The sequence below is a fragment of the Sesamum indicum genome, linkage group LG11 (genome assembly GCF_026168435.1).
Source record: "Sesamum indicum cultivar Baizhima isolate 11 linkage group LG11, ASM2616843v1, whole genome shotgun sequence".
In the NCBI taxonomy this organism is placed as follows: domain Eukaryota; kingdom Viridiplantae; phylum Streptophyta; class Magnoliopsida; order Lamiales; family Pedaliaceae; genus Sesamum; species Sesamum indicum.
In genome coordinates this window covers 11,740,243-11,852,632 of record NC_142667.1, presented here as the reverse complement: position 1 = coordinate 11,852,632, position 112,390 = coordinate 11,740,243, and the positions used below count along the sequence as shown (strand labels likewise).

Here is a 112,390-nt window from a genome sequence, read left to right as displayed (position 1 = left end):
GTCTCAAGGGTGCTAGACTTAATTTTTCAAACCACTGTGGGTCTACGTATAATTACATAAAACTTCAGGAAGGGAGTGTAGTTATCCCTTTTCTTTTTCTTATATAGAAACTATAATTACATGATTACATCAATATTTTAATAAATTAGGCGATACACCGATTTTGTCAGTATATCAATGTAACCAAGAACTAATAAAGTATGTAAATTATAATAAACTTATATAAAGTGATACAAATAAATATTCATACATCTAATAGGACTCGAACTCATAATTTTTAATTTATTCATAAAATCTTAATCTTAACAACTCGGCTATTGATAAGGGTAAGTGAACGTTGTTAATAAATAAAACATTTAATGAGCTTGATTAAGATATAGTTGAAATTGAGTATATATCAATTAGATGCATGAGAATATTAATTAAATATATTAATAAGACCAAATATTCAAGATAATATTAAATTATTAATTGAATATTTTCTTTTATATTGTTAATTAAGACAATAATTATGGTTCAATTAACTATGAAAACTTTTGCTTCGAAATTCGAATTTATATCATACTTTTCTCTTCTTTTTTTTAAATAGAAAAAAATAGTGAATTACATTATTAATATAGTTAACATAAGATGAGGTAAAGAAAGGACATTATAACCCACGATATTTATTCATTCGTCAATCCTATAAAAAAAACCCTCTTTTATTTGTTTACGCACATAGTATAATATTTCGATTGAGATATGGGTGAAAAATGACTTTCCACCACACACACACACACACGATCACAGACACATGTTTGAGTCTCTCTCTCTCTCTCTCTATATATATATATAGGTCGCAACGGTACGGATATGGGTAGATTCGAGACCCCCCTGCCTCGGTACAAAGTTCGTCGGGCAGGTCTAATCCGATAAATTCAATTTTTTTTATTTATTTCATAAATATACATATACATATAAATTTAACAAATCAGTTACAAATAAAAGTGCTCATGACCTAACTTAAATATTCAAGTTTAAAAAATAAATTTATTTGCTCAACAATAAACAAATAAATAATACAATAATTTTTTAGTGTTTATTTTACCAAAATAAATTAAAATAATATACACATATATATTAAAAAATTATACCAGGGAGGGGCTGTCCCAAACCGATCGAGTCCGAATTCTTAGGATCCACTACCCGCCTCACATTTAACTTTTTGGACTCGAACCCGCCCCATTAAGGACAGGTCCGGGGCGGATTCTGCCGGATTTGAGTTCAATATGCCATGCCTATATATGTGTGTCCGCGTGTGTGTGAACTACGACGAATATTTGTACTTTTTAATAATAGTTTCATAGCTACGAGATTATGAGTTCGAGAATCAACCGATTAATTTTACCAAACTATTATAATTATTTTATGGTTTTGTCAAGTCAAATAAAAGACCTCGCAAATCTTCAATTAAACGCTAAGAACGAATATTTGCAAATTGCAATTAACCAATGATTCATCACTTAGATAATTATGAAGAAGAAGTATTTTACACGACTGAGTTGTGTTGAATAAAACATTGTAACCGTGTACGTGTTAAAATCCTTAATTATTTTATGGGACAATACATATATAAGGACATTTAAATATTAAATTGTAAATACCATGTCAAGTCAAAATTGGTCAAAATTGAAAAGGTCACTACTTAATTAATTAGTCAATATCCAAAACTCACCACCCTTATTATTTAATTACAATTAGTAGTAGTATATTACAAAACCATGTAAATTTGCACCTTGCAAAAATTATAATTTAATTTCTGTAAGTGTAAGGTGGTAATTTTAGTTCTATATAAATTTATTATAATTATTTTATTCTGTAATTTTAGAAAATTTCACATGTTAAGAACAAAAATGGCTGAAATTTACTTAATTGAGCATAAAAGTGTACGTGACCAGCTCGATTAGGTATATTTTTCCAATTATTTTGTTCTTAATGTACAAAATTATTATTAAAATTATAGAATAAAATTATCAAAATTGATTCGTATAGGACCAAAATTGTCATTCTCATATTTTCATGACTAAAATTGAAATTTTTCTTTCCAACTAAAATTTTTAATAATCATATGCTAGGCATGTGCGCTGCACCGTTAAGTTGTAGATAAAAAAATTGATGAGGACCAAAAACGCTAATTTTTATAAGTTACAAGACTAAAAGTGCTAATTTCATAATGAATGGGACAAAAAATGAAATAAACTTAACTTATTGGACCAAAAACGTTATACACTCTCTACATTAGTTTATTTATATTATTGTAAAAATATCCTATTATTTTATCAATTTTTGAATACCCAAATTTATCCCTTAATTCGTTTCTTCTCTTATAATAAAAATTGGGTTAGAATAGTAATTAACCTCTTAATTCATTTTTTCTTTCAACCAACTACCCCATAATTCTCTCACCCATTCTCCATATATTTTTTGCACACAAACTTTTATATATTTAATATACCCACAATTACAATTATTTTTTCTCTCTTACCTTACTGCTATTTTTTCTTCTTAAATAGTCTTAACAAGAAGTAGTCTATAAATTTTAGAAAATTTGTTGCTTATTTTTTATTTTTTCTCTTTCAAAGTTTGAAAATTAATAGAAAAAATAAATGCATTGAATTACAACTTAAAAAATACCACGAAATGGGAGAAAATAGCAAGTTTTCCACTGTAAATGAAATTTCCATTAAGTTTAACGAAAAAGTTAACGGAAGGACCAAAAGTGCCAAAAGAGTTAAAGTTTCAGGACCAAAATTGCAATATTAAATTATTTGAGGATCAAAATCCATTAATGACTATTTTTTAGGACAAAAAATTGCATTTATCCAGGTGTTTGTGTAAGTTTTACATGTTGAAGGGAATATAGGTTTCATTACAACAATAATCTCTCAGGGTGTAACTATAATTTTTACAAAAAAAAAAGAGTGTTTGTGCATTTTTGATCTAATTTTAAGAAATGTCAATACTATTATAATTACTTAAATCCTTTATCGTATTTGCACGAAAAATCTGTATTTATAATTTTTTTTAATTTGTATACAAAAATATATTACTCTTATAGTATAACTCATTTAAATTTCATCAAAATTTATTTTGAATTAGAATTTTCCATCAATACACCGCCCTTCTAATTAACAAATTACCAATCTGATATGGTCAAGATGGGGGAAATTTTTCATTTTTAGTCCTACATAAATATATTTTGTTAATTTTGCCATTTAAGTTTAAAAGTTTCCCATATTAAAAATAAAAATAATTAGAATATGCTAAATTTACAAAAGAAAAAGTGCATCAAATTAAGCATGTCAAGTACGCTTTTACGATCATTTTAACAAATTTCAATCATTCTTGTCTTCGATTAATGTGCCAAACTTTTAAAATTATATAATTTAATTTTTAAAATAGATTAATATAGGACGAAGATTGCCATTTTGATACTTACAAGATGGGATAAAATAAATCAGCATCACCTTAAAATTAAATTTTAATATACATATATTTATAAACCTTAACGAATTAAATCACACTAACCCAAATCATTATATATAGTGAAAATTATAAAGAGCTCTCCTAAAGTTTATTATAAATAAACTAATAAGTACCCTTTCAATCAATTCATTATAGGGGATATCTTTTTGAGTATTTGTAATTTTTTTAAATAATAAAGATATATTTATAATTAAAATAGATTCCATGAGAGTCTTTTGTTATTTACCCCACACGCGTATATATATATATATATATACATGCCCTCTACCCCTTGCTGCATGCACCAATATTATCTACCTTCGTCTCTCTCACACGCTACAACCACTGGTGTTTTTCTCACTTAACTTATCTCTCATCAAACATAACCTGTCAAAATGGACTCCGGTGGTTTTCCGGTGGTGGTGAGGCGGAGCGAGGTGGTGGCTGCGGTGTTGCCGGTGCAGGAGCACTGGCTGCCCATGTCCAATCTGGACTTGCTCCTCCCACCCCTTGACTTCGCAATTTTCTTCTGCTACAACAAAATCACCGAGTCGCCGGAAAATGCGGTGGCGGTGCTCAAGAAGGCCCTGGCTCAGGCTCTGGTATCCTTCTACCCGTTCGCCGGAGAACTCGTGCAAAACCGCCACGGCGAGCCGGAGATGCTCTGCAACAACCGTGGGGTGGATTTTACAGTGGCTTATGCTGATGTAGAGCTGAAAGACGTCGATCTTTATCGACCAGATGTATCTGTACATGGGAAACTTGTTCCTGTTAAGATGCATGGCGTGCTCTCGATTCAGGTAATAACTTCCCTACGTATCTGAAATTAAAAGAAAAAAGAAAATACAATAATTGCATCATATTACTCTTAATCTATACTGTTATAAAAGAATTTTTTTATCATACAAACTTTAAATTGACAATTTATCCTTCATTTCATTTCTTCTCTTTAAAAATATTTGGTCAAATTAATAATTTTAATATTTTTAATAATTTTATAATTATGTTTTTTCCTCTTAACTTATCTATTACCCCATATTTCTCTGTCACCTTACTTCTCTAAATTTATTATAATATTTATAATTATAATTTATTCTTTTAACAAATTTCTTTTTTCTTATCATTTCACACCAACTTTCTTTTTATATACTCGCGAGAATTACATGACGAGTATTATTAAAAATAAATTAAAATTAGTTTTTTTATAATTGTCATAAGTATAATTAGTTCTTCGTTTAGAAAATTATAAATACTCTCTAGTATTAGTTATTGTATAATAAATACCCTTCGAGACAGCTGGTTATAGTAAGTATCACCGTAGTTTAAATTTTGCATGTTCGGATATTATTTCAATTAGTGTACAGTTGGCGTATCGTAATGGCGCAGGCGACGGAGCTGAAATGCGGCGGACTATTCATCGGATGCACTTTCGACCACCGCGTGGCGGACGCCTACTCCGCCGACATGTTTCTCACTGCGTGGGCGGAGATCGCTCGAGCAAAGCCCATCACGCGTCTCCCCTCCTTCCGCCGCTCCCTCTTCAACCCCCGCCGCCCTCCACAACCACATAAATCCATCGACAGACTCTACGCGCCGCTATTGTCTATGCCACCGACTCCTTCCGCCGATGATGACGACCACCTGACTAGCCGAATCTACTGCGTGAAATCCGATGAAATCGATCGCCTCCAGTCCCAGGCCAGTTACAACGGCACCAAGAGAAGCAAAATCGAGTCCTTCAGTGCATTTCTCTGGAAATCCTTAGCCGCCGCCTGCGATGATCGCTCCAAGGCCGTAAAATTAGGCATCGTAGTTGACGGAAGAACGAGGCTAAGCGGCAGAACGACGTCGTTGGACTGCTATTTCGGGAACGTCCTCTCGATACCGTACGTGGAAGCGAGTGTAGGTGAGCTCCAAACGACGTCGCTCACGGGGGTGGCGGATATGGTGCATGAATGCGTAGCGATGGCGTCCACGGCGGAGCATTTCCTAGCGTTGATAGACTGGGTGGAGGTGCTGAGGCCGAAGCCGGCGGTGGTGAAGGTGTACTGCAAAGATGAAAACGACGAGGCGGCCGTGGTGGTGTCTTCGGGTCAAAGGTTTCCGGTGCAGGAAGTAGATTTCGGGTGGGGTAGACCGGAATTCGGGTCGTACCATTTCCCGTGGGGAGGGGAAACCGGGTACGTGATGCCAATGCCGAGCGCAAGCGGGAATGGGAATTGGATCGTCTACGTGCATCTAAAGAAAAAGCACCTAGACTTGGTTGAGGCACGTGCTCCTCACGTGTTCAGGCCCTTCAATTGTGAGTATCTGAATCTTGATTGATTATGATATTTTATTGTAAATTCGTGTTACAAACGCATACTGTATTTTTTAAAAAAATTAATTTATTTATGTACTAAGATAACAGGAAAGATTTAAAAAAGAATTCCAAATAACTCAATTCAAAAGAAATTTAAAATTCATACATATTCATCAAAATATAGTTCAAAATTAAAATAGAATGATTTGAAATCCTTTACGTTTAAAATTATTCAAATATATTTAAAAAATTAGTTATGATGAATTTCAAATCCGCTAATGCAAAAAACGCAACCCAAGATAATGAATTGGCTGCTTGAGTTTGTAATTTTGGTCCAGCCCAAAGAACCCACACCTGGGCTTGGGCCTAAACCGAAAACAGGCCTTCAATGGTGTGCAAATTATTCAATGTCTCCCCATCCCATCTCTACAATGACGTTGCAGTATGTATATATGAAATAGAACATAAAATATAATAATATTTGAAATAAAAAAATCAAATCTGAAACATATTTGATTTTTGACCCAATTTTCTCACAAAAAACCCTAGAATCAATTATGGCTAAAAGTGTGCAGGAACTTTCACCCCCAACTTTGTCTACTTTTTTATGTTGTTTCTGCAAATTGTGGTGGGTTTTGGATAAGACCCCAGCAACATGTGTGATGATTGTCCCTCTTGTTCTTTTATGGGGAAAAAGAAATTACTTTCTACATCTTTATATTTGTTTCTTACCCTCTTATATAATAATTTGAATATGTATGAAGTCTGCATCATAGGTTATTGATTATTCAAATGTTAATTATTTGGATGGTTTATGACGTTGACAAGGGACCCACATTAATTACAGACGAGGAGTTTGAGCGGCTTATAAATTCTAAAATTGTATCTCCCTCCAAACTGTATTTTCATGAATTTCATAAAAATAAGTGATTTGATTATAAATTATTTTATTAAGTAAAAATCGAAACTATGTATCATTCACTTAGTTTATTTGAAAGTAATATAAACATTATTCATTCTTTTGAATATTGGAGGACTAAAACAGTAATAAGAAAGTACTATATATGTCTTTTCAGTCAATTTAAATTTGTCAGCCCAAAAATATTCATTTAAATATCACCACCCATAGAGAATATATCAAAACACTATTGTTCGAGCATATTAATTATATTATATTTATTTGAATTGTTTCGGTTGAATAACTCATTCCACCTATTTAAGTGGGTTTAGTTATTAAAGAAGAACAGTAATTTATATGGGGCTTAAGGAATAAAATCACACTTCCAATATACAAAACAAACATCTTACAAATGGTACGTTAAATAATTTATCCAATCTAATAATAGAAAGTAAATGCAGACCTTTCATTAAACAATATAGAGATATATGAATTATTTTGTAATTGAATTTTTTTGGAAAAAAAAAAAGAAAGAAAAGGTAAATGAATATTAATTTACCCCAGAGAGCTCCTGTTAAAAAGCTGTATCCAATCCATCATCATCGTACGATCATGTAAAAAGCGTAACAGGATGGGACAAAACGTCGGCAATATTTGGGATATATTTTTTAAAGGAATAATTATATCTATATCCCTAATCTAAGATTATTTATATAAATTGATTATATTTTTTGTATAATTATAAAAATTACTCTTTTTAGTTAAAAATTGGGGTAATTTGTGTAATTATATTGACCTTTCTTGTAGGAGTATGTGTAATTTTTCAAATGGATGAATGATTTGTGTAAATAGACCATAAATCAGCGAGTGTACAATATTATTATCCATTTTTTAAAATATCACTGTACATTATTACTTTTGAACTGTATCTAAACCGACGTTTATTAATTTTAATTGGTAAAAATGATTCACTTGCAATCAAATAATTGTGAGTTCAATTTTCTCTATTACTTAGTGGGTAATTTATAAGTCCCCGTACAACTCACTTATATTCTCGTAGGCATGTCTTATTGCATTGTCCGAGGCAAAACTCGAAAAGGAACATATTTAAAAAACTTTTTAATATCTTCTTTATTTATAAAATATATTTTTAAATGATACATTTAATTGATTAATGGTACCATATGAGAAATTCCTATAGTTGAAACATACAACTATACAAATGGGCAATACAAAGATTTAAATACATTTTGTCTTGGGAACCTTTTTTATTATTATTATTGATATTAGGGAAGTTATGATGAATAGACACAGTAACACGAAAAATTTAAAAAAAATATTAGACAAGATATGCATTGATACAGCTATATTTAATATATTTTTTGATACACAAATGCTATATTCAAATTATATTCATGTTTAGTGCATATTTGATACTATATCAGATAATTTTTTGAAGTGTCCATACAATATAACGGGGAAGTTTTTGAGAAAGATAGAAAAATGGGAGCACATAGCACATGGCTTTATATGATTGAAGGGCGCAATGCACATGGCCACCATCCCTCAATTTGTTGAAAAGTAAGTAGGAATTGGTAATTATTACTTTCTTTTATGGGAATATCAAAAAAAATATAGAGCAGCTCACGAGCTTTTTTTCTTTTCCATTTTTTGCTATTTTATTTGGGGTAAAATATAAAGTTAGGAGGAGGAAAATATTAGTTATATTAACAAAATTGATAAATTACAGGAGGCTCCCTTCAGAGTTAATATAATTATAAATATATCATGATTATTTAAAAAAATTATAAATATTTTTTTAATTTTAACATCTGTCAAGCAGCTAGCCCATCCCGTTAGTTGTCATTACGTTTTCATTTAATTTTTACGGTGAATTGATCATAATGTCCTTTTTGGATTGTCAAATTAAAAATTTATATGTTTTTGGAACTTTTTAAATATTTTTGTGGAATAATGTCATATGTATTATTTACTTACCCACCCTTCAATTCTTTTATATTTATATATTTTTTTTAAATTTAGTAAGGGTAAAGTAATTATATTAACCTTATCGTCTGAAAGCTACATAATTATTTTTAATTTTAAAGATACTTATAGTTTTTCAAATCTAACGAATATAAAATAGGCAAATGAGGGAAAATATCAGTTATTTCTACTAATATAAAAAGAAAGAGACTTTATACTTATAAATAGTTGTTTGTGATACTATTATATTATTTTTTATTATATCACTAATATTTTTTTAAAAAATATATATATATAATATTTTATTTATATTTATAATAAATTTTAAAATATAAAAAATTATTTATTATATGTATACATAATTATTGCAGCATCATCAGTATTAACAAAAATAGAGTAACAAATGATGGAAGAAATGTTTTGGTTGGGCGGACAGGCTGTCTCCAACGGGGAAGTGATGTACAGCATTAGACGGCGGTGATTAATTTACTCCATTTTAAATATCAACTTATTATTAATTATCATTATTGTAACTTTGTTATGATATATTATTTAAAAAAAATATGGAATTTGTCAGTACAAAAAAAAAATTAATAATAATAATAAAAGAAGTTATTATGAGGAAGCACAAAAATATAGGACTTTTTTTATAATTATATTTTCGACGTGAATATATCTGAAATATATGATTTAATTTTTAATGAAAATTTTATATTATTTAATATATATTCTGAATAATCTTTTAATTAGAAATAATTTCATTAAATATTATACAATTAAAATATGCTATTTTTTCGACTCATTTCTCCTCTAACAACAACATATTATTAGATATATATGTGGAAAATTCTTCTTTTTCTTATAAACTAAGCAAATTATATTCCTCTAAAATGGAAGTTTTTTATATTAATTAAAAATGTAAAGAAAAAAGCGAATTAAAGCAAGACTTTTGATTTAGGGAAAGTATTTAGAATCGAATAATGATGTAATTATGTCAAATTTTAGAGGATGGTAGAATTTAGTACCGATGGCGTTGGTTTGTGTCTAATAAAAAAAATTATTCCTTAGTCAAGATTTATTAGGTTTGCTGATATTAACAACAAGAAAAGTTGAATGAAAATTCATAATTATTGTTGATTGATTTATTAATTACTGATCAAACAGATATTTTCTAACCAAAATACCTTTATAAAGGTAATGAAGTGATGGTATACCTCATTACATGTATTAGCGTGTGATTAGGATGTATAAGAGTAGTTTGGTAGAAAATATTTATTTAACATGCAATAAATCGATCGCGAGTAATATAGTATTTCATTTAACTTTTTTATTATTGTCAATAAATTCAATAAATTTTAATTAGAAAATGAGTCTATTTATTATACAAAAACAAACATCAATAATACTGAAAATAATTTTTTAAATTATGAAGAATCTATTTATAATTTCATTAAACTTGGGACGATATAATTATTTCTAATAATAATAATAATTTGGAGGTAAGAACGCGGTTTGTAAAATGACAATTAATAATAATAAAATAAATAAATAAATAATATAAGAAAAAAGGGAGAGAGAAAGGAGAGTTGAAAGAACGTGAGAAGGGTGTAATAGGTGAGTGTGGGTCCCGCTTTCTGCTCTGGCAACAATCAATATATAATTTTATATACATTAATGAAAAGGTAACAACAAAAGTCTTCTCTCTCTCTCTCTCACTTTTTTGTCTGAAAATAATTGAATGGGCTCCGATGAATAATAGTGAGTGAATACTTTGTCCCTTCATTTACTGTTTACACTTCGACGCTTTTTTCTCTCTCCTCTTCATCTCTCCCTCTCTCTCTCTCTCTATATATATATATACATGCATGCATGCATGCCACAACAAATAAAATTATGGTCAAATTACAACGAGCTCTCTCTCAATGAAATTTAATATAATTATAAATATTTAAAGAATTATTAATGTGCGTCAACAAGATATTACAAGTCATTAGAAAAAATATGATTTTTTTATTGTAATTAATTATCAGAGTTAGAAGTGAAAAAAATTACGATGAATATTAACAAAAGCTGCAGGTTGTTGTTTTTGTAAGTAATGTCAGAATATTATTCAAAATTGAAAATCATGATAAATATTTTAACTGTATTACCTGTAGTAAATGTAGAATACTGATTAGCTGCAGTTAAAATTTAAGTTTTCGCAATAAATTTATATAAAAAAAAGTGGTAGATAAAATAAGGGTATCGACACCTAACAATTAGAATGAAAAAATAACACTTAGTTTCATTTAAATAAAATATATATATATATATATTTGATTTGACACCACTGATAATATAGAATGCAATTTTATCAATTAATTCAAATATATTGTCATCTTCACATGAAAATTTATACATAGTTGAAAAGTATAACTGCAGTGCCTTCTCCTAAAATTTGGTATAGCTATACGTAGGCTTCCTATTGTTTGAAAAACACACTTAGTACCCATAAATGTTAGTTCTATCAAATGAATAGATCCACCCATTAGTTAAAATTCATAAAAGTTGTTGATATTACCAAAAAGATTGAATTGAAGTCCATGTTTATCACCGATTAACTAATTACTAACTTATTACAGGTAGACAAATATTTGCTAACCAGCTATCCTTACAAAGGTAAATATGTACCTCATCACATGTATTAGCGTATGTTAAGATGTATAGGGTTGTTTGGTCAGATTTTTTTTTGTTTGACCAAATCAGTAATAAATCAATTGGGAGCAAATATAGATTTTCATTCATTGTTTTAGCTCATATTAGCAAATTCATAAATTTTGACTGAAGGAGAAATATATTTATTGAACAAAAACAAACGTCAATAATATGCATTTTTCATACCACAGACAATTGACATATAATAATCCAGACCCCAGGAGAGAACAATATAATTTTTCCCTAATGAAACACACATTTCTTGTTGAAATCCTAAACTTTAAAATGACAACAAGAAAATTTCTTGCCCGAATCAGATTTGTTCGAATCAAATATACTTATTATGTGATTGATCACTTTTTTTAAACTATATATTAATTTTAAATAATAAATTTATTACACTTACCATATGAATAATTTAGATTTAATCGAGTCCAACCTGAATTAGAATTTCACAGAAAACAAAACCAAAAACAACCAAAGGTTTCTTAATTCTAGGCCTAGGTTGACTTTTGCCTTTTCTTTTTTATTTTTGAGAATAATCACCCCTTGGCCAACCAAGCTTCATCTTCAATGTAAGACCTAGGTTCCGAGTGTTTTTAAAATCGTGTTTGCGTTTTCAAAAGTAGCGCGGAAACTCGTATTCTAAGTTGGATAAGAAAATCGAATGAGAGAATAAATGTTGGTTATAAAATCTATTGTGAACGAGACGTTACTTGATTGGTAAGTTTAAGACTTTTAATAAAATAATTATGAGTCCGAGTCTTATAAACATAGATATACGTTTACTTCTATAATAATTTGTTATTTATTTATCACATTTAGATATATTTATTGATTTTAATTATTGATGTCGCAAATTAATTGTCGAATTTGTATTTTTATTAATTGATATAATTAATCGTACACTGTATATATAAAAAAGAAATACATACTAAGATTGAGTGTAGAAAAGATGAAAAACGCGTAGCAAACAAAACCTATAACAAAATTTTTTTAATAAATAAATCAATCACAATATTAAATCATATAATAATAAATAATAATTAATAGCTGTGTCCAACACACTGTTGAAACTGCTCCTCCTTTCTCTTTCAGCTTCCCCCTTTTCAAATGTATTTGTGACGTGCTGCCTTGTCATGCTGGATTCTCCCAATCCAAACCCTAATTTTATGCATAATTACTTTTCCTTTTTTTTTTTTTAATAAAAGTTTCAACGGGTTGTTAAAATTTATCTTAATTACAAATATATTTTTATCATTTTATAAATTATTAATTATTTAACAAATACCATCTCATGACAGTTCATTGTAAAGGTACTATTTAGACGATCGTTAATGATATATATAATTTTTTAAATAAAAATAAGGTATTTATAATTACAACAAATTTATAATAATCTTTTATAGCGCATGTGCGTACTTTTTATGTGATTTTATTTCTAAGTTATAATCTAATTGAAATATTATTATTATTTTTTAATCTGAAAGAGAATACATATTAATCGCTCGTTAATTTGATACTAGTATATGAATTATGATACAAAAGTGTGATAGAAAATCCTGAGGTTGTGAGAATATATTCTTTTCTTTGAATATGGAATTAGCAAAAACCCAACTGGCAAAGCGTAAAAGACTTTTGCTCTTTTTCTCTATTTTATAATTTTTCAAATTCTATTTTATTTTGAATAAAAATTAGTATTTTCAAGAACTTGATGACACCAATCCTCTTAATGGTGTCCCATTACACAAATTTGACTTTACCATTGTTATAAAATTAAAATAAATCATGGTTACCAAGATTATTATTATTATTACTAATCAATAATTTTAATTAATTCAAATTAAGATATAATAATCAAAATAAAAAAATAAAAAATAAATAAAGAAACGAAAGAATAAATTGAGCCAACCAGGCAGTATCTGTACTGTGCCTATTCAATTTGATTCATTATTTTGGCAGCTCCAACTCTCTCTTTTAATGTGTTCACCTCACCATTTTCATTCCTCATTGAAGTTTCCCCTATGACTCTTCCCACCACCACCCCAAGCCCAATGCCGCCGCCCTCACGGCGGCGCTGTCCCTCCTTCTTGTTTCTAGCAGTTCTTGTTCTGTGCACCTTCGCCTCCCAGATCCCCAATGTCGTCGCCGGAGAGGGCGATATCGACTTAGACGACATTAATAGAGATGCCAAAACCTTGAGCTTCGAGAACCCGAGCCTCCGCCAGGCCTACATTGCCTTGCAAGCTTGGAAGAAAGCCATTTTCTCTGATCCTTTCAACTTCACTGCCAACTGGACTGGCTCTAATGTTTGTTCCTACGGCGGAGTTTTCTGCGCCCCCTCACTCTCCAACTCCTCCGCCAGAGTGGTGGCCGGCATTGACCTCAACCACGCCGATATTGCTGGGTACCTGCCTGACGAGCTCGGCTTGCTCACCGATCTGGCCCTTTTCCACATCAACTCCAACCGGTTCTGCGGCGTCGTTCCTAACAGCTTCAAGAAACTGAAGCTGCTGTTTGAGCTTGATCTGAGCAACAACCGGTTCGTTGGGGGGTTTCCGAAGGTTGTACTCTCGTTGCCGTCTTTGAAATTCTTGGACCTCCGGTTTAATGAGTTCGAGGGCGGTGTTCCGTCCCAGGTTTTCGACAAAGATTTGGATGCCCTGTTTCTGAATGATAACAGGTTCCAGTTCGGGATCCCGGAGAATCTTGGGAACTCGCCGGTTTCCGTTTTGGTTCTTGCTAATAACAATCTTGGAGGCTGTATCCCCGGCAGCATTGGGAACATGGGCAAGACTCTGAACGAGCTGATTTTGATGAATGATAACCTGACGGGGTGCTTGCCGCCGCAGATTGGGATGTTGAAGGAACTGACGGTGTTTGATGTCAGCTTCAACAATCTTCAGGGGCCGCTGCCGTCGGAGGTCAGCCGCATGCGGAGCCTGGAACAGCTGGACGTGGCTCACAACCGCCTCACTGGGGAGGTGCCAGCCGCCGTTTGTCAATTGCCGCGGCTTCAGAACTTCACTTATTCGTACAATTACTTCACCAGAGAGGCGCCGGAGTGCAGCAGATTTGGTGGCGGGGCGGTTTCCGATGGGCGGGAGAATTGTATTCCAAATAAGAGTAATCAGAGGTCGGCGAGGGAGTGTTCCTCTGATGCTGCTAAGCCATTTGACTGTAGCAAGTCTAAGTGCGGTGGTGGCGGAACCGTTGCTCCGGTCCCGGGTAGGAGGGGGCCGGTGGCGCCGAATCCTCCTTCGCCTAAGCCGGCTCGTGGGCCTAGGCCGTTTATCAGGCCTTCTCCACCGCCTCCGCCCACGTCGAAGTCTTCACCCAGTAGTAGGTCGCACCCTCCACCTCCTTCTCCACCACCAACCAAGTCTTTCCAACCGCCGCCACCTACTCACGAAGTCTCTCCAGGAACTCGCCTTCCACCACCTCCACCACCGTCTCACGAACATGTGACACCACCACCGCCGCAGCATGAGTCATCACCCACCACACACTATAGATCACCGCCACCTCCACCACCTCCAACTTATTATGCGCCCAAGAGTCCACCTCCGCCACCACCATATGTTTATTCATCACCGCCGCCACCACCACCATCCTACATATATTCATCGCCACCTCCACCTTCATCGTCTCCGCCGCCCCCACCTTCACCGTCGCCGCCTCCACCTTACGTTTATTCATCACCTCCCCCACCTTCACCCTCGCCTCCACCACCTTACGGGTATTCATCACCCCCTCCGCCTTCACCCTCGCCTCCACCACCTTATGTATACTCATCACCTCCTCCGCCTTCACCATCACCTCCACCACCTTACGTATACTCATCACCTCCTCCGCCTTCACCCTCACCTCCACCACCTTACGTTTACTCATCGCCTCCACCACCTTATGTCTATTCATCACCTCCTCCACCTTCACCATCCCCTCCACCGCCATACGTATATCAATCACCACCCCCTCCCTCACCATCTCCCCCGCCACCTTATGTCTACGCATCTCCACCACCACCCTCAGCCTCCCCACCACCACCGTATGTATATTCATCACCACCGCCGCCCTCACCATCTCCCCCACCTACTGCTGAATGTAAATCACCACCACCTCCCTCGCCCTCTCCACCTCCACCATACAAATACTCATCTCCACCTCCACCATACAAATACTCATCTCCACCTCCCCCCTTACCATCTCCACCACCACCATACAAATACTCATCTCCGCCGCCTCCATCACCATCTCCTCCCCCACCATACGTCTATTCGTCTCCACCACCACCACCTCCCAAGGAAAACATACCATTGCCTCCAATAGTAGGAGTTTCCTACGCATCTCCACCACCCCCTGCCATCCCATACTACTGATCACTGCTATCAAAATCCTCAAAAGGGACTGAGAAGAAAACAAGGCCAATCTTCACCAACAGTAAATAAGTTGGCGTCTCTTCTGATGATCTGTGGTTTCATGTCCAGAAGCTGCTGCTGCAGCAATTAGCATAGTCTTAGTTTCTTTTCCCAATTCATTTCCGGGTTTTTTTCTTCATTATTTTTTCGAACTCAAATTATTGGCGGTCTTATAATTAAAGTGTATCGAAGAGAATGGGTGGGTTAAGGGGCGGGGTTAACAAGCATCATTAGTTCATTTTTATACAAGTGTTCATTGTGTATAAGTCTAAACTTACATTCTTTAGCATGAAGTACTTTCTTTTTCTCTTTCTTCATCTTGATCTTGATCTTGCTGTGTTATGAATGGAATGTGTATCATCTTTGCCTTCTATGTCAGCACTTTCCTTTAAACCTACTGTTGTAATTCAGGAGCACAACCTGAAGAAACAGGGGAAGGGGATTCACAGTAGACCCACCATAAATCTCTCATCCTATCCCAAACATTCTTGCTATAATTGGTTCAAGATCTCCGTCACAAACAAAACCAGCCGACCATGAAAGCTTAACTCCAGGAATTAGGATCCACAACTTTCTTAAGTACTCTTGCTGCCTAAGAATGGCAGAGACTTGAGGTGGGATAAATTAAACTTTTCTAATCCAGGCCATTCCTGAGATGGTTTTCCACTCCAGAATGTGAGGTGTGGATTCCCTCTCAAATAGAGGGCTGTTATCTCTCTCGAGGATCAGCAAAAATGACCAAAACAAGCCAGTGTTTTGTTGTGGAAACAAGATTTCGTTTTTTCAAAAGGAAGAATTAGATCAAACCGTGGCAAGAAACAACCCTCAGGCTTGAATGCTGCGATATAGAAGTCTCCCTGGTGCAGCATTTTGGTAGGGCAAAACCAGTGAAATCGTCCCAAACGGCCATGGATGTATGCTTACGAGCCTGACTAGAAATACAACTCTGGAACTTCCGACAGCCGAAAGGCAACTCAATAAGTTGGCGTCCAATATCAATTAGTTCCCCATATACATGCACATAAAAGAAACTGCAATATCCTTCATCCCAGGTCGGGCAGAAAATGTGCCATCATTCATATCTAACTCACAAAACTTTATGCACACAAATGTTTCCTATCTAAAAAATGTCCGTACAGTAAATCATCTAACCCAATAATTCTTTAGGGAAAAAAAAAAAAAAAAGAAGAAAACATCAAAACTAGCTACTTTTGATTGTTCAAGCAAGTATACTATTCCAAGCAACAAGATTACATTCTTTCTCTTTCCAACAAACCAAATTATTCAAACAAGAGCAACATACAAATCGAGACACGTTTTGGAATACTTGTCACTAGTCGGTTGCTCCTTTTTCTCTTTGTTTTTGTTTAACGTCTTTGTTTTCACTCATCATCCGAAGCGTATGACAATGCATGATATATCATCTTTACTTTTTCTAGCCAAAGCCTCTGTGGTTAAACGCTTTGCAGCTGCTTGAGGATCCTTGATGGGTCTTACCATGTCGACAGCCTCTTGATTACTCATCACCTGCCAAGTGTAAAATCTTAAGCAAATAATACGTCACATCTCATCATTGTGGGGACAATATGGTATCAGTCTAGAAATCATTCCATGTTGATTCCTCCTATACATGAGAAATACTGGAAGGCTGAGAAGAAAGGCGATGAGTCCAGATATGGTCGTAAGTGTGTAACCCAAGAATTATTTAATACTATGGATTTCTTTAAACAAAATACTCATTTTATGATAGAATAAGCGAATCAGCCAAGAGATAAAGAGAGAGGATGGAAGGACAGAGACCAGGCATTTCCAGAAATTAAATAGAATTCACTGATACATTTGGCACGACGAAGAGTTTCTTATTTCATTTTCCAATTGACAAAAAATTTCTTCCAAATGTTGAACCTCTAAGTGCTAATAGTACACCATACTCATGGTTGCCACTCTTTTGTCCTCTACTGTCGCAGATTTAATAACTTGATTATTTTGAGGAGAGAATGTGAGAATTCATGATCACACAAGACCAGCTCATAGTGGTACACTCTTAAGTACTTGAAAGTTTGCAACTAAAAAGAAGGAAGGGATGCTCAACAAAAACATTAAAACCTGACCTTCCACAAGCCATCACTTGCCAAAATAACAAACTGTGTACTTGATCCAATCCGTACATTACGTACATCAGGCTCTGAACTCAAATGTGCTTTCAGGTTTTCATCTCCAAAAGCACGTGCAACAGCAAGTTGGCCATTAACGCGAGGCACATCTCCTGAAACGGGAGTCTTAATTTCCATGGTATCAAATCACAAAATTCCCAAAACATGTAATGTATAGTCAAATTCGATCTTTTAAATGTATCCAGAAGAATATATTGAAAACACCAAAGATTACCAGGAAGAGTTGTCACAAAACCACCCTGCTTCTCAATCCTCCTCCTCTCACTGTGTGGCTCATGGTCGACGGTAAGTTGCTCTGCTATTTCACCACTGCAAATAACGGCTCTGGAATCTCCAACATTGGCCACCCATAGATCTTTTCCATCAATAACAATTGCAGTTACTGCAGTTGAGCCACCTGGTCCTAATTGCATGGAGTTCTCTAGGATAACTTTATCAGTTGAATGATAAGCATTTTTTATAGCAGTTCTAGGGTCCTCCCAAAAATTAGGCTGCGCAAGTTAATAAAAAGAGATCTTCAGGAAAAAGGATGGCTAAAATGATAATAAGTACAGGAAGACGCTTCCATGAACTCTTCTACAATTATCTTGTGAACAGTTGGATTATTACAAAGTCAAGCAGCATTATTTGAGCCTTGTACTAAGGTATGGAGATTAGGTGCAAAAGCATTAAGTGAGCTACTTAATCAAGAAATTGTGCACTTCGTACACTTCATATGACTGCACATTTCCATTGTATCATCACCTCTACCTTACCTTATTCGATCCTTTCGTCCCTAATTTAAGCATCCAAGATCAAATTTTTTAACAGTGTAAATTTTTGTATAGGTTAGAGTTCAGGGGATACAAAATGCGACCAGACTAATCAAAGGCCATAAAGTTTCAATTCTATGTAGGAATACCATGACTTACAAATAAAGGGAAATAAGAATAATATATGGTGAGTTGAAGCAAACCTCCTCAAGTATGTTGTCGAATAGATTATCCTTTAGATAACTGGGGACTCGATCACCTAGATGGCCATCAAAAATTGCAAATAGACCAAGCACATGGTCCTTCTTCTTCCGGTACTCGGCAACATGGTAGTCCTCCATGTCATGACCCGATTGCCCTTCGATCAAGTGGAACCCGTGACACACCTTCTTCGTAATTGATGAGGACTTAAACTTACTCTTTCCCTTTCCAGTATCTGGTGAAGATCCATCTAAACAAACAATCTTCTACAAATCCCACAAAGACAAAAGGGGCAAAAAATATCAGTCTTCAAACATGGTTGCCATCAATCACTTGACGATGCATAGCATAGTAATTCTGACTTCTGAGCATACATCAAACCCATATATATTAAAAATTCACAGTTCTTACAAAACTAGAACTTAAAGAATCACTACACGTAGTATCAACTTATCCTGTGCATAAAAAGAAGTACCCTGATATTTGCATAGCCAAGGGCTATCATATTTTTAATCGAATTTCTCATAAAACAACAACAATTTATCCTTACTTAACTAATTCTATGCTTCACAGACAGTTTCAAGAAAAGTACCTTGATCACGTCAAGAAGACTGAAGCCTTGAGAAGGGCGCTTTCTCTCCATGTCTAAACTGTTAACCAACAGATATCAATCACACACAAACATGCTAAAACCGATTACAAGCACAGGTTCTTGATCGGAAAACTTAAAGGGGCGGGCAACAAACAAACGGGAAGTGATATTCTTGAACTGGTTTTTCCTTCCCTCACAAAAAAGAAAGTCTCCGTCCAAAGTCTTCGTACGGGTATACCATGTGAAAAGGAGGGGTGGGTTTAGTCTGAGGTTGGGAATTCAAGAAAATTCACAGAAATTTCATCGGCAGAAACAAAATTCTTTCTTTTGCGATAATGGGTTCGCTAGTAATTTATTAATTGCTGGAGGTGTGATGTGGGGGCGCAAGAATTGATGATAGTTAGTTGACAAATTCAAGTCCAACCTGAAAAGGAAGTGCTCTCCTCTGTTTTCAGTTTTGATCCTCATAGTTTTCAGAAATTGGCATCCAATCCCCCCTCTAGTGCGGAATTCAGTCTCAGTTTCAACTGGGGTTTAAGGTATGAAAAATGCTGTTTTCTTCACTATACTGACATCAGCAACTCTGAATAAGGGCCAGGCCCTGAATTCATGAACATGTGGGTAGGTGTTGTGTTTGACACTCAGCCAGCGTTGGCAACAGTTTCTATCTTTAGATGAGTGATTTTTGTTAAAATAAAAAATAAAAATTATATTAGAATTAAAAATAGATAGTGTTTGTAAAAAAAACAAAAAAAAGTGAAAATCAAATAAAAGTTAAATTACATAGTGCTTGGAGAAAAATCAATAAATTTAATTGATTAAAGATTGTTTTGTCCCATATGCTAAAAAAATTCTATTTTTATTTATATTTGCATTGTTGTTTGTCAATATAATTATTTTTTTTCACAAAAAAATAAATTTTATTTTGTTTAGTATATTTCATACTTTCTTTTTTCTAAAAATATTAATAGACAAACTGAATGTTTAATTTAATAATGCTCCCATTAACTAATATACTTGATGCGTATACAACAATTAAACTCACATGATTGCCAAAAAAAAATTATATTTATATATTATTTTATCGATTAATCATATATTCATTTAATTTATATTTTTAATAATATATGAATAATATAATTAGATAACATAGAAAATAAAATACAAAAATTTCTAAAATATTATATACGTGAAAGTGTAACTTTGGTTATTGTTAAATTATTCAATTTTTTTAAAAACTCTAATATCAACTTTAAATATTCATGTTTAAAAATACACTACAAACGATGAAGTTGAATTAATTAATATTATTATAATAAAGGTACAATATGCAAAAACGAAATTGACTTATTCACATAAAAACCAAAGCAGGAATGCTTCTAGTTTTTAGCCTAAAAGCACTTAGCAATTCCAAAAGTAGAAATGGATATCACAAACATTTCAAAAGTTAAAACTGTTTTTTTTAGAATCAGAAGCTGGGAAACGTTTTCTCATAAGAATTAAAATCACCTTCCACTTTGTAACATCGCTGCACCAATTTTTTTGCTGTGTCGATAATACAATTAAATTATTTTTTTAATTTTTATTTGTGAAATATGATGTATTTGTTTATATATTTTATTTTTATTTATAATATATTTTAAAATATGAAAGATTATTTACTATGCACGTAAGAACGATATGCTGCAACCACTAGCCTTGAATAATCAAAGCAAGCAAAAGGGGCCTTGATGAATTAAAATGCATTATGATAAATATTTGTGAACATAGTGGATTTACATTGAGGTCAATGTATAAGTTGGATGAGATGTAGGTATTAAATTGGGGAAAATATGGCAATCACAATAAGTTTTCTTGAAATAGTTGAATATTCAAACATTAAATTGTCATTAGTATATCAAGCCCCATGTCGAACCCGTATAATGTGTCTAAATTATTAAATTTGGAGATAAAGTTTTCATTTTATAAATTCAAATTTCGCCTGCCGACCAGAAAAAAACTCATATCGGATCAATCTTGAGCTTGGCCCAAAAAATATTTGTAAATATATTTAAAATTTTAAGTTTGATGGATTTTAATACCGTAATACCATATAAGGTATTTATAAATAATAATTTTGTTATCCCTAAAAAAATAGTTTTAATGAATATTGGATAATTATATTGATTAATTAAATAAAGTAAAATTATAGTAAATCAATTCTAAGTACAATTACCTACATTTTCTGGGGTTCTCTTAACACGCAGACATAACTAGAGGGACCTAAACAGAAATAATGAATGAAGTTAACACGTGGACGGTTGAAATTAGATTTAACGGAAATGGAATCAACGGTCCAGGGGGAAATGGGAAAATATTTACAAGATATTATTCCTGAAAATATAAATCTGAAGAGTTTGGGAAAATCATTCGCTTTGATGAAACGAAAGTTTGAAGTTTTCAGTAAGGAAAGAGAGTGTTGGAGTGGTGAATATGGCGATGGAGCCCCCGCCCTTCCAGGAAGCCTCCCGCTGTGATGTCTGCAAATGCAGCTTCTCCACCTTCCGCCGCCGGGTAATTTCCCTGAATTGTGATGTCGACATTCAGTTTGAGTTACTTTTTGTTGATTGTTAATCCTTGTTCTGGAAAATTAATATCTGGTGGTTTTAGTGACTAGTTGTAGAGTCTGATTATGATCCTGGTTGATCTGATTCGAGTTTTGATTGACTAATCTGGTCGATTCTGCAAAATGCCTACGTATGTAGTTGATGATTAGATCAAGTACTAGTTGAATGGTGTAATTGTGAATATATGGTTTTAACAGATGCTTTAAACTTCTGTCTAGAAAAGCTTTGGTCAATTTAAGTAATTTATCAGTTGAGTTTGATTGAGGAAGACCTGCGGAATGAAGCTTCAGATGGTTCCGGAATATGATTTATCATGAATTTTGGAAAACAGGTGTCATTGTGGTGCTTGAGTTTGAAATCGAAAAGGATAAATTCTCATGTAGAATTGAGGAGAGTTCATGGATTCAGTTGTTGGGGACACTGAGTTTACTGATTGTCTGACATCCAAGGTTGTATGGCAAGGAGTTGGATGGGATAATAGCATTGAAAGTGCATCTGAAACATCAATTATTGAGAAAGGAAGTTGGAACTTGAAACATCATGTGTATAAAACTTGCCAACAATGAATTCTAGAGATATACATTAAGAGGGTTGAAAATAATCTCGAAACATAGTGTGTGAAATAGAAGCCCGTCATTGAAGTATTTTCTTAAGATTATGCAAAACATAAATTTGAGTTATTTATGAGGGGTAAAGAGTACCAAAGGTTTCTCATTTAATAATGTTGTTAGTCAATCAGATAATTAGAAAAAAGTTCACATGGGTGTTTTGCTTCTTAAACAGTCCTATGTATCTTTTTACCAGAGATGGTACGCCAACATCCTGTATAGCCCATATTTGTTGTGGATGTTGTATTGACCTCTAACCAATGTGAAGTGGGACAAGCACCTTTTGTGTCTGGTGCCTAGATTAGTAGGACGTATACTGATCATCATTTCAAGGATTCAAACATGCAAACTTGTTGAGAAGGAAAATCTTTTTTTTATCTGATATAGTTTAGCCAGATGGAAAGTCCCGGTATGGCGCTGGAGCGTGAAGTGTGAAAAAGTAAAACATATCTACTGATGCCGGGGGGGGGGGGGAATAGTGTCTGTGGGAGTTAATTATGAACTGGAAATAAAATAAAAAAAAGCTAGTATGTCGAATTTAAAAAGAGACCTTAAACAGTTGCTGCTCCTTACGTTCTTCAAGAAACTCACATTGTCCTTCGGAAATGCTCCCATATGAGGATAAAAAAGAATCGCATCTCTGGTAGATCCTTATTTCTTGGGTTTGTAGTTCATTGATCACAACACCACCCTGCCAAGGTGGAAGTTGGTGCGCATTTGAGAAACATCAACATTAAAACTGAAGAGGCTATCAAGCTTGTTGGAGTATTATTGTTAAGTGTGGACTTGTACTCTTGTGTAGCCTCCTCTTTTTGGCATATAGGTTGATAGGGTCAGGATATCTTCCCCTTGATGCTTCCCTATTTGAATCTGCTGGGCTTATCCATATTTTGTTGCATTCGAGCTTATGTTGGCAAATAGATGATTTCACTTCTTCAAAATCACTTTTGTTTTTCACTTAAAATTTGACTTTTGGCAGTCTTATCACTTCAAAGTTCAAAATTATTAATCGATTCAATCCATGGTTAAAAAGTGGCTGTTGGCATCTCTCGTTGAATTAATTGATAGTTTTTGCTCAACCAACCAAGGCTCATTTGGCGAGTTTCATCTGATAATTAATTGTACCTTTCAAACTTTTGATTAAACTGATGGGCCGAGAATTAACCTGGTGTGTTAAATTAATTAAGTTCCTCCTTTGAGTCATCCTTATGCAGGATATCATGTCCCTCCTTCAACTCAGGGCCTTTTCCCCGATGTTTTAAGTGAGAAAGTGTTAGTTCATTTCTTTGGCTAAAGTCTTCTCATTTCTCAATCCACAAAAGATCGTTCCTCTTTCTTAAAGTGGGAACTTTCCAAACCTGTTAGATGCAGAATCATAGGAGTTTTTTATATGCTTCACATGGTTTTGCCTATGACTTTGTACTCAAAGTTATTTTCTAGGGATCTATTTCGTTGCATTTCACATTTATGTAATTTTTATCATACGTTCTGTTTTTGCAGCATCATTGCCGATGTTGTGGCCGAACTTTATGTGCTGAACATTCAGCCGATCAAATGGTATGCACTCTAAAGAAAACAAACATCTAGGAAAGTTTAAGCTTATGAAAATTCTGATCTTTTTCTTTTTTTCTTTTTCAGGCCTTGCCACAGTATGGTATTCACACTAATGTGCGAGTTTGTGCGGATTGTTTTAATGACGGCTCTAGGTAATTTCATTTGTATTGTTGATCTTCAGACAAGTGTACTTTGACTTTGAAATAGTAGACTATATCTCTATTGTGTTCCCCCTTTTATGCTTTTCATTTGTTTTCTGCATTATCTTGTTGGCTGGGTGTCTTTGTTTTGACTGTGGAAACTAGGCTTATTTGAGGATTTCAGAAATTCCAAGATCTTCCGGGCATCACCTTTAAGGATGATTACTTGAATGACTATATATTTTGTTTGGAACTGGTATAATTCTGCATACCGTTACCTGCATTATCCCAACTTGTTTTGAAAATGGTACTCTATCTTTGTTTATTAATATAATTGCTGGTCTTTCTTCACCAGCTGCAAGAGTATTGTAGCATAGCTTGAGAACATCGGTCTCATTCTTCTATCTTTTACAATCAAAATATATTCTTTTTCTTGAGTTATAAATACCTTACTTGCAAAACCCACCGTAGCTTGAAGAAGGATGGTGCAGCTACAACTCCAAATGAAGTTAATGCTGTAACAGATTCGATTTCAAGAATAGATATCAGTAAAGTTTCAGATAACAAACCTGAAGTTGCCGAAAAATCTCCTTTTCCTGGGATTTCAGAATGCAAGTGTGGGATGCCTTTGTGCATTTGTGAAGCACCAGCCCCAAAAATGGATTCTGTGACACCACAGGCAAGACTTGTTTCATGTACATCATTTCGTTGTTGGTGAGCTACATAGTTCTTATCAATTCTGTTCCATTACAGCCATTAATGACTACCTCAAATCCCCCGTTGCACTCGCCAAAAGTGAAAAAGACAGAGGGAACTCCTAAGAGTAGAGGTTCAACATCAAACAATAGGCAAAGGTATGTGAATGCCACCAAATTACCAGCATCACTTTATAAGAACCTGACATTTTGCATTATACTGTAAACTTGTAGTCACTTTTTTGTTATAACATGATTTTATAAACTAAACTGTATTGTTAGAAGATGTCAGTTCCTGTCAAGTCATCAAATTAGAACGGGCATTGTGGTGTAGGATAAAGCCTTAAGGGTAAGTTATATCTCTAATGGTGTTGGGTTTTAGAGGTCTAAGCTCACAACTAAACCAAGACAAAGTTATAGCAGTATGAATGCTTCTGAAAGGCATTTGAATTTTTAAACAAGCAAGAAAAAGAAAACTAGGCATCTCAGCTGGCATCCTCCGGGGTCTTGCAGCGAAGTGTTTTATGTCGTAACAGAATTACAAAAAGAAGCTCAAAGACCCCTGTAAATAACACTCAAATTTCTTATTATGAATTTAAACTTTATGATAAGGCATTTATGAAGTAGGAACTGTTCAATAAAGTTGCATGTATCTGAAAGCATAAGTGGTTAATATTATAATTCTTAGCCCAAGCTCTTTTTCTTTTTCTGTAAGATCTGCCCAGGACGTGTTAGGATATATTTTCTTCTTTATATTTCGAGCATTATTTGTATTCTGGAGATGTTAAAGTAAACAAGGGAATATCTTGCAGTACTTTTTTCAATCCTGGTCAAGTTGCTAGCAGTTCTGTGAATATATCATCCGCTGATTATGAAGCTACTGGAGAGGTATAAAAAAACTTAGCATGCTTGTTTGTAATCGATTAAGTGATCAAGGATCATTGTATTCCTAATAAACACGCAATTGGCTAACTTTTCGTTAATGCTTAGGGTTTAAGAGAAGCAATAAAAAATGGTGATACAGCTGCTGCTAAGAAGCTTTTGAGTCAGGTACCTTTGTTTTTCTTTTCTCTTTTTATCCTGAATGGTAGATTGGGACTTTTCTTTACTATATATAACACTGAATTTGCATACTTGTAGGGAGTGGATGCAAATTATCGTGACAAACAAGGCTCATCCTTATTACATTTGGTACTCTTGTGCTCCCCCCCCCCCTCTCATTCTTTATACGAAACAATAAGGTAAGTGCATTTGATTTACCTCTTCCTTGATTTCATTGATAATGCAGGCAGCAGTATTCAATCAAACTGAGATAGCTTTTGCGCTCATGGACCACGGAGCAAGTTTAGACAGCAAGAATTCACAAGGTAGGTGGTTTCGAGCATCCTGTATTTATCATTTGGTATATTTGGTAAAAAAACAATTATTGGGAAGGAAAATACATATTTATTGTTGAAGAAGTTAAAAGAAAACAAGGTAATAGTAGTTATACTAGTCTATAGGTGCAATGATGTGATATTTCCAGTTATCCAAACCAGTGATCTATTTGTTTCTAAACTAAAGAAAGCTTTCTGAGCTGGAGGAAGAGAATTGTGTCTCAGTACCAGTGCATAGGCTTCCTTAAGCCACACAATGTGTTCAGAAGTAGATCATTATTTCAACTGAGTGGCAAAAGCTGGATCAAGTGTGATTGCCTGACGTCTTTTGCTGTTTTTATTCTTATTCAGGCGAAACACCTGTAGATTGTGCTCCTGCTACGTTACAGTACAGAATGAGAAAGAAGATGCAAGAAGGGATGCAATTGGACTCCTCAAGTGCCATGCATGAATAACACTTCTTACATAACTGTAAAAAGCTGGTATCCTTCCTTGAGCAACTTGTGGTCTTGTTCCAACTTTTGCTGAGGTTCACCTAGATGGTATCAAGATGAAAGAGCAAACTCTATCTTTACATTGCAATAACCCCTGCAAGTGTTGAAGGTTGCTCGAAATTACCATGCCATCCATGTAACAAATAGGTGGATAAGTGCTTGTAGATGAACCCTTCCAGATTTAACGATATTTTGAGTTTTAATATTCTTCTCTTTCAGTTCTATTCTTGCCTGGGTTTTGCATAAACATGTGTTAGAAAAATGTCAACTCAATGATAATTTACCTTTCATGATGTTTATAGCGGTGCTGCAGGAACCGACGGTTGCTGTAACTTACAACATTAAACGAACTTGCATTGTAGATTAGGGTTACACACATTTGCCCCTCCTTTCTTTCTGGTCATGCATGCCTCGTGTCTGTCTGTGTGCATGTGCATGTTTGTGTTTTTACCTTTTTCAGTGGATATGGTGGGCTTGATGTTTCCACATGAAATGATGTCATATGTAGATTTCCTGTCTGCAAAATCATGTGTTTGGTATGGATGGTTATCATATTTTTGGTCATAACTCACTTTTTATTAATGTCTAGCTAATCACACGTGGGTAGCTGGGTTTCTGCCTAATAATTCCCATCTTGGAGTAATTTTTCTTGAAAACAGTTCCCAGCTTTATTTGGAAACTGCAGTGAGATGCTAAAAATGAGGTTCACTGAGTGATTCATGCTAATCTCATCTTTTAATCATTGTCATATTAGTGGTACTTGGAAAGTGATTCTCATATGCTTGTGAGCAAGACATACTGCAGGGATACTAAACCAGCATTTCTCTCACATCCAGAAGCAGAATGCTGTCTGTCTTATGTGTTTTTCCGGTGATAACGATCAAATCTGAAGCGTGGGGTTAACAAAGATTGCATATAGGGTGTCTTGATCATCCAGCCGACGGACGACAGAGAAAAAGGAAGAAATGGGATTTAGATTCTGATAAGATATAAGTTATTCCCAGATTAAAATGCAGGCACCTCCCTTCTTTTTCGGTGTTTTCTTTAACCAAAATCTGGCTGCCAAAGCTACTTTATGGTTGGATAAACGTTGTATTCTTTTCCTTTCTATCCCCAATTTGATACGCAGGAGTAAACGCGGTTCTCATTTTGCTGACTTGCTGCCATCAGCATGGTTTTCCAAAAGGTGGATTGTGAAGTAGATCTGATGTGTAAAATGCCATCTTTTATGCATGTGGCACGGTGGATGTCATTTTCTGACTCTCATGATCAAGATTTGGTTGTAAAGTATCCATCTTTGGCTGCCCAAATATGCCTGATTCCAGGTCATAACTCCTCTTTTTATTCTCACTGGATACTCAGAAAGCAAAGCAGCAAAAAGGATCTCCCACCCATCCCACCCACCCTACGTCACCCACTTTCTAAAGCTTGAATCTCAGGATGTATATATATTCTGCTTCTAGCTACTGAAAACTTCCCCCCCTTTCCTTCACTTATAATTGCTTGCCAAGGTTTCCGGAGATATACATTCAGACACTATGGTAGTATGCGATCAGTTTGTGCTGTGCAAAGCAGCTCTCATATTTGCAGTCACAAGATGGGTGTTATCCTTTGCACTCAATCTCCTGACTTCCTCTCTGTCCCTCTTCTCAGATTCTCCCACACAAACTCCCTCATCACCCTCCTCTTGCTGCTCTTCTTCTTCATCTTCATCAGCCAACTTGAAGATTGTAAGAGACAGTCTCTCCCTCACAACGCTAGGAAACATCGAGCACCGCCTGCCCGAGAGCAACGATCTGTCGTGTGCCGTGTGCTTGAACAGGCTGAGGAAGAACAGCCAGGTCTGGGAGCTGAGCAACTGCTGCCATGTTTTCCACAAGCACTGTCTTGAGAAGTGGCTGTCTTATGATGACCGGTTGACGTGCCCGCTCTGCCGGGCATCGCTGCTTTCTGTGAGCTCTCTCCCGCCTGCTTCGCAGCCGGAGCCGCCTAGTTGGGCGGTGGAGCGGATGCTTTACTTGTTTGGAGATGATCTGCTGCCTTAGTCCAGTTTCTTGATTCTTCTTGATCATGGGGTGCAGTTTTTGCAATGTCCCTCCAACTAGTTATATTTGATAGATGGATTTTTTTATAATTTTGTAGGCTAGATTTATAGTCAATATGGCTTTAATTAGTTTTGTCTATGCCCCCAACTTGTATATAGATAGTTAGGGCTGCACATTTGCTGCCCTGTAAGAACTTAGATATATATTCTCAAGATTTAATTTCTGTATTGGGACATGATGGATTTGGAACATTGAGCAGAATCAGAAACAACAATTCTTTTCCCACTTCAGTTACGAATTACATGAACAGACCTGTCCGGTTTTTTTTTTTTTTTTAATAATTTGGGTCAATCTTCAACAGTAGAAATTGCTTTTATGAGAAAAGAAAGAGTAGCTAGAAAAGCAATGATAAAAGAAGGAAAAGGGGGAGATAGAAAAGCCATCAAATTCTAGTTGAATTTTAATATATTAAGCAGAGAAAAAGAGAAAGCACTAAAAATAAAGCACAGAATGATAGCATTTTAGAAAGTGATTTATTTTTTTAAGCATTTTTTTTTCAGTAAAACTCGAAGACCGAAGCATGACATGAAGAAGGAAAAAGGATAATTGGGTGAATTAGGATATATAAAAGAAATTAAAAGCTGAGTATGTTGGCACATAGTGCCCATGTTCTCGAACGTGAAGATAAATTACAATGATTTTTTTTTTTAAATTCGATATAATTATAAATATTTTATTTATATTTATAAATAATTTTAAAGATTTTCTAACACTAATCTATTAATCTTTATTAGGTTTTTATTCAATTTTTATGGTGAACTGTAAAAAATATTATTGTAGACTATAAATTATACTTTTACTTATTTTTAAAATTTTTTAAAATATTTTTATGGACTAAATGGGTAATTATATATATATATTATAAATTTTTTATCCACCTCATTCAATTTTTTTATAATTTTTTAAAAAAAAAATAATAATAAGGACAAAGTTAATAATTTCATTCCTCCACCCAAAATTACATAATTTTATCAAACCATAAGGAAGTATTTATAACTTTTCTAGCAACGAGAAGGTATTCATTATTATATCAAATTTTAGAGGAGCTCGTTGTAATTTACCCTATATGAAATTAGTATGCTATTCAATTAAGAACTTCAAAATCTTGTTAAATTTGATCATGTCAGATCAATAACAGTTCAAGTATTATTGTATTGGTCTATATAATTAATTATTCTTTAAAATTATATTATATAATAAATATGATAAACTTGTTATTTTGATACACCATCTGTTTGGATTTGACCAAACGCGGTCCCGCCCAAGATTTCTCATCAAGGACGATATGTTTTGAGGGGATTCAAAGGAGATTTTGTCACTTGGATTTTACCATGAATGTTTTCAAAGAATAAATCATAAAAACGCTTTTGATTCATGAAGCTAGTAGGACACGTTTGCAATTATTTAAAATAAGTATTTATCAAATTAATATTGAATATAATTTGAAAAGAGGAGTTTTCATTTACAAATTTTGAGTTTGAGTTGCTTAAATTAAGTTAATTTAAATGAAAATTTATAAATAAATTTTTACCAACTTCTGTAATTTATTGATAAAATCATAAATATTTCAAATGCTCCAACATCAATCTTTTCTTTTAAAAAAAATATTTTTATTTCCAAACATTTTCAACTTTCAGTAATTCTTAACATATGACCTTTTTTTATAATTTATTCCTACTACAAAAATAGAAGTCGATGCAGATATCTTTTTAAGTAAGAAAAACACTTCTTGATGGGCAAGTACAAATTATTGGTGGAAGTATGGAAAATTTGTCTTTTATCTCACGAGTAGGGTTTTTACGATTTTGATCCTATTGTTTTCAAACTCACCACATTGTATTTCATAATTTTGAAAATTTTTATAATTATAGTTTCGGGCCTTAATTATTAATTGCCCTCAAGAGTTAAAAGAGCTTGTGCCATGCATGTGTTGTTTTTGTTATAAATTTAACAGAATTAAGGTTTGAGACTAAAATTATAATTTGTTTGGAATTATGTCGTTACGGGATGTAATATGATGAGTTTAAAAATAATAGGACTAAAATCACAAAAACGCTAATAAAATACAATTTTTTGTAGAATTATGTATGGGAGGAAAAAAGTTCCATCTGGAAACTAAAAGGTGCTTTACTTGTGCATGTGAAGGGAACTGAAGGAAGACTTGACGCCAACCATCATCACCATCTTCACTCTATTCCTTTCTTCACAAACCTCAATATTACATATACAAACACACACTCTGTGTATTTTTGAAAAACAGCATGTGGCTACCTCGAATCTAGTTCCTTGTTGAATCCTTGCTACACTGCAATTCCTTCCTTTTACCCCCCCAAAAGACCAACTTTTCTAGTACTAAAACAAGACAAAAACCTATCGTCGTTCTTGTTTATATGTCAGTTACACATAGACAAACAAGACACAAACAAAAGAGATTTTCCCCATAACATGGATTCTTATCACTACTTGTTCACCATCTTCTTGTTTTTCATGCTTGGCCAACATCTGTTGGTCGATGGCCTAGGTTGCAACTGGGGAACACAAGCGTCGCACCCTCTTCCACCCGACATCATTGTCAAGTTAATGAAAGACAATCGGTTCAACAAGGTGAAACTGTTTGAGGCTGATCCTGGGGCAATGCGTGCTCTCGGCAGGTCCGGTATCCAGGTCATGGTTGGGATCCCTAATGACATGTTAGCCGGCATTGCAAGTAGCGTTCGAGTTGCTGAAGAATGGGTTGCCCAAAATGTTTCTTACTATTTATCCAGACAGGGAGTCGACATAAGGTAACCGATGTGCTAGGATTTGAGCATATTTGACACTGAAGTTTAGAAAAGAAATCACATTTTTGTCCCATATGTAAGGACCCTTTTTAATTTAGTCTCATTTGTTATGTTTTTCTCACATTGTATTCCATAAATTGAAAATTTTCTCAATCTTACTATTGAATCTATAAACTCACATCACACCCCAATATTTGTTCATGAGCTATGTGCTACAATAGATTCAAATTTCCAGTGATGAGAACTTCAATCATATTTTATGTTTTCCAGATATGTTGCTGTTGGAAATGAACCATTCCTCAAGACATACAACAACAGATTCACACAAATAACTTTTCCGGCCCTCCAGAACATCCAAGCCGCCCTGATTAAGGCCGGTCTAGGCCGCGATGTAAAGGCCACCGTTCCACTCAATGCCGATGTCTACCAGTCAGATTCCGGCGTCCCATCAGGCGGAAACTTCCGGCCTGATATCCACGATCTCATGGTCTCCATTGTCAAATTCCTAAACGACAACGGCGCTCCCCTTACCATCAATATCTATCCTTTTCTCAGCCTCTACGCTGATCCCCATTTCCCAATCGATTTTGCATTTTTCGATGGAGCAGCCTCCCCCGTAGTTGACGGCTCCATCACTTACACCAATGTGTTTGATGCAAATTACGACACCCTGATTTCCGCCCTGGAAAAGAATGGCTTTCCATCCATGCCAATCATCGTCGGGGAAGTTGGCTGGCCGACAGATGGGGATCGCAACGCCAACAATCAGCTCGCCCGGAGGTTCAACCAGGGCCTTCTCGACCGCATAAACCAGGGCCGTGGCACCCCCAAACGCCCCACCCCGCCTGATATTTACCTCTTTTCACTAATCGATGAGGATGCAAAGAGCATCGACCCTGGAAACTTCGAACGCCACTGGGGCGTTTTCTACTTCGATGGAACCATAAAGTACCCACTGAACTTGGGGGCAGGCAGAAACCTCACGGCGGCTAAAGGTGTACGGTATCTTGCCAGGCAGTGGTGCATAATGGCGCCTGATGCAAATCTCCTGGACCCGAATTTGCCGCAGAGCATCAACTTCGCTTGCACTTACGCAGATTGCACGAGTCTTGGACCTGGTTCGTCCTGCGGGGGCCTGGATGCTAGAGCCAACGCGTCTTACGCGTTTAACATGTATTACCAGACAATGAATCAGCGGGCTGGGGCTTGTGAGCAGTTCCATAATCTGTCAATAATCACAAGAATCGATCCGGGTTTTCATGGCGGTTCCTGTAAGTATGAGATCATGATAGACAACGGACGACACGAGCAGGCCAGAAATCCAGGGACATCGTCGGCTGGAAATATGCCTACTTCTGTTGTTCTCTGGGCAGTGACGCTGGCCCTGATTATTGTTTGTGGTCATATGAATTGAGTCAAGAATGTCGCACTAAGTTGGCTTGTACGTACAGTTGCGAATTGTTGTACATTTTTTCTTTTTGTTGATTAATCAAACCATTTTTTCCTCCCACTAATGCTGTCATGTTTGCCTTTATCAGTATGTCTTCTTTTCATTTCATTTTATTTCTTTTTCTCTTTTGTAAAAATTCGAGATAGCCCAAAAATTAAAATTTCTAAAACAATTAATATTATATTGACTTTCATAGAGGATATTTATAATTATTCTCGATTTTCCCGTCAACTTCACCGATCATATATATATATATGTATTTATTATATATGCATAATATTGAGCTATTAGCATTGACGACTTTTTGTTGTTTATTTAATTATTATCATGCACCACTTTTGTTGAAGTTGATAGTTATAATAATTAAACAAAAATATTGAGAATAATATTTGGAAATATATAATATACCATAGAGTGATCATCATCATTAATTAAAGTTTTGTGGCAACCTTAGTTCCCAGGAATTTACCCAGGGAATTTCAATGTGTATATTGGAAGAATTATCCCAAAAATTGGACAATTGGATAAGATGGCACATAACTTTACGAATTTTAGAATACTATGAGATTCCGATTTTTAAATACATGTTCGAATACAATAAAAAAGATATTTATACATCGGCTAATGTTGAAAAATTGGCAATATATATGAGTTGTAGACCACGATATATAAAAAAGGGAGCTTAGACTTAAAAAGGAAAGTTTAGGGGAAAAATCTAGTCAGTATACTGATACTAGAATATAAATAATATAAGCCTATTTTTCTTTACTATATTTTTTTTTCTGTTGTTCTGAATGATGAATGGGGTTTTTATATCTTATATAATTTCACAATAATTGATAGGATCACATTTTGTGCTTATTTCATATAATATTTTAGCCTATTTTGTGACCAAATGCTCCTAATTAAATATTATTTTGCAGCATTAGAACAAAAGAATTGGAAAATGAAGAAAAACACCAAAATGGAAATTCAAAAGTGTTCGTAGGAATTATTTTTTGTGGATTCGACACCCATCAATAATTAAAGTAGGTAAGGGTAAAATACTATTTTATTCCTCAACTACCCCTATTACATGGTTAGGATTAATCGATTAAGGCCATTTTAGTAAAATTCACTACGTTCACGTCGATTTTGGTAAATCAACTTTTCCTTTTTTCTTTGATTTTCTTTTCCTTTCTTCAACACCTTTCTTTTCAAGAACGTCAATATTTTCTTAATCTTTCAAAGATATGAACCTTTCTATCTCTTGATTTCTTTCATTCTTTAATACCTTTATTTTCGGGAATGAAGACATTTCCTTTTCTAAATTAATTTTTTCCTCCATCATATATATATATATTAACAAATTATGTGTGAAATAATGTTAATATTATCAATATGGTGTCCTTCTTATATCTCAGTGATGTGAAGTGTGAACTAGTAGTGTCTGAATGATTGTTTCCAAGGATGGAATTGAATTAATGGAATGATGGAATTATCCATATTTAGATACATCGATTGAGTTACTCTCTAAAGTACTTTGTTTGACATGTTTTGGAATTATGTGGATCCATTTGGTGTCTATATTTGATGTAAATCCAACGTTGGACTTGGATATCAGATATTCTCGTATATATGCTTATTACATTCTCATATTAATTAACATTTTGTCTCTTATTCTTCCTCCCATAAATATTTGAACCATGCTCTTTTGTTTGAGCAAATCAATTAGAGTAACATCATAATTTTAATTATAACTTAAATTATGCCATAACTAATAATATTTTTGTGCGTTATTGTAATATTAATTTTTAGATTATTTGTCAATTTATAATATTTAAATTTGAATCATATATTAATTTTTCTAAAAAACATAATACTAAGGCACGATGTACAATATAATTAGTTTATAATTTTATAATAGTTTCTTGATATCTTAATATTATAAAATAATATAGTAATTTATGTCTTACCCAAAAAAATATAATAATTTGTGACTGATAAATTTAAGCCTCTCAAAAATTAATTCTGTAAGATTTTAGAAAATAGAAAAGCAATTTGTATGTATTTCTTTTACAACCTTTTCCCAATAAACTGAAACTAAAGTAACACAGCCACAGGGTTAATGGGTGATTACAAAAGACCGTGGCCAGGTTGATGATCTCCATTGCTTTTAGGAGGAAAGTCTGTCTAAGGTCTACTCAAATGGTCGAGTCTATGTCATAATTTGTAATAGAAATGTCAGAGTTTGTGCGGCTAAAATATGATCAACTACAAATATATATTAATTTTCTGGAAAAATAAGAATAAAAAAACTTATGTTAAAATGAAAAAAAAAATATATCAACCACGAAAAAAGAAACTATTCTATTTTTATATGTTCTTCCCGCATTAATTTGCAGTCGGTGTGTGTCTTTCTTTGTCTGGGAACTCGAAATCAATTTATACTTTCTTGAAAAAGTTTGGGAAATCAATCTGCTACGGCCATTGATTCCACTCCTATTTGTCTCTAATAATAGCATACGGTTTTTCTTATTCTGAACTGTCCCACAAATCAATACATATACTGTGTGTTTTCTGCTTCTTTTCGCAAGATTGGCTCAGAATTTCATCTGCCATTGTTTTTTTCCCTTTTCCGTTTCCCAACACAATTTCTTGCTTCTGTTCGAGAAACCCATTTGGAATCCAGAAGTTTTGAGGCTGATGTATGTATGAATGTATGAGGAATCGGCATGATAAGGAGGCGTTCTTGGGTAGCAATTTCGTGTAACGGGAATTGCATTTTTGGGTTCCGCCATTTGGGGGGTCGTTTTATGGCGGCGGCCACGAATTTCATGTTGGGGCAGAGGGATTTACAGATGATGTCCCTCAGGAGGCTTTCCTCAAATGCCTCTACTTCATCCGCCATGGATGGAAGTAATGGAAGGTTTTTTACAAATGGGTTCAGGCTCAAGGGCTGCTGCTCTGAGAACTATGGCAATGTTTTGAGGGATAATAATGATTTCAAGAATGATCGAGGAACTAGTAATGGATTGCGGAAAGCGAGGGCGTATGCCCCTTGTGTCCCAGAAGTGCGTGTTTCTGAGAAGGTGGTTAGGGTGGAGGATCAGCCAAAGAGTCTGAATTCTAGGGTGGCTAATGGTGGGAGCTCTGCTAATAGAGGAAACTTAACCGGAGTTCTGAACCAGCCATTGCCAGAGAAAATCATGGTCGCGGTTGATGTTGATGAGGGTATTTGATTTTACTTAATATGCAGATATTTCTTGGTTGGTTCATGTGTTTGATAAATGTTTATAGTATATTGTCATGAGTTACTGCGAGGTCAATCACTTGCATTGGCTACAGAATAAATGATGGTTCTCTGGTTGATGGTAATATTTTATATGAAATTGTCAAACTCTGTAGATTCTGGTATTGAACAATCTCTTTCCCCTGAGTATTACTTGGTCATTGGTCAGATACGGATTATTTGTCTTTGCCTTGTGCAATTGGCATAACTTGGAACTCTGTCATTTCATTGTTGTAATTGTTAGAGGCTATTTCAGTCCCTAGTGCTTCATACATTGAACACTTATCATGACCCCATATTACGTGGTGTAATTTTCTTGATTTACAGAAATTGATGTGGAAATCTAGTCTTATTTGTTTTCATGTCAAAATACTGTTTTATTTGAGGCAGGGTGATGACTTATGTTCTGTGTTTTGTTCTTCACCTTCTTGGCAGTTCTTGGGAACTTCGTATCTGCTCTGAATCAATTTATTGCAGACCGGTACTCCTTAAATCACTCAGTTTCTGAATACCACGTGTACGAATTTTTCAAGGTACGGCCTAACAGTCTTTCACAGAATTTTCATGTAATACTTATATGCATTACTTTTTTACCCTCTTCTGTTACAGAAGAAATAAATGTTTGTTTGTTTGATATATGACACAAGGTTTCCTTATTGTGCCTGATGATTAACATTGATTTAGTAAGGTGGATTGACTATGTTCAGCTATACAGGAAATAAGAGAACAGTAAGACAATGTTGGATGCATTAAGCCCTTTGCCCTGTTTTCTGATGTCATGTCTGTCTGTATTGATCCTTTTGCCTCTCAATATGATGGATATTCTCAGTGCAAGTCGTCCTTATCTTTGTTTATCTGTCAGTCCATGCCTTTATTCAGTGGCCATGGATTTCGCGACCAATACATATATATTACATAATACATTTCAGACTTTAACACAAGTGGTTGAGGAATTGTTGAGATCATGATTGTCTAGCGTACATATTGAAGTAGTTTTGAGTGATCCATCATATGTAGGTATGGTGGACTATAGTTGTATGCCTTCAGAAATATGCCATTATTTCTTAGTCCTTCAACAGAAAATGCCTGGTGTTCAGACTGAAGCATCCCCTCAATATTTCAGTTGGCATGGACTTCTCTCTCTTTTGACACTTGGGTCATCATTTCGTACAATTCATAGTATCATCCTTGTTTTGCATTCAATAATTTTCTATTTATTAGAGATAAGTTTTTTCATTTTGCCAATATAACCATGGCTGTTTTCTGTGCTTCCAAAGGGGTCTTCCCAAGTCTCAATAATGTGAATGTCCCTAGGTTCTGCAATAGTTTGACGACTCTAATAACCTGCGGTTTTCTGGTTTGAGTACCTAAGCTTTTTTCTCTGGTCAAACTTATATGATGGCATAGCACCATTTCTTGTGAAACTTCTGTTGGGATATTTGAGCTGCATCGCATTGCGTGGCTTTTTCGGGGATTACAGTGTAATCACTTCTAAATTGGATTTTAGAGTTTGATTAACTGTGATGATTAGTCGTTTATCAGGTGTAATAAGATTGTTATTTCTGATTCACTTCTTATCTTTCATGCAGATATGGAACTGTTCACGTGATGAAGGTAATGATAAATATTCACTTAACTGTTTTGCAATCTTCCATAGATACATTCACTCTTAATCATGTTTATTTTATCTTACGGAGAGTTAATATCAAATTGAAATAATAGTTTGGGCTGCTTTTGGTGTCTAGTTGGCTTCATGAACCTGGCAGGCAAATTTATGTTTTTCATTTTATTTTCTCCTTAAAGGAAGCATGGCAGAAATTATATTTGATTTTTACCATAGAAACCTGTTATATTGTTTGGGGGGGGGGGGGGTTATTTATTATACCTTTGCAAAATGCTGGACTGGGAGAGTTGACTTGTAAATTTGTCCCCAGTGTTTTTATTTTCCAGACTTTCCACAACTCTGCTGGTTGAATCTGTTTCTTTGGATTCACTTTGCATATAAGGTGTGGATACATTAAAATGGATCTTGGGTTCTCGTGAGAAAATAAAGAGGGAAGAAAAAGAAGGATGAAAGGATAGACCATAAGACAAGTAAGAAAATTTTTCCCCTCAGTGTTTCCCTAACTAATATTCAGAAACCAAACATAGGATAAGCATATTGTACTAATTGTAGCTGATCAGCATGCAGTGTAAAACCACTTGCCTTTTACATCTGAACATTTCATGGGAAGATATTTAAACGAAAAGTTGTCACTCTTCTTTTGCCAGCTGATATTCGCGTTCACGAGTTCTTTAAGACGCCTTACTTCAAGAAAGGGATATATCCGCTTCCAGGTGCTCAAAAGGCTCTTCAAAAGTTATCCGCATTTTGTGACCTGTCTATAGTTACGTACGTGTCCTGCTCCTTCTCTGATTGACTTTTTTTATGTGTTAGCCTGTAATATCTAGCTTCTTTTTTCTCTTTATTATGATGTATAGGTCCAGACAGAATGTCATCAAAGAGCACACGCTTGAATGGATTGAGAAACATTATCCAGGGCTGTTTCAGGAGATTCATTTCGGCAATCACTTTGCTTTAGATGGGCAGTCCAGACGTAAATCAGACATTTGCAAGTATATTTTCGTTACATTTGTTGTTCTTTTATTGGTTGAATTGTTTCTGCATCTCATGTTTTTCACTCTAAACCAGAATTTTCAAATTGCATTGGGCCTTGATGTGTAATTATACTGGATCAAGTGGTTATATCTTGGTCAAATGGATAGAGAACATTAGGTATCTCTAAAACAACTGACCCAAAATGTTCTATTTGATTCAGCGTGATCATCTGTTTCCACAGGTCGTTGGGAGCAAAGGTATTGATTGACGATAATCCAAGATATGCTGTTGAGTGTGCAGATATTGGGATGAAGGTTCTTCTTTTTGATTATGAGAATTCATATCCGTGGTGCAAGACGGATTATATTTCTCAACATCCTCTTGTAACCAAGGTCCACAACTGGAAAGAGGTGGAAGATCAATTAGCCTCATGGGTTGTTCCCTAAGCATGTGATTCAGGAAAAAGAGTACCTGTTTTGTTGCTTGGTCATTGAACTGCGGAAATAATCGTCACATAGAAATTCATGATGGCAGTAAAAGCAGCTTGATGGAGGATTTCCTTCAGAGGTCCAAACGAAGACAAATATACTATTTCCTTACATCTATCCAATCTGCTTTGCATGCTATGTTGTACAAGGGAAGAAGAAAAGCAACAGACATGTTTTAGGACATTTTGTGAATTAAATCATGTAGAAATTTGTTGGGAAGCTCCAACAAGCACGAAATCATAGGCTTAAAACACCCTCTGATTTCTGTGCACAATTTAAAAGCTTATTGTGACAAGACATCTGATTCCTTTATTAGGCTCATTCAACATTTGATTACTCAATTATATTCAAGTTATCAAACAGAGGAAGTTGCAAAAGGGCGCCCATCTGTGGCACTTATTGCGGGAATGCATTGTTTTGTTTGCTTTTGGCTAGGCTTTGAGCTCATAGGTTTTGAATATTTTTGGAGGATCTCCAGTCTTAGTGATCTTTAATTAATAGACTTTTTACACATTATCCCCAGTGGCAATTTTCGAAGGATTTTACCAGTTTGGTTCCATGTTCAGTGTTCACTGCATATTTGCCTTATTGGTTGAAACTACAGGCAAGTTTTCGGTTTTAAGGTAGAAAGGTGAAGAACTGGGGCTAGTACATGAAGCAGGATGTTTCATATATTAAGGCCGGAACCATGTTCAGAGGATTTTCTGTCGACCAAACACATACAACTTTAGTTTCTCAATTTTTGAATAAGATGCGAGTAACATCAGCATTTTCTTACTTTAAGGAACGATGTACAAACTTACTGGAGCAGTTCTATACAAATATAGACAATGCAAATTCCCCACTGCTTCATTTGTAACTCAGGCAGTTGGAATCTAGTCTTGCATAAGCCGGTTTATTCACAAGCAAGGTATTTTGCTAGATAAGTAGGAACATAGGTGCTGGATTTGTGAGTTAATCTGCCTTCTCCACCAGCTTGAAACCGTAGGCCTCTAGAATATCCAAGGCTGCAAAAGATGCACACAGAAAGGAAATAAATGCATGGAAAGAGAGGATGCTAAACCATCTCCTAATTACCCTGTACGTGATTTTCAGCGACAACTATATAGTTCACAGGGAAAGGGTCGACCATTAACTTACTTGGCACAAAAATTTCTGGATGCATAGGCCTTAATACACCCTTTGTTGTTATGTTTTTCCCGAGCAAGAGCTGAGAAAATCAAGTATCATCAGTGAATTTCTTACCAAAGTAACTTCTAGCTTCGTGCCTGAAACAGGAAGAACGTACCAGAGCTCCAATGGCTGCAGGTATCCCAACTGTTAAAGCCATTGCTGTGTAGGATCTCTCTCCATGAGTCCTGCCGAATTCTAGTAGTGTTGCTCTGTGGTTTTCGGTAGGTTGGCCATTTGGGAATTCCACTTCCATTTCATGGTGCAAAAACACCATGTCCTAGCCACGAAAAAACATCAGTTGTTATCTTAAGTGAACAATTGATTTTTATAGATCTGTTTGCCAAACCAAATTTGAGAAGTAAACCTGTTCTTTCCCAGAATACGCCAACCTTTCTTCCATGCGGAGGCAGGTAACATCAAATGCACATTGGCAGGATGCTGGTATTTCTGACTTCTCGTGGAACCCCAAAAACCTACACAGATAAGCGCATGTAAGAAACATCCTTCACAAAATCTTAAATATGATTTATCGAAATTCCCTGAGGGGCATGATCCGTCTAGTTATTCATAACAATTGATAGCTGCAACTTGTATGAAATGGTAAAAATAAAGGACAGATATCACTATAGAGCCCATTCTGCAATATTTTGACTATTGATGGCTTCCTTCATGATATCATTTGTACTTACATTATAGTTTTGGCAGCCTTTATGGCTGTTTCTCTCTTTGTGCAGAGACCAAGTGCAATTATCTGATCAGCAATTGTTTTCTCACCCACAATTGATTCTGCCGAGTCTTTAGTATGACAACCGAGAAGTGCTAGTAAAAAGGTTTTATATGTTGGCCTTGTCTCATTTTGGAACATGGGGTTCACTTCAGTACTGAAGAAACCAATTCTCGCTAGTGTTCCCATTATTTCTCCGAAGCCTGCAAAAGATATTGATCCAAACTTAAAATAAAGTAAACTTAACAAGGGAGGGAAACTTAGTGTCCGACGTTTCTTCTCCCAATTCTGGCTTTCAAGCAGTAGCGTGAATATGCAGGTTCGACTTGAATTTTCAAAGGTACATTTCCGGTCTTGGGGTTATTGTAAGTTCCCAAAATATGTTCCAAATATAATATTTTCTGAACATATGATATATAGAGAGACAAAGAATATTACCTTCGTATCTGAGGGTTCCACGAAAGATTGTTGATGCTTCATTTTCAATTCCATAAAGTTCTCCATAAACTAATGAGTTCCGATTGGGAAGACACTCCAATGCGAAGGCTGGAAAATATGGCATCCGCAACCTTGAAGCAGAATCATAAAGCTTGTCCCCTGCATTTATGCATAACTATTACCAAAAATATGCAAATATAAATATGGACAAGAAGAGTTTTCTGGTTAGAGATAATTAATGAGGAAAGAATCCTGGGACAACTACCAACAAGTGTGACCGAAAATAACTCTAACCAAACTTATACAGAACATGTAAAAGCTATGGTGAGTGTTGCTACGTTGAAAAGTTGAGTTACTCAGCATGGAATTACAAAGATTTTATGTAGCTAAGTTTTCAATAAACAACTAAAGGAACATACATGTAACAGATGAAAATCAATGTACTTGGGAATAGTATATTGTACTGGGGATCATAGATTGGTATTATTTTTTACTTAGTAAGGACAGAGTGGTATCGTGCTTCTCACAAACTCACCATCGACATGCACAATCTCTCCATTATATTTGTATGTGGCTGGATTCCTTCCTGCGCGAATAGCCCCTGCTGGACTCCAGCTGAAATAGTACAATGAAACTACAAAAGTTATACTGCAGAATACTTGGAGAAGAATTGAACACCATCACCTAAATATAATTGCAAGAGCATGACACTGGTGTAAAATTGCCACATAAGTATGTACAATCGGAATATGAGACAAGGAACGAACATCCATACAATATATAAGTTGGTAAGAAAAGTAAGAGTATTGCAAAGAAGAACCTTATTTTCCACTTATTAGATAAAGAAAAGTATAACATAATTGATTCCCTTCCTGGAAATGGAAAAAACGATTTGGAAGAACTTGTTTGCTACATGGCTGTCAGCACTGAAGGACAAACTAAATATATTACTACACAACTTAATGAGATACTTTACAATTAAAGATTTCCACCTCATTGTCACTTTAATAATTTCTTTAATATTTTATGGTTTTTTCTTCATTTAACTGATGAATCGAGCTTATTTAATTTTACGCACCGAATGAGTAACACCTAGTCATATTAAGTCCAAATACAAGAGAGTAAGGAACCCATTATTTTGCATCTAAAGATAGTTCAACTCGTAATAATTGTTATTCCACATACTTTATCAAAGAACTAGTCCACTTCTTACTAAAATAATGACACAAGAATCTCAGGAAGAAATTTCCATACTGAATTAATAATCTTTACAAGAATTCTTTCCTTTCATTAACTTCTTTCACAATCCTTTACGGTCAATTGATTATTGAAAAGAGATTCAAAAGCTATGTTTTGCCAGTTAACTCCATTCAATTGAGATTCATTAGATGAAACATCTCTTTCATTCATGATATTCTTTATTAACTCAATTGTTCTAGTAAATTTCCATGCAAAACGCAGGAGTATCACAAAGGCATCATTTTCAGAATTAACAAGGACAACATAAGGAATATTCATGCATGGAATAAGACCATAGCAAATTCAGAAAGAATTGAAGGCAATGTAAAATAATACCTAAACTTGTAAGCTAATGGGTTGTTTGCAGCATCTGGGGAAGGAAGACCACCACAGTAAGAAGTGAAAGACTTGATCTTTCCGCCTCGTGCATGGGCTTGATTGATCATCTTCATTGCCATCATGTGGTCTGAATAAGATCATTTCAGTTAATTACTGTATCTTAATTTGTCAGGGTACATTTATGCACAAATATGAGGTAATCTCTAAACATGTGGTCTGAAGATAACAGGCTCAAGAACAAAAAGTACAGCCAGTATTCTTATACAATGGTGATGCTTTCTTTGTTTTCTCTTCTGCAGAAAGATCCTTTTAGCATTTCTGACATTTATGTGGGATCAAATTTGACATTTTCTTGTTGGTCCCTGTAAACCCTTCTCATGGGCATGAAATATGTAAATGCAACCTGTCTGTAGAACAATGAAGCAACATGAAACCTTTCATTATGAAGCAATTCCTTTCCATCTCTGTAGCATGCAACACGGACTCTAATTGGAAAGCTCTCATTTATAAACGCGAGGGCTTCAGATATAAAACTCCAAGATGGCTATCTTCTTAATGGTGTGTATTTTAATCAAACAGCTTATAATTCAAAATCTATGGAAGTCAAAGTAAAGAGTGACCAGGATGCAATCAAGTTCTTTTTTCATGCCACTAGAGTTGGTTTAAGAAGCATCTCAGAAATAAAACTACGTTGGAAAGATGCAACTCATGAACATGTTTCAAACAGTATGCAGTAGTTGCTCCAGGAACATCAATGCATCTAAGTGTCAAAACTTACCTATTCCAGGGTCCAATCCCATCTCACATAGAATTGTTATACCAGAATCTTTTGCTAATTCATCCAGGTTGGACATGGAATCATCCACATAGCTAGCCGTGACAAGATGTTTCCTAAACTGCATTAGGATGCATGATATAAATTGTTTTGAACTGGAAAAGGGATGGTTGATGAAATTTGAAAGCAACATAATCATATGTTGAAGTTGTCATGCATCATCTACTGGATAAGCACGGTCATAGTTTGATTATTTATGACTTAGATGCATATGACATGGCATCATTGGTCATGTACTATATTGCTAGGTTATCCCCGGCGACATAAGTAAATTGGTTAGGTCTATGAAATAAGAATCTCCACCTGAATACATGCACTTGCTATGATACTATGGCAACTAGGAGGCAGTAGACTGATGACTACATCAACCTGCAAAAACAGACAGGAAGTTTGTCAATTATCTTTCCAATTTAAGAAACAAAAATTATGATAATGAATTTGACACCATATTAGTTGTGTTTCCCATAAATATGTCAAGCTTTAATATATTTAGGATGGATAAAAAATGAATATCGTAGTAGTAACATGACATCTTGAAGTTAAAAGTTCTGTGGATGCTTAGAACCACTTGGTACATAGTTTGGGTATTTAGACAATCTTTAGATAAACTACTGCCTGAATTGCAACGGTTGGTGCATAGAATTACCTGTGATGTGTAATGGTAGAGATTTTCCTTCTTTGTAATGTCGAGTTGAATCGCAGTTGCATTTGGAATTCCTTCAGTAATCTGCTCCATATTATAAAATTAGATTTCCATTTATTTTTTCCCTGATAATCTTTGAGCAGATGGACAGAATCAATTGGCAGAGTGAATGTCATTTAGACTAACCTCCACAGCATCTTTCAAGAAAAGAGAAGCGACAATAACACGAATTGAAGTAATCTCTCTTGATTCATCTGTCATGTATGACTTTAACCATTTTCTTGATGAGCCTCGACCAATTGATGTTAGAAATTCTACAGCTGGACGACAAACCCGCCCAGCACCCAAAATCAGGACGACAGCTTCACTTTTTATCTCATTTTCCTTTTCAGTGTCTGTCCCTTTTAATCTCCCAACCTTAAGAGATATTATATTGTCTGTACTGTCTACATGACCCTCACTTGGATTAGCAAGTGCAGTCAAAGAATCAATAATTTTATCTAGGATTGCTTTATCATCTGCACCGATCTGTAAAGAACAGCAAGTAACCATAAGTAAAGAAGAAAAAGAAAAACCTAGGCTGCAGCATCTGGATGGAAAATGAAAACAATTTACCAGATAACACGAGGAAACTCATCTAACCTGGATGCAAGACCTGATATGGTCGGTTAGGCACACATGCAATGAAAACAAAGAATCACGGTCGCTAGCATTGCAGAATTACTTTGGAGTTCTAGGTAGTAAGTCAATTTTGGGGTTACTTCAAGGGCTTTCATTTACTGTTTTACTCTTTCCTATGGTCCTTTCACTTTATAAGACAGATGAAGAGAATGAACAACTGGGAGAGAAAAATGGATCTGTTTGTGAATCCTTTGATGTGAGAAGTTCACTTAATAATTCCATTATCTCCACATTGTATCTCACTTACTTCAAGTTCTGAGTAAGACAAGGCATCTGTGCTTTGACCGACTTGACATTTCACCAAATGGAAGGAGCCACCAGCTGCTTCAATGATATCCAAAGCCTCATTTATTAGGAATTGGTCGAACAAATGGCCACTCAAAGAAATCTACAGGATCACATAAGAAAAGTGATATTAATCGTGAGTATATTACAATAAAGACAAAAGTTTACATGCAAAATGAAGAATTTGCAACTTCTGTTACAATTCAATCATTTCAAGAAAAGTTCTAAAATTTTGGTGTTCACAGGAAGTTAGACAAGCATCATCTTAATCACGGATCAAGTTTCCCTTTCCTGTAAAAGGTTAATCCTGTTCCTCCTCTCCGTGAAAAAACTTGAATTAAGAAAGTTGATGATCACACATGAATAACAAAGAGAAACATACCAATGTAGTGTATTTCATTTTTGCAGCCTGCAGAGGTTGTAGAATTTGTGATGAATTCCTGTGACAGAAAGAAAAGGAATGAAGAATAAAACAAAAGGGCATAGAAGTTGGATCTGAGATCATAATGCTTACAGTGAAATCAATTTCAAACAAGTTTACAATCTTGCAAAGGAGAAACACCAAAAATACCAAAATAACAAATATAAAACCCACCCAAAAGTTAAAATGCTTCTGTAGTTTAAAAAAGAATTGCATTTAAAGCTTTTAAGCATGAGTTTGGTGGTTTAAGAGTCCATGACACAATTAAAGCTGAAGCAGTAAAGAGGCAAAATAACAAATTTAAGGAAGATGGGGTAGACAACTTACTCAATATCAGAGTTCCTCATTCTGGGTATGTATTCATATAAGGAAGTCAATGCTCCACCATGGACGATGCAAGCTCGTTTCAGGTGTGCAGGTAAGTTATCAAGACATTTTGAAGAAGCTAAGGTTCCAATAAACTGGGATAAAATATCACCAAAGTGTTGGGAAGCCTATATGTTAGCAAATATAATGTTAGATAACTAACATAAATCCAGAGTGCTTAAGGTTGAAGACATCAATGAGAAATTTTATAAATGTAAAAATGATGAAAGACCAAAATACAGATGACTTCACCTCTCTTGCAAACTCCGTTGGTAGAATGTCGATGGCTGAGCAGATAACACCATCACCCACCATGTCATGATGGTATGAGTTATCATTAGGATCATATCTAAATGCCATTGTCACCAAATCAACAAGATGATTAAAAGAAAAGAAAAAGAATTAGACAATTCTTGAATTGGTACAGAAGAAAGTCTAACATCCATTAGAAATATTGTCTGAATTGACTAGACTAAACGTAAACTCATACATGCAGCCATGTCAAATGAACACATACATAATTACATACCCAGTGTATCTTTGTTTTAAGAACTAATATATAGTAAATTCTTCTTCAAAGCGACCAAAATAATGCAAGATACACTTTAATCTTTAATCCATGGATAGATGTGACATTACTGAAAAGTTACCTAATGAAAGGTGAGTCGATAGATGTAGTTCTTTTCACAAATTCTATTGAGCCACCGACATCACAAGTTATATCTGAGATTCCGACAAGTGGGCATCCTTTTCGCAGCAGATCTTGCAGCTGCGTGGTAGTCAATAGACGAGGAAATCTTCTCTCCCAATACATGCAATTGACTGCCAGAGAAAATAAAATAGCCTCAATTATTCATATAACTCTTTCCAGAATTATAATTGGGAAGAAAATATGCAGATTAGCCTATTAGAGACGCAACTATAAAGAAGAAGTGATATATTCAATTAAGTGGATAAGTAGATTTCGGGATTTTGTAGTTGAAAAATCCCTGCAAGACCAAGAAAGGAGTTTTTCCTTGACAGAAATAACATGATCTGATATTGGAGTAAATGATGAGCAATCAAGGGACAACATTTACATAAATGTGGTGTAGCTGAGATGCGACATAAGAAAGATTTGCAGCAAACAAGTGAACCCGGTTGAAAATGTATTAACATGCGTCCATGGCTGGTTAAGGCATCAACCATTGAAGTAAATTGCTAAGATAATTAACATAGTTGTCATGTTCAATTAATTCAGCTAGATACATTAGTTCAGAGATCTGCTCAGATGTAATTTATATACATGTAGATGAAGAGATCAACTTAAACATGGAATGGGGTAATTAGAAAGGATTATTGTTTTTTTATCAACAGAGATCGCCACGATAGAGCAAACTGGAAAAGCAAGATTTGTCACTGTGACCACAGAAATTTGTTTGTAAGCTGAGTGAAGTTGTAAGTAACAAGCCAAGAAGACTTTCAGGAATCCATCTCAAAGTTTTTTCAGTAACTTCAATCCTTTGAATTTCATATCATATGAGTAGTCTCTGCATGTGATTAAATTTAAAACTTGAACAAAGTTTTTTAGTGGAGTCTTTAAAGCAGATAGAGACTGTGTAACCTAATGTAGTTGCTCGAGCTATAACATTACCAAAAACTAACAAAAATGTGGTATCAACTGACAATCCATGCACAAAAGAGTTAAGGATACTGACCAATTACAGACGCAAATGGGGCTATCTTTTCATGGAAAATAGGTCTGTAGTTTTCTGGATGTGCATAGTAGTCAGCCTGATAAAAGAAAAAGTTGAAAGTTAGCATGCATCTTTGAAGATTAAGAACATAAAATGGCAGGTTATGCTATACCAAGGTTGAACAAGGATACAGAAATATGATAGAGAAACTTAAATAGGTTGGTTACAAATACAAGTCTCCGAGAATTAAGAGTCAGTATGCTATCAAATACCGGAGCAGTAGACTTGTTAAAAGAACAGAGTGACATATTATAAGCAGTTAATAACTCTTCAAAGGCCGACAGATCAAAAGGGTAGTCTATACACCTGAGCTCTATACGAAACAATAAAGACAGAACAGATAAATACAGGTTTCATTGCTAAAACGGAAAACAAACACAATTTCTGCCATTTCTGTAATTGTAACTTATTCTCGGTTTTTCTTCAATTACCATTTATGTTACTATTCTTAATCGATAGATTACCTGCTCTTTCCCAGAAGCAAAAAGGACATGCATGAAATAACAGTGGATTAGTAACAGATCTAGCCAAAAATAAGTAAACAGCACTAAGGTTCAAGAAAAGAACAGAAATAGATGAAATATTTTAGACGTGGATCAGAAAAATATGCAAAACTTCCCCTGTTGTTTAAGTGGACCAGGATCTGCAAATGAATCTAGTCCCCAGATCTATTAATTATACTTTCAGGTACACCATGAAGATCATTATTTGTCAGCTTTTTAGCATTATTAAAATGGTATGGGACCACAGGTTTACTCTATTGTTTCAGTTATATGAATTGCAAGCAAGACCAGGGAACAAAGCCTGCATAGCATCATAAGTGATGCTAACTTGATTCTTCAGAGAAAAAAAGGATGCCTTCTGTCCAATGAGCAAAAAATATCTGATGTCAAATATTATAGGCTTTAAAAATATTTAAGAGTTTGAAATTTACAAAAAAGAATAAAATCTTTAAATAACAAGCAAAAGTTGGGATTGAATTAAGATCCATATGTGGAATATGTGAACCTTCAGTTGCTACGTCGAAACACCATTCCCTAAACTCATTTCAGCCTTTCATCGGAGACAAATTAATATTTTCCTAAAAGTTCTCATAAAATTTCATACTACACTTTTTTTGTGTCTGTTTCCTCTGTGTAACTCCTGATGAAAAGATGATCATCTATCATCGAGAAGATCCAAGAATGGGAGACCCACAGCTTAAGACTCACCTTGTCAAAGCATTTTGAAGCATCTTTGTGTTCCACCATGTCTTCACTGGTTACAACACAACCATATACTTGAAAGACTCTTTTCGTAGTCCGTCCTACTAGAGTATGATCTCTAGCCTAGAAACATGAACAAAGAAACGAAAAGAAGAAGAAGAAGATCAGAAAGATGGTAACATATGCACAAGTTGTACTTCATTTACATATTAAAATTACAATATAAAGCAGAAAGTCACTGAGATTGCACTTTAAAAGCATAAGAAAACGAGGCAACAAAATAAGAATGTGAAGATAATTTCTGGTGCTGGAAGGATTCTGTGCATAGAATATCTTTCTGTGCCTGAGAGAGATTTGGGAAACAATTTTTCTGAGCCCTGGCGAGATTTAGCCATTGCAAGCCATATGGAAAACAAATAATTAGAACAAAAGCAATCAACTGGCAACACGTTGAAAGAAATAGAAACGAAAATGAATTTCACTGGGAACGAAAATACAAGAAATTATTTAAATGATGCGGAAGCAACAATAAAATGCTGAGGATATCCCATATCTGATTTTCAGCTAACATCTGAAGTTTTTAGCTAGAGAATCCAAGTTCTTGCTGTACATCTATACAAGTATCAAATTAAAGAATCTCTGACCACAATAGTATGAATCCAGTCGTACACCACTTACGCCTGTCATTCCCATGTTGATATATTGAAAATGTACTAATAAAACAGATGAGACGGTATTTGAATCAAAACCCAGTATCAGGCCTTCTGTTTAGGACACGTGAATTTGAACGGTGAAACATTTTAAAGATTTGCTTTTTAATGAACAGAACTGAAGCCAGTCTATTTTACTCGATCAGTAAATCATAACCTTCAAAGAGCAGGTTGCCAGAGAAGTATATGAGCAGTTAACAATTTACATGAGTAGACCAGGTAAGCATTCCGGAGTGAATATTTAATGAGATTACCATCTCAAATAGTCGTGGAAGTTCGCTTGGGTCCACAAAAGTGTGAGGAAGAAGCTTAAATATTTCTCGTGCTCCTTGAGAAACTGCATAAGAAAATAAACATATTTGTTATTTCACGTTTCAAAGTCTATAATTTGATGCATAATATCGTTAATAAGAGAAACTGCATAGAAAACAGACCATGCATAAAAGGTAATGCAGATTTGTTTGTGCCAGAGTTCAAAGAAAATTAATATTGCATAAAAGCATCAGCAGTTTATCATACCATTTCCTGAACCAGTGAAAACGAAGACTAGGGGACAGATTCCTGATGGGAGTCCCTGTGTAGCTATCTCTTCCCCAACAGAAATCACTGCTGCCTTTGCAGTAGCCAATGAAAAATACATGTATGATGCGCCCAAAGAAAGAAAGGGTGTTGAATATCCAAGATTAAGAAACCCTGGAAGCAGAAATGACAATATATCAGACAGTGCCATTTGCCTGTTACGTGCTCCTGTATAAATGATTGGTACTTAACTTGGTCTGGTAACTGAAATAGTCATATGAATGACTTATACTTCTACATTTATACATGGAGCACAGCCCCATTTGAGGTGTACGCTGCAATAACTTCAAGCTGTGACACAGATAGAAATGCCCGAAAGCAACTTGATAGCTTAAGCAATTCAGGTGTAGGTTTGTTTATCACTTAAGTAAAGCAAAATAAAAAATATGCATTGGTTCCCTTTCCATCAAAGGAGTCCTTCATTTCTTGTTAAATAAAGTACACAGTAGCAAAGGCTTAGCGAATTGATGGATATGAAGTAGATGTTAACAGGAAGAAATGCATCTATTGGATATGCTGCCTCTCTAAAAAATAGGAAGTTAAAATTTCAAACAAGAAACTGAAACTCGAAAGGTAACAGCTAGGATGAGATATATAGCATACGCTGTCCTAGGCCAGACAAGAAATCAATCATTCCAGCTCTTCCAGCAAATTTTCCAAATGCCAGTAATCTTTTACCATTGTCTCCAGCTATAAGCTCGTAATCAAACAAAGTAGCCCTTTCGGCTAAAACCTAAACAAAAGAACCATTAGGCCAACGGCAATACTGGCAAAAAGATTTTCTTTTGTATTGCATGAAAATACACCTTATCAAGAAGAGGCATATTTTCTTTTTGTGCCTTGTGAGTATGGGAGAAAAAAGCATAGGCCCTGTCTGGAAGTATCATCTCCAACTGCACAAAAATTCATTATGTTAAGAGTTCAATAGGATGGCCATGGAGGAAGTCAAAAAGCAATAACAATCTAACCACCTGTGGTTGTTTGATACCCAAAATGAGACCACATTCTGACAAGTCTTCTGATATCTCACAGCCAACATCCTCATAGAGTGCGTCATGATGAATACGCTTAGTAGAAGGTTGTACTATGATGCGAGCAACTCCAGTTTTTCCACTGCCTCCATGCAGCAACCGTGCACAGTGTGCAGGGGTTAGGGGAACTCTTCTCTCCCACTTATTTGTGGACTCAGAGAGGATTCCAACAACTCCATTTCCAAGCATTGTGTATCCTGACCTGTAGTAAACACGTTAACTTCTAGCTTTCTGCTAGTCCTGAATCCTAGAAATCACATACACCTTTTAGTTCTACTTTGAACACCCTGCTCTTCTGAAATACGTTGAGGCTAATAAAGAAAATAAGAAAACAAGATTCGCTCCACATTAATTTCCAGTCTTTACTTCACAACTGATCTTGGTGAGATTGAGTTCACTTGAAATCCGAAATGAACAAAATAACAGTTCCCAGAGTTAATGGTTAGATGGGAGCCACCTAACATAAAAAGTGTGTTGGACTGACCCCATTTAATGTGCTAAAAGCTATAGCTTAAGCACCAAATTTCTGCTGTGAATTGAACTATACCTGTGACATCTAGCAAGGGAGGCCAAAACCAAGGCTATCCCCTCATCCAAACGTCCCTACTTGAAACTGAATCTGAGACCTTTGCTTAGGACCAAGCTTATGTTGGTACTATCCTAAAGATTATGAAAATTATAAAGGTATCAGAAAAGTTTTTATACCACCCCAATATTACGATTATGACTTTACATACCGATGCCCTCTGCCACGATGATCACTGTTTCCAGACCTAGTCAAAAGAAGTTCCCAAAGTTCCCCAAACACATTAAGCAGTAAAATAACACTATGTACAATCATTTATAAACGATATACACCATTCACAATTCATCCATTAGTGGGAGCACCTAATCCCAGATTCCCCACCACACACACATACAAGGAGAAAACAAGAACTGCAAGAACAGAACATCTATATAAAAAGTGACACAGAGTACTAATTTTAACATAAAAAGAACTTATCAATTATACATGCATGGACAGAGAAACACTAACCAAGAAGCATCAAATCAAACTACAAATAACCAACACACTCTATCCAAAATTAAGTGAGCATTTTTCAAACATAAGGTCTTTCCTCTGTCTCCCTTCTGATGATCATCAACAACAGAGACAAAAAAACACTACCAAGATTGTCCAAAAAAGTAACCCCATATAAGCAAACCACCAATTCATAGATTTAGTTCCTCCCAAAGACGGTAAAAACAAACCCAAAAACACAAAAGGCTAATGGGCAAGAATAGAAACATGCCTTTTCTTTACACTTTTCTTGAAAAAATCGAAACCCCTTTTGAGCTCTGATCACAGCCTCCAAGCCTGTTCCTCTGTAGAGTGTCCGTATCAATCACTTAACCATAAGTGGGTAGCGCTAAGTGTTTTGTGATGAAGTTACTACAAGCGAAATGCGAAGTACATTATTACAATCATCAATAAAGAATCACCAAACGCCTTGGTTTTATCCTCAAGCAGTTATGGGATTGACGTAATGCGAGTAATAGCGAAAACGTTGATTGGGTGGAGCACGGAATTGGGTTGGCCATTACTGCCACTATCGGCATTTGGTAAGAGAATTCAGACGAAAACATGACGTGGGACGGTAGGAAAGAGGATCAGTTCAGACCAACCACTTTCTTCAATTCTTGGACTTTTTTATGATCTCGTCTCAATCCAACTTCAAAACATCATAAAATAAATAAATTATTAAATCCATACTATTAGAAAAACAACATAGATGTCAAATTGTCAAGACACGAAGAGACAATTTTGACGGTGTTGCACTAATTTTTTATAATTTAAAAAATATCCTATTAATTATTTTTTTGCTACTGCTTAATTTTATATTAATTTAACTACTCAATTAATATATTTTGTATATTTTAATTTTATTTATAATATATTTTAAAATATAAAAATATTTATTATATATATTTAAAAATAGCGTGTCATGACAGCTAATAAATTAATAAAATCTTGGCATTGTTTATTTTTCATTTTTTTTATGTCGAAAACACATGAATATTTTAAAAAAAAACATACAAATATCTATATATTTATTTGAGATAAGGAAAGACAACTTAAAAATATAACCAAACAAATCTATTTAGTACACGGACTCCGAAAATAGAATTGAAAATTAAATTATAGGATTTAAAATATTATATTTTAAATAGAAATTTGTTTTTAAAGAAATAATTCAAACATAATATATTTCATTCCTCAAAAGGTAAAATATATTTAGAAAAAAAAAAGTCCAAAAATGGTCTTAAATTATAGAACAATGTGAAAATGTTGGGATGGATAGTCATCATAACTATCACGGAAGTTGGACGCAATGTAACGTATGTCTTTTTTTGATAAATTGGATGTAACGTACATAAGTCGTTATCTTTGTGATAGTTACATATATATATATGTAATTACTTATTTAGCCAATAGATAAGTACATGCACGTGTATCTTGAGACTCGAAAAGGGTCTTTTTTCTAGGCCACGTATCACTCCTTTCCTTAAAGAAATGAATATTAAAATCATGTTTATTTTTCATTATTATATTGAATAAATTATTCGATATACTTCTTATAAGGTGTTAATCTTATATTGGGTTCCCTCTATGATATATAAATAAATAAATATCGCTTTGTGAAAAAAATATTAATAAATTATTCTTCTATATTTTAAAAAATATAGCAAATTATACCCTATCATGAGGGTAATTTGCTATTTTAAAAAACACATAAAATAATTTATTATTTTATTTTCTACATGGGATTTTCTGCTTATTTTTCATATCTAATGGGATAAATTTCATTTTTTCCATTTTACATTACAGGGACTTAGTTTTTATCTCCAAATTCGGTACGAATCACTATTCCTCTTGAATAACTTAGTCCATCTAAATTCAATTTACAAAGTAAACGAGGCATAAGATATTATAACTGATCTTGCCTAGATTCAGCTACCTCAAGGATTGACCTCTCGGTCAATTGCTAACTCCTCCAAAATCGAGTATTGGGTCCCTGAGAATGAAACAAGAATGTGAAGCTCATCGGATGCACCCCCGACAACGACCTTCCGACGCGTAAATTAATGTGATCGAGGTAAAAATGTGCAATTAGAAGTAGTAGGTCGAAAAGTTAAGTGAACAAGTTACCTCAAAATATAGCGTCTTTGGGTATTTATAGGATCCAGGTGGATACTGTTGTATGGGCCACGTGTCGCCATCTAGTTAACCATCACTCTCAATCAGGCGGTTCTCATGCCGGGGTTTTCATACAAAATCCAAAACCAGGTTCTGGGTTACTCGACCCGCCTCTCAAAAGCACGTGGATCTGGTGTTGCGTAATGACTGAATTACCCTTCATTAAGAATAATTTAGATATTTTGCATATAAAGTGGGTTTTACCCATCAATAACTATCTATAGACGGGACACCCTTGATAAGTGGTAAAATAAGAACAAAAATTTACTCATTGCGTAATTTAAGTAATATAAACTTATATATTAAAAAAGTGAAAGAAAATTTATTTGAATTTAAGATAATAAAAGAGTTTAAATAAAATGATTTTTCTAATAACCTTGATAGGGAAAGGAAGTAGTTTTAAGAGTATTTAAGGAATTACACATTTGACGCACCAAATTAATTAGTTTAAGGGCTTAGCTTTTATTAAATAACTAGTGAATGAAGCACATTTGATACGTGCGCATAATTTAAATAATATTTATTTAATTAAATAAAAATAATAATTAATTAATTAAAAGTGAAAGAATATAATAATTTTAGATATGCATGAACAAAAAATAATTGGTAGAATAAAATGATTAAAGAGATACTTATCTGGTTAGATAAATAAATATATTGAAGAGTATATTAATTAATCAATATTATATTAATAAAAATAATTATTTTAGGGAGTTGAGTTTTAATAAATAATATAGATAAAAATAAATGGCTGAGTCGATGTCAATTGAGTAGGTGGGCACCCAACTCCATTGTCAATTGACATGTGGCTGGGCCCACTTATTACTCGCTTTCTTTTAAAAAAAATAATAATTAATTTTTAGAATTTAAGTTGGAATTTACTTGTTTTTATTTATTTTTATTTATTATATATTTACATTCACCCATAAATAAATAAAAAAAAAATTTCATCACCAGAGTGACCTAATTTTGAAGTATAGTCGAATTGATCGAATTTTAAATTTTTATTTTTATTGAAAAATAATTTTGTTCTAACACTTGTCGCAACGACTATCCAACATTAAATAGTGATTTTTATTTTAAATATTTGTATGTTGAATTAAAATTTAAAAATGCTGATTTTCAAAATTGAAAGAAACCTCTTGGACTCATAGTTTTTAATTAGAATAATAATAATTTAAAAAATAATATTACTTCTATTTTAACGATTAGTACTTAGCAATTAAAACTAAATATAACTTACTTAAATTGCTCAAAAAGTTAAAATTAAATTTAGCTTTCTTAAAATTAGAATTTAATATAATATTTGAAAATTTGACAACACATTTGTTGAGGTTAACACTCCCAACACCCAATAGGTTTCTAAATTCAATGCCATTGTATTGGATCCGATTTTTCCCCCTTTCTTAAAATTATTTAATATTTTTATGTAAAACGAGGTAATTGGAAAAAAAGGTTAAATATTATATTAAAAAGTATAAAAAAAAAAATCCACTCATATTTTAGACGTGCGACATGCGCTCTATTAATTTTGAATAAAAAAGGATATTTTGCCAGTCATTTTAATAACACGAGCAATTTTTTATCTATAAAAATAACACAAGAAAATTTCGTAATATTTCAATTAAATACAGAAAGCGTTATAAATTTATCTCTTTTAAATGATTAAGGCCCATGCCCATATGAGTTGGGAGGTTTTAGAAATACTGGGTCCTGTTTCATTGAGAAAATCCAACAAGGTTTTTAATCTGTATCATTTTGTGTGTATATAATAAATAAGTATTTATAATTTAAAATATATTATAAATAAGAATATGATACATAAATCAACTCATAATATTTAAAAATAAAAGGGAGAGATGAGGACATTAATAAAATAAAATTAATTTAGAAATATTATCGACACAAAAAGAATTTGGTGCAAGTTAATGTTTTTGTCTTTTTTTTATATATATATATATAGTAGAGATAGTGGTTGGGCCTTTTCAATGGAAATGACACAACCAAACAAGTTTCAAACAGTTACAAAATGGGCATAAAACCAAACAGGTCATGAAGTGGGCTAAAAGTGGGCTTTGGACACCCCAACCTCTTTTTCCCTTTCACTGATGGGCTTCGACTTTCTTACTAAATCAACTTTAAACCTACTAAAATTAAAGTTCAATCATTACTCCTAAAGTTAAATCTATACTAATAATATATATGATAGGGTTTTTTTCTTTTTTCACATAAAGCGCGATGATGACGCGACACCAATTTATTGTTATTTTGATAATACTATTAAGTATATTTTTTTCTTTGTTGCTTTTTTTATTTTTATTTTTAAAAATGTGATGTGTTGGTTTATATATAATTTTTTTCATATTATAAAATATAAAATATTATTTATTATATACACACAGAAAAAATATACTATAACGATAATTAGTATTTAAAAAATTCACTTACCTTTTCATTTTTCATTTAAAATGGTAAGCCCATTCATGCCCAATAGTTCATTATTGGACAGTGGGACTGTATTAAAGAATGTTTGAAAATTTGCAGGAAAAAGAAAAAAGGCCATACAATAATATTTCTATCACTTTATCTACTTCACCAAACCTAAAAATTAAATAATATTATATTACAAAAAAAGAAAAGGAAAATGAACAGTTAAGAAGGATTCTGTGGTACCACTGCACATGTGCATTTCTGTTCCCAACCCCCCCCCCCCCCCCATCAACCAAATATTGGTAAACAAAATTTAAATCATCAATTACCGGAGTTTAATAGTTAAGTTCGAACGTTAATATATTCGTTATATGAAGTTGAACTTTTGTCAAGATGTTTAGACATATTAAATAAATACTCTTATCTGTATATTGATTCCGACATAATTATTCAGCTATAGAATCAACATACATGATGTTTATGCAATCATCACTTACGAGTATATGGGTTGTCATTTCTGTTTTTCTATTTTTATATATAAAAAAAAAGATAATCAGTATTTCAAGATTATACTAAAAGATTTTTGGTGGAAAACTATTAAAATCTAAGGGAGAACAATAATATTTAAATAAATTGTAAGAAATAAAATTTTTGAAGTTGGAGTTATGGATGAAGATAAATGATGATGTCGATAATTTAGTTAAACTATCACCTCATTTAAAAATTTAAGCTGTTAGAGAAGAGATTCGCAATCATTTAATATTGGGGATAATTACATTTACACCTCTTGATATATAGTTGATTACACAAAACTGCACTCCTATCTTTTGCATAATTACATAACCCATCCTTTGGTGGCCAAAAAAAGGGATAATTTGTGTAATATTGTTGACATTTCAGGGGGTGTTTGTATAATTTTTTTAAAAAAATAAGGGTAGTTTGTGTAAATAAACCATCGATCAAGAGGTATAGACTTAATTATCCTTAATAATAATATTTTAACACGCCCCTCACATGCAAACCCTTCATGTGAATTTTTTTTTATATATAGCAATCGAACCCAAAACTTCTCATTTAGCCTTACTCGAATACCATACAAATGATTATTTTATTTAAAAATTTAAACTGTCTGAAAAAAGAATAGTTAACTATTAATATTTCAAGAAATCTGGTGGAACAAGTGTTGGTACAAAAAGAAAGTGGAAAAAGAAGAAGAGTAAGACACGCTTACTACTATTTTTTTTTTCTTTTTGCCCCGGCAGAATAGAAGACAGAAAGCAAACTGTTAAACGCGTTTTAGGGTCCCATTTTAGGGTATTGTATTCTATTCACTTTTTTTAGACAAGAAAAAGCCTACTCTTTAATGTTTCCGCGTTACAATCTGCATGCATGTGATTTCCTTATCCTCTTTTATTCTCTAATTTCACTTAATTTTTTAATAGTCAATTATCATACCTTTTTCACTCTATAAATAATAATATTCAGATAGGAAAATAAAATAAAATAAAAGGCCATGCAACCTAATAAAGTTGCCTATGCACATTGTATTGCATGTTCATTATTATAAATTGAATTTTAATAATTAGTTTAATTTCAAGAATTATATAAATATATTTAATTAGTCGAATGTAAGTTATAAAAAGTTAAAAATTTTATTGACGATATATTAATTTATGATGGAATGTAATATTCGTGTGGGAGAAAAAAAAATGCGATTAGGCAAGCTATTAGCACTAGAAGAAATTTGACTTTTTGATATGGTCAATTATCATATATAAAAGTTAAAAACTATGGAGAATACTTAACCATGATTGCCCAACAGTTATTAACTGTCGTTTTTGTAATCGAAGCCAAAATATTAACTACATCTAAAAATTACGGTAAATATTTTAGCATAGGTAAAACCATGACAAATGTCGATTAAATGAGGTCAAATTTTATTCACCAAGGTAGATATACCACACTGATTTGTCATGGTTTTTAAAACGTAGTAAATTATAGGGGCAAAATTATAATTTTAGTCTTGCAACCTAAAGAGGGTGGCATTTTTTGTCTTATACTAATTGATTTTCGCAATTTAGTTTTGTAACTTTATAACTTTGACAGTTTTAGTCATTTTTCGGCAATTTGGCTGAAAAATTGCATATGACTCAATTAAAATATAATTTTAATCTTGCTAATCAGTTCGTGCAGGACCAAAAATGCCAACTCCCCTAAGTTACATGACTAAAAATGGCAATGCTTATAGGAGTGAAATTATAATTTAATTGGATCATGTGCAAGTCACATTCCATTTTTCGGCCAAATTGATCGGAAAGGATGAAAATCATTAAAATTTTAAAATTACAAGATTAAATTACAAAAATCAATTCTTGCAGGACTAAAAATATCACCTCCTATAAGTTACAGGACTAAAATTGTATTTCTTCCTAAATTATAATGTAGAGAATAATCTATTTTTTGTAATGCAGATGATATATTTACGGCACTATCATGTTATTTTATTTTTTAGAGTGTATTACAAAATATAATTAATATGTCAATTTTGTTTCTCTAATGCGTTAAATTATTAGTCGTCGATTTTACATATGATAGTGACATCTTATAAATTAGGTAACACTTATGATGGTAAAATTGTACCCGAAAAAGGAAGAAAATATTATGATTGTGAAATAACACTTATGATATGTTGTGACATTAATAACACGATTAAGACATTAGGTACCTAAAATTTAGCTATAGCCTAGTACACATGATTTTGCCTACTGATCTAGCTGCTTGGATGATAGGCACTAACGGAAAACGTTGTGGGGGACGTTAAGTATATGGGATCAAAAATATTATTTTTAAAAATTATATTAATAATGATAAAAAATAATAAAGTCTTAACGGCCACGTGCTTTCTATTAAAATATCTCATGGAAAGGTGCTACGGAACTAAAAGTGTTATTATTTAGAAATTAATCAAAATTGAGAATCTCATAACCAATGAGATCAAGAGTGAAAAAAAATAAATAACGAGACGAAAAGTGTTAGTTCCCTTATTTTGACATCCCCATTTAATAAAAATCATTTAACAAAATTGGGAACAAATAATAGTAGACTGATTAATGCCATTTAATGAACAGTTAATGCCTCTATCAAATACCAAATTTGCTGCATTCAGCCTATTCCACTTTATATATTAATTCTCATGTTTGTTGTGGTTTCAGAAATTATATCAATGTACGTAACAAATGTTAGTTTGAGCTGATAATACAAGAGTTATTAGGTATTTAGTAAAAAATTTATGGCAATGCACAAAACTTTTAGGATATGAGTCTGGGTCTCGATCTAATGAGCTTGAATTTGGGAATTATATATTTATTGACAACTCCAATTCGAATTTGGGTGTATAATATATTTTTGAAAAAAAATGACAGACTTTTAAAATAGAATATTAATATCTTATAAATTCAGTGAAAATAATTGTTCCCGACTTATTTCCATATAAAAAATCATAACAATAACATTTTATAAATTTTAGGGTAAAATACACTTTGCCCCCTGAACTATTCATCGTGTAACAATGAGTAGCCATATATACAATATTAGTACCTAGATAGTAGTTCTCATGTTAATTTCATGACATATTGTTTATGAGAAAATAGAAGCAAATAATTAAGCCCTGAAACTTATAATTGCAAGAGAAGAGTGACCATTTCAGCAATCATCAAACACTTGAACATGGCTCATATAATGCAAATTATGTTGTGTGGGACTCAAATCTCACTCCAAATTAATATGAAGAAATTGACTACATTTATCTTTTTCTTTTTTTCTTTTTTTAATTATACGGTTCTTTACATCATTTACTATTCAAATTAAATAATTCAATATTTCAAATCAACGAATACATTTAAATGTGATAATTTTTTTTTTACTATAATAATAAAAATACAGGCACATTAATGAAACTCGAACCCACAATCCTTCTAATTAAGTAGGGCCTTATCGGACATTTACCCTTTCATACACAAAGCAGATGTGAAAAATAAGCACCCCCCACGCAATCCTTTTATTTTCATAATTACACGATTAGATTAATATTTCGATAAAAATTGAACAGTAATTTGATCCATACACATTAAATAATTTGCCATAAACTCACTGATTAAGTGAATGGATACCTACACGTGTAGTGGGATTTAAATCTATGACTTCAAATTTGTTCACGAGACCTTAACCTTGATCGCTAAATTAAGACATTATTGATAAAATGCATTGTTAATCAGCAATGAGACTCAGTTCAAGTAGCTAAATTGAAGTCTATGAGTCCGGTCTTCGGATTCGTACATACATAGTGAATACTTGTCTAGGCTGGATGCCTATTACTTACCACAATAAAATATAATAGTAGTAATAAAATATCGAGAGATAATATCGGGAGCAATATTGATCTTGTCACTATATAGTTGTTAATAACAAAAATTCTACTTAGTTATTTGTTTTAACTTAATTCTCTTCTTTTAATTAGATAAATATATTAAAAATTTAAATTATACACATCCATCGAGTGTGCTTCAATCGCTGGTAGAAATTAAATCTACTTAAGAGACTTAGAAATTCTCCGTAGCAGGACGGGTCCCAATCCTTGCTTGATTTATGAGGTAGTACGTGTCCCTGTCAATCTGTAATGATAGTCGAAGTTGTCATATAAACTTAAACAAAATGCTCCCTGAGAAATATAGAGCGTAAGCCCTACTTTCTCATTTCTATTTTTAAATAAAAAGAAAAAAAATATCCAAGTTTATAAAAACAGTAATTATTGTTAAAATTTGATTGTTTATTGGTAACAAGTTGCCAATAATTGATATTAATTCTAGAAATGGGATATGCAAAATTACTTTATTTAGAAAGATGAGAAAGCAACTAATTATGCATCTATAGTGATGGCTCACCGACAGTGTAATTAGACGGTGTTTGGCTAAATTTATTGAAAATATTTTATAAAATCTTTTTAATAAATATTAAATTTTATTTTTTTAAAGGAGTTTATAAACTCTTAGTATCTTATTTTTCGATCTTATAAGTCTCTTTTTATCAAATATCACAGGAGATAAATTGTATTAAACTCCTATAAGAAATGACGGCCTGCTATTAATTCATCAGGCCTTGAATATGACTTGATAATTTATACCGACCTTGAAGGTGTGGAATATTTTATCCAATCACGTAAATACCAACAAAAATTATTAATTTATCATATTTCATATCTATACTATATAAACAGAAAAGATATTTTTCTTTTATAAATGGCGGTTATGACACCACTACATCAATTTTATTATTATGTCAATAATACCCCTAAGTTGATTTTTTTTTATTGCTTTCTTTCTTTCTTTTTTTCCTTTTTTAGAAATATGATGTATCTTATTCATCATATATTTTAAAACGTAAAGTATTATTTATTATATGCACGTAGAGAAGACGTGACATAACGGTCAGTTTTAAAAAAGTACACACCCTTCGTGTTTGATAAACAAGGATATTTTGGATATTTACCAAACAGGTCACCAACAAACCACGCTTTTCTCCGGAACGGCCAAAATCTTTTTACCAAATATATTCTCTCGGAGAAAATTTACCAGAAATTTGGCAGCCAAAAAGTATTGAAAATTAAAGGATAAAATTCCACTTTTACCCCTCGTTGCTTTAGCATCGTCTCGCTTTGTTTACTTGTACTCTAACTTACGTCACTTATCGTTTCTACTTTTTATTTTTTAAAATATATAATTCGTTACTTCATTTAATATGCATATTTAAATTCAAATACTGATTCAATACATTATTAATTCGAATAAAATAAAAAAAAAATACTAAATTAGTGCAGAAATAGACATAAACCCATAATTCCTAATCTTTTAATTGTGATATCTCAACCTTACCACTCGATTATGACTTCGTTGACTTACATTTACTTTATAAAAGTAAATTTGTAAAGTACACCAATTTGGTTAAATGAATCTTATAAAAAATAAAATATTTATAATAAAATTATAATTTTTTTTCGTACTTCTAACATCTCTACATTATGGCTCCAAAATATTTTAAAGTATAATATGATTATTTATAATTTTGTGAGTTTTGAATTTTATTATTTGAATAATTATTTCGTAAGCTAAAAATTCTGGAGCATAACACAGAGATATTATGAGTATATATATAATTTTTTTTTTATAAGTCTATCATAAGTATTTTATTTAATAAAGTTGAAGTATGTAGGGGGTAAAGTGAGATAGTGCTAGAGTAGAGGGGGTAAATTAGAATTTACCCAAAATTAAATCACTTATTTTTTGGATAAAAAATATATGATCATATCTTTAGAATGTTGAAGATATTGTTGGGCATCAGTAAAAAGACAGAATTTGTGCTTTTATTTGTAAGTATATGTTTGATTTTACTTTTCACATTCATTGTAATGAGAAAAGAAGATTAAGGCCAATCTGACCTGTGAGTTGCCTAATTCAGTATACAACAATTGATTTCAGTATAAGTGATTGCGACCTTTGGATTCATAATTTTAATAATTCATTGTGCAATGGTTTGTTGTAATTAAATGAAAAATTGATCTCATGTCAAGTTATTTTAGTAAGATTTTAATGAGTATAATATGTAATTAAATGAAAAATAAATCCGGTAGGATAAAAGAATATAAGTTTTTGATTAGAATTTAATTTCAAAAAATAATTTTAAAAAGAGGAGCTAAACGGTATAAAATGTTTCGTCTGCACTAGAAATGTAGGTCCGAATGGGCAGCAAGTGATTGTAACACTACAAAAAATGTAACATATTAGCCATTCTTAATAACGAAATAGCCGTAGCAAATAGTCAGTAGCCACAATAATGCAACGGTTGTTGGCCGTGGTATCTGCGAGGGTGGCTAAAAGACATGGCAAATATTTTCACCATGGCTCTTAGCCATGGCAGATAATTTTTTTTTGGTAGAAAATCTATGTTTTTGCATCGTTTTTATTTAACCGTGGTCATTAAAAGTATTTACCATTGTTTTTAGTCAATAATTATTAAAATTGTAGCCAGTAGTCAATTATTTTTTACTAATGTAAGAAATTGCCTTTAAATATGTATTAAAGGACAATAATTTTTATTTTATCATAATATTAATTCTTACAAATTTAATAGTGACATTCTTTTTATAATTAAAAAGTAATTTAGTTCCATCAATTTGCTCATTCTCATAAGCATATTAGGCAATGCCTAGTTATTACAATTTTGGATAAAAATGAGTAATTGATAAATAATTTTAAAATTTAAAATTAAAGTAATCAATATATGTATAAAAATATAGTAGTGAATGTAGATATAAAAAATAAATTGAAACCATATTACTAATTAATTTGTCTAAAAACATCTACGAAACTTTTGAATAAATATAAACAATTATATATACTTATTTATTTAAAAAATAAAAAAAATAATTTTTTACATAGTAGTAAAATAAAATTTAATTCAAAGTTATGGGGTCGAGTTCCATTAGATATGCGGAGTTATTTCTCTTATTTTATATATTAAATTGATGTATATTTAATTTATTAAAATATTAATATAATTATATATGTAATTCCTATTTTTGAGAAAATAGAGTGCTTAGAGAAGAAGGAAACAGAAGAGCAGGCAGACATTCTGGAACCTGGAAAGTTGCAGTAGAAAAGAAAAGAAAGGTTGTGGTGGTGGGCTGTGCTGGCTACGTACTCCTAACATGCTTTCTCTCCTTCACTCTAACTTTCTTGCTCACCGCCGACACCCCAATGTAGGATTTTTGTTTGTTTACGTTATGAATTCGAGTTCCAACGAAAATTTAAATTTTAATTATTATATTTTTTATAAAAAATAAAAAATCAAAGATTTTCTATTTTATTTTCATAGGTATCAGATCACATTGATAATATATGATATACATGATCATTATTTTAATTTAATTGTATATTTTAATTTTTAAATGAAACTCGTATTAATTATATATTGACTTAACATCAATTTATAAAATCAAAATATGATGAAAATATTTGTATTGATGTGATAACAATTTATGATACCAAAACATGATAAAAGATTCATAATGCTAATTGATAATTCTCGACAAAAGGACATTTTATTATATTTTTATATCATATATTGACATCACACCACGTATGCATTATATGTAATATCACTTTCAAATTATAATTTATTTTTAATGTACAAAAAATACGTGTCGATTGACGTAAAATTAGTATGATACGAAAATGTGATAAAAAATTCACAACCAATGCCCTCACCCCCCACCCCTGGTTATAATATATAACCCCCCAAATTGAGGAGTGTACAGTAGAGTGAGAAGCTGACTCCATGCAAATGTAAAGTTTCCCATTACGATACCCGCTTTTAATGCTCCCATCACCCCCTTAATCATCCTCAAATATTCCTCCACAGTAGTTCTAAATAGTCTTCATACTCATAATATATACACGCACAGATATATATATATATATATATATATATTTATGAGTTGAAACTGATCAAATCAATATTATGGCTGTAGCTTCTTCCATGAAAACTCTGTTCTTCCTGATGCTTTTGTGTTTCATCAGCGGCGGGAACTCGGACTTGGGTGAGTCGGAGTGTCTGAAGGTTCCGGTGTCGGAATTCGCGGGGACGTTGAGGTCTACCCTCGGCGTGGTGGGCCGGGTGGTGTCCACCGTCTCCAAATTCTCCGGTGCTTTCAGCGATTTCCGGCTTAATAATGCCGTTGCTGACTGCCTTGATCTCATGGACTTTTCAGTGGACCAGTTGAGTTGGACCCTTGCTGCTTCTCAGAATCCAAAGGGTACCTTATTTCTGTTCATATTTCGTTTTTTCTTTTTAGATAAAAAGTAATTATGGAAAAAGAGGCCGAATAGAATGACATTAATATAATGTGGTACATGTGCATGACTTTGACGATCTTGGTGTTTTTGTCTTGTCGGAGAGCGTTTTTTGGGCTAAGTACTCAAGAAGAACTAAAAATTAACAATAGTATAAGCGATTGTTTTTTTCTCTATATTTTAAAATGAGGATCAAAGTTGGTTTTAATAATTTTATGTGTTTGATAAAAGAACTTATTTAATCATCTTCATATTTTTAAATTCGTGATAATATAGCTCTCATATACAATTAAATCTTGAGGATCACAAAAATAAGTCATGCAAGAAATGGAATTTTCTTCCTATTATAGTGTGAGAGGCCTAATGTATGGAGTGTGGCTAGGCTATAAATACAATTGAAAAATTGGTAAAAATTGATGCAAGTGATACTATAATGGAAAATTGGCCCTAATACAGGCAAAGATAACAGCACTGGAAATGTGATTGCTGACATGAATACATGGCTGAGTGGAGCAATGGCCAATCAAGAAACGTGCAAAGAAGGCTTCGATGGTACAAACAGCCCTGTCAGAGGTTTGGTTTTCGGCAGCCTAGACCAGCTTACCTCATTGGTCCACAACCTTCTTTCCATGGTCAAACCAAATCCCACCACCCCATCTAAAGGCGGAAGCGGAGGTCGGAAGCTTATTACCAGTGCCCAATTTCCAGATTGGCTGAAATCCCACGACCGGAAACTCCTCCAGGCATCCAGCGGCGAGGTGGCGGATGCGGTGGTTGCTGCTGATGGCACAGGAAATTTCACCAGCATTGAGGAAGCTGTTCGTGCGGTGCCGGATTACAGCAGCAGGAGGTATGTTATTCACATCAAGAAAGGTGTGTACAAGGAGTATGTTGAGATCAGTAAGAAGAAATGGAACATAATGTTGATTGGAGACGGCATGGATGCTACTGTTATTTCTGGTGACCGCAACTTCGTTGATGGCTGGACCACTTATCGCTCTGCAACCTTTGGTACGAACTAACAACCTTTCTGAATTTTGGACGAACTTGGTTTCATATGACTAAGTTTCTTCGTGATGTAACAAATGCAGCTGTTCGAGGACAAGGATTCATAGCCCGGGACATAACATTCGAGAACACAGCCGGCCCGGAAAAGCACCAGGCCGTAGCGTTCCGGTCCGATTCCGACCTATCCGTGCTGTACCGCTGCGCCTTCAGGGGATACCAGGACACACTCTACGCCCACTCCATGCGACAATTCTACAGAGAATGCAAGATCACCGGCACAGTAGATTTCATGTTCGGGGATGGCACAGTTGTCTTCCAAAACTGTGATATCCTGGCGCGCAAGGGCCTTGCCAATCAAAAGAACACCATAACAGCTCAGGGCCGGAAGGAACAAACTGAAAGGACGGGGTTTTCGATTCAATTCTGCAACATTTCAGCTGAAGCAGACAATTCCAACCCGACGTACCTAGGCAGGCCCTGGAAACTGTATTCCAGGACGGTTATCATGCAGTCTTACATTAGCAACGCCATCAGGCCCGAGGGATGGCTGGAATGGAATGGGAATTTCGCGCTGAATACTCTGTTTTATGCTGAGTACATGAATTACGGGCCTGGAGCTGGTCTGGGAGGGCGGGTGAACTGGCCCGGTTACCATGTTCTTAATGATTCGGCTCAGGCCACCGAATTCACAGTGGCTGAGTTCATTGTTGGGAACAAATGGCTACCTGCGACAGGGGTGAGGTACACGGCTGGCTTGGTGATGTGAGATTGAAATAAATGTTTTTCTGAGTTAATAATATCGATGACATTATGATTTGTTTGGAATTAATTAAGAGAAATATGAAAATTTTCTTGGCATAGATACCTTTTTATTTTGGGGAAATGGACTTGTTCATCTTTTATATTTATTAATTATTCATCTGATTTTGCTTGCTTTCACTCTCTCTTTCTTTTTGCCCCCCCTTTTTTGGTGGTTATGCAGTTGGGGCGATGGTTTGTACTTTATTATTTTTAGGGATAATTGCAATATTCTCTTTTTTTTTAGGTTTGTTGCAGTTAGAGGTAAATTTTTTATAATTTTAAAAATTATGTCCAATTCCTTGAATTTTGTATTGAACCAATAAATAGATCATTATGTTAATCAAAATTAATTAAATTTATATATATTAATAAAAAAATTAATGAAAATTTATATTTAATCATGATTGACTTATTGCAAGTCAAATATTTTTTCTTCTGACTAAACTACCCTTATACATCTTCACACACTAATGCATGTGAAGGGTACATATTCACCTTCATAAGGGCAGTTTAGTCATAAAAGATTTATTTAACTTACAATAAGTCAATAATAGGTAAATTGTGGATAAATATAAATTTTTATTTAAATTTTTTTGCTAACGACAGTAAATTTCATGAATTTTGACTAATGAAAAGATTCATTTATTGAACGAAAATAAATTTCAGGGGTATTAAATATAATTTTTTAAATTATAGAAGATTTACGTATAAACACACCAAACTTTTGGGGAAGACGATATAGTATCCTTCTTTTGATATTTGGATTTACTTTCACAATATAATAATTAAAGAAAGCGTTCCAAACTTCTTATTTAATTCAAATCAATAGTCTGAATTTAAAACTTATATTTTTATGTAAAATATATGAATATATTATTTATATATCACATACGATTTATTTATATGTTATATATATATATATATTTATGTATACATAGAGAAAGAGAAAGAGAGGGAGCATGGAGGCGAAGGGTGGCAACGGTGACGGCGACCATGGGCGGGGGGAGGAGTAGGTGTCGTAGGGGTGGTGGAAATGGGGATATGAGGAGTTTTTAAAGGGGTTGCGACAGGGGAAGGGGGAAAGGGGAGAGGTTTGCAGGAAAAGGAGACGGGAGTTCAGGGAAGGGATTTCTGGGGAAGAGGAAGGCGCGGCGGCACCGTGTGGTTTTAGTTTTTATTTTTTTCTTTTAAAATAATAAAGATATATTATTATAAACAATATATAATATAGATATGTATATATAAATTAATATTTTATTCTTAAGAAATCAATCAAAATTACATTAAAAAGGCGGGTATAACAGAGCACCTCTTGTGAGAGGATAATTTGCTTCATATAGAAGAATACAGAAAAATAATTTTGTATATTTTTTTATAAAGGATTAATTTGTTCATTTCAAATATCACAGGGATAGTATATATATTTTTTTTTGTGCTTTTGATCTCATAAATTATAGATTTAAAACATTCGATCGATTAAACATTATAGTATTTAAAACCAAAAATAGTAAAAATTATACCTACGAGGAAGTTTGAGGTGGATAAATTGAGCCTGACAACCTCAACTGGGGCGTGAGGTGGGTTAGCTCTTAATAGGTGTATGGGACAGAAGCAGGTGAGCAGGTCCCTTGCGATTGGGCTTTCTTTCCTTGCCGTCTTGTTTGGGCCAATTAGAAATAGAAGAAGATAGAGAAAAAGTGAATTATAAAGTTTTGTCCTGCTTGAAAACCATTTAGAAATTGATGAGAAGAGATGATACACTAAACTCAAAAGAATTGCAAGTTGCAAGAAAATAGCGTTGACTTGAGGACAGTAAATGAAGATAGATAGATATTCACGCGGTTTTCTTTGTTTTTATTGGATTGAATGGTATGATTATGATTAGGGGCCACACATTCATCTCACTTTAATTTATAGCCTCCTGTTGCTGTTTCTGTCTCAATCACCATTTTATAGGTTTCTGTGATTCAGACTCTTAAGAAATCAGTTTTAAGATGATATGATTTTATAATTTCCTCTAAAAAAATTCATGACCTTCCCATCCACTAATTGACTTGGGTGTCTGAACGTTGACCTCATCAACTCTTATATTGTGATTTCTTATAAAGCCACCATCAAAGTTAGTGATGCGGATTGTGATTTAATCAGTATCCTATTACGCAAAGTATTGTTCGTTCTGATTTCAAATGAGTTTTACGAATTTATCTTGAAAAGACGTTTTATTAGAGAGAAGAGGCATTAGAGCTTATAAATTCTGAGCTTGGAAGGTACACATGGCCTCGTTTCCACAAACCCGTGAGACTCATATGAACTAGAACGGACAATACCTTACGCAATTCTTTTTTATATACTCGTTAAGACCGCATGCGACAACTACTAATTTTTAGAAAAAAGAAAATTCATTGTATTATATGGTGTTACGAAAGTGGAGGAATACGACCCTCGTAGACTTGCTAACCATGCCAACTCTTTCCCAATAAGACACACTTCATAATTAAATCGAGATTTTAGGGTGATGAGCCTTCTCCCTACAGCCAGAGGATTTTCGAAGATATTTCTCATCGAAACTTCATTTCATGCACTACCAAAACATGTCAAACATCAAAATCAACATAAAAAAAGATGGGAAATGAATTAATTAAAATTGACTACTTAATTGGGAGTGTTTGTGCACAAATTTGTGCTCTTGGAGAAATAATAAATTAAGTTTAGAGAAAGTTGCAATTTGAAGTAAAAGCAAAAATAAAATAAAATAAAAATTAAAATTGGAGTGTGATTGGTAAAAAATAGAAAAGAAGTAGAGATGATGAGCAGATGAACTTTGAATAATTTACAAAAAATACTATAAATATTAATTACTAGTCTACCTTTACCTACTTTTAGCTTTTGAAGGAATCAAGATGATTTGTTCTTTTCTAATTGATTTATTAATAATTCGGAAAGCTGAACATACAAAAGGTATAAGTTATTACTATGATCCTACCAACTTTTTATAACCTTTTTTGCTAATATATCAACAAAATAAGTGAATTTTGACGTACGAAGGGATCTATTTGTTAGACAAAAACAAACGCCAAAAATACCAAATATAATTTTCTAAACCTCAAAAGACGACATCATAATTATCCCTAGAAAATGAGATATCAAATGTTAAACCAAATAAGCCATCATTATTCCTTTATACAGATTTAGGTGAATAACCAATAGTATTATTCAATTATGTATGAAAAGGAAAAAAGAATAGTTTAAAAAAGGAAGAACTTAGTCCAAGTTTTGGCAGTAAGAGACCACATCACCGACGATAACATTCAACAAACAGACAACATGAGCAAAGCCTAGTTGCATGTCTTTGGTCTTCATCTGAATAATGCTGCTGCTGCTCAAATTTTTGGCAGTTTATGCACAGAAATATCTTTACCAGGAAAAATTCCCCAACTTTTTACCTAAATCAAACAAAATTTATTTTCACATGGGACCATATGTATAATTAAACATATTTAAAGCAAGTGTGATTAAAATATACATTTTTACTCTAATTTTAGGATAATTGCTGAGTTTTTAATGCACACCCCATTTCCCATTTTCCAAATATTTAGGGATAATTACGTTTTCTTTTTTTAAGATTCGGTGTAATTATGTGTAGATACTTTGTAGTTTAGAAAATTATATTGAGCATCCATATAGTTTGCTTCCGTCTAATAAAGAAATTCCCCCGTTAATCAGAATTCAGAGATATTAGATATAATTTTTTAAATTATAGAAAATTTATGTAAAATTACATCAAACTTTAAAAGGGAAAAATATAATTATTTTAAATGTTTATGTTCAGAGTATTATTTTCTCAATGTTCGTCGCTCGTGAATGTTTTAAAACAAACAATTTAGAGCTTGTCATTATTGCACCGGCTGGTTGCTGTATATGCCATTTCCCATGTATTGTTGCCTGTCAGTTTTAGGACATTGCGATGCAGAAACCCATGCAGCATAATTTCCCAGACAAGAATATGAATCAATCAATCACGGGTTTTATTAATTATTCTTGATAAGTTATGGATTAATTAGGGATTATTTCCCAATTAATATATGATTGAGAATTTTGTTAATTATCTTTTAGAATTATATATTCATTACCTGGATAGGGAATAATTGACGATATATGGTCGTCATTTTATAGCATAGCTCGTGTTCTTTTATTACGATTACAATAAACGATCACGTCCCGTCGACTATATATATATATATATATATTTAATATGCAATGTAAAATATAAGTAATAGTAGACTATACTCTTGACAATAAAATTAAGAATAAATTATAATTGATTGTCATGATTATAAATATTTTTTATTATTTAGAAAATTATAAATTTTATTTTAAAATTAATGATCGTTTAACAATTATCTCCTCTTAATAATTTATTAGTGGGATGTATTTGTTAGATCATCATTAATTTTAAAAAATTTTCGTAATTTTTCAAACAACGAAAAATATTTATAATTATGCCAAACGAAAACCGTTTCAATTTATCCTAAAATTAAATTCCCAAAATAAGACACTCCATTAAGGTTTGTAGTTTGTAACATCAAATACACACTAACATCAAGATTCAGTAGCTTGCTGTAGTCATAGACGTTGAGATTACTTACAAATAGGGCTGACGAAGCCTGTGAGAGTTGCTGTGTTTGCTCTTCTTGTCATGGCGTCTCCCGTCCTGAAATCTCTCCTGCTACTCTCTTCTCTCTTCCTCTCAACAGCTTCTGCTCTCAACTCTTCTTCAAACTCTTTGGAATCCCATCTTTCTTCACTGAGAACAGTCTGCAAATCCACACCTTATCCCGATGCCTGTTTTGACTCTCTGAAGCTCTCCATCTCCATTAACATCTCTCCAAACATTCTCACATTTCTCCTGCAATCCCTCAAAACAGCGTTATCCCAAGGGCTGAAGCTGTCGTCTCTCTTCTCCAATGCCGGCCAGGCGAATCTCGTCGAAAAGCAGAGGGGCACCATTCAAGATTGCAGGGAGCTGCACCAGATCACGTTGTCTTCCCTGAAGAAGTCCGTGTCCCGGATCAGCTCAGCTGATTCAAGAAAATTGGCCGACGCCAGGGCGTTCCTGTCAGCTGCCCTGACTAACAAGGAAACATGCTTAGAGGGCCTGAATTTGGCTAGTGGTCCTTTGAAATCGCCCCTGGTGAATTCTTTGACGGATACTTATATGCATGTGAGTAATTCCCTGTCAATGCTGTCCAAGCCGGGCTCGCAGAGGGGCGGCAATAACAGGCGGCTCCTTAGTTTTCCGCGGTGGTTGTCCAGGAAAGCTCGTCGGGTTCTGCAGAGTTCCGGTGACGAATATGATCCGAGTGAGATGCTAACAGTGGCAGCCGATGGGAGTGGGAACTTTACGACTGTTTCTGATGCTATAAATTTCACCCCGAACAACAGCATGGACAGGATTATTATATACATTAGGGAAGGGGTGTATCAAGAAAATGTGGAGATTCCGAGCTGGAAGCCCAACATTGTCTTGCTTGGAGATGGGAGTGGTGTTACTGTGATTACCGGGAACAGAAGTGTGGCTGATGGTTGGACCACTTTCAGATCTGCTACTGTCGGTAAAGTTGAAATCTCTTGAACTTTTCCTCCAGCTCTTCTCTCCTAATAAAATGGATAATTACTCTTTGACCCTTGAGATTTTAAGCATATTTAAAAAAGACCCATTACTGATGTTTTACATCATAAATTCTTACTGCACGGTTATAATGGGAGAATTTCTAACTGCATTTTTTTCTTTACAGATTCTTGATCTATGGTTTATATGCTGACATCTTCATTGCATCAGCATGTCTAAGTGTGATTAAGTTAACTCAGTAGCACTCTAATTACGGATAATAAGTTGATTATAGCTGGACTAATCTGAATTTTCTTTCTGGATAACGTAATTAATTTCAGCTGTATCTGGGGAGGGGTTCCTGGCTCGTGACATAACGTTCGAGAACACAGCAGGACCAGAGAAGCACCAGGCTGTAGCCCTTCGCATTAATGCAGACTTGGCCGCCGTCTACAGATGCACCATCACCGGCTACCAAGACACATTATATGTCCATTCCTTCAGACAGTTCTATAGAGAATGCGACATCTATGGAACCATAGACTACATTTTCGGAAATGCAGCAGTTGTCTTTCAGGGGTGTAACATAGTTTCCAGAATGCCGATGCCAGGCCAATTCACCGTGATCACAGCGCAATCCAGGGATTCCCCTGATGAGGACACTGGAATGTCATTGCAGAACTGTACGATCTTGGCTACAGATGACTTGTACTCCAATTCCAGCACTGTCACGAGCTACTTAGGCAGGCCCTGGAGAAACTACTCCAGGACGGTTTACTTGGAGTCGTATATTGATGACTTCATTGCACCGGAGGGATGGACTAATTGGGTGGGTGATCAAGGCCTGGACACTTTGTATTACGGAGAGTATGAAAATTACGGCCCTGGATCAAGCACTGATAATCGCGTTTCTTGGCCTGGTTACCATGTAATGGACTATTACGACGCGTCTAACTTTACAGTTTCCCAGTTTATAACTGGAGAGGAATGGCTGGATTCAACTTCGTTTCCTTATGACGATGGGGTTTAATTTGGGCTCAATTAGACTGTTTGCTTTATTGTTGGATGCAACGGTAACCTGATTTCTCTTGTACATGAGTTGAAAGAATATGTACGAGGATTCGGCAATTTTACTAATTAGCAGCAGAAAGCATAAATGTAAATAAAGCCTTCTGGTTTTGCAATTTTTCTAATGGGGTATATTATTGTTGAAACAATTACTTTTTACTAAATGTTCTTTGTTATCAGACTGTAGCAAAATGGCATCTGTCATAGGAGAATTGCGTTCGAGAAATTTTTTGGCCAAACTCACGCCTTATGGCTTCATCCATGCAACGTCAGTAAGTCAACTTCCCCTCAATCACTTACACTCGTGTTTGATTATTTCAGTGAGGTAATTTAATAAGCCAACAGCACACAATATAGACAACATACATGCATAAATGTAGGACACAATGGATTATAGAAGAAATCACAACAACAATCATAGGCAAATACAATATACTCGTCGTGTGATTGGTCTATGTCAGTCAGGATAAATGACCAATTACATAGTAAGTATAATACACTTGCTTATTGATTTGGTTCGGCCAAACCTAGTCCAAACAAGAATTTTCCAAGCATTAGTCAATCAAGGGCGCAACAAATGCCAACACCTTCAGTCAGTCTGTGCTATGTGGCAATTGTTGTCTCGGGTAAGGACAATTACAACTGCTGCCATATGCTCACTACATGTCCAAATAACTACTCTACAAGCCATCCTCAACCGCCAACCAGAGATCCTCAGCCTTGTCACTGCTAAAATTGCCCCGCGCGCGTCTATGTTTGTGTGTGCACAAGCTGCACCCGCATGCCTGTCTGTCATGCATGCCTTGCGTGAGCATGCCGTCTACCTCGTACCCCCGACCTGCCACTGCCCACATGACATGCACAACAAGGCTGTCCACACACGTCCACCGTCATGCACCACCGTTTAACACCATCAACATGTAGCACTGTCGCGTATGACTCAAACATATTCAACTTCTACATCCTATTTTGTTTCTCTCATTTTTTTTCAATAATTTCTCATAATCTTTTTATATATTTTTATTTATCTAAGTAAAATATTTTTTTAAAATAGTAATTAATTATACACACACATTTGAGTGTGCCACATCGTATACTAATATAAAGAGAAGACAAGTCGAATATTTTTGAATTAGAGAGGTGATTGAGTTAGATGAATGGACTTTAATTGTACACTAATCACACCATAAGTATATAATATTTGTCATATAATTAGTTTAGGTACAACCAAACTCGATTTGATTTAAAATTTTCAAAAAATAAGACATACTAGGATTTGTCCAACAGGTCTATTCCCAGACTATATATATAATGTAGCCACCACATTGACAGGAAGACGGACGAGAACAAAACTCGCGGAAAATATATTGGAGTGTAGAATGGCCAATCATCAATTGCTTTCTTACCATTTAACCAACTGAAACATTTGGTGAGAGCCCCTGAATTTCTCCAATCCAGACCACCACTTTGCTAACTACGTACGACACTGCAATGCCACTTCTTTCATACATACCCCAAAATATCAAAGGAACATATAAAAAGTTAAAAATAAGGAAACACATAATCTTCCTGCCTTGGCTTCATTCTTAGGCAGCCAAGGCAGTGAAAAAAAACAGTTGTCCACCACGCAATGGCATTCCAAGATTTCGACCAGATTTCACAACGTAGGAAACTAGAGCGTCAACAAAGGTTGAAAAAGAGGCTCTCAATCGCCGTCTCTTCCATCGTCTTTGTCCTGCTCGTGGCCGCTGCTGCTTTCTGCGTTGTCAAGTACAAGAACAATCAGGACACGGCGGCTCGAAAGGACAGCGACTCTCAGTCTCCTGGGCCCAGTAAGCCAAGCGCAGCCGAAGAGGAGGTGAAAGCGGTGTGCGCCGGCACAGATTACAAGCAAACCTGTGAAGACAGCATTCTCAAGGCTGTCGCTAAGAACTCCTCGCCTCAGCCGAAAGATATCGTTAAAGCCTCATTCGCCGTTGCCTCTGATGAGATCAACAGAGTGTCGAAGGAGGCCTCAGCTCTCAAATACAGTGATAAATTCAAACAGGCTGCACTTGAGGACTGTTTGGTGCTGCTGAATGATGCCGTAGACGAATTGAACAGGTCTATTTCGAGCATTCAGGGGACGGATAAGGCCGCACTCTCCTCCAAAACGCCTGATATAAACAATTGGCTGAGCGCAGTGTTGTCGTATGAACAGACGTGCATTGACGGTTTCCCTGATGGTGACGAAAAGGCAGCGATGAAGAAGTTGTTGACGAATTCTAAGGAACATGGCAGCAACGCTCTCGCCATAGTGTCCAATGTGTTCTCTATATTTGCAAAGCTTAAAGGGTCGGGTCCCTCTCATAGGAAACTCTTGGGATTGGATGTAGACGGATACCCGACGTGGATGAGTCTGGAAAACCGGAGAAATCTGGGAGCAGATCCATCGAAATTTACTCCCAACGTTACCGTGGCCAAAGATGGAAGCGGAAATTATACTACCATTTCTGAAGCATTGGATGCCATGCCTAAGACATACAAAGGACGGTATGATTTTCCTATTCTGTGTTTTAAGGCAAAAGTTGTCAACTTTTCTGGGCTTCTCTCCTATGTAAATTATTTCTTCTGTCTATGCAGATACGTAATTTATGTGAAAGTAGGTGTGTATGACGAGACTGTTGTAGTTAAAAAGACTATGGTAAACCTTACAATATTTGGTGATGGATCCCAGAAGTCCGTCGTCACTGGAAGCAAAAACTATGTAGATGGAGCACCAACATTCCGGACTGCAACTTGCGGTACTTGAAGCATCATGAGAATTTCATCTTTTTGCATATTTTGGGATAACAACTCATCACATTGCATCAATTCCAACTGAATTCCTGTTATATCTTGTATTGCACTTTACATATACATACTATTTATATTCAAAATGCCAGTCCGGATCAAACTCATCTTTACGGCACTTGTTTCTGCAGCCGTTCTGGGTGAGGGATTCTTCGCCCAATCTATTGGATTCAAAAACACAGCAGGTCCGGAGAAGCTCCAAGCAGTTGCCCTCAGAGTTCAAGCTGACCACGCCATCTTCGTCAACTGCAGAATGGAAGGGTACCAGGGCACTCTATTCGCTCAAGCCCATAGACAATTTTACAGAAGCTGTTATATCACCGGCACCATTGACTTCATCTTTGGAGACGCAGCTGCCGTCTTCCAGAACTGCATGCTGTACGTGCGGAAGCCAGTTGATGTCCAACAAAACACTGTCACGGCCCAAGCCAGGCTGGATAAGAGGCAAACCACCGGTTTCGTGATTCAGAACAGTCACATTCTGGCAGATGACAAACTCGAGCCCGAGAAGGACAAGTTCAAGAGTTTCCTAGGCAGGCCCTCCAAGGAATACTCCAGGACTATCATCATGGAAACGCAGATTGGCGACCTGATACAGCCCGTCGGGTGGCTGGAATGGAACGGAAACTTCGCCCTGAATACTCTTTACTATGCGGAGTTCAACAATAAAGGCGTGGGGGCTAATACTGCTGAGAGAGTGAAATGGCCTGGATTCAAAGTGATTGACAAGAAAGAGGCGGTGAACTTCACCGTTGGTCCCTTCTTGCAGGGTGAGAGCTGGCTCAAGATCCCGAATGTTCCTGTCCGTTTCGGTTTGTACACGAAATGAAGTCTTGTTTGTTCACTTAGTTGTGTATAAGCATAGAGGGATATAAGATTAGGAGACGGTTTTAGTGTTCTTTTTTTTTTTCAATAGTGAAGTGCACATGCGTTGTGCGTGGATGATGAATGCTTAAGTTATTCTTTCTGAAAAAGTATTAATGTTATTTGTTCATAGTTGTGAAAACTACGAACAAATTAAAAATAACTGAATCTGTGAAATAATGTGAACAAAAATGTATTATGTGTTTAATAAAAATATAATTATTACTTAATCTGGTTGTTCATAGTTAAGAGAAATATTCTTTATGAAAGAATAATCTGAAACTTCAACATTAGACTTTTCTGAGGCATTTTTTTCTCTTATTGGGAGCTGATTGTAGCTTCAGTTAGTATCTCACTTAACATATACATCTCACATGATCATACAAATGCGAATTAATGTAATATTAATTTGCAATAAAAGATCTGGACTCGTACAAATGATCATACATCCAGAAGAAACCAAGAACTTGTTAACAAAGAGAATATGGGTACGAAGCCGGCCTGCAGGCTTAACATGTACTGATATATGGTATTTTGGAGCTAGAAAAACTGGAAAAGTGGAGAGACCAAAGTCTTCAGGGCCGGGTCGTTCTAGACTACGACAGCTGCATCTTTTTTTTTTCCCTCCTATTGGTTGGACCCTTATACAGCACATTTTGCCTTTCTGTCGTCTTATTACCTTGAAAACATCGGTAACATCTTGTTTCCACATATGTTCAACTGTTTCCATAACCCATCAAGTAGGAAATTTCAACTGCTGATAAGGGATCAGAATATTTAATGTTCTCTTGAACTTGAAACAACTAATGTCCTAGATACTGTGCTCTGAAAGAAGACAAAAATGTCATCTGTTGGGAGAGACAATAAAAACGCGTAGCTGCTACAATGTAGTTTTAATAATGCAACATACGGCTTCTCCTTGAACTGGTCATTCTAATCAGTAGAATATCGTATTTACAAATTCCAGAAACCAGAAGGTTTTCATTTCACTTCACTAATCATCACCCCTTTTGATGAGTGAAGAGCTGAAATTGAGGTGTTTTGCAAGAATATGCAACTTTTGCAGTGATTAAAAGGTGTTGGTATAAGAAGCGAGGAAGAAAATGGATTCGTCTAAGAGTGCCAAGTTTGATGGAACAGACGAGCCAGGAATCAAAACAGACAAGCCAGGAACGGTTAAAAGTCTTGAATCAGTTGAAATTTTTGAGAGTGTAAAAAATGATGAATTTGAAGAGGAAGAGTACCGGAGAAAGACACGTAAGCGCCTGATCATCATTGCTATTTCCTCTGTTATCTTGGTGCTGATCATTATCGGAGCAATAATTGGAATTCTTGTTCCAATGCGCACCAAAAATATTTCCTCTTCTCTTCCCATCAAGGACAGAGATTCCATCAAAGCTATATGCAACTCAACTTTGTATCAAGATTCTTGCTATTCTAGCATATACTCTCTCCAGATGTCCTCAAGCAAAAATTCACCGTCCGATCCTGACACTCCGGAGGAGATTTTCATGCTATCTCTACAGGTCACGCTCAACGAGCTTGTGACGCTGAAATCTTCCATGTCAATAAAACTTGTTTCCTTCAGAAAAAACAATAAAAACGATTCCAGCACTGAAAATGCATTGGAAAATTGTGAGGACCTCATCCAGGATGCAATTAATCACGTTAACATGTCGATGTCCTCTATGCAGCAAGACAGGTTTTCAGCATATGTGGTTAGTGATATCAGGACATGGCTCAGTACTGCAATCACGGATCAGCAGACATGTTTGGACGGGCTAACAGAGTTTGAAAACATTTCTGTGTCTCTCCAGGGAGAAATCAGGGCATTGATGGAAAATGCAACGGAGTTTACAAGCAACAGCTTGGCAATCATTTCTAACATTTTCACAATCATCAGAGAATTCCAGGTTAATCCAGCTCATAGGAAGTTGCTACAGGAAAACGGTGCCACAGGATGGATGCACCGGAGGCTGCTAAAGGCCGAGGTGGTGAATTTGAGGCCAAACCTAACTGTAGCAAAGGATGGGACTGGGGATTATCAGACTATATCCAAAGCTGTGAATGCCGTGCCTAAAAGAAGCAGCGACAGATTCCTTATTTATGTAAAAGAAGGAGAATATGAAGAACAGGTAGTGGTTGATTCCGATTCTTGGAATGTAATGATATATGGAGATGGAATGAACAAGACAATAGTTTCTGGCAGCTTGAACTATGCAGATGGAGTGGCCACATACAATTCAGGCACCTTGAGTAAGTCCTCTATTCCAATACAGTTCACTATATCCATAGATGACTATATTTGGACATCTGTCCTCATCGAGTCGTGAATATCAGACAGTGCCTAATCATTTTTTAGTTAATATGTAAATGATAATTTTCTATAATTTCAAATAATATTGCCAATACTATGATATTCTCAGTCGTATAAGGAAATTACCAACAATAATACTTGATACTCTTAGATGTTAGTATACTTGCTAAGGAACTCTTTCGTGCTACAAAATTTTAAAACTTCTCACTGCATAATTAGGAGTACATGGAAACTTTGCTTCTTCAAAATATTTCATTCAATCCGGGCATCTGAAAATGTGCAGTAGCAGAAGGGAGAGGCTTCATCGCAAGAGACATAGGCTTCAAGAACACGGCCGGCCCAGCAAAACTCCAAGCAGTAGCTCTAAGATCTTCATCAGACAAATCCATTTTCTTACGGTGCTCCATTGATGGATACCAAGACACGCTCTACGTACACGCGAATCGCCAATTCTTTGCCGGTTGCCTGATTACCGGTACCATCGACTTCATCTTCGGAAATGCAGCAGCAGTTTTCCAGAATTGCAGCATTCAACCTCGGCAACCGGGGCCAGGCCAGTACAACACTGTTACTGCACAAAGCAAATCAGACCCGAACCAGAATACAGGCATCTCAATCCAACAGTGTAGTATAAGCCCATCCGGCAACCTGACAGCCCAAACTTTCCTCGGCAGGCCCTGGAATAATTACTCGACGACTGTCATCATGGAAACAGATATCCAGGGGATTATAGACCCTGCGGGCTGGATTCCATGGGAGCCCGGCAGGGAAGCACCTGATACGATATTCTACGCTGAGTACAAGAATACTGGGCCTGGATCAGTTCTGAATCAACGAGTAATGTGGCCTGGATACAGGCCGAACATTACAGAAGAGGAAGCTGAAAAGTTTTACGTAGAGCCCTTTATCCAGGGAGACCAATGGCTGATTAGGGCAGATGTAAGGGTATGATTCACACACATCACATTGTTTTCGTCTCTCCAATTCTTCGATTTTATTTCTCACTTGTCCATAAAATTGAGCCCGTAAGATTCTTGCACAACATTGAAATTTCCTAATTGTTATTGCACGGATTGGATTTTCTATTCCACGTAAATCTGGAACTTATATTTGATTTAACACATACACGCTATGTACATAATATCTTTTTCTAAATAAAATAATCGACATGATCTATGTACATATGTGTATACATTATTGGTTAGATACGCAAAACAAAAATATTATAGAAACTTTTAGAAAAAAATGAAGAATTAAAGGATCTCCAGCAAAGAAGTATGGCTTTCACTACATATTTTCCGTTCAAGACCATTAAATGATACCATCCATCCTTTTGTAGATAATATTTGGATACGTCAATAATATCGTGACAACAACGACACAATTAGATAACCATCTACGATATATATTTATGTGTGTAATTACTATATATTAACAATAGATGATTCAAATACTTATATTTACCGATGCTTTAAACTATGCATCCAATCCACTCGATCGAAGGTCATGACATGATCAACGAAAACTGTAGAATAATCCGCTCGAACTACCATGAACATCAGGTTAGGTGACAAGTCTTATATGTTTACTTTTCATCACATGTAGTAATAACTTATTTGCCTAGATTTTGGTGGAATTCCGACCACACAAACACACCTTAATCATATCCATTGGAAGTAGTTACCAAAAATCCTTTATGCGTTAGAGTAGAACCCTTGTTCCCGATCATGGATTCGAGTCCTAGAGAGCAGGAGAACCAGCTTTTATCCTCTATAAGACGAAAAAAAAAAAAAGAAATGAAAAACCTTAGGATTAAGCTAAATAAAATGAATAGCAAGGAATGATGAGTGGGCAGATGTAAGTTTAAGATAAGCACAAAATGAGTTGGGGAACATAGGTGGGCTCTTGTTCCTCCAGCTTCTGCTTTGTTTTCATGCAAGAAAATTACAACCCTGCTGCTTAAAATTGTTAGTTCAGACGTTGTATTCATCACTTGAAGCGACAGTGTTGGAAAAGGTCTTAAAAGGGATTCGACATGTCAAATCCTGCTGCCCGGTCATGCTTTTCCCTTCCACGTAATTACTTCATAATGAAACTCAATTATTGACACAATTCTCGTCCACATTGAATTTCAACGCTTATTGGCTTCATCCGTAAAAGTAAACATTTTTTATTATAAAAAAATATTACTTCTCAGTTTCCTCTATTGATATGATGTCTAGTTTAGGAAGTGTCTGCAAATACTGAAAATAAGTATTTATCAGCTTATTATTGAAAAAAAAAAGTATTTTTTGTTTTACAACTTCTATTTCAAACTACTTAAATTAAGTTACAACGTTATAAGCAATTTTTTATATATTTTTACAACTTATTGGTAAAATTGTAAAAAATATTTAGTTGTTTTCCAATCACTCTAACTTCAATATTTTTTATTTTTTAATTTTTATTTTTAAATACTCCCAATTTCACTGCTTAACTTACAACATTTATTACAATTTATTTCCAACATAAAATAAAATTTATCCCATACACCCCTTTAGTTGATGATTATGTCGGTGATCAAAATGGAATTATTTAAACTTTATTGTATTCCCACAAAGAAAAAGATAAAAGTTAATAATATATGTAATTCAAACTATAACAATTAAAAATTAGCAGATAAATAAATAAAGAGCAGTGAGAAGTCCATATTTGCTCATATATTTTGTTTGCAGAAGCGGGATTTTATTTCCGTGCACTCTCAGTAGTCCATTTGGCCTTTTTCCTCCTCTACCTCTGTACTGATCTTGTACCTGTCTACTGTACTTATCAATATACCTGTACTTATCAGTACAGTTTAATTAAAAAAGGAAAAAAATTCATTTTTCGTCAAAACTTTTCATTTTTAGTTCTCATGCTACCTATCGTTGAGAAATTGGCGGAAAAATCACATCCAAGTCACGTGGCCGTTATCTTTACAAAATAAAGGAGAACGGCTATGTGACTTGCACAAGATTTTTTTTTATCAGTTTCCCTGAAAGTATATAAAGCTAAGTTATGCGATAAAAAATGAAGATTTTTCATTTAAGGAAAGATTTAAGTTATACAAATTAGTATTCATTAGTAATTAATAAGAAGTTTAATAGACATATCAAATAAGCAAAACCTAAATATTTAACACAAAAATATGTGACGGCTGACATATATCATGATATATTGGTATAAAATAAAATATTATCATTCATGATACAAAATAATAGAAATTTCTCAATATTTTGACTATCAATTTTTGGTTTATTTTTGAGAAATTATTTACTAGGATTCATAATTAAAGTTTTCTTTCTCTAATTTAATGCCGAAACACAAGCAATTGTTGTTGGAGTATCATTTTCTTTTCTTTTTGACTTTATAATATTCAAAGTCCCTATTTATTCCCCTTTCTTTAATAATGATCCAACCATATTCTAATTATGCTTTGTAAAATATTGGATATTTTTTTCATTTTAAGAGCAATAAATTAAAAGAAAAAAAGTAATTTCAAGAACCTATTGGAATTAATTAATTAAAAGATTCTTAAAGTTCAAAATAGTTTATCAGAAAGACAAAAGTCATTACCAGATACAGACATATGAACAAGACCCCTGTCCTAATTCCTTCTTTTCACTTTCCAATCCTAGTGGGAGTTCGCTTTTCTTAAAGTCATGGGCCCATGGCCCCCATTCACTTTTTTTTTTTTAAGAAAAAAAAAATATAATTACATAATTATATCAATATTTAAATAAATTAATCAATACAGCAGTCTGATTAATACATCAATAAATAATAAATTATCATAAACTCATAGAAAATAAGATAAATACTTGAAATTCAGACCCATAACCTCGTATCTGTTGTCCGTGAAAAACTTCAACTATAACTGTTGGATTAAACTTTCTAGTTAGTTGACAGCCTCAATACTTATCAAGAAGTCATGATTAAGAATTCATAATAGCCACATAAATGTTTATGTTGAAAAGTTATAATACCTTTTTCCAAGTGGTAGGCCTCTATATTAAATTTGGACATTATCGGAGTTTATTAATCTGATGTAGACATAATTTTATACACTTTCTTAAAAGCAATAATTTTGATGTGTTGAGAGAGATGTAATGTAATTCGATTGGCTCTCAATTGTAATGTAATGTTAATTCCCTGTCATGAACAAGACATCTAATTGGATTAAGACATAATCAGCATATTTCCACCTACGTACTTACATCTGATCACTTCACACACTTTTTTCTTTTGGTTTAACAAAAATGGTAATTATATAATTACAATTAACAATATGTTAATAATTAATGAAAACATCAATAAATTACAATAAACCCATCAAACAGATCGATCAATACATCATCTAACAAAAAATTATAAAAAAAATATTACGATAAATTAACATAAATTATGACAAATTTCGATATATCTGGCAGGATTCAAAGTCCTACACCACAAAAAAAAAGATGTAGTTTTAGCCCTGTAACTTAGGAAGAGTGATATTTTTAGTCCTAAACAAATTTATTTTCATAATTTAGTCCAATGTATTTAAAATTTTTAGCATTTTTAGTCCTTTTGAAATTGCACGTAACTTCACATAATCCAGTTAAATTATAATTTTAATCATGTTACTTAGTGGATTGATATTTTTTACCTTGCACAAATTGATTTATATAAATAAAATTGCAATTTTATAGCTCATATGAATGTCACATACAATTTTCTGAAAAAATGACTAAAACTGTTAAAATTCAAAAATTACATAATTAAATTATAAAAATCAATTTGTACATCACCAAAAATATCACTCCCTGAATAACAAAACTAAAATTACAATTTGGCACGAACACGAAAATGGTTGGGGTGGTGCAATATTTTCCAGGGTCCAGGGACGAAGGAAATTGCATGGAACCATCCTCGATTAGAGTATCATTCCTTTATGTCTTGTTCCACTATATAGTGATGGTAGGGATTTGCATTTGCAGGCTGCCATATCCACATCATCTCTTTGAGGGAAGTGAGAAATATTTATATATATACATATATATGTATGTATGTGATCGACAAATAAATTATGAGAGGTACCATTATCTGAAGTAAGAAAAATATTTTCTTGATTAAGTATTTTTTTTTCTAATTTCAATAAAAATATCACATATAACAACGACGGATAAAAAGAGGGCGAATTAATTATGATTTTATTATCAGAATTAAATATCAAGTTGAAAGAACGAAAAATTATAGTAAATATTAATTAATCACAGTGCACAATAACTGATGTTCCACAAATGGATGTGATTTGCGCCTTCTCGTGCTTTTAGCCATTATTTATGATCTGAGGTCGGCAGAACATTAGTTTTAATTAAAAATTTATGATAAATACTAATTAAATTATAATTTAAAATTTAATGTAAAAAAAAGCGAACTGTTATATATAGAGTTGAGAAAAATTTTATGGTTGAAAAAAAAGATTAAATTAAAGTGAAGCTTGTTTTGATCCCTTGACATCATGTACTAATTGTGTAAATAAGTAATATAGCAATTATGTCCTAATTCTAATTTATTATTGTAAGTAGACCCCATTGAATTATCAAGAATTATTTTCTTCACCACGTCATCAATTAATTCGGTTGCTTAACGAACCTGCAGCCTACCGGTAATCCTAATTATGTGATTTAATTAGATATAGGTAATTATTGTAGAGTCGCATAATGATATGCTAGTAATTTTGCTTTTTTTTTTTCTTGGCAAAATTACATTTTCGTTCCTGTAACTATAAATTGTTAGTATTTTTGTATCTATGGCTTACTTTATTTACACATTTAGTCTGTTTTTTTTTTATTAATTTAGTTCTAAAACATCATTTTGGTTCATTTTTTTTTTTAATAAATTTAGTCATGAATTGATAATTTTAATTTTTTTTACATTGGGGTAGATATCATTTTTTTAAGATTATGAAATTGTAACGTCGATTTATATGGCCAAAAACTGATCGATCATAGAAGTTTAGAGTTGATCTTGACGGCCATCTCCCGCCTGCGACGACCTAATTGCAACTCGTCTCAAGTCCCATGATGTCCACTTCAAACCAATATGGACCACATTTTTGGTCCGCACCATTTGACTTGTGAGTCGACCCCGAAATTATTATGCATGTTGACAAATTTTATTATTTCAATTAAGAAAAACTAGTATATATTTTTCTAGATAAATAAGGGAAAATGTTAATTCGGACCGTGTTGGGCAAGACTGAAACTAATTATACAAAAAGTATAATATACTTGTCATGTGATTGGTATACAATTCAAGAAAAAGTGATCAATCGCATAACAAATATGTTACACTTGCCATATGACAAGTTTGATTCGACCTCACCTGATTTAAGTAAGAATTTCTCATAAATAAGTGCGCATGCATTAATGAATTTTTCTCTTATTACCAAATGTCCAAAATTTAATGTATGATCGTTGTTCATAAAAAAAATAAATTATATTACAAAGTATCATAATTATTAAGAATAATTGGTTCATACATATGTAGATATTTGTAAAGCATATATAATATTCCTAGGAGCGACTAACATACATAAAGCCGTTGCACGTTCTATATTGATTTATATTTACATGTATGTATATATAGAAAGAATTTTGACAAGTGCACGAGGACAAGCATTAGAAATAAACAAGTCGGATGTAAGTCTTTCATTATGGTGCAAGAAGATTCCTCAAACCAAACCTAAGTTTGTCTTTAAGATCAATGACTGAAAAGTTGGGTGGACTTGGGACAATGTTAAAACGACGAAAGGGATCTTCTATTACACTTTACGATTATATTAAATAGTTAAATTAAATTATAATTAAAAAAAATGATGCATACTAATTCTATATTGATTGCTATGAGAGTGTGATGGAAAATCTTTCACTACGTCAAGAAAATGACCTCAAGGGCGGTCGTTTGTCATCTGGAGCATAAGTCTGGTGTTCGAGGTGTATGTTTGGGCACTATCGAAGTATTTCGAGTCCTTAAAAATATATCTTAAAAGAATTTTAAAATAAATAATTATTTCGACACCATCATCTAAATTTTTGATAGATAATTTTTATATTAATATAGATAATTATAATTTTACAATTATCATGATCATGAATCGTTGATTAAAACTTGATCTGATGATCATGACGATAAATACGCTGCGAAGTTAATACATTATGTGATGATGTTTGAGTCGGAAATCATCTAAAGAAAATATTTGCAAATCTTGAAGTAATGATCATTTAAATGATATTAGGAAATTGAATAGTCATTTTAAACAACTTAAATATGGTCCTCAATCAAATAATACAAACTAACCCCCGAGAGTATACCGATTGTGAAATAAACAAAAAAAATAACTTGTAAAATATTAAAATTGTGATTAATATAAGATGATATGGATAGGGGTTTAGTAATTTCGTATTGCATCACAAGACCTGTATGAGCACGTGGCCAAGGATGTTAAACATGCTTTTAAAAAATATGCAAATATTGGGTGAATATTATTGAGTAGTGAGCCCAAATAATAAATTCTAATTAGTTATTACAGCGAGTAGTGAATTACGAAAATTCCTTAATATTACAAATCGATATTGCAACAAATATTTACAAATTTCAAAGAACAACAAAGATAGATAAAACGGGAACAAAAAGTAGGTCAGGGAACCAGATTCAGATAAAGGAAGCCCACAACCACTAAGGCTGACAACCACACACCAGTTGCTAAAACCTAAAACACGCCACTAAGGCTAGTCCACAAAGGACCACAAAAACACTCAGAACAACACCCAAATAGACCACCAAGGCTCAGTCACACAGACTCATCAGGTTTTTACTAAGAAAAACGCTCACAAAGAACCTTTTCTCGCCCAGTTCAATTCAATTCTGTTCATGAGTTCTATCTTATCAGGAGCCGCAGGGGGTATAGAGGAAGTCATTGATGATAGAAAGAGAAAAGAACGGCGGAAGAAGAAATTGAGAAGGGAGAGAGAGGGATTTAGTAAAAAGACGAGCAAACAGATGAGAAATAAGGTTAGAATTTCATCTGCAGAAGGTGGAGAAAAAATAAATAAAAAAGGGAGCCGGGTCGGGTAACGGGCCAGGTAGGAGGAATTGGGTTGAGCCGAAAAAAATGAACCAAGACATCAACAAATTGGGCAGCCATCTAGGTGTATGGGCTTTTGGTGGTATGGACTGGGTCTTTTCAATTAGGTCATAGGCCACTACAGCAAATACTCGTATTAGTTTTTGTAGGGGTAGGGAATGTGGTTGTACTATGCTAATACACGTATAATTATTTATTACATCACACGTTGCGTTAACTAAATGGGTGAATATCAATTTATCCCATATGATATTGTAAATGAGTAAATTATCATTCTATGAAAAATGAAGTAGCTATTTATCCACCATTTATTTTTTAAAATGAAGCAATTTACCTTCATATCTAAGGAGGTAAATCGCTTCATTTTAAAAAATATCGGGAGCAAATTACTGTATTTTAGAAATACTAGTGTTTGTATTTTCTTTCCTAAATAAATACTAGTGTTATGATTAATGTCTTATTATCTCCTGTACGATATTTATATAAATCCCCCCATTATTCTCTAAATTAATTTTTATGAAGTATATGTTCTTTTAGCAAAATTGTTAAAGAGATATTTAAATAATTTGTGGACTCCATTGAATAAAAATAAATAATATATATATATATGTTCAAATTTTTTAAAAGATTTAAATAGAAATACTTTTTCTGATCAAGAAAGATTTAAAATTAAATTTGGAATCGAATACCCAAAACATTTGAAAATAAACTATTGAGTTAAATATAATTAAGAGGGAGTTAAATGTATTCAACTCAAGTCAAAGTCAAACCAAATAAAAAAAAAATTAAAAACTCAAGTCAAGGTCAAATGAGCATCAAGTTGCGCTCGGTACCGAAAATAGGCAATTTTTAGTGTATTTTGCAAAAATAAATTCATATTTTTTATAATAATCAATTCTAATGCAGTACTTTAATGATGGCGGACAAAAGAACATCACATCTTTAATTTTTTTGGTTAATTACGCTTATATCCTTTAAAAAAAATTTATTGACACCTAACCCCCTTACGTTATGAATCGAATGAAAAATGCTGATATTAGTAAAATTTGCTCCTCATAACATTTATATATATATATATATATATTTGTACTTATAAAGGGGATAAATTATATATATATATATATAAAATGAGGTTAACATCATTACATTATTTTGCTTATAAATACAAAATTATTCCATTGAAGTGTAAATTTAAAAACTTATGGAAAGTTTTTTCTAATGTCAATATTTTTTGTCTAAATTTTAATGAAAAAAGATTAAATATAAACAATAATATTTTTAGACGGTGTGTAAGTATATTTTTAAAATTTTCTAGAGAAAAATATAATTATATATTTTTAGAAAAAATTAAATATAATATTAATTTTTTTAATGAAAAGACCACGTGTTAATACCTCAGTTGGTGCTGTCAATTAAACACACACATCTTGGTCGTGGCTCTTTTCCTATAGAAATGTCTTGAAAATAGTGAAATTAAACTATAAAATGTGTGCAATCCCCGGCTTGCACGGAACCCAAAATCTGGGACGTATGATTAAGTGATCAAAATGGAACAGGGCAGATTTGAGAAGAGAGCAGTGGATAGCATCAGTCCTTATCCTAATTGTCGCATTGTACACATACTCCCTCTCATTTCTCTATCTTTATATATAATTATGAAACAAATTCTACAATTATTACGCCACGTTTGCATAATTCATACAACTTTGTTTTTTGTTTTTTTTTTTTATAAAATTCGATTCATTACTACATTATAAAATACATTCAAATTTAATTACTTATTTAATAAGGTCACTTTTTCCTAAAAAAATTCAATATTACACATTACCCATTTTCGTTATGATTTAGATGAAACATGCTAATGTTAATAAAGGAAAAAATTAAAAATTTATGTAATTTTCTTTTTGTTATATTTCGTTCAGACCCTAACGGAAGGAGTAAACAAAGAATTTTTGGAGGGGTGTAAGTATAATTTCAGAACTTATTTGAGAAAAAATATAATTTGATATTTTTAGAGGGATTTTAACTGTAATTAATTAATCTTATTTAATATTAATATTTTTAAATCAATAAACGCATTCAAAGAAAATAACAAAATAAGAAACTACTATTAAAAGTATATTACGTACCCATATTTCTAAAACTTGAACCTATAATATTTAATTGTGAGGCGTGAATCTTACCACTAAAACAAACCCTTAATGTCACAACTTTTAATTTCAGTACAACTTCAACACTATAGAAATTGGGTAATAAAGAGAGCTGAAGATGCAGGGGTTTTAAAATCATAAATGGGTCTCATGCTATGTTCGAACTGTACTTTTTGGACCTGAACATGAATTGGATTTTTTGACCCGATTTAATTATTGCATATATATATATTTAGATTAATTGTGTATATTTTATGTTATTTATATCTACAACAACTTTTCATATACTAAATATATAGTCGCATATAATTATAAACAATTGAAACATGATAATAATATAAAATACAATAAAATATAATTATAATATATATCACTATCACTTAAAAATCATAATAAATCAATATTATCTATTACGGTCAAATATAAGTGTTGGCCACGGTTGATTAATATTTGGTATAATTCTATCTATAATCAGAACATTTGTCATAGTTTTTTTTAATAGCAAATCTTTTGACATCGTTTGTAGAAATAACGGCTAATAATTGTTGCACAATCGTGATTAATTAGTATTCATCATGTTTTTTTAATTTTTAACTATGATAGTTAATTATAGTTAAAAATATATATTTCTTCTGCTGTCCACTCCCAGAAAAACAGTGTAAAATTGACTAATTGACATTTCTAACAATGGGGTCGTGTTGGAAAATGAAAGCTGAAGGTGCCCATTGTACCTATTAATACTTAATACATGTCGTTATGTTACTCAAATGGGTATTCTATTTACAGATTAGGTGAGGGATAAATTAATGTTTATAAATATTTGAAAAAAAAAATATAACGAAGTAAAATTTTCTTATCATGGCCATGTTTAGGCATCAATAATCAAGCCAGGACAAGGGCATTTTTCCAAATGTCTAAGGACATCTAATAGGAATTACGTACCATGCTCAAATAAATTGACCTCCAAACTAACTTCTCAAAAAGTTGAACATCTTTGGCGAAGTACAAATTAAATTTTCTATTTCAAATCATATTATAATTTTTTATTTTATTTAATATATGCATGTCACATATACAAATATAATGATATCTATTTTATTTAATTAAAAAAATTATACGCATAACGCGTATGGATTAATTGGATTAAAAGAGGATAAATTACAATGTGCTCCATTGAGATCTGACATAATTACAAGTAACCTTGTTGTTTAAAAGATGATAGTATTAACAAATACCCACTCGTGACAGCCCATTGTAAGAGGTATTTATTAAACGGTCGTTAATTTTTATGAAGTATCTGTAATTTTTCAAACAATAAAAAAAATATAATTATGATAAATTTCAGTAGAATACGTAGCAATTTACTCATAATTAAAATATATAATATGATCTAGAATAGAAAATGGAATCTAGACTACGAGCCCCTCCTCTATATAAACCTAACTCCCTAAGCACACATTCCTCATTAATTCATTTACTCTACTTAAAAAGCTCCTCGAGCAGCCAAAAAACTTAGATCAACTTTTGAGCCCAATGGGATCCCCAAAATGTGTTCTTTTTTGGGTGTTAGTAATTTTGAGTGTTGGCAGAGTGTGTAGGGCAACAAAGGGTGGTGTTGACGAGGAAGTGAGAACTCAATGTGGGTTCACCAGATATCCAACCTTGTGTGTCCAAACCCTGACAGGATTAGGGTCGGGGAATCCAAGTTTTGATATCTTGTCTGCCCTTGTCAACAGGACTATATCCGAGACCAAGCTGCCTGATTCCAATTTTGAGATCCTCAGCTACCATTTCATCTCCCCTGAAGCACAGCAAGCCCGAATCGCCATGGGTACATTACACGTTTTTTCCGATAATTTTCTCCGTTACTTTGATTAGTTCGCATCATATCTTGTACTTGTTCGTATGAACTTGCAAGAACGTATCTAATATTTTTTAGGATAATTACACTCACCAGCTCCTAATATTTTGGTGTATTATACAAGAACTTTCTAATTTTTTCGTACCATCATAAGTCATATTTTACATTATAGATTTTTATTGAAAGCTGAGAGACTATCCAACTTGTCAATGTACTTTTTTAAAGAATCAAGAAGCTTTTTATAGTAATTTGCTCAAAAAGTATATATCCAATTACCCTTATATATATTTTGTTCGATTCTTACGTAGATAACTGCCAAGAACTCATGAGCATGTCTGAGAAAAGACTGAAGCAAGCCCTGGATGCCCTCCAGAAATCTCCGAAGAAACATAAGGCTGACATTCAAGCATGGCTAAGCGCCGCTCTGACATTCCAACAAGAATGCAAGGACTCAGTTGAGAATCATGTCCCGTCAAACGTGTACATGGGAGAAATCTACAAGAAAATGGACTATCTGTCTGAACTTGGCAGCAACCCGTTGGCCCTGGCAAACCGAATCACTGGAAAATCCCCGACAGGCGGCCGCCGACTTCTCGGGCAAGAAAGCTTCCCGAATTGGGTGTCGGCAAGCGACAGAAAATTGCTTCAGAGCACAGAAATAAAAGCGAATGCCGTCGTCGCGAAGGACGGAAGTGGGAACTTCAAAACAGTGTCGGAGGCCATCGGGGCTGCGACGGGGAGCCGATTCGTGATATATGTGAAAGCTGGAACGTATAATGAGAAAATCAACACCAACAAGGACGGGATTACGTTGATCGGCGACGGCAAGTACTCTACCGTCATTACAGCAGGTGGCAGTGTGGGCAAGGGCGGCTCTTCCCTCCGAGGATCTGCAACTTTCAGTGAGTATCTCTCTCTTTTTCCTTTTCTACTTTTTCTCTCTACGTTTGTTTTTCTTTTTTGTATATGTCTATGTTTGGGGTGTTTGTTTATTTAAAGTATGCATATATATGAAAAATTCTTAATTCAAATTAAATCAATCATAAAAAAAGTGTAATCACTTTTTCTAAATTGTATATCAATCACACAATAAATATATTATACTTAGTCATATAATTAGTTCAATGTGATCAAATTCGATCTCTGTTAGGATTTCTCACATATATATATACTTGATGGTATAAAAAAAAAAAATAATACATAATTTATAGATATCATAAGAAGTATGTCCAACAACATAATACAAATATCAAACTTGATATTATAAAGATTATTTTGTATATAAAATAAAATAAGCACTATTTTAAGAGGGAAGATGTTAACATCACCTTATCAACAGAACTTATAATCAATTGGTGTCGGTGGTGAGGATTTTAAAGAAATTGTTAGTGTAGTCGATAATTGTTGTTGAAAGAGCTTCTGGGCCTATTTGTAATTTTCTAAAAGTATTTGAAAGTTTACAAGACGTTTGTTGAAACAAGCAGAAATATTTATAAAATTTAGAAGAAAAGAAATTTATGGTTTTTTTTGGAAAAAGTAAAAAAAAACATATTTTTTAAAATTTATCTCATTTTAATCATAGTAATTATAAACTAATATTATTATTAATATCTTAGAATTTCATAATTTTATCTTATTCAAACTCTTTAAAAAATTAACTTTTAAAAATAGAATTTAAAATCCTTATAAGTTCTAAAATTATTTTATAAAATATTAGAACTAATGAAATTAATTAGATAAATTAAAGCCAAATCACTTGCATAGAAATGAATAATGTTGAGGAATCACAACCCGGATAACCCGAACCGACACCTTTAACTGAAGCTCCTCTTTGTTATCAGCAATCACCGGCGACGGCTTCATCGCCAGGGATATCGGCTTCCAGAACACGGCGGGGCCCGGAGCTGAACAGGCTGTGGCGCTGACTATCTCTTCCGACCACTCTGTGCTCTACAGGTGCAGCATCGCCGGCTACCAGGACACACTCTATGCCCTCTCCCTCCGCCAATTTTACCGGGAATGCGACATATACGGCACCGTCGACTTCGTATTTGGCAACGCCGCCGCAGTGTTCCAGAGCTGCACCCTCGTACTCCGCCGCCCCCGAAGCGGCGGCGCCTACAACGTGATCCTGGCGAACGGCCGCACGGACCCCGGACAGAGCACGGGTTTCTCCCTCCAGAACTGTAAAATCACCGTCGGGTCGGATTTCTCTCCCGTAAAAAACTCATACAACTCCTATCTAGGCAGGCCCTGGAAAGCGTACTCGAGAGCGGTGGTCATGCAGTCAAATATCGACGCGGCGATTTCTACCCGGGGATGGGTTGAGTGGCCGGGCACCGGAGGATCCACGTACAAAACGCTGTATTTTGCGGAGTACGCGAATATGGGCCCCGGGTCGGGGACCTCAGGCAGGGTGAAGTGGCCTGGATTTCGGGTCATTGGGACACCGGAGGCGTCGAAATTCACCGTCGCTAGTTTCATCGGTGGGAATTCATGGCTGCCGTCTACCGGCGTTACTTTCGTTTCCGGCCTCCAATGATTAATTACTACGGATAAGTCGTCGTGTGTTTAAATAATTAAAAAGCGACAATTGTGATTGAAGATGAAGCAGGAAAAAGCGTAGTTAATGCGAAGACGTTTTACTATCTCTAATCCTTCTCACCATATTTGTCATCTGCAAAAAAGGAATTATTAATTGTACCTATGATATTGATGCATCTGAATTTATCCTTTTTTTTTTTTTAATTTTATTTAGATGAATTAGATCTCACTACTTACAAAATTTATGTATATATGTATTTAAACTCCAATTAATTGTAATTGTTGTACTTAAAATGACTCTACATTCAATAAATAATTAATGTCATTAATATAAAATAATGTCACTGACATTGTTTCGAATCAAGAAAGATTTAATAAATTTAAATTAATCACATGATAAAAATATTACAGCTGTGGTGTGACGTAAGTGATGTATAAATTTAAGAAAGTAATTGTTTATATGATAAGTAAATTAACTTTATAATTTAAATATTTTATTTTTTATATTTTTAGTGTGTATATGTAGTGGATGGAAACAACAAAATTAAAATTTTAATCCAGAACGTTATTGAAAGTAAATGCGCTGAGGTGGAGATTTGTGTGTAGAAAAAAGTGAGAATTTAAAGCATAAACAAACAACTAAATAATTAAATACTTAATCAAAGACCAATTAAATTTCATTCAAGAAACAATACATTATGTTGGCTATATTAAATGACTACAAGTGTAAATAATATATAACAAAGAGCTTGAAATTCATTAAAAAGAGACATAAAGAACGAAAGGTGAAATTAAAAAAAGTTAAGAAAAATCTCTATACAAAGTTGGAATTCAAGATTATCTAAGACGTTGAAGAGAGGATTGAGCGATTCGTTAAAAAATAAAATAGAATTTGTGTTGAGGGATGGTTCTCAAAATTTAATCTTGTCAATTTTACTGTGTAAATTATATTTAATAATTGTTAGTAACCAACACATGTGCAGTGGCAATTCAATAATAAGCTTAGATACGACGAATTTTGTTTAAGTTTGATATAATTACAAATATTTTTTTATTATTTAAAAAATTATAAATACTCTCTAATTTTAATGATCGTTTAATAATTAACTCAATCTGTTAATTCCATTAAGTCACCATCCATCCCTTTATAATAAATCACCAAAATGCACTTGTTGACTATAAACTATAACTTTATTTATTTTTAAAAAATATAAACATTTTGTATGGATTAAGTAAAAAAAATATATTCTACAAAGTTTCAAAATTTTCCATCTACCTCAACCGATTTTTTAAAAACTTTATGATTCTTTTTAAAAAAAATACATTAAGAATAAAATTGACAATTACAAACCTCCATCTGCGGATTACATAATTTCATCGAATATCAAAAAGTATTTGTAATTTTTCTAATGACAGAAAAATATTTATAATTATACCAAACCTCGTAAAAACTCATTGTAATTTACCTTCAAATATTTGAATAAAAGAGTACCGGTACAAATTTCTGGACACCTACAATTTTATCAAGAAGCTGCAAAAAATTAGCAGACAAAAGCTTATTACTTCGGGCCTAAAATGAGCTTTTGACTTAAGTGGATTAAAAGCAGAAATTATGAATCACAAATATTCATTTATTTTCAGTAAAGTAAAAAGCTGATAAATGCTAAAAGAAGCTACCGCAGACATCCTGAGAGTATATACATCAAAAAATTCTTGCACAGAAATGTGTTTTCTGCATCCAAGTCTACAAACAGATCCAATCGGGCAACTATGGAAAAACAGAACTGTAAGGAGAAAAAAGGTGTCATGTAAAGACACGTTACATTTACAAGAATGAAAAACTATGTTGTCATTGTGGGGAGATCCTATCTTGAGAGTTCTCTTCAAATAGGTCTGACTGGGAATCACTGCGAGGGATCATCAAGGCAGGCCACTCATCTGGGACCATTAGGAAATAAGCAGACATGGCTTTCCTAAACCTTCTCTTGTATTGTTTTGGAGAAATAACTGTGGGAGAGGCATTTTTGGGCCCCCCGAGGATGCCTGATGCCTTCACCCAAGTCTCAAGATGCTTGTCCCATGTATACTGCCTCATGAAATCGATAATCCCGAGCACCAGCTCGTGCTTTTCCTCATCTACGCCAACCAGCAGCGAGTAGTCCATCACATCTATTGACTGGAACAGCATAAAGAAGAAGAAATTAGTTTAATCGGTCCAGAGCGTAGAAATGATGCACGTGAATGGATTACGGATGGATTGATACAAGTTCTTGGAGCAGAAAACAGTCTAAATGGTAATCATAATCCAACACTAAAACTTGTCTGATATATATACGGTGCTGGAAGAGAGCTCATTCAGCAAGTAATGGCAAGAACTTGACAAAGAAAGAAGTGAAAAGCATCATCTTTTGCAAGTACAATCTGTGCATGAATTTCAGCACCTGAGAATGGTGCTTTCATCTAAGAAAAGGAAAATCAATTTGAAGCTTACAGCAAGAAATGAAGTGTCGTTCCACACAGCTCTCTCCAGCAAACGCTTTGCCTTGGTTCCCAAGAAAATAGGAGAAGTTGGCATAGCCTCTATCAGATTCTGATCAAGCAGAACTTTATTGCTTCCACTTGAATCAGGATTATATCGTGATCGAGAAGATCCTTTAAGGTCATACAGCCGTGTGATATTGCGTCTGAAAAGAAGATTCTCCATCACCAAAACATCCATTCTTGATTCTTTTCCTCCTTTCAGATGCTTGGATGTGACCTTTATGCCAAACACCAACCAAAAAGTAAGCTATGTACAATATATAATATCATTATTCCATACAAGTAGAAAGGAACATGGTTTGGAAGCTCTGAAAATGACAGCCAGCTAAGTCAAAATGGCATAAACTTTTGCATAAGAACAGATTCACCAAAGTCCTGAACAAGTGATTTGAAGAACTGGCTAACAAACAAAGCAGCTTATTGATCAAGAAACTGATTCTAAAACCAATGCATCAATCAGCAGAGTTAACAGGAACAGAGAAGTTGCAAATGACGCAGCCCAATGAAAGCATCTTTATCAGTGTATTTCCAGTGTTTGAGAATTGGTAGCCCGTAAAAAAAAATAAACTGGATATGCTACTGCAGTGGCCCTATTGAACTTGTGACCAAACCAACAGTCTAGGTTTGGTAACTAAATAAGCCCTTGCATCTACAGAGCGAGAACTGCCAAGGACTACCATACCACTAATTTCGATCTTTATCTTACCTTGCAAAGTGAATATCAGATTCAGGGTATCCTAATTGGACTGACTTGGTCCTTGCTTTCTTTTCTTGTTTTTTTTTTTTTCAGTTCGTAGGGGGGATCTAATTGGCCCAACTATGTCAGAATCTCTAGGTTGCCATATCATACAAAACATCCATTTAAACTTGGGATAGATATGTTTGCACAAGCAAGCTGGAAACCAAAATGAACTATAAATATGCATAAATGATTGTTAGCAGAGGTTATTCAAAAGGAAAATACTAATAATCAAGTAGAAACAGTTGATACCTGATAAATGCCTAAGATCTTTGCAAGGCAAGTGGGGCATCCACTATCTATGGATTCAGATAGATACTTGAAATAAGATGGTGCAAACTTAGTAAATGACTCTAGCTCCGTCTTGGTTACTTGTTTGATTATAAATCTGTCATCCAATGTTTTGGCAAAGAAGACATTGCTTTTACCGCCCTGTGCACCCCACTTCTTACAGCGACTAAGAGAGCGGATGAAATCTAACTCACTTGCACAGCAAGTTCTTCTCAAGGCCTCAAACTGCTTGGCGAAATAACATGTCACAGTATACTTCACCTTCCCTGGAGGACCATCATCTGAGAAAGATATTCTGGCATGTAAAGCATTTGGAAATAGAGGGTCCAATCCCGAGAAAGTCCGAGAACCAGAGGACAAGACGCTTTCATCAGCAGAACCAAGACTCCTTAGGGATTCAGAAGGTAACTCATCAAAAGAATGAAGTGAAAGTAAATTAACTGAGTCCAATATTGAAAATGAAGTTGATGATTCCAAAGAATTTTTCTGTTTTTCAGGGTCCTCCAACATAACGTTTTGGTAATCTGGTGACACCAAGGCATATGAAATGATGCTAGTAGGCTCATCATCGTAAATCGGCACAATAGTGTCACTAGAAGCCATAGGCAGCAGTAGCCGAGCACCACTCTGATGAACCAGTTCTCTGAACGATGAGATATAGACAGGATTATATTCACTAATCTTGCCAAGCTTCTGTGCATTTGATGAAGAATTCTTGTTGAATGACCTATACAGAGCTGAAAAAGGTATCCTCACCCAACTACTTGGATTTTCCATATCATTAGGCGTAGCACGCAATGCAGGACGTAAAGGGTAAGCCTCTTCAGCCACAAATCTATCATTTGTGGAGTTACCAACAACTGGTTCTACTGTGGTCAAAATCATTCCAGAAGAAGACTTTCTGGGGAGTCTATTTGGAGATGCAATGAACTCTTTAGAAGCTAGGGTTTCTGGCTGGTGATTCCCAGTCCCCGCAACATCTGAATTATCAGATGCATTTTCCATCACCTGGAACTGGCCCTCTGATCGAGCCCTTCGCACAGTTTTTCCAATTTCCAGGATGTCTGACTGGTTACTCAAATCTGGGCCAGAAGAATGGATAGAGGTGTCCTGTGTATTGCTCAATGTCCGATTTATGTCTGGTGCTTTATGAAAGCCATTAGGAGAGTTAATGTGGCCATGTTTTACCTCATTCAGTACTCCAACAGGACTCATATTCGCAAGAGAAGAGTCCCAGCTGCTGAACCCTCTACCAGACCTGGAAACCATATCCATCTCAGTCCTTTTCTCCCTAGAATCTGCAGGTTTCTCCTTTAGCATTGAACTGTTCAAACTTTGAACATTGGACCTAGAAACGTGCACCAGGCGCTGATCCCAGACATATGAATGAAAAACTAACTGCCTTTTCAGTCTGTTGATCTCAAGAATATCAAGCTCTGGCTGACCAGATTTTACTTCCTTTTTAAGCAAGCACAATAATGATTCCTGAACAAAATACCTCCGTCTTTGGTTAGGAACATAGGAAGAAAGGAAAAATTTTAACTCTCTAGCAGCCAGACGAATACACCTCTAGACAGAGTTCAATTGTATGAAAGATATCACATAGTATTGTTTGGTTGTGGAGAACAACATTAGCTCTATAAGTAAACATTAGCACCAAAAGTTGGTTGAAAGCGAATACTGAAAGATTATAACATTCTTTTTTTAACCTGAAAACAAGTTCAATTAAGAACAGAACTCCGAGAACTAGTTGTTACCGAAATTCCATTGACAAATGAAGAGCACACTCGATTTCGTTTATCTAATATATGCTTGCACAAGACAGATAGTCTGCATCAAGGAAGAGGATAACTAATGTTAAGAAAAATCACCTCAAGTTCTTTTGTTTCTTGCTGAAGCATCAATTCCAGTCCTGCTATCTGTTGACCAGATTCAGTTGCTCTCATGCCAGTGCCAGTCTTGATCTTTTCTGAAATCTGATGAAGTACTTCCAACACCTCAGCGAAAAGGAGATTTGCCCTGCTGCGGACCTATAGTTATATGACACCAAGTCCTGAGAATTGTAATCACAATAACCAGGGGAAAAATAAGAGGATTGTCTGTATAATCTTACATCATCAAATTCTTTCTGTACCCACTCCTGTTTGTAATAGTCAAATTCAAGCTTTGGGGGTGGGAGATAGACAGAGTGAAGGTTGATTGGAGCATACCGAAAACATGCAACCATCCTCCCAAAACTGCAGATATTACAACCATGTAAGAGAATGTGAAGGCAATAATCTTCATATCTAGTAAGACAAAGGCACAACTTGAACCATGGGAAAAGTCTATCCGAGCAAAAGAAAAAGATGACATAGGCCTTCAGTTATCTTAAGAAAACAAAACATTGCTTTAAGAAAAACTAAAGAAATCCAACTCCTTAGTACGAAGAAACTAGAAAACAAATGAAACTCTAAAATCACTTTTGAAATGAACCATTACAAATGCCCCCGCTCTGCCTCCCTTTCAAAAGAAAAAAGGAGCAACTCGATCCCTTTATATTAATTGGAGTAAACATGAGATGCCAACAAGAATCCACCAGACTGTCTGTGGAAATTCTAGAACACATCAGGAGTTTATATTGCCTAAAATAAAAAGAACACATACCCATAAAACCTAAGGCAATCTCTGTGAAGGGAATGACCACAGCTTGCAACCCTGCTTGCAGCAGCATGGTTTGAAAAGCTGAGCTCCAAAAATTTTCCAAATGATAAACCCCAGGCAGCATCAGACATTACAACTCTTCTAGTGGCAGGAGGGAAACCATTGGCCCTTGGACAACGTAAGCATCGATGCCACATCCAAATTTTTCCTTCCCTCTCACCTGGCAAGAGGAATTCCTCAAGCTTTTTCACAGAAATTGTAAGGCTGCCTTGTCGATGGGTATAGCAATGGACATGTGCTTCGGAAGGCATGTCACATGTGCGACAACGGTAATCCTGCCAAAAAATTTACAAACCAACATCTGAATCTTCTTCATTTATGTGGGGCCCACATCAGTTTCTATAGACATTCAGAGGGAAATTAGATACCTGGTCAAACAAATGGTCCCGAAGAAATCGACCTAAAGGTTTATCAAAATTTCCATAGTATTTGATTCGGAAAAGATGAGAACGCTCGCATACACTTCCTTTCCACACACATCTTGTTGAAAGGGAAACCAAAATGCTCTGATGATCAGATGCTGAGGGAGGAAAGTCTTCTTGCGCTGGTCCCAACTCCCCAGGGTGATTGATGTTATGCTGTCCGAAAGGTACCAACTCAGAACTGTTCAAATTTGCAGGTGTTTTATTCCCATCAACATGAGAAAACCTAAAGCCTTGTCCTGAAGCCTCAGACTCGAAAACAAGGTTAGAATCTAAAGTATCATTTCCCTCCACTTCATCAAGATAACTCGATGTTTTAGCAACATGACATCCATTAAGTCCCAGCCCACTATTCTCCTTAGGGTGGTGAACAGCAGATAACTGCTCCCACTGAGGACCTAAATCAGGACCAGAATCAGCAATATCCATGTTTCTAGTGGCAGATTCAGCATTTGGAGCTTGAGCAATAGAACCTCTAGACAAAAAAGAGTCTGCCTCAGACATCGGAACTACTCCAGATGACTGTTTGAAATCGGGAAACAGGTCATTTCGTGATGAATTGTTGGGCTGTTCTTGCATTTGAGGCTTTTCAAAGGAAGGAGCACTATAGCCAGGTATCATAGAGATGGACCTGTCAATGCTTGACAGATTATCAGGCAATGCAACTTTTATCGGAGACCTCAAAGGGAGTTCTGGCAGAGAAGCACCTTCATCAGCAAGAAATGAAGTTTCGAGTGCCAAGTGATAAGCAGCAAAAACACCATAATGAACTATGTGTTTAACTTTCTTCAGCTCATCCCCACTGGCACCTTTGAGCAAAACCTGAACCCAACAAGAAGTAACAGTAGCAGTAGAATTAAGGGTAAGAATCTGAAAGGTTCCAATTATAAAATAAACCAATTGATTCTGAAGTACTTATTCATATAAATGAAGAAAACTGAGATTGAAACCTTAATAGCTGTCCAATATCAGTTACTAAATCAACATACTTAAAAGCCTGCACCTCATTGTTAATAGGATGGTATCCACTATTTCTCAAGCATATTATTCCAGCATGTATAAAATATATACTATCGCATTGTCAGTTAGCCAATAGAGCAGTTCTGCCGAAGAGAATCTTGAAATCGTCCATCTTCTTTAACATAGATGTTAAAACTTTAGAATTCATCCACAAGTTAACAAATTACAAATGTCACTCACTAGTTTGCTTTCCTCATTCAATATTCAATCACCATTTCATGACTAAGATTGAAAAATTTAACATGCTATAGCTCATATATAATTGGATTAAGTAGTGCTATCAAGCTTTATATACTAAACAAATAAACAGATTAAATATAATCCAAATAATGCATTATACTCACCGCTCCTAATTTGAATATTGAGAAATATATATATTTGGGATCATTCGTGGAGGTAAAAACAGAAAGCATCAGTTTGTTTGGCACACCAAGAGCTAACATGTCCGCTAAACCTACAATCACTAAATTGGAGAGGCCTTATTTTCCCTTTCCAAATATTTCTATACATCAAAACATATTTCACAAAAAACAGGTGCTTGCAACCCATTAAAGTCTTCTAGACTTACAGTACATCCCAATGGCCGCGGACAACCTTCAAAAAACATCAGTGTCTTTGTTAACTTTTTTCCACCTTGGCCAGCAGTTCCAAGATCTTCTAGAAACTTCTCCACATGAAACGCGTCACAATATCCTAGTTTTGGTGCAGAAAGATTATCAATTGAAGGAACTATTTGTGCACCACTGCAGCGAGCTATACGCTCTAAAAGTGGTCTCTTGATGTTAAGAACCAGTGATATGTTCTTGGCAAGAAGATACTCTTGTGCATATCTAGATACTGATTTTTCTACCAAAAGGACATTTGGGTGGTGTGCATCAATTTTTGCAACAGCCATTTTCAAATGGTCCATTTCCTGCAACAGCAAATGCCAGCAAAGGGCCCATAAGGACAATAGACAAATAATCACTATGTAATAGCAAATTGGCAACCATAAAGTAATCAAGGAGATATTTCCTTCCCGGAAGAAATAGAAAAGATGAAATTCACAGGACCCTTGGGTGATTTCTAAATAGGCATAAATGTTAACGTCAGTTTCTCATCAGCATTACCGTTCTTGTTTTATTGTCTCTACTCTCTCGTACAATATTTCCAACATCCACCATATGATAATTATTTCCTCCCACTCTTTAAGAATTTGGAATTAAATTTGCATTTAAGTTTCTTTGCTAGGTTTACATATTTTTACATGGTTTAATCGGATGTTTATTTGAAAGGAAATCACAGTTCTGTATCTACATTTTAAACACTAACCAAACTTCAACATTAAGAAAAATAAAGAAAAGAGGAAGCAAGATAACAATTTGGTTTTGGCCAAGTAGTTGTGGCGTACCATTTTGTACATTGTATTCATTTGTGTTTCAATCCACTCGTTCCCCCAGTGAATCTGTGGACATGTGATAACTTTTTTGTTTTTTTACTCAACAAATATTCATATTAGTTCCTTGAAAAGTTAAAAAGAAAAAAAATAATGAAGCAATTCTGAAGAGCTTCCGGATTAGGGTCTTGAAAACGCAATCTAAATCATGTACTATGTGCGTACAAGTAATTTATGCATTTTCCGGATAATATTGAAAAACCTAGAAGAGTATAGAGTTCGCTCACAACCTGCTGTAATAAAGTGTCAAAACTTGATAAATGGTTAGCAACCCGTTGGTACTCCAGGGAACCACCAAGCAGTAGTAATCGTGCTTTATCAATTTTTGAAGTCATTCTTCGATGAGCCACATTTTTCTTGCAGACAACCCCTTTAACCACCATACTATTGAGAAAACAGTGAGACTCTCATCAGAATTTTGAAACACTAGAAGACACCAAAAGCATAGACATTAGAGAAGCAATGGATGATCTCAACAGTGCGGGTCAGAAATTTGGATCTTGTTTTCAAATATTCTCTGATTACGTTCATATCTTTAGGAAATCTGAGGGCGGCAAAAATAGGTTAGGAAAAAAGGCAATAAGAGTCCAATCAATAAACCCACTTATCATTTTAGAACTCAGCAAAAGTCCTAGTTACATCCTTCAAATAATGCATGCTAAAAGTGACAGCCAGCACATTAAATAATTGAAAGCTAAGACAGCATAAGATACATATGATGGTACACTCAAAACAAAACTTCATCACTTTCAGTGAGAGTCTAGCATATCTTGGATCCACCATAATCACTCACCACTGACATTACAGGACAATACCCATAATGTCAAAACAGTAACAGCCTTCAATAGTAAAGGAATATTCAAAATTTCTGGATTAGTAAAGCAAACTGATTAATTTCCACTTCTAAATCATGTTTAGTTATATAAGTTTGAACAAGGGTGCAAATGTAATCCGTACATGAACTGATATGCAATGTTAGATAAATATACCTCTCATTTCGACGCCCACAGGCGATGCATTTAACCTTAACGTATCCACCAGGATCCATTCCTCCACCCCTGCTTGTATCCGGCTTTAGAAGAGTAGCAGCTTCCCAAGACAATGTTGTAATAATATCCAACCAACTCTCCTGCTCAGTTGCAGGCAGGTTCTCAACCTGCAAAAGTTGACTTATTAGAGCTCTGAAATGCCCATCAACTACTCTTTTCATGGCCTTTCGATGCTCCTCATTTGACCTATCCCTACTTCGATCTCCAACGATAAAGCTGCTCGAGCGTAGGTAACCCCACTCTCCTGTGGCATCCTCACCAACATCATCGTCGTCGTCGTCACTTATAGGGGCTTCCCTCTCATCCTCTTCATCTTCAGGCTCCGGAGGAAGCCAAATAAGCCCATTGTTTTCATAATCCACAGCTTCAACTTCTTCACCATTTAAACCATCTAATGGAGATGCTCCAGATTGGGCATGATTATCCTGTAGATCTGTTTCTTCCACGACCCTTGTTGCATAGTCCAATCCTTGTGTCTCAATATTTTCAGGTGATAGAGTTGAATTATGACCTGGGTGCAGGTTTTCCTCATTAGAATGCACTTCATGAGGCTCATAGATGCGATCACTCTGACAGTAGTTGATAGTACCATAGCTCCTGTCAGAAGGACTTATGGGAGTAGCTCCAGAATGTGATCCACACATAGGGTAGTCGTCATCCTCGTCATCACTCCTGGGACCACAAATGGCATAATGAGGCAGCAGATGATACTTCAATAGAAGAATCAATAAAGAAATACAGGTTCATGAACTACTCACAATCAAAAGTTCCAATGAATTATATATACTTGGGCAAAAATGTAACATCAGTTTCCAATTAAATGGTCATACCAAACAAAATCCATGAACATAACGAAGTGACAAGGTCTCCAATGAGTAGCCAAATTAAAAAGCAATGAGAGATGACAAAGGCTTCAGCACCACTTCCTGAATGATTACTCCTACTAATGATCCTTCCACTTCGAACTCGGTAAGAGGTGTTCTCCGATATATTCAAATGTGTGGTAACGTCCAGATATAAATTTTGAAAAGCCATTTTGGAGACCACTAGATATACATTAAATCTCTAATGATGTGACTCATTTGAGAAGTTCATCTGCTATTCATTACCAAACACTTAAAAAAATCTCAAAATGAACTCCCAAACCCAAAAGACCATTAATAGACCACTAAGAGTTTTATACAGCATGAGTTTGCTATTTTCTCATCAACTCATGTGAAAATGGAAGATGATTTTTCTTAAAATACCTGCTGCATGATCCAAAGTGGTCGCTGAAAGTATCCCTAGCATCAAGACAGTCCACCTTTTCAGGACTCCTCGCCTGATCCTTTGCTGGCTTTGTATCCATCTGTGTTGACTGGCAAGGGCCTTGACCGAGGGCACACGAAACATGCTGGAAAGACCCTGTAGAATATCCAGCTGAACCAGCACTGCTTCCACTTTTGCAGGTGCAGCAACTAGATTGATTGCTGATCAAACTGGAAGAGGAAGGTGAAGGACTCAGTCCTGGACTTGATCCAATCGTCATGTTATTACCAGTAGCCGACTGTTGCTTCCATTGGTTGAAGCAGTAATTACAAACTCTAATCCTATCCCCATCCTCCCGTCCACTCTTGGGCTCATCAGATAGTGCGGGGATGGAGTTTGCAGTGCACTTGGCACAGAAAACTCGTCCGCACAGCCGACAATGATGCTTGCGGTTAAAAATAGTGAACTGGGAATCACACTCGTAGCACACCCTACAGCTCTCATCGGGCATCCAGAAATCTCTCGACATTTTTGCAGGTTCTGCTCTCCTTGGAATCCATGATTTCACAACGTCAACAATCTCTGACAATTTCTTATTATCGCTACTGCCCATGAACGTATATAAGAATCAAAGCTCATGGTTATGAATCAATCATCAGCCCCAGCCTGGGTAGCTATAGAATTTCCTAGAAAACGGCATAAAGCGGAGATAAAAAAAAAAGAAGAATGATAACCCAATACATGGACATCAGAAATAATCTTTCCAACTGAACAAAAACGAATTAAGAACATCACAAAATCAAGGGATGAGCAGCAAATGAAAACATTCATACCCAAACAATAAACTAAAAAAGAATCACACCACCACATCACCAATTCAAGCTATCAATCAAGAACCCAAATCAGCTGAAAGTTCAACTGGCACCCAGCAACTAATGCAAGTCGACCAAAAACACAAATTATCAACAAAACCCCCGAATTCAAAACCATCGCAAACAACTTCTTCACAACAATAATTTCTTCTTTCCCATAAAATAAAAAAGAAGTACCTTTATTCTGAATCCCCAAGATAGTGTACTGAACTCAATCAACTACTCCGCAACTTCGCCCAAGAAAACCCACCCGTAAATCCAACCAAACTCTTCACACAGCCGCACGCGGACACCTATATGTATGTACGCACCAGCGTATCTATCCAACCACAATAAACAAGAAAATCTAAAACGAAGATTTCTGCGCAAGCAAGAAATGCAAGAGATGGAAGAAACTTGTGGCTCAGGAGCGTCAAAAAGAAAAAGAAACAAATTCCCAAAAAGCAAAAACTAATTGAAGTTCGTGCTGGTGAATTTGGCGGGTTATGACAGTAGCTGTTCTCTTTATTAAAGGGAAAAAAAAAAAACTAAAAAACGACGAAAATGGAAAACGAAAGAGAAGAGTGGTAAGTGCGAAGGTCACGAAAATGGTATGAGTGGGGATAGGGACAGGTGAACCCGAAACTGCAAATACGGAAACGCAGCTAATCACTTGTCTAACACTTACATCATCATTTCTTACATACTAATACTATTATTTACTTCTTCTAATAATTTGTTCTTGAAATTTATTATAATTATTTTTTGTTATTTATAAATATATTTTTTAGTATCAATAATTATCTAACAAAAATTTCATATGATAACTCATTATAGAAGTATATTTATTAGACAAATTATTAATTAATTTTTCAAATAATAATTAATTATTTATAATTATAAAAAATTTCAAAACAGTCAATTGAATTTGCTCTATTTAAAAATTATTTGAATCGTACAATATGGGTCGAGTGTGATTAAAGAATGAATAATAATTCAAAATTCTAAAAGTAAATATAACTTAGAAAGGAAAATACCTTATATTAAAATCGACTTCATAACGTAAAATATAAAATTCGATACTTTTTTAGATATATATTCTCTTTCGTACGCTGCAAATACAAAAATAAGAAGAAGAAGAAGAAGAAGAAAATAATTAGTTGATGTTCTACTTACAAACTTTTCGTCTTAATAGGGTGGATCTAAATAGTCACCCAATTAAGTAGTATAATTATTAGCATATTTATGGAAATTTATTGCTAGATTAAAGCTAAGCTCTAACCAAGTTTACACATTTCAATTTTAAAGATTTAATTATCCATATTTGATTATAAAATGTTATTATTTACATTACATTTACATTTAAATTAAATATAAACCTAATATTCTTGTATGAAAAGTATAAAAATTTTGAACAGATAAAATGGATATACATATTTTCGAAATGAAATTATTGTCGCGTTTAAAAAAAATTATAATCATTTCTTTCAAAATTAAGGATAATTACACCATCCCGCTCATGAAATTTAATGTAATTAAATGTAGAACTTTGAAAAATTATATTTAATATCTATGATATTTATTTCCATCCAACAAGTAGATCCCTTGATTATTCAAATTTTAAGAAATTAATATTTTGCTTTTATTGACTTTTACTGTCGTATTACAATCAAACATTTTATTCTAATCAAATTATTTTTATAAAAATGAAAAAATATACTTTTTTTTACATGTATTAACGCGTATAAAGATATAGGAGTATGGTTTGAGTAGAGAAAAAGATTTGTTTGAAATGGTTGAAAAATTCATAGTGGATAAGTAGAAGTCGTCACAATTTGAATTGAAAAGCGTGTGTTAGTAATGTGTGTGGTGAGTTGTAACTCAACCAACCAACTAACTATTAAAGTTAAAAAAGGAGTCATGAAATTCACAACTAAAACGGCGTACGAGGGTAGAGCAACCGCCACCCTCACCCCCCCTATAATTTCTTTGCTATTCCCTATAACCCTATAAAGGTTATTCACATGTAACTGGGATAATTCTTTCTACGAGGTTTTTTGTAATTATATGAAATTTTTTGTGGTTTGCATATAGTATTATTGAAATTTGCTTTAGTCTAATAAATAAATTTCTATATTAGTTAATATTCACTAAATTTGTTGATATTAACCAAAAAAATTATATTTATTTTCGATTGACTTATTACTGATTTATTACAAATCAAACAAAAAAATTTTATAGCCAAAATGCCATCATACGTCTTCACTCGTTAATGCATATGAGATGGGTATATCTTCACAGTTACAAGGGTAGTTTAGTTGGAATTATTTTTACCTGCAATAAGTTAGTAATAAATCAATCGAGCGTAAATATCAATTTTCATTCGATTTGTTTGTTAGTAATTCGTTAAATTTTGATTAATAGTGGGACTTATTTGTAGATGGAAGCAAACTTTCGGGGTGTTATATGTAATTTTTCAAACCATAGAGGGTCTACGTGTAATTACATCAAACTTTATAGGGGGAATGTAATTATCCCTATATAATAATATTATGCATAATTATACTTTCTTTTTTTGAAATTTAGTATAATTATACATAAATTTTATATGATTCGAAAATTGCATCTAATACTCATAACGTTTGCTTTCGTCTAACAAATAAGTTCATTCGTTATGTAAAATTCACAAAATTTGTTGATATTAACAAAAGAACCGAATAAAAATCTATATTTACTCTCGATTGACTTATTATTGATTTATTACAGGTCAAATAAATATTTTTAGAATCAAATTATTATCATACTTATTCATACATTAATACATGTGAGAAGGTATATCTTCACCTTTATAAAGTTAGTTTAATTTGAAAAAAATTGTTTGACTTACAATTTTATTTTCTTTGCTCCCTTTTTTTTTTTTTTATTAACTAGCCATTAAACCACTGTCATACAGAGTACTATTGCAACTTACCTTAACTAAATAAGTTAAAAGGACTAAATATATCTTTTATTTACGAATTACACGTATAGAAGTATTTATCTCTTAAAATATAAAAGGTAATAAAAAATTTTCTAGTAAAATAATTTGACATTGATAAGACAAAAAACTGCCCTTCTCACACGTAGCCCCTCTACTTTCCATTTTACTCCCTAAAGTACGTTTTATTGAAAAATTTCTTCGAGAACTGCTTTCAGTGATTTAAAATTTGACTCAAATTTTATTTCTAAAATAAGATTTAAAAATTATATATTTTCATAAATTATGTCATACAAAAAATATTTACAAGCTCAAATACGCAAATAATTTTATAAATAAATTATTTACGCAAATACTCAAATAGCAATAAAATATTTATAATTATGTCAAATTTTTAAAAAAATAATTATAATCTACCAAAAGATTTATTAAAAAAGGAAAGATTCTTGAGTGGATAAAAAATTGATATATATGAATTCATAAATAATAATTGATATTATGGATCTCGAATCAGCCCCACATCTATATATAATTCAGTTTTACCAACTTGACTAAGCTCTCAAGAACTCTCTCGATCGACAACCTAAAAATATATTTGTGTTGTTGTAATAAGATGAGTAAGCAATTTTTTTATAAGTATCGATGAGAGTTTGGTTTACCAATTGAATTTGAGCTCCAACGTGTATCTCAGTTTACCTTGGTTAAATGGGTTTAATCTGTTTAGAGTCAGTTCCGAAATGGTTAGATATGTCACTTGGATCCCCTTACGTAATTTGCAAAATAGAGCATATGATAATAATATAAAAATAGCTAGATTATTACTCTACAATACTTAAGTTAGTAAAATTGTACAGAGTGTAAGTAAGCTCATAAGAAATAGTGAAGTCAGTCAAAAGTTGTACTATAGACACAAGAAATATGTATTTTATAAATATGCCCGAATTGTATTTTTAGAATTGGATCATTAACATAGAATTGATCATATGGTCGCGGTGAGTCAGTACGTATTTAATCGAGTGGGCATGACCGGAATAAATAGGACATGGATCCCGAGCCATTTTAGACATTAAACAATATTTTATAAAGATTTGCATTATTTCAGAGAATTTGAGTATGGTTCTCTCGTCAAACTATCAAACTTATAAAATAAGGTTATACAGATCTCTCATATATAATATTTATTTTAATTTAGTTATTTTTTATAGTTACTAATTAGTTGTGTATTTAATTATTATCAGTTTTCCAGAAA

The 112,390-nt window shown here is 34.1% G+C and overlaps 14 protein-coding genes across 18 annotated transcripts; 11 read left to right on the top strand and 3 right to left on the bottom strand.

Moving 5' to 3' along the window:
- The first annotated feature begins 3,812 nt into the window (after positions 1-3,812).
- LOC105173842 (coniferyl alcohol acyltransferase) lies at positions 3,813-5,890 on the top strand. Its single transcript, XM_011095722.3, has 2 exons — positions 3,813-4,304; positions 4,891-5,890. The coding sequence occupies exons 1-2, from the start codon at positions 3,900-3,902 to the stop codon at positions 5,827-5,829; spliced, it is 1,344 nt and encodes a 447-aa protein (XP_011094024.1). The 5' UTR covers positions 3,813-3,899; the 3' UTR covers positions 5,830-5,890.
- Positions 5,891-13,321: 7,431 nt separating this feature from the next.
- On the top strand, positions 13,322-16,010 carry LOC105173739 (uncharacterized). Its single transcript, XM_011095608.3, has one exon. The coding sequence runs from the start codon at positions 13,409-13,411 to the stop codon at positions 15,761-15,763; it is 2,355 nt and encodes a 784-aa protein (XP_011093910.1). The 5' UTR covers positions 13,322-13,408; the 3' UTR covers positions 15,764-16,010.
- An 814-nt stretch (positions 16,011-16,824) lies between these two features.
- Positions 16,825-19,937, bottom strand: LOC105173841 (putative protein phosphatase 2C 44). 2 transcript variants are annotated; one of them, XM_011095721.3, is made up of 5 exons: positions 19,522-19,937; positions 18,932-19,192; positions 18,191-18,467; positions 17,914-18,068; positions 16,825-17,329 (listed from the first exon to the last, which is right to left on the bottom strand). In XM_011095721.3, the coding sequence occupies exons 1-5, from the start codon at positions 19,570-19,572 to the stop codon at positions 17,192-17,194; spliced, it is 882 nt and encodes a 293-aa protein (XP_011094023.3). In that variant the 5' UTR covers positions 19,573-19,937; the 3' UTR covers positions 16,825-17,191. The 2 variants fall into 2 exon arrangements, with proteins under 2 accessions (XP_011094023.3, XP_088731512.1); XM_088875386.1 differs by having other exon boundaries at positions 18,932-19,195; positions 19,522-19,928.
- A 1,965-nt stretch (positions 19,938-21,902) lies between these two features.
- Positions 21,903-27,218, top strand: LOC105173736 (Ankyrin repeat family protein). The gene is made up of 10 exons (XM_011095605.3): positions 21,903-22,074; positions 24,236-24,292; positions 24,374-24,441; positions 24,901-25,108; positions 25,183-25,283; positions 25,937-26,012; positions 26,115-26,174; positions 26,265-26,315; positions 26,413-26,491; positions 26,852-27,218. Exons 1-10 carry the CDS (start codon positions 21,994-21,996, stop codon positions 26,953-26,955), a joined length of 885 nt encoding a protein of 294 aa, XP_011093907.1. The 5' UTR covers positions 21,903-21,993; the 3' UTR covers positions 26,956-27,218.
- A 140-nt stretch (positions 27,219-27,358) lies between these two features.
- On the top strand, positions 27,359-29,329 carry LOC105173737 (uncharacterized). The gene has a single exon (XM_088875799.1). It carries the CDS (start codon positions 28,533-28,535, stop codon positions 29,037-29,039), a length of 507 nt encoding a protein of 168 aa, XP_088731925.1. The 5' UTR covers positions 27,359-28,532; the 3' UTR covers positions 29,040-29,329.
- Positions 29,330-31,365: 2,036 nt separating this feature from the next.
- LOC105173738 (glucan endo-1,3-beta-glucosidase 5) lies at positions 31,366-33,389 on the top strand. The gene is made up of 2 exons (XM_011095607.3): positions 31,366-31,882; positions 32,150-33,389. The coding sequence occupies exons 1-2, from the start codon at positions 31,545-31,547 to the stop codon at positions 33,291-33,293; spliced, it is 1,482 nt and encodes a 493-aa protein (XP_011093909.1). The 5' UTR covers positions 31,366-31,544; the 3' UTR covers positions 33,294-33,389.
- A 2,287-nt stretch (positions 33,390-35,676) lies between these two features.
- Positions 35,677-40,064, top strand: LOC105173735 (Haloacid dehalogenase-like hydrolase (HAD) superfamily protein). Its single transcript, XM_011095604.3, has 6 exons — positions 35,677-36,542; positions 37,036-37,133; positions 38,190-38,214; positions 38,872-38,992; positions 39,082-39,216; positions 39,441-40,064. The coding sequence occupies exons 1-6, from the start codon at positions 36,044-36,046 to the stop codon at positions 39,643-39,645; spliced, it is 1,083 nt and encodes a 360-aa protein (XP_011093906.1). The 5' UTR covers positions 35,677-36,043; the 3' UTR covers positions 39,646-40,064.
- Positions 40,065-40,333: 269 nt separating this feature from the next.
- LOC105173734 (lysine-ketoglutarate reductase/saccharopine dehydrogenase bifunctional enzyme) lies at positions 40,334-53,764 on the bottom strand. 2 transcript variants are annotated; one of them, XM_011095602.3, is made up of 25 exons: positions 53,385-53,764; positions 52,033-52,294; positions 51,868-51,954; positions 51,665-51,794; positions 51,002-51,175; positions 50,737-50,819; positions 49,779-49,895; positions 48,529-48,604; positions 47,482-47,653; positions 47,084-47,180; positions 46,793-46,959; positions 46,427-46,484; positions 46,007-46,147; positions 45,265-45,606; positions 45,082-45,162; positions 44,739-44,804; positions 44,379-44,496; positions 43,598-43,727; positions 42,558-42,637; positions 42,023-42,181; positions 41,550-41,787; positions 41,225-41,333; positions 40,976-41,137; positions 40,828-40,897; positions 40,334-40,694 (listed from the first exon to the last, which is right to left on the bottom strand). In XM_011095602.3, exons 2-25 carry the CDS (start codon positions 52,279-52,281, stop codon positions 40,642-40,644), a joined length of 3,159 nt encoding a protein of 1,052 aa, XP_011093904.1. In that variant the 5' UTR covers positions 52,282-52,294; positions 53,385-53,764; the 3' UTR covers positions 40,334-40,641. The 2 variants fall into 2 exon arrangements, with proteins under 2 accessions (XP_011093904.1, XP_011093905.1); XM_011095603.3 differs by lacking the exon at positions 53,385-53,764 and adding an exon at positions 52,640-52,758.
- Positions 53,765-66,224: 12,460 nt separating this feature from the next.
- LOC105173733 (pectinesterase/pectinesterase inhibitor PPE8B) lies at positions 66,225-68,610 on the top strand. The gene is made up of 3 exons (XM_011095600.3): positions 66,225-66,626; positions 67,120-67,674; positions 67,755-68,610. The coding sequence occupies exons 1-3, from the start codon at positions 66,332-66,334 to the stop codon at positions 68,435-68,437; spliced, it is 1,533 nt and encodes a 510-aa protein (XP_011093902.1). The 5' UTR covers positions 66,225-66,331; the 3' UTR covers positions 68,438-68,610.
- A 4,418-nt stretch (positions 68,611-73,028) lies between these two features.
- LOC105173732 (Plant invertase/pectin methylesterase inhibitor superfamily) lies at positions 73,029-75,297 on the top strand. Its single transcript, XM_011095599.3, has 2 exons — positions 73,029-74,084; positions 74,422-75,297. The coding sequence occupies exons 1-2, from the start codon at positions 73,169-73,171 to the stop codon at positions 75,108-75,110; spliced, it is 1,605 nt and encodes a 534-aa protein (XP_011093901.1). The 5' UTR covers positions 73,029-73,168; the 3' UTR covers positions 75,111-75,297.
- A 1,369-nt stretch (positions 75,298-76,666) lies between these two features.
- Positions 76,667-78,976, top strand: LOC105173731 (putative pectinesterase/pectinesterase inhibitor 13). The gene is made up of 3 exons (XM_011095598.3): positions 76,667-77,680; positions 77,771-77,931; positions 78,112-78,976. Exons 1-3 carry the CDS (start codon positions 76,779-76,781, stop codon positions 78,807-78,809), a joined length of 1,761 nt encoding a protein of 586 aa, XP_011093900.1. The 5' UTR covers positions 76,667-76,778; the 3' UTR covers positions 78,810-78,976.
- Positions 78,977-79,676: 700 nt separating this feature from the next.
- Positions 79,677-82,203, top strand: LOC105173840 (pectinesterase 3-like). Its single transcript, XM_011095719.3, has 2 exons — positions 79,677-81,100; positions 81,445-82,203. Exons 1-2 carry the CDS (start codon positions 79,948-79,950, stop codon positions 82,110-82,112), a joined length of 1,821 nt encoding a protein of 606 aa, XP_011094021.1. The 5' UTR covers positions 79,677-79,947; the 3' UTR covers positions 82,113-82,203.
- Positions 82,204-92,921: 10,718 nt separating this feature from the next.
- LOC105173729 (putative pectinesterase/pectinesterase inhibitor 54) lies at positions 92,922-96,080 on the top strand. Its single transcript, XM_011095597.3, has 3 exons — positions 92,922-93,291; positions 93,630-94,223; positions 95,163-96,080. The coding sequence occupies exons 1-3, from the start codon at positions 92,994-92,996 to the stop codon at positions 95,861-95,863; spliced, it is 1,593 nt and encodes a 530-aa protein (XP_011093899.1). The 5' UTR covers positions 92,922-92,993; the 3' UTR covers positions 95,864-96,080.
- A 1,459-nt stretch (positions 96,081-97,539) lies between these two features.
- FAB1A (1-phosphatidylinositol-3-phosphate 5-kinase FAB1A) lies at positions 97,540-108,809 on the bottom strand. Of its 3 annotated transcripts, none has more exons than XM_011095594.3 (12): positions 108,363-108,809; positions 107,313-107,999; positions 106,006-106,737; positions 105,247-105,400; positions 104,150-104,494; positions 102,508-103,383; positions 102,083-102,414; positions 101,550-101,673; positions 101,308-101,466; positions 99,398-100,921; positions 98,357-98,623; positions 97,540-98,041 (listed from the first exon to the last, which is right to left on the bottom strand). In XM_011095594.3, the coding sequence occupies exons 2-12, from the start codon at positions 107,924-107,926 to the stop codon at positions 97,715-97,717; spliced, it is 5,454 nt and encodes a 1,817-aa protein (XP_011093896.2). In that variant the 5' UTR covers positions 107,927-107,999; positions 108,363-108,809; the 3' UTR covers positions 97,540-97,714. The 3 variants fall into 3 exon arrangements, with proteins under 3 accessions (XP_011093896.2, XP_088731278.1, XP_088731277.1); XM_088875152.1 differs by having other exon boundaries at positions 107,313-107,918; XM_088875151.1 differs by having other exon boundaries at positions 107,313-107,915.
- Positions 108,810-112,390: the final 3,581 nt, after the last annotated feature.

Excerpts from the sequence above, each read along its gene's own strand:
- LOC105173842 (XM_011095722.3), top strand. The coding sequence starts at position 3,900 with ATGGACTCCGGTGGTTTTCCGGTGGTGGTGAGGCGGAGCGAGGTGGTG. Across the intron at positions 4,305-4,890 it reads ATGGCGTGCTCTCGATTCAG|GCGACGGAGCTGAAATGCGG; the intron begins GTAATAACTTCC and ends GTAATGGCGCAG.
- LOC105173739 (XM_011095608.3), top strand. The coding sequence starts at position 13,409 with ATGACTCTTCCCACCACCACCCCAAGCCCAATGCCGCCGCCCTCACGG.
- LOC105173841 (XM_088875386.1), bottom strand. The coding sequence starts at position 19,572 with ATGGAGAGAAAGCGCCCTTCTCAAGGCTTCAGTCTTCTTGACGTGATC. Across the intron at positions 19,196-19,521 it reads GTCTTCTTGACGTGATCAAG|AAGATTGTTTGTTTAGATGG; the intron begins GTACTTTTCTTG and ends TGGGATTTGTAG. Across the intron at positions 17,330-17,913 it reads CAAGTGATGGCTTGTGGAAG|GTGATGAGTAATCAAGAGGC; the intron begins GTCAGGTTTTAA and ends TACACTTGGCAG.
- LOC105173736 (XM_011095605.3), top strand. The coding sequence starts at position 21,994 with ATGGCGATGGAGCCCCCGCCCTTCCAGGAAGCCTCCCGCTGTGATGTC. Across the intron at positions 22,075-24,235 it reads TCTCCACCTTCCGCCGCCGG|CATCATTGCCGATGTTGTGG; the intron begins GTAATTTCCCTG and ends CTGTTTTTGCAG. Across the intron at positions 26,013-26,114 it reads ATTATGAAGCTACTGGAGAG|GGTTTAAGAGAAGCAATAAA; the intron begins GTATAAAAAAAC and ends GTTAATGCTTAG.
- LOC105173737 (XM_088875799.1), top strand. The coding sequence starts at position 28,533 with ATGGTAGTATGCGATCAGTTTGTGCTGTGCAAAGCAGCTCTCATATTT.
- LOC105173738 (XM_011095607.3), top strand. The coding sequence starts at position 31,545 with ATGGATTCTTATCACTACTTGTTCACCATCTTCTTGTTTTTCATGCTT. Across the intron at positions 31,883-32,149 it reads AGACAGGGAGTCGACATAAG|ATATGTTGCTGTTGGAAATG; the intron begins GTAACCGATGTG and ends TATGTTTTCCAG.
- LOC105173735 (XM_011095604.3), top strand. The coding sequence starts at position 36,044 with ATGATAAGGAGGCGTTCTTGGGTAGCAATTTCGTGTAACGGGAATTGC. Across the intron at positions 36,543-37,035 it reads CGCGGTTGATGTTGATGAGG|TTCTTGGGAACTTCGTATCT; the intron begins GTATTTGATTTT and ends CCTTCTTGGCAG. Across the intron at positions 38,993-39,081 it reads TGTGACCTGTCTATAGTTAC|GTCCAGACAGAATGTCATCA; the intron begins GTACGTGTCCTG and ends TATGATGTATAG.
- LOC105173734 (XM_011095602.3), bottom strand. The coding sequence starts at position 52,281 with ATGCTTGGAAATGGAGTTGTTGGAATCCTCTCTGAGTCCACAAATAAG. Across the intron at positions 47,654-48,528 it reads CCCATTTGCGTCTGTAATTG|TCAATTGCATGTATTGGGAG; the intron begins GTCAGTATCCTT and ends TTTCTCTGGCAG. Across the intron at positions 47,181-47,481 it reads ATCGACTCACCTTTCATTAG|ATATGATCCTAATGATAACT; the intron begins GTAACTTTTCAG and ends AATGGCATTTAG.
- LOC105173733 (XM_011095600.3), top strand. The coding sequence starts at position 66,332 with ATGGCTGTAGCTTCTTCCATGAAAACTCTGTTCTTCCTGATGCTTTTG. Across the intron at positions 66,627-67,119 it reads TGCTTCTCAGAATCCAAAGG|GCAAAGATAACAGCACTGGA; the intron begins GTACCTTATTTC and ends GCCCTAATACAG. Across the intron at positions 67,675-67,754 it reads TTATCGCTCTGCAACCTTTG|CTGTTCGAGGACAAGGATTC; the intron begins GTACGAACTAAC and ends TAACAAATGCAG.
- LOC105173732 (XM_011095599.3), top strand. The coding sequence starts at position 73,169 with ATGGCGTCTCCCGTCCTGAAATCTCTCCTGCTACTCTCTTCTCTCTTC. Across the intron at positions 74,085-74,421 it reads TTTCAGATCTGCTACTGTCG|CTGTATCTGGGGAGGGGTTC; the intron begins GTAAAGTTGAAA and ends AATTAATTTCAG.
- LOC105173731 (XM_011095598.3), top strand. The coding sequence starts at position 76,779 with ATGGCATTCCAAGATTTCGACCAGATTTCACAACGTAGGAAACTAGAG. Across the intron at positions 77,681-77,770 it reads CCTAAGACATACAAAGGACG|ATACGTAATTTATGTGAAAG; the intron begins GTATGATTTTCC and ends CTGTCTATGCAG. Across the intron at positions 77,932-78,111 it reads ATTCCGGACTGCAACTTGCG|CCGTTCTGGGTGAGGGATTC; the intron begins GTACTTGAAGCA and ends TTGTTTCTGCAG.
- LOC105173840 (XM_011095719.3), top strand. The coding sequence starts at position 79,948 with ATGGATTCGTCTAAGAGTGCCAAGTTTGATGGAACAGACGAGCCAGGA. Across the intron at positions 81,101-81,444 it reads ATACAATTCAGGCACCTTGA|TAGCAGAAGGGAGAGGCTTC; the intron begins GTAAGTCCTCTA and ends GAAAATGTGCAG.
- LOC105173729 (XM_011095597.3), top strand. The coding sequence starts at position 92,994 with ATGGGATCCCCAAAATGTGTTCTTTTTTGGGTGTTAGTAATTTTGAGT. Across the intron at positions 93,292-93,629 it reads GCAAGCCCGAATCGCCATGG|ATAACTGCCAAGAACTCATG; the intron begins GTACATTACACG and ends ATTCTTACGTAG. Across the intron at positions 94,224-95,162 it reads CCGAGGATCTGCAACTTTCA|CAATCACCGGCGACGGCTTC; the intron begins GTGAGTATCTCT and ends CTTTGTTATCAG.
- FAB1A (XM_011095594.3), bottom strand. The coding sequence starts at position 107,926 with ATGGGCAGTAGCGATAATAAGAAATTGTCAGAGATTGTTGACGTTGTG. Across the intron at positions 104,495-105,246 it reads TTGACACTTTATTACAGCAG|GAAATGGACCATTTGAAAAT; the intron begins GTTGTGAGCGAA and ends TTGCTGTTGCAG. Across the intron at positions 101,467-101,549 it reads TACAGAAAGAATTTGATGAT|GTCCGCAGCAGGGCAAATCT; the intron begins GTAAGATTATAC and ends ATATAACTATAG.